Genomic DNA, 144,179 nt, shown 5'->3' on the forward strand with positions numbered 1-144,179 from the left:
CCATCTAATATACATGGAAACTTTTTTTTTTTGGCCTCAAATTTGAAATGTTTTTCTTTTGGGTGTTTATATGGTCCAGGTTACTTGAAGATATAACTGCAAACTTCAACAAATTGACAAAGTTACCAGACACCATTGGATTCGAATTGGTCAACATTAAAAAGCTCTCAGTCAACTCAAACAAACTAGCTTTCCTTCCTCATTCTCTATCTCACATGATCACCCTCCGCATTTTAGATGTACGCCTCAATTGCCTTAGATCTCTGCCTGATGGCTTAGAAAACCTAATCCACCTCGAGATACTCAACATAAGTCAAAATTTTCATTACTTGGAAACCCTACCTTACTCAATTGGCCTTCTTGTCTCACTTGTAGAATTAGACATAAGTTACAATAGAATTACAGTTTTACCTGACTCAGTTGGGTGCCTCAAGAAGCTTAAAAAACTCAAAGTTGAAGGGAACCCACTAGTTTACCCTAGAATGGAAATTATGGAGCAAAATTTGGAGATTATTAAGGAATATTTATGTGACAGAAGGTTTGAAAACCCTAAAACTCCAACAAAAAATAAACCATGGTTGAAGAAATTTACTAAATGGACTTCATTTAATGGAAGGATTTCTAATGGGCCTAAAGAAGAAAGAGTTGGTTTAATCATGCCGGATTATAGGTCCATCGATGGTCTTGCTACACCGAGATATGCTAAACCTTTTTCTCCCCGTTCTCTATTCTCCCCTCGGTCTCGCTCATGAAGCGATTAGTGTCGACCTTGCGCAGCTCCATGATACCTAGTGCAGATATTACTTTCCAATTGGTTATACTATAGAGTTTGTTATAAATGGGTTTAGGTTATTTCTTTTAAAACTCCTCTCTAAAGGAGGATCCTTAAATGATAAATGAGTTTTGGTAGGACGCGCCTAAGACCTAAGGGCGCACCTTTTTTTTTTTTTTTTTTCTTTTTTCTAAGAAGATGGTGAAATATGTGGTTTTGTGTTTACGCATTATGTATAGTTTTGTCCCGTTTGGACTTGATAATTCAAACTTTTGTTGAGTTATATTCGGTACTCTTATATAATTTCTGTCATGGTATCAGTTGTTTGCTTTGTTAGATTGTAATCTCTCGTTGGTAGTATAGGTTTACCAATTGTTATTTACTGATATTAGATATACTGATGGATGTATATATCTGGTGTTTGTGTAAAGGTAATTCTATACACATCTTACATTATTGTTGTTGCCGTCTCATTCACCACAAATGCTCAACACATTTTGGTTGAGGAAGGTGCCAGTGGGAATTATGTGACGGCGTTTAGAACTTTTCCTAGGTTGGATTTCATACCACCTATTGACATGAAATATGGTTCTTCCGTATAAATAAAGGCATATAAGAGAGTCTATTGAACTCTCTTATCATGCTATTAAATGATCCAGTATAAATAAAGGCATATAAATGTGACTACTTTTAGAACTTGCTTGCCGAAGTGGTAGAAAGTGTTGACATAAACTCTAAAATTTTGGAGGTCTGAGGTTCGATTTTCAAGGAGGGTGGAATCTATAGTTTATTAAACTTGGGTTATTAAAGGTGTAAATAATGTAATAAATTTGTCGGGCGTTATGCCTCATTCATTTTGTCGGGCTTTAGGCCTCTTTCATTAATGTTGAACTTAGACAGTTATCGTGCCTATCACATCTTCATGATGTATCAATGTCTTGTAACGTCTCACGTAGATCGTAGTCGATTTCTCAAAAATAAAAAATTGTTTATGGTGGCCAATATACGGACAAACAAATATCTTACGTGGACAACAATTTATATGTACAAACCAAAAAATATAGAAATTTTAGGTGGACAATAGATTTATAAGGGGACATTAATCTAATTTAACTGATACTCCCCAAAGTTAATGTCTTTAATTTGAGTTCTTCTCCAATTTCATCCGTAAACCCAAGGATCTAATTTGTCTTTTTTATCTTCTTTGTCTCTGTAATCATATAAGATTTGGATGATTTAGTGGAGGATCTCTCTAACTTTTTGGTGCTTTCTCTCTAAAGTTTAGAGTGCCAGATTGGATATAGAGTTTTCGACAAAAATGTACTGCAGTTTCTAGTATTAGGCCACTGATTGATGATTTGTTCAACTAAAGGCGGATATTGGTATTTTTTATGGCATTGGGTTTTAATGATCTTACTAAGTGATTTAATTTCACTGTTTTCAATACCAACCAAGCCTTGGCATATGAGGCTAAACTTAGCTCTCTCGTTTCAATTATGTTTTTAATCTTCACTCGTTAGATCCGTCGCAATTTCAATTTAGGGCTTAGTTGACTTTTCTTTCTCATTTATGTTGGACTTTGCCTCTCATTTAGAAAATAAGGGAGTGTCTTTAACTTTATCTCTACTTCCTTTAATTTCCAGAAAAGATAAAAAATACCCTTCGACTTATTTCTTTCGTAATTTCTTCGTCCGAACTCCGATTCAACTTCCGTTTTTGCCATTGGGTTCACCATAGACTCCACTTGCTATCTAACCTCTGATTTTCACAAAATCACCAAATACCCCTGGTGCTCTTTCCTTTCTGTCTCTTCCACATGAGATGAAAATGTGATAAATACTCAGTTTTATTCCGAATTAAGCATCAAACTCCAAATAAGGTACCTACCAAGAAAAACACATAAATAATTAGAAATCAAACCCGAAACGTCCAAGTTAAGTGAGCCAAATGTGGCATTTTAACGCTAGACGTGTAGTTACAACAGTTGAATAGGAAAGATGAAAACTTTAACCAAAAGTATTTTTCCTGATTTTCCAGCTGCCTTCTAGTAAATTTAAAGGGAAAGTAAAGTTTAAGATGGCCGATATCTGGACAAACAGATAAAAATTGAAAGGCGCAACTTGAAAAATTAGAAAGTTATGTGGATGAAACACTTTTCGGTGGGCACAACGAATATAACACAATCCTATCTTTCAATTGGTAGTCTGGAGAGTCACAATATTTCAAGATATGTCCCTCCATCTTCGCAATCCTAGAGTTTATCTTTTCTTATTTCTACTTAACTTTTTTTTTAGAGAGAGTAGGTGTGAAGATATGTCCCTCCATCTTCGCAATCCTAGAGTTTATCTTTTCTTATTTCTACTTACTTTTTTTTAGAGAGAGTAGGTGTGAGAACAACTACGGCTGAAGATGAAATAAAAACAAACAATTCAAAGGCACCCATGGTTGAAGAACTTTCACAAAGAGAGTGATAATTTCGTTTTCAACCCTAAAATTCTAATACACTAGTTTTTTTCCTTCATCAACGTGCTCCTAAATATTGAAAGGATTTTTGTTCAAGAATCTATGGATTTTTAGTAAGATATTTTAGCTCGGGTTCTAGGGATTCCAAAACCTTAGATATCGAACAACATTATTTGTTGTGGGTTAGAGTGATGTGCAATGAGTGTGGGCTCCATGTGGAGTTCCACGATTTTTTTGTCTCTTCTGAAAACATTACCACGAAATCTGAGACAAGAAAGCAGAGGGCCACATTGAGTGGCAACTTGACTTCTGATTACCCCAAAGTTTGGCTCTTCTGAAAACATGTTGCCATGAAATCTAGGACAAGGAAATCACTACGCCACATATAGTGGCAACTTGGCTTCTGGTTGCCCCAAAGTTTAACTCATGAAAAGTTTTTGTCTATGTATATTATAGAAATACTAGGATATATCCCGTGCCCTAGGGCACGGATACTTGTATCAATCAAATGTTACGAAATTTATTGTTAAATTTTATTGAGAGAGAGATTTTTAGTAGTTATTACTTTTTTTTTTGTTTCCTTTCTCTTAAATTAGTTATTATTTTATTGAGAGAGATTTTAATTTTTTTTTTTAACTCTTGAAATTTATTTTGTTTCTTTTTTTCCTTAAATTAGTTATTTTATTTCTAAGAAGGAAACGATTATTGTTTTTTAAATAGGTAACTTTATTTCTACGAAGGACTATATTTTAAATTTTGAGAAGGGCTTATAGGCAATATCTTTTATTTAAAAAGGATGTTTATCAAAAAACGATTATTGTTTTTCTAAATAGGCAACTTTATTTCTAGGAAGGACTATATTTTAAATTTTGAGAAGGGCTTCTAGACAATATCCCTTATTAAAAAATGATGTTTGTCCCAGTCATCGTTTTCCCTTCTGTTTTATTATATAGATATTTTATTGATAGAGAGAGATTTTTATTAGTTATTATTTTTTTGTATTACTTTTTTGTTTCTTTAATTTCTCTTAAATTAGTTATTATTTTATTGAGAGAAAGAGAGAGAGAGATTTTAATTTCTTTTTTTAACCCTTGAAATTTATTTTGTTCTTTTTTTCTTAAATTAGTTATTTTATTTCTAAGAAGGAAAGGATTATTGTTTTTTAAATAGGTAACTTTATTTCTACGAAGGACTATATCTTAAATTTTGAGAAGGGCTTCGAAACAATATGCTTTATTGAAAAAAAAATGTTACGAAATTTATCAATCAAATGTTACGAAATTTATTGTTATATTTTATTGAGAGAGAGATAGATTTTTATTAGTTATTATTTTTTTTGTATTTTTTTTGTTTCTTTTCTCTTAAATAAGTTATTATTTTATTGAGACAGAGAGAGATTTTAATTTCTTTTTTTTAACCCTTGAAATTTATTTTGTTTCTTTTTTTCTTAGATTAGTTGTTTTATTTCTAAGAAAGAAATGATTATTTTTTTTAAATAGGTAACTTTATTTCTACGAAGGACTATATCTTAAATTTTGAGAAGGGCTTAGAAAAATATGCTTTATTAAAAAAAATGTTTGTCCTTTTCCCTTCAGAAAGAAAAGATTATTGTTTTTTTAAATAGGTAACTTTATTTCTACTAAGGACTATATCTTAAATTTTGAAAAGGGCTCCTAGATAATATACTTTATTAATAAAGGATGTTTGTCCCAGTCATCGTTTTCCCTTCTGTTTTATTATATAGATACTTCATTCGCCAACTTTAAATTTTATATCTTTATAAATGTGTTCAGATTCATACACTGTAAAATTTTTAGCTTTTTCTCTATCTTTTTTTACTCTAATCTTAACATTTGTGGGATATGAGAACACTTCTTTGTACCATGGTCTTAAGGACAAGAGAAAAGTGACTAATATCTATGCAAGTAACTCATGCAATGCAGTCTTGTTATTAGTGGGAAGTGGTGGTGCTGATGATAGTGACGACGAAGATGAAGTGAAGAACATGTAAATTAACTTTGGGTCTTTAAATAATATAATTTTGTTTCTATCATTGCCATAGATATGAACGGCTAAGATTTGAAATGGGTATGTATAAAGGCCAGCGTTTTGGGAAAATCAGAATATTTTTCGGGGTGGAAAATTTTAAAGGGAAGATGTGAAATTTTGGAGGTTTCTCGGGGAAACAAAACATTTCTTCTTCTTCTTCTTCAATTCTGACCACCACCACCACCATTTTCACTTCTTTGTTCTTCCTCCTCTCTCTCTTCCCTGTTGCTCTTTTTCTCCTTCTGCCTGGCTCTCTCGCCCTCTCACATTCCATCTCTCTCTCGCTTTCTCTCTCTAACTATCGATCAACCTCTTTCACTGTTTATCCCTTTATCTCTCTCTCACAACCTATATTCTGTTATAATTAAAAGTCGCGGAAGCTATCGAACCTACCCAGAAATTGATCCGATTATGAAGATTAATCGAAAAGCTAAGTCAAAATCAAATATGCGAACAGAATTAACGAGGTTCGGCTTTAAAGCCTACGTCCTCGGGCGAACAAGAAATCTTTATTGAAGGATAGATGAAGACGACTAACACAACCCGCAAGTTCGTCCCAAGATGGTACCGTATAGATTTTAACCTTCTATACTAAATCTTCGACGACCGAGAAATTTAACACCGCTCAAAACTATGAACAAAAAATTTCTCTCTAACTTGCTCACTCTCTCTAGCTCTCTAAAGAAGAGTTGTTGCTTGTGTTGGTGTGATTAGATTGGACCCAAGACCCCCTATTTATATTATAATATATAAGCCGGTGGGGGACCAAATTTTGGAAACCTTTCAATTTTGGAAAATTGAATCCAAAACCGCCTATTGCTTAAACCGCCTATTGAGTTTTGGAAACTGCCAACTAAACCCAACTAAACCGCCTCTCACATATTCTATCTCTCTCCCAATCTATATTCTATCTCTCTCCCAGTCTATATCTCTCTTTCTCTCTCTTTTGCATATAAAGTTCAGGCGAAAGAAAGCATTCCCTTCTCAAGGGTTTCGTGGTTGGTCGATCACGAAACATTTTGTGGTCGACCAGCCACAGACTTTTCGTGGTTGGGAGTCCACGAAATGTTTCGTGGTTGACCGACCACGAGATGTAGGGTGTACATCTTGTGGCCCGTCGACCATGAAGCATTTCATGGATGCCCGACCGCGAAGTCTACGAGAGATGAGCGAGAGTGGGAGAGAGGAAGAGCGATAAAGAGAGGGGAATACAGTGAGGGAAATAGAGAGTCAAAAACGAGAGAGAGGTAAATGATGACAGTGGTGGTCGGAAAACTAGAGATGAGAGAGAGATTGGTAGAAAAAAAAAAACTAAATTCGCCGGCAGTGGTAGTTTACCGGTGATCTTTGCCGGAATGGAGAAGAAGTGGTCAACAAAACTCCCCCACCCTTCCCCCTCCCCCAAAAAATAGAAAATATATTGGTCAACTAAAGTTGACCAATTTTCGACCAAGTCTTTGCACCCCGGTAAATATTCGGATTTCCCCAAAACGCTGCCCATGTAAACATTAACCAATTCTAGGAGTTTCAAAGCTCTTAAACAATCGTGGAATTTAAAGATCTCTAAATTCAGGAACTTCAAAGTTCTATGACTTTAAAATTCTAGAGTTTTAAAGGGCCACGACTTTGGAAATAAAAGAAATTTTCCGGGGAACAAAGATTTAGTCAGTAAATATTGACACAGATAAGAAACATCATCAAAATAGATATGAAAATACTAAAGCTTCGTCAAAATTTAGAACATATACTGAAAAGCCTTAACATAAATCTATTTTTAAGAACAGACAATTGTTTGTAGATGGCAAATAACTGTTTGTACAGAAAGATAGTTTTGTTATTATTAAAAAATATTAACGAGTTCAACAAAAAAAAAAATTTTAAAAATATTAACGTACCTGCGTAGGGAAAACAAATTATATCGTAGGGAAAACAAATTATAGCGGAGGTTGCCATTAAGTGGCCTAAACCATTTTGACTTTTTTTTGCTACATTGATATTTCAGAGCTGTTTTCCCACCATTAGACCAAACCATTTTGGCATAATATGTCGTTTTTCTTTTTAATTATTATATTACCATTAGAGACTGATGTAAATTAGTTCCACTGAAATAAATTTAATTGAGACCGAAGTCGAATGGGACAAGTCAAATCCAAACATGACATAAAACAATCCCCTAAATCTTATATGCAGTCGACTCACAATTATATATTCATCATTTTTGTTAATTCTATTCTCGCTGATTGGGAAGGAACTATTTGTTATTGATAAAATTTCTTAATACCATAAAATAATAATTATAAATCGTATGAGTTTGCACAGGTTTATTATGTACTTATGTCACACATATATTTGAAAGATCTTGTAATATAGATAAGAGCAATTTTTATCTTTGATGAGCTCATTAGATGATATCATAAAAAAGAAGTGGAAAAACTAAATCACAGGTTTTTGAATTATTTCTTCATTAAAAAAAAAAAGTTTTTGAATTATTTTGTAAAGGGATACACATAACTTGATAGGAGAAATCTCAAAAAAAAAAATTGATAGGCGAAATTCATCCTATGATAACACTCAAGTGTTGTGTGTCCAATTTTATGACAAATCTGACATGTAGGACAATCTCCATTGATGGTTCTTTAACCTTGATTAGACTTATTTTGATTTGTACCAGTATTAGGTGTATACCTTCCATTAACTGGTACTTTAATGGAGATCGTCCTACATATCAGATTAAAGAATTAGTAATGGAGATCGTCCTACATGTTAGATTTGTCATAAAGTTGTAAACACAGCAGTTGAGTGCTATCATAGGATGAATTTCTCCTATCAAGTTTTTTTTTTTGTTGAGATTTCTCCTATCAAGTTATGCGTGTCCCTTTACAAAATAATTCAAAAGCTTGTGATTTAGTTTTTCCACTTCTTTTTTATGATATATCATCTAATGAGCTCATCAAAGATAAAAGAGTTAATTCCTATTGACCCCCTACTTTGTGACCAGCTTTCTTTTTGGCCCCCTATTTTTCATAAATTCAAATTTGACTCCTTATTTTCACGTAAATGGCATAAATACCCTTCCTAATTTCTAAATAAAATATTAAAAAATATAATTATTTCCACCTCACCTCCCTCTCTCTCTCCACCTCACCCCTCTCTCTCCACCTAACCTCTCTCTTTCTCCACCTCACTCTGCCTTCTCCGATGAGGTCGCCGGCCGGAAAATTTTCCTGTCGGCGACCTTTAAAGAAAAAAAATTCTCATCTCTCTCTCTAAATATTCCGGCGAAGGGGTTACCCTTCGCCGGAATCTATTGAACCACACCTTCGAAGGTCTGATCGGAGCAGACCTTCGAAACTTTGTTCCGAATAGATCTGAAGGTTTGTTCGGAACAAACCTTCAGATCTGTTGAACCAGACCTTAGGTCTGGTAAGGTCTGGTTCAGCAGATTACGGCGAAGGGTAACCCCTTCGCCGAAATATTTAGAGAGAGAGAGATGGGAGTGTTTTTTCTTTTTTTGAAGGTCGCCGGCTGGAAAATTTTCCGACCGGCGATCTTCATCGGAAAAGATAGAGTGAGGTGGAGAGAGAGAGAGGGGTGAGGTAGAGAGAGAGAGAGGTGAGGTGGAGAGCGAGAGAGAGAGAGAGAGAGGTAAGGTAGAGAGAGATGAGGTGGAGCGAGAGAGGTGAGGTGGAAATAATTATGTTTTTTAATATTTTATTTAGAAATTAGGAAGGGTGTTTACGCCATTTACATGAAAATAGGGGGTCAAATTTGAATTTATGAAAAATAGGGGGCTAAATAGGAATTAACTAATAAAAATTGCTCTTATATATATTCCAAGATTTTTCAAATATATGTGTCACATAAGTACACAATAAACCTGTGCAAACTCATACGATTTATTATTATTATTTTATGGTATTAAGAAATTTTATCAATAACAAACAGTTCCATCCCAATCAGCGAGAATAGAATTAACAAAAATGATGAATATATAATTATGAGTCGACTGCATACAAGATTTAGGGGATCGTTTTATGTCATGTTTGGATTTGACTTGTCCCACTCGACGTCGGTCTCAATTAAATTTATTTGAGTGGAACTAATTTACATCAGTCTCTAATGGTAATATAATAATTAAAAAGAAAAACGACATATTATGCCAAAATGATTTGGTTTAATGGTAGAAAAAAAACCTCTGAAATATCAATATAGCAAAAAAAAAAAAAAGCCAAAATGATTTAGTTTTATGGCAGTTTAGACCACTAAATGGCAGCCTCCGTTAAATGGCAACGTCTGAAATATCAGAATAGTAATTGTTAAGTGGGAATGTCTTGGGAATCAAATTTCAGCATACTAGCAACCAAGAGCCGGGCACTGGATAGGTTAGACTTTTTCTTCTGAAGTTGTTAACCGAAAAAAAATACAAAGACAAAGTTAATCTCTATCAGTTTCATTCCTAACCAAACCAAGCTGGAAGGTAAGATATTGAGTAACTCAAAAGTGGGAATTTTCTAGCATTCCTTGCTGCACCTGCATTGTAAGTGATCTTATGGCGACTATCAAAGCCATGACTTTGAATTAATAAATTTTAAGCTTATGCCTACTTCTATAAAAAAAAAAAAAAAGGTAAGAATTGAGATTACTAAGAAAGTAAGAATCATATATTACGACCATGTTATTCCTTGTATTCACATTTTTCGCCAAATACGGTAAATAATATTTCAAGAAGATAAGAGAAAGGAGAGAGGTATATTACGACCATGTTATTCCTTGTATTCACATTTTTTATATATGTGTTATATATGACACATATAAAAAAAATGAAATAAAGTATGAAACTTTAACAATAAATAACACGTTATTTATGAAACAAAACAAGAATCAATAAACAGAAAAACACTGTAACTTTGACATCTAGACATACTTTAACTATACTAAATGTGTTTTGTTGTAGAAATATATATAATTGATACTAAATAACGTGTATATTGTGAAACAGATAGTAAGTTTGAAATCAATCCAAAAAATCTAAGAAAAAAAAGAAAGAGAATTTTGGAAATTGGTTTTCAAAATAGGGTTTTTTCTTATATAAAAAGTTATAATGGGTATTATGATTATATGGAAAAGATTGAGATCTGTTTTTTCTATAGAGATAGGTCAATTTGGAATAAATATCCATTATAATTATTATTTTGACTTAAAATCTTATATTAATATTAGGGTGGAGGACTAAATGTGTGTTTAAGTGTAGATTTTTGGACTAGGAACCAAAAAGTTAATTAAAAAATTGCCTCATGCATAATGTTCATGGATCTTCGGTTTGGTACGTTATTCATGGGTCTTGGTTTGTCCGAATTCTAGATGGATCCGGTAGACCGAGTTGGGGCTTCCTAATATATCTACTGAAAAATTAACACGATTTTAATATTTCACATCTAGTAAATTTTAATTCATTTCCTATAAATTCAGCTACCAACTTTGTAACAGATCAAACTATTCATAATTGTGCATCTTTAATTGGGTTCATATGATATATAAGAGGATGATAACTAAAAATCGACTGTGCAATTGTTATCCAACACCCAAAAACATTTTGCTATATCTACTAGGTTGGTTACACTTATGCTAGCTTAGGCCATAGTTTTCCTTTTCATTTAAGAACCATATAGGATTTGTAGTTACGTTTATGAAGAATTGTAGTGCAATTATGGGAGGGCATTAGAGAAAATTTGGAAAAACTGAAGAGCCAAACAAGAATTTTTTTGAGGTTTTCGTGGCACAAAAGGTTATGGCCAACCAAACATGACCTGTGAAAGGAGAATAATAACTCAAAGATAATAGATTTAGTGTTATAAGATGATATGGACCAGCCTTCTGGGTTGCTAGTGATATTGTACTCTTTGACACTTTTGGACCTCACGGTTTTAAAAGGCGCCACAAGGAAAGAGTTTTTAACCTCTTAAGAAGAGCACCACACCCCGTCTCACCACCAATGTGGGATTGCTTTACAACACGCCCTCCCAAGACCACATCACAGTAGAGTTAATCGTGTTGATAATGTGTTATAGGATGATGTGAACCAGCCTTCTGGGCTGCTAGTGGTATTGTGCACTTTGACACTTAGCCTCACGATTTTAAAAGGCCTCACTAAGAGAGTGTGCTTAGCCTCTAAGAAGAGTAACACACTCCGTCTCACTGCCGATGTGAGATTGCTTTTCACCACATAGAGATATTTTAGATAAATCTTAAGAGAAGGCCTTTACATCAAAAAAACTATACTTGGATTATTACAAAGTCTAAAGGAGAGAAATCCAATATATACAACACAAACAACCATAAATATAAACCATTTACATACTCGGTGACGATCTTAATTGCACCAAGGAAAATATAAGAAATATGAGACATTGTTTAACGGAAATAAAAAGATTATTTTGGTGAAAATGATCTCCTTAATTAGAGTAAAATAGTCACATAAAGTCAAGAGTTTTTAGTCATCCATCATACTTAGGCCCACAAGGCGCAATTGTTTGTAAACAAAGAAACAATACAACCGAGTCATTAACTCTTTATTAAGAACTTCCCGAGCTTCTACGAGGCGAAAAAAGGCGAAGAGGTGACAACATCGAAAAATAACTAGGCGAATCACGACCATTGATAGTCCTATAATCCGGCATAGAAGAATACCCATCTCTTGACAACATTGAAGCATCAAATGTACCACATTTCACTAGCTTTCCTATCAATGATCTCTTCATAGATTTAGGTTTAGTTTTCCCACTAATCCTCTCACTCAAATACTCTTTAACTGATTTCAAACCTTTTTCAACAACCTCAATTGGAGGACTTGTAAGAGGATTTCCATCTACACTTAATTTTTGTAAGTTTTTGAGGTATATTATGGAATCAGGTAAAGTCGTAATTTTGTTGTAACTTATGTCTAATTCCTTAAGTGAGAGAAGTAGGCCAACTGAGTAAGGTAAGACTTCAAGAAATTGGAAATTTTGACTCACGTTGAGTATCTCGAGGTTGATCAAATTCTCTAGATCTTCTGGTAGTGCCCTTAAATAGTTGAGGCGTGCGTCTAGTACACGGAGGGTAGTCATGTGAGAAAGTGAGTAGGGAAGAAATGCTAGCTTGTTAGAGTTGACTGAGAGCTTTTTAATGTTGACTAATTCAAATCCAATTGTGTCAGGAAGTTTAGTCAACTTATTGAAGTTGGCATTCAGTTCTTCAAGAGACCTGTAAAATTAATAACATAAACACAATTTAAATCATAAATTAATAATGGAGGTTTAGTTGGTATTTTCATAAGATTTTCTTTTCAAGTGGTTGTAATTTTGATTATTAAATAATCAGTTCTGAAATAAGAATAGTTTCAGTAGCAACCTTTAGATTGCTTTTATAATCCCCTTTGTCCTCTAGACTTTTATCGATAATTTTCTATTAAAAGTGAAAAGTCTTCTGTTATAAGAAGACATAAAAAAAAACTCAACATTATTTTATATCTTAATATCAAAAGGGTTATTTTTCGGCTGGCCTCTATAGCATGACTAGTTTTCCACATGGCTACTAAAATTTCGAGAAATGCCGAGATAATATTTTTTGCAAATTTTCTTTTATTTCGTAGGGTGGTGTGAGTTAATTTAGTTTTAATATTTTTTCTCTCTATTGTATCCTCAACATATCCTTTCTCTTCATTTTTATTTGGGAAATGATAAAGTTACAAAAGATTTTGACAAAAAAAAATTCCCAGCTGATGTGGCGGGTGTGGTTTCAAACTTTGACCAAATCTAGGCCGTTGAGAGATGAAAATCACAACCGCCACATCAGCTGAGAACTTTTTTTTGTCAAAATCTTTTGTGATTCTAGCATCTCTCTTTTCATTTTCATCATCATAACCACTTGGAAATATGTGTCCATCAAGCGAATCAGGACTCAAATCTTACCTTTTAATTTTTTTTCGGTATATATATATATATATATATATATAGAGAGAGAGAGAGAGAGAGAGATGTACCTGCAATTCTCAATAGTTGTAGGGAGAACTTGAATTGAATTACCAGAGACATTCAAGACCTTGAGCTTTGATAGACATCCAATGGAGTTTGGTAGGGTTTTGAGTAGGTTTGAGTGGATATCCAACATCACCAAATTCAACAATCTTGCTGTTAGTGACTCTGGCAAAATCTGTTAATTTTCAAATGTAATTAATTATCAGAGTAAAGATTCCTCTTAATCCAGTATGAAATCAATGAATTGACCAAATTACCTCATTCATTTAGTATTTCAAGTAAGATATATGTAAATCTACAAAATATCACTTTTATCAAAACACCCCAAACCCAAAAAATTCTCTTTTGCCATATTTTGTTTACAAAAATATTATAGGTATTATGGAAGATTCTAATAAGAGTAATGCTAGAAGACAATACAGATCAAAGCTTATTCTAGACTTACACGAAATCGATGGTCTTTGTTTTCGAGTCAACTCTCCATCTAGATGGATTTTTTCACTTTTGATTGGGGTTGATCCTATTTAGGTCTGCAATAGGTGATGTGTGTGTATATATATAGAGAGAAAGGGAGAGAGGAGAGAGACCTGAATATTGTTATTGGAGAGATCCAACTTGGAGATGATGGTAAAATTCAATTTATTAGATGAAATTGGAACTGAATCCAAAGATAACCCACTAAAATTAACTTCTTCAAACTTTTCATCTTCTTCTACTATTGATGATGGTGATCTTTTCATTCTCCCCTTACTCTTCACCATATCTATCCTCATATCTTCCTTAATTCAGAATTCACAACAACCCTATTAGATAAGTCTTCTTTTCAGAGAGAGAGAGAGAGGGATAAGAACAGAGAGAGAAAAGGAAAGAGTTAAGAGAGATGATATTTTATCAATAAAGTGGGAAGATCCAGCAAATATATAGAGGAAGGAAGTGGTACGGTCAAATAAGGAAGGATGTACAAAAGTACTTTGTGCGTCTCTAAGGGGACTGACATGTCACCATGCCTTTCTACATCAAAAATCTAACAAAAATAATAGAGAACGAGAAAATGCAGTCATACTCTAGACACACATCCTATGTGGCTTGCTGTGATTCGTGATTTTGATGATTCTAATTCACTAGACAACGAATCATGACAAGCCACATAGGATGTATGTTTGGAGTATGTCTGAATTTTTTTGTTCTCTATCATGGGCAGTGTTATAGGCGCCTCCCATAAGGCAATGTTTGGCGCACGGGAATGGCGTGGCTCAAAAAGAGGTAATAGCAAACTCAGAAAGAGGTGGGTTTGTGATTCCAATTCCCTCGGAATCACGTATATTAATATTTATTGACAAATATATCTTCAACAAAATATTGTATTACCAATTTTATTTTTTTGTAGGATTAGGTATTAATCAGTACTATTTATGTTTATGAACAAAATTTAAGTTTAGATAAATTTCTATTTAGGTTTACGAACAAAATTTTATTGTAGATAATTTTTTATTAAGATATTTCTTTATTATCTTTAAATTCTAACCCTTTGATGTATCGTGTTATTATTTCATATCCACGAATTTGAATAAAACAATACTGATTTTGATGTATTACAACGTTGATGTGTATATTTTATGCTAAAAAAATAAGTTGATGTGTATTTTATGTAGTTTAAGTAAGGGTAAAAGTGAACTTTTACAAATATATACATTCTTTATTCCTAAACGAACCAAACCCCTAATTAGGAATATGTCAGGAATCAAATTCTCATTCCTGGTCAAACCAAACATCAAATTACAGTAATCTGATTCCCAGGAATCACGTTACAGGAATGTGATTCCCTTGGGAATCACATTCCATTCTCGCGCGCCAAACATGGCCCAAGTGTTATAGGCATCTCCTTCCTTCACAAGCTCCCTCATCAGATTTGCCTTGAGGGAGGCGCCTATAACACTTATAAGACGCTTCTAAAACTTTCCAAATCTAAATTAATTTAAGCGACTAAAGGCTCCCTTTAAAATTGCTATTTGCGCCTAAAAAGGGATTGCCTCTAGTCAATCTCGTTTAACCTTCGATATTTAATATTTATAGATGTATTTTTTGGACTGACCAGTCTGAGAGCCGAAGCAAGGCTTTGGGCTTCGGACTCGAACCAGTCTGAAAGGTTATAGACTGATTCGAGTCCAAGACCAACTCGAGATTTTAATTGTGGTTGTCGAATCTTAGATTTTGAGAAGAGGATTAAGATTTGGAACGAAGGTTCTTTCTCTCTCTAATATGGATAATATGAAAAATTAGAAGAACGGGAAAGGGGTGTTCAGGTGACTATCTGATTTCTGTTACGAGGCGAAGCTATGGGCGCGAATAGCAATTTTGTTAGGCACCTATAGTTGGACCCTAAATTTACATACTTGTTGATATTTGTACATTTTACTTTAGCAACACACGGTAAATTGTCAGCGGTTGCATTGAACCATCATGCGGATTATTTATTGCCCCAATGGTTTTTTTTTTTTTTTTTTTGTTGAACTTATTGCCCCGATGGTTTGATATCATAGAAGTTGAGCATCTCTCAAGACGACTACATCCTTAAAAACCTCACATAACTTGGAAGGATGTAGCTTCAATCCTATTTCAAATCTCTACAATTTCAACTGTATTCCATATATAGTGGCACTGTTTGTCTATTCAAATTTTATAGAGATATTTTTTAATCCTTCTGCATTTATTTTTGTTCTTTTTTGAATAACAGTAATTATTTTTTTAAGTCCAAGTTTCATATTTGAGTTCTTATATTTTTTTATTTTTAGTCCATACTCCATTATAAAATTAAATTTATATCTTTAATTCTATTTTGTACATAAATAATTATGTCCCGTCCCAATTTATATATTTATAACGTAATTAATATAAAAATATAAGAAATAATATATGTTGGAAATTAACATGCTAAATTTTGTCAAGAGTTGGTAGTCCTGATGGTTCCAAGGTGTTGACATAAACTCCAGAAAATCCTAGAGGTCCCAGGTTCGAACCCCAGAGAAGGTGGAATCTTTGGTTATTTGAATTGAGATTATTAGAGTATAAATAATGTAGTTGGGCTTTAGGCCATAGTTTAGTTGGGCTATAGGCCCGGTCTTGTAAGAGTTTGAATCAGCGGTTATCGAGCTTATCACATCTTTGATGTATCAATACCAAATGTAATGACTATCGTTGATCGTAGTCATTTTCTAAAAAAAAAACCATGCTAAATTTTAATTAATAGAAATAATTTTGATGTAGCTTTTATTTTTAACATGATTATTAGGTTGTTTTAATATGATGTATTTGTTGTTGTTGAGTCAAATATTTGCCAGTTTTAACTAGTCAAGAAGTCAACAGATTGATCTAAGCTACACTTACCACTATGCATGCGCCCCACGACCAAACCCTCTATAGAACCATCAGGAGGGTGGACACAACAAAATTCTAGCATCGGAGTTCAACTTTAACCGAAGAGATTGTTGGGAGGTCAGACTACAAAAATCGAGAATATAGTCGACGACATAAAAAGACGTCGGTAGTTTAAAAACACTGCCTCAAAAAGATAGTCACGACATAAGGGAAAGTGTCGGCCAAAGAGGGGGGGAATGCTTCTCGCAACAAATGTCCCAATGGAAAAAAAAGCTGGGAGAGTTATTCCCGAGGGGATTTTAAATCCCTCACCGTCGACATAGTGTGGATACTACATGAATTGACTACCATCATTAAGACATCTTGGGCTCTAAAACCCATATAAAGACCCATAAGACCATCCTAGGGCATGAAGGCTCATTCTTAATTTTATCTTATTTATGCTCTTTAACACAAGTCAACAAATGGTAGGTTCCGCCTCCACCGTGAATCACACCTGTGACCTCCAGGTATTTAGAGTTGTTGACATAATACTATACTATCAACAATGTATTACAAATAATATAAACATACATATTATTTTTAGGGTTATTTCTCAAATGACCCCCAACTTTGTGACCAGCTTCCTGCCTGGTCCCGTACTTTAGCAATAATTTCCGTATGGCCCATTTTTTCCGTTATCTTTAACATTCCGTTACTCCCTCTCCTCTATCTCATTTTCCCTCTCTGTCACATCATTTCAGCACGCCACATCGTCGTCTTCACCGGCAGGGTCGCGAAGAATTGTACTCCCTCCGTCCCATTTTATTTGGTTGTTATTCTTTTTATGGATGTCCCAAAATGTTTGGTCACTTTCCTTTTATAACATTCATTTAATTATTAAAATGATGGAACTTCCAAGACTACCCTTTAGTTTGAATACCATTCAAAGGTTCTAATTGGTTCTACGCTTCTACCGATGTTGTATTTAATGAAATACTCTATACTAAATGAGGGTAATTTAGGGAAAGTTTTTATATTTGTGAACAATAAATACCATTCCTTAATAAGTTGAATTCCCCAAAACTACAAACAAAATGGGACGGAGGGAGTACATGTATATAATTTAGTAATTAATATACATGTATATAATTTAGTAATTAATATACATGTATATAATTTAGTAATTAATGTTCTGGATTAGTAATATTTAAGATTGGAATTGGTTTTTTTTTTCTCTTCTGATTTAGTTAATTTTGTTTTATATGAAGGGGTAGAGAATTGTAAAGAAGATAGTGTGAGAAGATTGAGTGACAGAGATAGTTCAGGCAGTGAATATCATTATTAGATCAAAGTGAAGCCAATCTCAAAAGAAAATATCAGGAGGGAGCCGAGGGGAGACAAATCACTATTATTTGGTAGATACGTTTTTCTTAATGACAGCAGTTACAAACAAAATCGATCCAAAAGTAAACGCTTTCATTTTCAGCAGCCAATTAGCCGTCTAGGACCCGTGATTCACGGGCATCTTAAACTTCCTTAATCTCACTTATTTAATGTTGTTGGACCAAATCCAAAAAATAGAGTATAAAGTTGCTACCTCTTTTTAATTTATGGGCGAAACTAGGTGGCTGGATATCTATTAAGATATGACTTTTATAGTTTTAGTGATCCGGATATGCACTCAATATCCCATATGGGTCAACTAAATTTTATAATAATATCCTAATAAGATAGTGAAATTTGCACCCCATTATCGATAATGTAGTGTTAAATTTTCCATGCCACTGAACCGAAATCTCATTTTACACAAATCTAGCGAAGAAAATTTACACTAGATAATATGTAGTGTTAAATTTTTCATGCCGCTGTACCGAAATCTCTTTTTTACACGAATCTAGCAAAAAAAAATTTATACACTAGATAATATGTAGTGTTATATTTTGGATGCCTCTTATACTTGTTATCTTTGACAAAAACACAAAGATTTTGTTTCGAGTAAGTAAACTAGTTGTGAACCAAAATCAATTATTCTTCAATACGATTCTAAGTAGTTATTCCACCTTATTTTATTATATGATTTGATCGGAAATATAATTGGTAAAGATTGATTTTGTTGTATATTATTTAATTTATGATTTTATTACCACATACCAACACATGTCTTTAGTAGTTTTTGACAAAAACTCTAAATTCAAGAGGGTAAACTCAATTACCAACTACTAGGAGGGAGTAAACTCGATCACTAATTAGTGTTGGGGAGGCAAGCTCAAAAACCCTTATAGTTATCTTTGTTCGGTTTTAATTTGGAGTAATTTAATATTCCCAAATACACACTTTAGTGTTGTTTAGAAATTTAATAAAAAAAAATTATCTAGTAAATAGTTTTGTATGATGAGGAAGGGGGGGAAAGAGGCAGTTGGTATGATGGCGGTTCTTCGATCTTCATGGGGTTCTTCTCTTCCATTTCACCAAATTGAAGATGTCTTACAAAAAAGAAAGAAAGATGGGCATCATACAATAACTTTGATTTGATTTTAAACGAAGATTCGTTTGTGGCAGTGCGATCTGTTAGAGGGTTTCGTTTGTGGTGACGCGATCTGATTTTTGGTGGCAGGATCTGATTTTTGGTTGTGGTGATTTTCAATGGTGGTGGTGGTGGTCGGGTCTGGTGGTGATTTCAGTGGCGGTGGTGCGTTCTGTGGTGGTGTTTTCAGTGGCGGTGGTGTTGGGTTATGGTGTCTCCTAGTGTTGTATGCGAAATCTCAGACAGTAGTCCGCTTTCTAATGTCTAACACTAATTAACTAAGAGTTAGAGATTACCTTAATCGCGAAATTTTCCCTCGAACCTTTTTAATCGAATATGAAGACCAAAAACTCCAATTGTTGCTCCTCTACTTAAGACACCCGAATGATCAACTTGATCTCCCACCTTGTTGATAGCTAGAACACCAATGGTGGTTTGATTGAGAACACTTCTTCTTTTAAACTAGATAGATAGTTGGGAATAATCTCTCTTTCTTTCTCTACTTGATGTTGCAGAGAAGAAATCTCCTTGAGAATTCTTCCACCCTCTTATTCAAGTCCTAAGAGACATTATATAGAGCCCTAAGTTAGAGTCCAGCCCTAGATAGATTTCCTAAAAGTCCATTTTGAATAAGATTAAGGAAATACTCAAAAATAGAAACTAGTTTCTATTTCTTGGTATCCCTTGCATGGCAGACCACTTCAAGCCCATCTTGAGCAGATCTGACCGGCCCTATAAGGGCTTCGGTCTGCCAAGGCCGACCCCTTAATGGCCCTCAAAACATGCCTTTTGGTGTCCGACCCAAATTTCCTTCTTCCGGGCCTTTTGCATTATCTTTGCCTAAACTTCTTTTAGGCCTATGGTACATATTTATGGGTCTTACCTAACATGATATGTGTCATTCCTCTAGTCATATCATCCGATCAAATAAACATTCTTTTGTGTAACCCGATGTAGGATCCGGTCGAAGTTAGCCGCGAATTACTTAGTAATTCGACGATCGTAGTTGGTTTCTAGCTAAACACTACGACCCATAAATCGTCCGAACTTTAGATATTCTTCATTAATTTTCATATTCGACATATCGCTCGCGTTGCATCTTTGGTCAAAGGGCATCTCCTTCAGGTGGTGTATTCTCTGGTGGTCGGGTTTGGTGTTGGTTATGTGATGGTGGTGATCGGGTCTGGTTGTGGTTATGTGGTGGTGGTGGTGATCGGGTCTGGTGGTGTTTTTTGTGGTGGTGTTGGTATGGAGAAAGGACATCATTCATATTGCATTTTCAGGATCTGACGTCACAACATAGATCGAGAATATCAAAGGAAAAGAAAAGGTTAAATTTATCTTCGCTCAAGAAGATAAAGTTATGTAATAACTCAATCTTCATATTTAAAATCAAATGTCAATGTCTCCGTGACATTCATAATTTTCCTTCGAGAAACTTGATGGTGTTCTTGATGCAACCGTCATTCGTCTCTACTTGGTTCATCTTTCTTCATTAAGTATAATAACGTTCACAATCTTTAAGGTCTTCTCATTCGTGATCTTTAGGATCTTTTGATTTATGACCTTTAGGGTCTTTTTATTTTATTTTATTTTTGCAATATTGTACTCCATTCATGTTGTCTTTACTTTTGTAAGTCTTATGTTGTCATTTATTTTAGTAAATCCATGTTGTACTCAAAGGAGTAAAAGGTCTCAAAATCATGTACTGTAATGGATTGAATTCCTACCTATGAATGAAAATTCTGATTTAACTCAAAAAATAAAAAAAATAAAAAAAAAAGAAGTTACCGTCTCATAAATAGTTGTGTAGAGTAAACCCATAGTTGCCTTTTGCTATTGTCTACAATTTTTTGCTTCCCAATTTAAGACGAGACATCTTGTGCTTCTTATTTTTTAGAATTTCAGTTTTTTACTTGTTATTTTGCACATAGTTTTATCATTCTGATATTTTTTTCGTAGATGTTTTGTAAAAATAGAAAAACGTTTCGGGTCTTTCAAAATATTTGAGTGAAAAATTCTTTTGTTCCGCCAACCCACGGCAACTTCTTCACCTGACACCGTCAAGGATCAACTGTAACTTTCCATCACCAACGACCCTTTCAAAAAGAAATTGTCATATCGTGGAAGTTTGCCGACGACCCTTCAGAAACAAATTTTCAGATCGTCTTCTACTTCCACCACCACCACCACCACCACCACCTCCTACTCTTCCCAATTCCATCACCACCATTTACCTATCTACCTATTCTTTTCTTTTTTTTTGAATTGTTCAGCGTGTGCATCAAACCCTTGACCTCTAAGGTGGATGATTATACCTCTTACCACTCCAACCAAGGGTTGCCAAGGGTTGTTGGCTATCTACCTATTCATCTATCTACCATTCTCATTCTCTCTCTCATTCCTTCCCAATGCCGTGGCTTAGAATTTGAGGCGACGGTGCGAACTTTAATAGGATCGTAATAGAAAAGTTAAAAAAAATCATACACCCCAAATAATTTTTCAAAATAAATTAACTTTAAAAAGATGTTTAAATAAAAAATCATCATGTAAAAAACTTACTTATACTTGCACTATTTATCTAACTAATTGAATTTAAAAATATTTAAAATACATTTGATGTATTTACTGTAAGTAATGAATAAAAAAAATCACAATTCCTTTATAACAAAATAAATATATGATTACGTAATCAACATTAATAATAAAGTTTAATTACTTTTACTTAAAAATCAATAGAGAGAGAAGAAAAAAAAAGGAGAGATGAGTTTTAGGTCCAAAATCACAAGGTTAATGGTTTTAGAGCCCAAAGATAATACTAAATAGAAAATAAATCTACTAGGAATAATTTACATGTCTAACCTCTCTTTTTTCTACTCCTACCTAACATATCAGAGGTTAAATAAAATTACCTAGATTAGAAGGTATAGATGTCTTTTAAGTTTAAAAATAATTCCTTAATACGAAATTTTCATACCTACATAAAGTTGTCTTTTTCTTTTAAATGAATGTTTCCATAATCTTTTGACAAAAAATATCAATTATAACTATCTCTTCTTCAGTTCACCGAGAGAAAACCTAAAGAAATCGCAGAGAAAAATCATTTACGCTTTTTAGTCTTCACCAGGAGAAAACCTAGAAAAACATGATTGTCAATGAATTAAATTTCTTCTTTTACCATATTCTGTTTTTTTTTCAACGATAGATTGTTGCACCGTGCATGGTTTTGTTGTTCTTATTATTAAAGTTAGGATATCAATCTTTTTATTAAATTTTTTTTCTAGATCTTGTCCCACTGTTTCTCTTTCTACAATCTCGTTTTCTTCAGAAAATTTACATGAAAACTATGAGATATTATTGCAAACATTTTGTATATTCTCATAGCATTTCTTGATTCTAACAGCATATTTATGTTTTATAATTTTATGACTTACTCAGAAAATCATTTACGCTTTGTAATTTTGAATGAACGAGTTTGTTTATGCAGTCGACAACACCCTCAAATTTGTTGTAGCACTTCTTTAATTTTGCATATATTGTAAAAATCTTACCAACATATTCTAAACTCTGACAAAAAATAACATATTTAACAAAAATAATAACGTTACTCCCAAAATGACTTTATCGGTAGTAGAACTATACAGATTTTTTGTAAAGTTTTACATTTCAATTTTTTTTGTGATTCCATGAATTACAAATACTTGTTTGAACACTAATATATTTTACAAATTTACGGACGAGATTGTCGAAGATTGTGATTTCGCATGTAGATGAATTTGTAGTCGAATCCAACTATATACATTTTTGACATGGAATGTTAGCCAAAGATTTAACAATACAAGCGCAAAGAAAGAGGGTTGAATTAACTTGGTTGTTATTGGATCAATTGAAGGATAAATAGGAAAAAAAATCTTTAAGTTATTAGTTCTTGTAATAGATTATGTTGTAATGAGTTTCTCTAAATTTTAATTACTCTAAGTTTTAGTACAAATATCGTGAAATACATTAAAAATGTTGAGAGTTAACGGAAAATCTATATAATAAAACAGAAGGAAAAACGATGACTGGGACAATCCTTTTTTAATAAAGGATATTGTCTAGAAGCCCTTCTCAAAATTTAAAATATAGTCCTTCGTAAAAATAAATTACCTATTTAAAGAACAATAGTCGTTTCCTTCTTAGAAATAAAATAACTAATTTAAGAAATAAAGAAACAAAATAAATTTCAAGGGTTGAAAAAAGAAATTGAAATCTATTTCTCTCTCAATAGAATAATAATTAATTTAAGAGAAAAGAAACAAAAAAGTAATACAAAAAAATAATAACGAATAAAAATCTCTCTCTCTCTCTCTCTCAATAAAATATTACAATAAATTTCGTAACATTTGATTGATACAAGTGTCCATGCCCTAGGGCACGGGATATACCCTAGAAATAAAAATCCTATTTAAAAAACAATAATCCTTTCCTTCTTAGAAATAAAAATTCTAATTTAAGAAAAAAAAGAAACAAAATAAATTTCAAGGGTTAAAAAAAGAAATTAAAATCTCCCTCTCTCTCTCAATGAAATAATAACTAATTTAAGAGAAAAGAAACAAAAAATAATACAAAAAAATAATAACTAATAAAAATCTCTCCCTCTCTCAATAAAATATAACAATAAATTTCGTAACATGTGATTGATACAAGTGTCCGTGCCCTAGGGCACGGGATATACCCTAGTGCTATAATATATCAAAGAAATGTTAGAAATATCACAACGATGTCGGCAATGTTTTTTATTAGAGTTATTTCCTATTTGGCCCCCTACTTTGTGACTAGCTTCTTTTTTGGCCCCCTATTTTTTTTTGCATTTTTATAAATTTGTAGTTTTTTTTCGTACTGATAGAGTAATGACCGAGAGCATCTTGGAACACTTGAACCCCACCCTCATACTCTTGACCGACATGGTCGAAAATTGAACCCCACACATCTGACTTAGTTATTTTTCATTTAAGGTAACAACTATAAGAATTGGCTTCACTGAAATCCGCTCAATGATTGAATAACTGACCATAAAAAATGTAAAAGCATTACTTGTAATAATAATAAAGAAAATTCTAGAAAAATGTTTAAAATGTTGTTCTCCTAAATTCACTAATACAGGAGAATCAAGAAAATGCTAATTTTTTTTTCAAAATTTGGTTAACATAATGTAAGTAAGTCAGAATACAAGATACATTATTATGCTGTTGTTACGTCGGTTCGTCACCTAAGTTGCTTTAAAAACTTAGAAGTATTTTTGAGTGTAGATATTTAATTGTGTCTTTAAAATCAGTAAGATGCTAGAAAAAAACTTTAAAATTTGGTTATATCTAAGAATGTTGTTAGAATCAATAAGATGCTACATAAATAATAACACTTTTATTCACCTACTCTAAATAATTCATAACATATGTCACGCATATTATGCTAATAGAATCAACTAAATGTTAGAAAAATACTAAAAATGTTGGCAAAATAAATATCAGTTTACATTATGCTTTTTATGAAAATAAGATTGAAGTGATGGAAATTTCAACTTCCTTTCTTACGAAAAAAAGTGAGAAAATGTTATATTTAAAAATGTTGTTAGAATTAAATAATTTTTTTAAGAAGATTTAAAATTTAATCGACATATATATAATTTTCATAATGATTTTCAAGACAAACTAGTTTGTAGAGATATAAACGTTGTAAGAACATAAAGAGAGAGAAGGGAATCTCATTTTTAGGACAAGAACGGTAGATTTGGTATGTTGGTCTTGACAACTACAAATTTTGGAAATAAATTTTGACCATAAGTTTTCTCTTTTAAAATTTATGGAAAGAATATATTTATTAACTCAACCATATGAAACCTTTGGTTTACTATTGGTTAAAATATATTTATAAAAGGGAAAAAATGGGAAAAAATAAATGCCTCGAAGCATGGGGCTCACCAAAAGTACAATTTTAGACATATTTTTCATTTCATGTTTTATTTTGGTCGTTTATTGATTTAGGAGTGGATATATGACTAATTACTCCCATATTTTTGGGCCTTAGACTCAAAATTCAGAAAAGAATTCTAACTCTTTTTTTGTTGAAAAAAATAATTTAAACGTCAAATATTTTATTTTATTTTTAGCGTTGGCATCTAACTCTTCAAAATAAACCTCTTGTTCATGAAATAATAAGGACATGTCATCTAGACTCATATGTCACCAACTAACCTACTAACTACCTCTCTTGGGGCATGCAAAATCTGATCCGAGACAAGGAATTCTGGACCATGGCTATACCAGCGAAATGTTCCTGGTGTTGGCGTCGTATTCTGGATAGCCGGGACACAGCCAAACAGTTTGTGACTACCCTCATTAGTAATGGTAGAAAAACCAAGTTTTGGTTCGATATCTGACATCTGATGGGGTTATTATATGATGTGTGTGTGGAAAGTGGAAGGATCGACCCAAATTTATGCAAAGGGTTTGATCTCTGACTATATTACTAATAATGCTTGGTCCTTACCAGAATATTTCAGTTATGAAGTGAGAGATGTGGTTGAATTACTTCAAGAGGTCATCGGAGGCATTGAGGAAGATAAACCGATTTGGCAAGTAACTAAGACAGCCGAATATAACGTCAAAGACACCTACAACAAGCTTAGAGGAGTGAAACCGTTAGTTCCGTGGACAACTATTGTATGGCGTAGTGATGGAATCCCACGCCATAACTTTGTTGCATGGATGGCGTTAAAGAGGGGATTAAAGACTAAATCGAAGCTACCTAACATATGTGAATTGTGTGGACAAAGTGAAGAAGATGATGATCACTTGTTATTTCGATGCGTATACTCCACTCATATTTGGCAGGTGCTGTTAAGGAAGTTGGGTATAAACAAATTGGTCTTTGGACAATGGGATGAAGAAATTGAATGGTGCACAAAAATGTTTAACGGAAATCAAGTCTTGTGTTCAATGGATATATTTATCATATATGGAGAGAACGAAATGCTCGCATTTTTCAAGGAGTTCGGAACTCGATGGAGGAGATTGTTAGACAAATTTCAGAAGAAGTGAGAATAAAAGCTAGTTCTTGGGTTGGTCAGGTACTTGATACTCCCACGTGTAGAGAACTGCTTGGACGATGGAATATTACCCTTCCATTGAAAACTCTGGTTACTAAAATTTGCAGATGGGAAGGTCCAGAGAATGGGTGGACTCTAGTGAACACAGATGGTGCATATGACGCGGAGTCAGGCGGATTCGGGGCAATCTTAAGGCGAAATACTGGAGAAGCAATAGTTGCAGCGGCTTCGTCGACAAAGCGTGAATCAGTTTTATTGCATGAACTCCAAGGTGCATTGTTAGGCTTACGTCTAGCAAGGCAATATGACCAAAATAGAGTTATATTGGCGACTAATTTGACAACGGTAGCAACAATTCTGTCTAATGAAAATTTTGTCCCTTCATGGAAGACTATACGAGTATGGAATGAGATACGATATTTATGGGTTTATTTGAGGAGTGTCGAGTAATCCATGTATATCGAGAACTAAATCAAGCAGCAGATTACCTATCGAAGATGAAGCTGAGCAATGGTGTCCTAATTTTACAGAGTAATGAGTTCCCACGAGCACTAGTAGATATTATAGAGGCAGATAAAAGCAGAGTCATTAGACTCGGGAGAACTTGATGTAATTCTTTTCTGTTTTTTTACTGCCGACTAATGCAAAAAAAAAAAAAAATTATAACATTGGGCTTTAAAACATTAAGACCAAATCAAGTCTTTATTCCTCCTCAAACAAAAAAGAAACTGGTCTGGAAGCGTAGAGGCTTCGGATTTCAAGCCTTCATAGTGCGAGGCAAGATTGAGCCAGTATGAATTTATTTATGAAGTAGCTTTCACGTTACAAGTTTTTTGTTTAGATTTTCCAGACAAGGGGTCCCTAGGGAGGGGGGATTGGTGTGACCGTACCTCTGGCACCCCCTCACCACGTTCCTCACTCCTCCCTCTATCTATCTCTCCTCTTCCTCTCTCTCTCTCTCTCTATGTGTCCTTGAAGGGGAGGGTCCCTCTTGGCGCTAGTGAAGTGTCCCAATATTTCACACCCCTTTAGAGTAGTGGGCAAATTCGGCATATTGTAGGTTCGTCAGTAGTCGTTAGACTCGTGACCCTGACATAGTTGTTGACGAATATCTCTAGATCAATGGACCTGTCATATGTCTTTAGACTAGGAAAAAATTGGAATCCCTAGGCTTCTCAGCGTTCGAAATTTCTATACTAAAAGGTCGGCCTCAACTTACCCAACCGAAGAGTTTCTTTATACGTCGTCTTCTTTTTCATCTCTGCTCCATTGAACTATCAAAGAACTGAAGGTCGACACTTCTTCCTCTGGCTCTACTATCAGAACAGAATGTGATGGAGTTTTGCGAGTGAAAAGAAAAACAATACATTCAATATTTTCATGTCCTAGAGGGAAAATGTTATCAAAGAACTGCAGAAACAGGGACGAAACCAGAAATCAGAATCACCGGGGGCCAAATGCAAATAAACATTTAGAAAAATTCTCTCTTTTATACTTTTTCATACACTACCTAAAATTATTGTTACAAAATATTTACGTTAATTCATCGAGATAGTACAGTGACAAAATAAAATTTGATATTTTACAAGAACGATCACCTCATTATACCAAACACAATGAAATCGTTGAAGTGTATTAAACTAATAGACGACTGAGAACTTAAACCGTTTCAAGTCATTGATCAAGTTATCAGTGTACAATGGATTTTACACAACCAGTTTTTTCACAAAACTTAACCAACAAAATTTATCAGTTTAAACGCTCAGATGCTCGAACTTTTATATTAGATTTAATGTTGGCCACTATATTAACGTGATATGAGTTTTTGGATATAAATTAAATATTTTATTAATTACAAAATTTCATCAAATAGAACACAACTAGAATAGTTGCACTAAAATCCATATCTATTTACATACGACAAAAATAGTCGATATTTACATACAATTTTATCGATATCTATATGCAATACATTAAAGTTTTAAGTATTTTAAATATATATTCAATTGGGGAATTAGTTTATGATAGAATGTCAACTCTTAATCACAATCCAAATATAAATTAGTAATACTACTACTATTAGAGATAATTAGCCTCCCCATATAAGTTTAACTATGTTGAGGTCAAGGGGGCCCATGGCCCCTCCTGGCCCCAACATAGTTCCGTCCCTGTGCAGAAAGGATATTATGTACTTGAAAAGTGATAACATCATAAATCCTTCTAACGAAAGTTGGACAATTCCATCATTTTCATTATTTAAAAAGTGTCCCACTATCTCTCTATGTAAATAAATCACGTCATATTTTACATTGTTATGTCTGTCTCTGATTTCTTAGGCCATGTTTGGCACGCGGGAATCGCGTGGGAATGGAATGTGATTCCTGGGAATCACATTCCAGACTATTGTTTGGCTCGCGGGAATGCAGGGGGAATCCTATTCCTGGAGGAATGGGATTCCTCCGAAATGGGGTAATAGCAAACCCAGGGAGGGGGGTGGGTTTGTGATTCCCATTCCCGGGAATGATTTCATTTAATATTTTTGGACAAAATAATCCTTGATAAAATATTAGAATTCTCATAATATTTTTACTAAAAAAATTTTAAAATCTAGGGTTTCAACTACCACCATACCAACACCCTCTCTCTCTCTCCCACCCCCTCTCTCGCTCAAACGTAACTCTCTCTCCATATCTCTAGTTTTTTTTTTCTTCTCTCTTGCTCTTTGTTCGTTAAAAATCGATTTCATAACGTTTAAAAAAATTAGTCGAGACCTTATTTATTTTAAATAAATCTTTAAATACAACTTAAATTAGTGTATTACGTTATTATTTCATATCTATAAATTTGAATAGACAATACTATTTAAAATATATATAACAAAGTTGACCTATAATTTATGTAGTTTGAGTAAAAAGATATAACAGGACTTTCGTAAAATATACATTCCTATTCCTACACAAACCAAACAACAAGTTAGGAATCCATCGGGAATGGAATTACTATTCCTGGTTGAACCAAACATTAATCCAAAATAATCTGATTCCCAAGAATCGCATTACGGGAATGTGATTCCCGGGAATGACATTCCATTCCCGCGCGCCAAACATGGCCTTAAGGTTTTCGGTAGCCGACCATCGATTGTTTGGATAAGGAGTAGCAAGATATATTTATAAAGTCAGACGACTAACTATATAATATATTTTCACTTACCAACCAATATGTACATTCTTGCAACAAAAAAAGAAAGAACTAATATGTACATTGCATAGATAAGGAGCTATTGGATGTCCTTCCAAGTACCAAAACAAATAAATATTGATTGAACTGGCAGGGCACTATTTCTTAAGCATAATTCACGTCACTTTCGTAAGGTCATAATGTTTATTATACTCATTGAATAGATTGATGATATAAATTTACCTATTTTTAAATCTTATATATTTCCTAGCAGCCTAAGGGCATGTATATCTATCAAATCTAGTATTTGTCTCATACCATTCTCAAATTCTTTTTATGATTAGAAACCAACTACTTCGATTGATTTTATTTATTTATCCGTACATGGTCCTTAGCTAATGTTGTAGTCATAGGAAAATAATGAAATTCGATTTCAAAAAACACTAAAGGATATGTTCGAGTGCGCGATGGATAAGATTCTAATTAGTATGAGTTAAAGGGATTTGAACTTTTCGTTAGAACTACGACTTTTTTTTTATTACTTTAATATATAACCTTACGTCGTATTAATATATTAAACAGTTCTGAACGGTAAGAACTCCCCACAATCAGAAAGTCGTTAGGTGGACACTAACAATCCAGATCTGCAACAACTCTTATCACAACAGCCCTACTTTGAGAATATAGAACAAGACATTAGAAGTATGGATATTACCTTTGACTTTATTTACTTCTGCTAATGCTCTGTGATTATGTCAATAACCGTGATAGGTGGTGATGGATCTTAAAGTTTTCATACTCCTTAGAGCATCTCCAATGCAAAACTCAAAAAAATCTCAATTCATTTTATGTGTCAAGTTCCAATTGAGATTCTCACTCTTAGGTGGCGTTTATAGAGATCCTCAAATTTTTTGTGTCTCCAATGCAAAACTCTAAACTTATCTTATTTACTTATGTGTCATGGTTATTTTTGTAAATAAATAATTAGTTATTCTAGAAAATATAGAAGACTCGATTTCCATTGGTAGAAAATCAAATATTGATGAGGTGGACAATTAGAGATACCCCAAGAGGACACTCTAGAAATAGAGTGTCCTCTTGAGATATCTCTATTCCACCCTCGACACGTCATCTTAGATATCCAAATAGAGTGCTGCATTGGAGATGGTTTTTAAGGAAAAACTCTAAAAATCCTAAGTGGCACTCGGAGTTTCTAAGATTGAGTGTTGCATTAGAGCATCTCCAATGCAACACTCAAATTGAAAAACTCAAAGTGCCACCTAAGATTTTTTGAGTTTTTGTGAAAAACTCTCTCCAATGCAACACTCAATTTAGATCTCAAAATGATGTGGCATCATTTAATGTTCAGATATCTCAAGAAGAAACTCAATATTTGAGATTTCTTTTGAGGATCTCAATTAACCACTCAATATTAAAAGCAAACCTACCCATCTAGGAAATGACACCTAAGTTATTTCAAAGTTTTTAGAGTGTTGCATTGGAGATGTCTTTTGAATTAAGTATCTCAACATTGACATCTAGGAAAGAGAAACTCAATTGAGCCTTGACACATAGGACTATTTGAGTTTTTTTTTAGTTTTGCATTGGAGATGCTCTTAGGTTTTTTTTCTTTCAGCTAAAGGGTGGGGGACACGTGCAAAGCCAAATATTAATTCGCTTTGACCAGTCACGAAGTCAATAAATATTCCGAAGCCACATATATCGATGCCCATGTGCCCCACGAACAAATCATTTATAGAGATGGACCCAACAAAGCGCTAACACATCAGCCCTCCTCTAAACAAAGAGTTCGTTGGGAGGTCATCATGAGTCTTCTAGGAATGTTAATTCAAAAGCAAAAGCGGAGGTGGATTCGTGTCAGCCTTGCCCTGAGCACTGCTGGATTCTTAAAATTGCGCAGTGAGGTCTGCAGAAGTCAGTTTGGCACCTTGAATTCTTTATTAAGCGGTCGATACCTTGAGATGTGCTCTGCCAGAAGAGAACGACAGTTACACAAAAGACCTAACAATGTCAAAGATCCACTTTCGTACACGACCAAAAAAGATGGCTCACATCAAGTCGGTGTTCTGACACTGCATCATCTCAGGTGGTGTTTTTGCACCACCCTCCAAACCTATAAAAGCTTATCAGGTTTGCTCTAAAGGTGGCGATTCTTTCATATTCTCACTAAATTACTTCTTTATACCTACAACAGTTGACTAACTTAGAGCATCAAAGTGTATTTTCTTTGTGGGCCCCCAATCGCATATCATTATCCATTAATGAAATACATTCAAGAGGGGTTACAAGATCAAATTTCTATTGAATACCCGAAAAAAACACTTTGCGACATCATTAGTAGTTGTTGAGCCGAATATTAATCAAGTTTGACCAACTCAAGAAGTCAACAGATTGACTAAAAGACACACCAGACAAACCCCGTCAAAGTCATCAGGGAGGTGGATCTGGCGGAACCTTGTTGTAGTTGCCGAAAATCGTCAAAGCCCAGGTGAACGTACATGTAGATGAACAATAACCCCTCAAAAGTATTAATAATCAAAGCACCCCTTGGTCCCCCCAACCGAGCATGCGGGTTGTCGATTCAACCTCAACTTCGAAGATCTCCCCACATATCACTTGACTAGGTCAGTTAAAGTCCCCACGTCACCTCAAATATCTTGAAGTCATCTCTGACTACGAAGAATCTAGAGTCGAGGCAGAGCAATCGCGAGGTCAAGTTACTCTAGGCGACAGATCGACGGCTCGAATGAGTCTCCCTTAGGGTTCGGGTCATCCGCAACCCCCAAACATTTCTCTGATAGATTCCACAAGTCTATCAATCATGTATAAATAGAAAGACTCGGACTCGAAAGGACATTAAACGTCAGGTAGAACTCTACTAAACCATTCTTCTCTCTCACACTTATTATCTTTCAGTCAGTACTCTTGACGATGATAACCTACCTTTGAACTCAAACACATATAAAGCTCTGTTCTCCAATCAAATCCACATCTAGTTTTGTCAAAACCTCTGATTGAGTCGATATTTCGACCTGCTCCAGGTGCCCAACCTAACAAACTATCCCGTAGAGTCGAAGCTCTGGCCACTCTACAATTCGAGCCACCCTCCGGCGATTATTTACTTTCTTTCTAGTTTGTTAACTTAACTGTTGGAGCACCCTTGTCTGGCACCATCCCGGTGTCTCCAAAACTTCACGGTTCAACTTGTTTTTGTCTGTCTACAGGGCCAGCAGTAACTTTGTCCATCTCGAGTTCTAAAGCACAAGTTGTTGGTGGCTCACCAATCGACCTCTTTTAATTGTGGGATTTTCTACAATCCATAGTTGTCATATTAGCCCTTACATGGAGCTCAGCATGTGTCTGTTAGGCACCGAGCCAGCTCTGGCAAGAACTATGTTCTTTGTCTCCGAACATTATAGGATGTCTGCGAAAATCAACTCAGCAACTTGATGCTCATATTGCCTTCAGGCAAGTAGGAAGGTGGATCCAAGATGAGCTTTACCCAATCGAGCCTTATTCTGGTTAGAGACTCAGAACAGAGAGATCAACCAAGAAGAGCTCGGGGACGGATCGAGCTCGAAACAACCTGAACTGAAGAAATTGACGTGGAAGACCAGAAAGTGCCAACGATTCACTTTCATGCATGAAATGTTAAATGTTAGAAGATCTTTCAGTGTCAAAAGATACATAATTACCATATATTACCTCAAACTGATCATCAACACATCACTCTCATCAAGACTGGTGTCTTGCCACCACATTATCTCGTCCTAGCATCATTACAGATCATCCAAACCTATATAATCATATCAAGTTTGTTCTAAAGGGAGAGGTCAAGTTCTAAATGGAGACTTTGGATTCATTTTTCAAACTGCAAGAAAAACCTCATTAACTTTAGCGTTTGAGTGTTTTCTTTGTTTTTTTTTTCAAGCTATGGTTCATCAATCGCTCGAGGGAATTCAAACTTTGCTAAGAGCTCGATCATGAAGAAGATAACCGAGAATATCATTTTTCGACGTCACCAATTTGGCACTACAGAATAAGGGAATAACTTTAGAAACCCCTTAGCATTTGATATCGAAAACTCGATATTTTGATTTTTCGAAAAATTTAACACATAAGTTCGAATTACTTTGAACTCACCCTGACCTCCAATGCAGATTTGGCGTCAGAAATATCTTGCCTGGAGGAAAAGGAAAAATGTGACACTCGTGCCATGTTATGCAATCTACTATCTTAAAAGTATATGAAAAAAATTGAGCAAATGGGGAAACAAAGAGAAATTAATGAAAGGAGATAGCCATTTAAGTCCCTCACGAAAATTTATTCGCGACCCACTCGTTTCTTACACCCTATTCATTGGTAGCAATAGAGACTTAAAGCAAACCCAATGTATGGGGCTCCGACTCTGCATTCTGGTAGCCCCTGACTTTTTCAATCCAGACCCAATTATGTACGTGTGCGATTAATGTGTATAGGATTTTGATTCAATTTTATTAATTTCAAATATGAATTTTAAATTTGCTATAATTCTAAAGAGAGTAAATTTTAAGAAGATAAATAAGAAAAAACCAACAAGAGAATTAAAGAAAAAAACTTAAACAAAAAAGGATTTAAAACAATATGAAGATATCAAGAAAACAGATTTTAAAAAATAAAAATAAGATGGGGTGGATGCTCCTTTCAGGGGATCCACCCGAATATAGTCGTTGAGAGGGACCTAACGACTATATTTTGGGTTGGGTGCCCTAGCCCCGTGGCTTCCGGTTGGAGCAACCCTTGCTGGGGCACCCAAAAATTGAATTTGGGAGCCCCAACCCCTAAGAGCATCTCAATGTGCATGGCCTGGGGCTCCCAAATTCAAATTTGGGAGCCCCAACCCAGACATTGGGTTCTCCAACCCGAGAGCCCCTCAACCCCATTAATAGTTGTTGGGGATTCCCAACAGTAAAATAGGGTGGGGGAACCACCCCATTTTACCCCCTCCTTCATTCTTTTTTTGATTATTTTAATCTAAGGGTCCATGGGGTTTAGGTCCAAAATAAAGTTCAAAAAGGGTTTAAGGTCCAATCTTCTCAAAAAATGGGTTTTTAGTCCTTTTCCGTTTTGAAGAAACATTGTTGTTACATAATGTGTTATGTATGACACATATAAAGGAAAATGAAATAAAGTATGAAAAAATGAAATAAAGTATGAAACTTTAACAATAAATAACAGGTAATTTATGAAACAAAACAAGAATCGATAAACAGAAAAACACTGTAACCTTGACATATAAACACACTTTAACTAAGTTGGACTAAATATCCATTATAATTATTATTTTGGCTTAAAATCCTATATTAATACTAGGGTGGACTAAATGTGTGTTTAGGGGTAGATTTTTGGACTAAAAACCCAAAATTGTAATGTAAGGAACAAAGATGGAGAGAAATAAGTTTGAACACTTTTATTATTATCTCAAAAGTGTTTCTCTACTAACTCTTAAAAGATATAAATAACAAGGGAAATTTTATAGGCAATGCCCAAAGTTGTTATAGGCAATCTTGCTAAAGGCAACCCCTAGTTTAGTTAAAAGCAATGTGGGTTGAGGAGGCAATACCTATTGGCAAGTCGCCTGCTGGAAATGCGTCAAGTCGCCGACCGATAATTCCGGCCGGCGACGTAAATTTGAAAAAAATAAGGGTTATTTCCCAAATGGGCCCCAACTTTGTGACCAGCTTCCTGCCTAGCCCCCTACTTTAGCAAATATTTCCGTATGGCCCCCTTTTTCCGTTATCTTTAACTGTCCGTTACTCTCTCTCCTCCATCTCATTTTCTCTCTCTGCCAAGTCACCTATCACGCCACATCATCATCTTCTCCGGCAGGGGTCGCCTGCCGGCCAAATTTTTGGTCGGGGACCTTCAAATATTAAAAAAACATATTTTCTCTCTCATCTCTCTCTCTGTCTAGAAAAAAATTCCTCACCCTCTCTCTCTTTAGGTCTGTTTGTGAGCAGATCTAGGTCTGTTCGTTAAACATACCTAGCTCCGGCGAAGAAAAACCCCTTCGCCGGAGTTTTTAGAGAGAGAGAAGGTGAGGAAAAAAAATTTCTAGAGAGAGAGCGGAGAGAGAAAATAATAAAAAATATATTTGAATGTCGCCGACTGGAAATTTGGCCGGCCGGCGACCCCTGCCGGAGAAGATGATGATGTGGCGTGATAGGTGACTTGGCAGAAAAAAAAATGAGATGAAGGAGAGAGAGTAACGGACAGTTAAAGATAACGGAAAAAGGGGGTCATACAGGAATATTTGCTAAAGTAGGGGGCCAGGCAGGAAGCTGGTCACAAAGTTGGGGGCCATTTGCGAAATAACCCAAAAAATAATAATAATAATCTCTATTCCTTCTTCTCCTCTCTTTTTCTCCTTCTCTCTTCTTCTTCTCTTTACCCTTTCTCGAACTGTAGTAGAATCGTTAAAAGGATCATCTGAAACGTTTCCTTCGAACTGTAGTAGAATCTCTTTCTCTGATTCATGCAAAAGTGTAGATCTAAGAAATTCAAAGAGTAACAAAATGAGAATTCGCTTGAATCTTCTCATACTGGATATAGTAAAGTAAGGAATTTAGTAATGTTAATCGACCGACATTATGAATTCACCAGATTTAATCACTTAATAACCTCATCTGTTATCGAGTAATAAGTTTCAAACACTAATATGGTTTCGAGTTCAAAACTAAACAAATTCATCTTCACTTTCTGAACATTCTCTAAAAAGAAACAACGAAGTTCAATGCTTTAACAATCTGTAAAACATAGAGAGAGAAAATAATGTAAGTGAGAGACGAACAAAGAGAGGCAGAGGTACATTACAAGGTGAGAGAGAGAATAAATAGAAGAAGTAAGATGAAGAGAGAGAATTTTTTTTTTTAAGTTAAGGTCGACCGCCGGAAATTGTTGTCTGCCGACCGGCGACCTTTGACGGAGAAGAAGGGGATGGCACTGCCTCTAACTAAATTTAGTGAACTTCTTTTGACCAAGTTTTGGATGCAAAATACATTGCCTTTAACAACTTTGGGCATTGCCACAAATAACAATGTATAGGTAAAAGGAGAAAGATATAAGTACTAACTACAAAGGGCATTAGTTACTTATATAGGGAGTAAAGAGGAGGTGATAGAGTTTGAGGAGGTGATGGAGTCGGTTGTTCGAACCCCTCATCAAACTTCATCACAGAGCCTCTCATTTAATTGGATGCAAGTTGGTGCAATCTCATTGGACATTTAGGAGACAAGAGGATATAATGCTAAAAGCACCTATAACTATACTTAGGGCAGACAATATAACTTATACTTTGGGCAGCCATTATCATATAACACTCCCCCATGGATGACTACCACTTGAAATAATTGTCTCACTAAAACCTTATCAGGAAAACCCAGTGGGACAAAATCTGATGAAGGAAAAAGAGTACAATAGAAGATATTTTGAGTAGAGTTGGATACGCAAAATGCTGCTTCGTTAAAAGCTTGTCAGAAAAATCCATTAGGACAAAAACTGGACAAAAGAAAAAGAGTGCAGAGCGTAGATATCCAGTCTAATGATGTTGTAATCTCCAATTGATAATAGACTCCCCTTGATGAATATCAAATAGACTGATGTAGTCTTACATCGTCAGATTATTCACACGTCGCATACCAATGCCTTAACTAGTTTTCTGAACGTTGTAGTAGGCAAAGACTTGGTGAACAAGTCAGCATAATTCTCACATGATTTATCTTTTGGATATCAATCTCATTATTCTTTTGGAGATGGTGTGAATAAAACAACTTTGGGGAGATATGCTTAGTTCTATCGCCTTTTATGTATCCTTCTTTGATCTGAGCGATGCATGCATAATTATCTTCGTGAATAAATGTGAGGAAATAGAGACAAGACCGCTTGAGCTTCTAATGTGCTAAATAATGGACCAAAGTCATGCACATTCTCATTGTGACTTCATGGAGAGCATTAATTTCTGCATGGTTAGATAAGGTTGCAGGCATAGTTTGTTTACTAGATCACCATGACAAAGTTGTACCTCCGCTTGTAAATCCATAGCTTGTCCGTGAAATTCCTTTGTGTGGATCAGAAATATAACCAGCATATGTGTATCCCTTCACTTGAGAATCACCAGAGAAATTCTTTGAATAAATAATCCCAGGTCAGTTGTTCGTCTAAGATATCGAAGAATTTGCTTTACTCCGACCCAATGTCTTTTAGTTGGTGCAGAGTTATATCTAGCCAATAGATTTACTACAAAAGCAATATCTGGTCTAGTGCATTGAGCCAAATATGATAGTGCACCAATAGCACTCCGATATGGTACTTCTGGATCGTGGAGTGTTTCGTCTTCTTTTTTAGGACGAAATGGATCTTTCAGAGCATCGAGAAACCTAACAACCATGGGAGTACTAAGTGGATAAGAATTCTCTATGTTGAAGCGCTTCAGGACCTTTTGAGTGTATAATGTTTGATGTACAAGTCTGTCGCTTGTACTTCTTTCAATTTGTAAGCCAAGATAAAATTTTGTTTTCCCGAGATCTTTCATCCGAATTCTTTCTTAAGATATTTTGCAGCTTTGGAGAGTTCTTTTGAAGTTCCTATAAGGTTGATATCATCAACATAGACTGCGAGAATAGCAAATCCAACATCTCCTTTCTTGATAAATATACATGGACAAATGAGATCATTTACATAACCTTCTTTGATCAGATATTCACTAAAAGGATTGTACCACATTCGTCTAGATTGTGTCAATCCGTACAAGACTCTATTAAGCTTTAGTGAATACATGGTACATAGGTTGCCTTTACGCAATTTAGATCCTTCAGGGACTTTCAGATAAATGTTAGTATCCAATTTTCTATATAGATACGCAGCGACCACGTCCATTAAGTTCATCTCGAGCTCTTCTATAACTGGTAAACTGATAAAATATCGAAAGGTTATTCCATCCATAACTGGAGAATATGTTTCTTCATAATCGATCCCTGGTCTCTGTAGGAAACCTTGTGCCACGAGTCTTGCTTTATAGCGAACAACTTCATTTTTCTCATTTCGCTTTCTAACGAATACCCATTTGAAACCTACAGGGTTTACATCTTTGGGTGTCAGGACATGTCCAAAAACATTACATTTTGAAAGTGAATTCAGTTCTGCTAGTATTGCTTCTTTCCATTTTACCCAATCAGTGCTCTTCCGACATTCATCAATAGAATGTGGTTCATAATCATCATTTTCAGTGATAATATTAGTGGATACCAGAAGCGCAAATATATGATTGATGATTATGTTATCTCGATTCCACACTTTACCATTACAAGCATAATTTATGGATATCTCTTCACTTGGAGATAAATCATGTTCTTCAAGAGCTTCTGCCTCTTTTGGGACTTTACCCACTTCTAGGAGTGTATTAGCTAAAAGTGTAGTTTGTTGATTTTTTGCCTCTTCTGGAACATTACTTGCTTGTGGCTAGTTTTTCCTCTTCCGGGGAATTATATCTTTAGAATTGATTGGTCGTCCACATTTCAGACGTATTTTGGACGATTCATTTGCTCCAATATTTTATCATGTCCTTCAGGGACATCAATCCTTACTGGAACATTTGCAACAGGTATATATGATATTGTCACTCTCGTTCCATCATTAAATGCGTCAGACATTTTATTAGCAATCTCTTGTAGATGTATTATCCTTTGTACTTTAACTTTAGATTGATTAGTACGAGGATCAAAGTGAGTCAAATTTGAAGTAAACCAAGATAGTTCATTTTTCGTAATATTTGCTTCAAACAAATTTACGCCCCCTAATGGCGAGAAAGATGTCTCATCAAAATGACAATCGACGAAGCGTGCAGTGAAAGTCTCAATATTCAAGGGTTCGAGATATCGAATAATAGATGGTGTATCAAAACCAATATATATTCCTAGTCGCCGCTGAGGCCCAAACTTTGTGCATTGTGGAGCTGTAATAGGAACATATGCAACACATCCAAAAGTACGCAAATGAGATATGTTGGGATGCTATCCTTGAGCATATTGCAAAGGTGGGTATTGGTTATTTAAAGGATGTAACCTTATCAAGGTTGCAACATGAAGGACTGCAGGTCCCCATGCAGTAACAAATAGTTTCATCCTTATCAACATAGGTCTCACACTCAGCTGGATATTCTTAATGAAAGATTTAGCTAGAACATCCTGAGTATGAACAAAAGCTACAGGATGTTCACCATTAATTCCAATTGAGAAACAATAGGAATCAAAAGTACTTGATGCAAATTCTCCTTCTCCATTTAGACGTATCGACTTAATATAATTATCAAGTGAGCTCGTAAAGGAATTATTTGAGCCAGTAATTTTGCAAACGTCTGATTCCGAGTCGAGAGCAGATTGACATAAGACCATCTAGTTGATGCATCGATTAATACCATAAAATATTTAAATAATCCACACTGCGGGTGTAGAGGGCCACATTATCACCTTGAATCCTTTACAAAAATTTGGGAGATTCGATATGAACTTTTTTAAAGATGGGCGAGTAATAAACTTTCTCAATGAACATCAGTGCAAGTAAAATCCTTATCTATCAGAAACTTCTGGTTCTGAAGAGGGTGTCCCTGTGAGTTTTAGTATTATTCTACTCATCATGGTAGATCCTGGATGTCCCAGTCGATTATGTCAATCTTATAAGTATTTGGATCGTGCAACTTCGGGTTGACAACGACATAGGACTCACCTATGTTATTCTTTGTAAGATATAACCCAGAAAAAAAGCTTCAAGTCTTTCGAGAACACGCTTCTGGCATGATATACTCGAGGTGATATATAAATATTCTTCATTATCCTCAGACCTAGTTTCGGCGTGATACCTATTTTGGCGAATGTCTTTGAAGCTCAACAGATTTTTCAGGGATCTGGTAGAGTACAAAGTGTCGTCAATAATTAGTTTAGTACCACGAGGCAATATTATAGTAGCTCTTCCGGAGCCCTCTATAAGGCTTGATGAGTCAACGATAGTAATCGCATTTGCCTCATACAATTTTAAGGTCGAGAAATATTTTATATTTCGAAGTATCGAATTGTGGTCCTATTGTCTGCTAGACAAGGTATCTTCATCACTTTTAGATATATTTCTTCCAGAATCCATTCCTTTCATAACATTAAATAATTTAATATAAGATTCAAACCACACTATATATATTGATAATATAAACAAAACAATTACAATTACAGATAAGTTAATATCTAATATCTTCCAAACAAAAGTTATCTTACATATTACAATTTAACAGTATAATAGTTAGAAAACATAATACACTAGTCAGTAATGTTAAACATATCATCTGTTTGATTGACTCCTACAGAGAGATAATCTCCAACACATAATGATGGATCAAACTCCATCTGATTCATCTCTAGTGCAGCTTTAGATTTCAGAGATGCTTGATATAGGTTAACCAAGTGCTTCGTCGTACGACAGATACGGGACTAGTGACCTTCCATACAACAAAGGTATCAAGCTTCTTCATGAGCTTTGGGAGGGGTATTATTCTTACCCTTTACTTTGTCAGGCTTTCTTGCTGCATAATTCTTTGAATTTTCTCCCTTTTTCCACTTCGGGTAGTAAGGGGTTTGCATGTTTCTCTCCCATTTGTTCGGGTGTGATCCACGTTTGTGGTCTCTTCCAGAACCACGTTTCCCTTTGTAATTTTGTTTCCTTCCATGACCATTTGACAATATTGCATGCACTTCAGGCACAGGTGCGGACTCAATGGGTCGGTTAAAAACAACTGGTTGTTCTGTTCATTGACCAGAAAACAGGTCAGAAACTGAGAGAATTTAGAGAAACGTCGCTCTCGGTATTGTGACTGCAGGACAATATCCGAGGCATGAAACGTACATAATGTTTTATCTATCATATGTTCATCAGTGATAATATCACCTCCCACTTTTAGTCGTGAAACAATTTTACAAAGACTGAAATTATAAGCAGAAATAGAAGAAAAATCTTGTAGTCGGAGATTTATAAAATTATTTCTAGCTTTTGGAAGGATGATCAGCTTGTAGCGATCTCTTTTAATATATTCCACAAAGCTAATGGCTCTTCCACATACAAATATTCTGACTCAAGGTCATCATGTATGTGTCGTCTTAAAAAACTTAAAACATGAACCCGTAACATTTCATCTGCATTGTTTCCTTCAACAATAGTATTCAGAAGATTTTTATATTTTAGAGTCAGTCTAGCTTCGACTGCCCGTTCCATGTAATTCTTACCCGTTATATCAAGAGTTGCAAAATCAAGTCTAGCGAGATTAGACATTTTGAAATAGGAATGAAAATATTATACCTTTCACCGGGCAGGGTAACAGCTCAGTTTATTCAATCTTTTACCGATGTTGGCGTCGACAAACGAATAGAGTAACGACTTATTTTATTCGACTTGGATGAACGAATAAATAACGACTTCTCAACTTGCTAGAGACTCGTGCTGATAACGTGATGTAATATAAAGAACAAAGATGGAGAGAAATAAGTTTGAACACTTTCATTATTATCTCAAAAGTGATTCTCTACTAACTCTTAAAAGATATACCCGACAATGTATAGGTAAAAGGTGAGAGATACAAGTACTAACGATATATAGGGAGTAAAGAGGAGGTGATAGAGTTTGAGGAGGTGATGGAGTCGGCTGTTTCAACGGCTCCTCAAATTTCATCACAAATCCTCTCATTTAATAGGAAATGACTCTTTGGGTTGCAAAAATTATCATAATAACTAGAAAAACCTAGAATTTTTTCTATTAAGTAGAAGTTACCTAAAATTTATGTCCAATTATAGACAAAGTTTGAAATAATATTGATAATTATCAATAAGGTCATTTTCTTCACTTTTCATACCCAAAATAACCTTGCTCACTAAAATTCCTTCTCTCTCTAAAAAAAATACTGAATATTTTTGGGTTTTCTTCTCCGATTCTTTTTCTCTGGCTTTTCTTCTTTGATGTTTCTTGTTCTTCGATTTCTTCTTCTTGGTTGGAAAAAACTTAAGTCCGACTTCTTCTTCTTCTTCTTCATCTTCATCTGAAGTTGATGTTGATGATACAAACCTAGAAAAACGAAACCCTAAATTTGGTGATGATGGATCTGATGTTGTTAGCTTCGTTTCTAGATAGATAAGTTGACCAATTATATGGTTTGATGTTTCTAAGATCAACTCAGATTTCCTTCTCTCCAAGGGAATGTACTGGTAAGATCGATCAATCTTATGGTTCTAAAAGAGGAATTTTGTTAATTTTTGGTAAGGGTCTGCAATGTTTTTTTAGTCAGAAATGTGTTACTACATAATATGCCAGTCTTATAGCACATTGAAGAATCCTCGAAATAAAGAAATTTATAGTTCCTCTGTTTTTAGATTGGGAATCAACAATTACAGTGTATTTTGTTTTAGATAGGTCAGAAATGTGTTTTCAGAACCTTGGAAAATTGATGAGGAATTATTTACTAAAGCCCACTCAATAAGTTTTGATTTAGGATGAATAAGGACATTGAGAGAAATAACTATTTCATAGAACTTTGATGAGCTCTAGATACATTCTGTACCAAAATTAAATTACAATCCGCTGGCTCGAATGCAGTTCTCTGCGTGTCTTGTAACTTTTGGCGAATTTGATGAGGATATAATGAAGATATTTGTCGTTGGCAGGTCAATAACTAAATAAGTAGGGTGAGGGAGTTGATGATTGCAAATCTTATCGAGTTATTTAGACTCGTGCTCCTGAACTTAGTTATGATACTGTAGGAAGCTTTTCCAAGAAACCTTGGTCTGTCCCTAAATGTCTAGAGCCAGATGCCAGTTTAGTTGGATATACGAGTCAGTGAGATTCATCTAGTATTTGCTGAATGGTTTGTTTATAGTTGCCGAGGAAAATGCTGAATTTGGGACTGAACTCATTTAAAGTTCTAAAGATCAATTTTCTCACGTTTCAACTTCTTACTGTTGGCTATATGAAGCCGCGAGCCCATGACCTCCTCAGCCTTAGAAAAATGTGGGTCTTATTGTTGGCTATATGAAGCCGTGAGCCCATGACCTCCTCAGCCTTAGAAAAATGTGGGTCGGTGTACAACTGTTTGAGGTTGGTATAAATGTATCTTGAAATTCCGACGGAACTTGCGAACTGTAGTAACCTACAGTGGCTTGCTTTAAATGACAATGCTTTCACCGGGAGCATACCCAAGGAGCTTGGTAAATTGTCTAATCTAAGAAAGTTGTACATTTATTCCAACCATTTGAATGAAACAATTCCACCAGAAGTAGGAAATTTGGCAAGTGCTATTGAGATTGATTTATCTGAGAATCAGTTAACGAGATTCATTCCGGTGGAAGTCAGCCAGATTGCGAATCTTCGATTGTTTCATCTTTTTGAAAATCTTCTTCAAGGATGTATTCTAAGAGAGGTTAGTCAATTACATCAACGCAGAAATATTGATTTGTCCATCAATAATTTGACAGGTATGATTCCTTTAGAGTTTCAATATTTTACTTTTTAGGAGGTTTTGCAGCTCTTTGATAATAATCTTGAGGGTTCCATTCCACCTCTCTTCGAGGCTAACAGTAACTTATCGGTTCTCCACATTTCCGAGAACAAACTCAGAAGCAGCATACCTGCCGACATTTGCAAGTTCCAAAATTTGATGTTTCTCAGTCTTGGCGTCAAATATGTTATTTGGTAATATTCCATAAGGGTAATTATTTTTCTTTCGAGATGGAAGTTTTACGGTTATGGCGAACGCTATATGGTTTTTTTTTTTAAGGTACCACGAAGATTATCATGTATTATCTTTACTGTTATGTAATCTTAAGTTATATCAAAGATCTAAAGAACTTGTTTTCCTCGTTTCATCTATCAATCACTATATAACATCAAGAGTTCCTCTCTCTCCACTAAAACTTATTTTCTCTCATAATGTAAAACTGCAAACTGTGTTTGCATAATGTAAACTGCAAACATTATGCAAACACATGTTTGCAGTTTACATTATGCAAACACACGTTTGCAGAAAAGATTGTTGCTAACACGTTTGCATAACTGATTTTTGCAAACACGTTTGCATAACTGATTTTTGCAAACACGTTTGCATAACTGATTTTTGCAAACACGTTTGCAGAAAGTCGTAAAAGAAAAAAACGTCGTTTTTTCTGGTTTTTTTTTTGAAAAAAAAAAAGTATTGAAAGTGGATCTTGTTAGAAAGCTAATGAAAAATCATTTCTAAATATATAATTTTTATAGAAATCCGACATCTCAAACAAAAATTATATCGATTTAAAGTTTAAAGAAAAATAAAAGAATTTAGTTACACAAAATAACAAAAAAAGGGTATTTTAGTATTTGCACACTTTTTGACCTGAATAATAATTTTCAAATATTTAGTGTTCTTCTACTCATTTTTAATATTATTTTGACCTTTCTAGTAATTACCTCCTCATTTAATTGAATGTAAGTTGGTGCGATGTCATTAGACATGGAGACAAGAGGATATAATGCTAAAAACACCTATACTTATACTTTCGGCAGACAACATAACTTATACTTTGGGCAGGCATTATCACATAACAAAATCTTCTTTTTTATTAAGTCTTTTAATTTTGGGAAGTTTTATAAGGTCTCCCCAATTTTGTTAAAAGGCCTCCCCATGAACCATTTTACTTGGTAAATTATCATTGAGGGGGGGCCTTTTAACAAAAATGAGGGGGCCCTATAAAATTTCTCTTTAATTTTTTAAAATTCTTTTAAACATTTTGTCTCTAATTTTTTTCTTTTATCTTTTTAAAATTCTTTGTCTCTATAGAATAATATCAAATTTAAATTTTACATTCAAATTAATAATTTATAGTTAAAAATTGAAATCAAAACCCCACACACGTACATCACACAAGTACGTAATTTGGATTTGGGAACTTCTGTTAGGAGCCAGACATTAGAATTGAAAAAATTTAAGAGACTCTCAAAATTGGAAACCCGAACCCGTACATTTGACTTTCTCTAACGTTGGGGTTGCTCTTAGAAGCTATAGAGAGGCTTTGGCAAAAAGAAATGGAGGAGGTCAGGACGAGAATACAGGAACTAACGCTGAAAGAGCTTTGCTGGGTTTTGTAAAACCGTATCTAATCGGGTGATACCTTATTTATTTTCTACAGTATTCCTTCTTCTTTGATTTGTTATATTTCGTTCTCCTTAGATGATATGATAGGAATAGAAGGAATGTAAGAGAAGAAAGAGGATGGCTTATTGGCGTGTGGAGGGAGGATGATGATGGAGAAAACCACAACTCTTTAGATTAGTCTTCCTCTCTTTCCCCAAAACAAGTATGATGTAGATGAATCAGATCTTTAGGAATATGATCATAAAAATTCTGTAAATGACAACACAGAAAATCCAACTCAAGTAAAACAGTTGAATCCATCTTCTCTTCGGATTCTAGATAGAGGAAGAACTATTGAACATCAAAAGAATGGGCAGATGCATCAGGTCTGCTTAAGTGAGCAGATTTGAACTCAAGAAACCTAATAGTGTTCAAAGAAGTGATACATATTCGAGTTATCAGACCTAAAGTCACTTTAATATTCTATTCATTTGGGACCTAATGACTATGTTACCACCTGTGAGACTATTTTGGCCTGCGGGGTGATTATTTGAAGCTCAAGATAAGACACCCGCTCGGGAGGCTTCCTATGCATTCACAACCTGTATAGATAACTGAGGTGATGATATGTTTTATGCACGTAAATAATCTATTGCAGTAGCTCCAGTGGCGAACAGTGCCGTTGAGCATGTTGGTGTGTACCTCGATCGTGCGATTATACATAAGCATATAATGTCAAAGTGTCAGAACCATCAATAGGTCAACTCGAAGACTAGGTGATGCAAACCAGTTTCACATTAGTAGGTCAAGATGAAAACGGTAGACAATGTCTAAACTCTTTCAAAACACCCAATCACCTTCTATGAAGTTCGCAATTATCGTGTGACCTAACCTACCAAGGAACGAAAATTTGTTATTCTAGTCTTCACGCACTCCTCCAAACTTCTCTGTCTTCTTCTTTGTCCTAGTTCCCTATCTTCTCAAAGCATCAGAGTGACTACACGAAAAATTTATTTGGCCATAAGATAGATAATTCTTAGAGGGGAGGAAGAGGGTCGAACGAAGAGTTTCCAAGAAACTTAAGCACCCTTTGGTGTAGTATATAAGCTTATAACCTCATACAAAATACTCGTGTAGCAACTAAATCGACCGTAATTAATTCGGACACGTAGCATCAGAACGGTATAATTCATACTTAAATATGTTTCCCTTTGGGTTCGGGATAAACGATCTATCTCATCATAAACAATCAATTAGACTTAGGGCCCTATAATCTAAATGCCTTGAGTTATTGAATCGAATTTCATGTTGCTAGTCCAGAGCAAAATCGAAAATGCATCGAAGTCTAAAAGGGAAGCTGACATTGTATGATATGCACATATTCATACAAGATTTCAACTACATTGAAAATTAATCAATTCAACACAAGCAGAGACAAGTATCATTACTGAAAAACATTCATAATAAGTGTAAATTCATACAGTATTCCACATAGAAACTCAATCAAAACCCTAAATTCCCCAAAATCAACATCATTATCATTATTGATATTTTTATCCAAGATAACCAGGAATTTTAATGCGAATAAAGAGCATACTCATAACGTAAGCAATAACAACTGATGAAACTCCAACTGAAGCGAAAAATACTTTAACGCTTTTATCACGATTACGATCTAAACCTAGATCAAGAAGAACAATTCCAAGACCACCAAGAACAAACATGAAACCAGAAGAAAGTCCTTCAATGATGTACTGACCGTTAACACGTCCAGGAAGGAATACAACTGGTCGAACAGCTCCTGTTACTCGATCTTGAGTACTTCCGATACCTGGTGGTTCGACAATTACGTCGTAAACGAATCCTGATACAACGATGAAGTAGGTTAAGAGAACTAGAGAGTAAACTGTCATGGCAGATGGAAGAGTGATTGATGGGATTTTTAGGCGATTTGGTATGAGTTTCGCCATTTTCGTCTTCAGATCTAGATCGATCAATTGATCACTTACTGGATTCTTAGGGTTTCTAGTTTTGGTGAATTGGGGGTTTCTGAATAATAAGTGTATAGAGAAATGAATAACAACTAATTGGGTTGAAGCCCGCTGCCAATGCGGTAGACCGAGTCTGGTAACGCACACATCACCAACATTGATGAGATTGATGAGAAGGGGTTGGGGAAAGCTTGAACCCGATTCCTACAGTGATGAATATAAGCACACCACTCGACACGATTCATTTTTTAAATTTAGCATTGCGACATAAATCGGGCATTATATTATCGCTCGGGTTCAACTAAGGCCGGCTCTTGGACAAATCGAGTGAAGATTGACTCGGGTCGTAGGGCAAAGGGCTCCTGCCGAAAAACATTACTAAGAAGAAACGAGCCTTAGGTTTTTCTATTATTTATAAGAAATTACCAAACTAACAAGTGTGTACTTTAGCACGGATGGTGAACTTTCGAGCCTTTGAGAGTAGTGTGATTAGGCGAACATTTGGTTAGATTAATAGGAGTCAAGGGTACTAAGCTACGAAGTAGAAAATGTCTGTTGTTTATATCTTATTAACCAATTTATTAAGAAAATTCTTAAAACTACTTGCTAGCAAGTCTTTCTTTTTATTTTAGGAAGAGACGGGAAGAAGGAAAGAAAGAAAATAAAACCAGTTTTTTTAGTGATAGGGAGATGGAAGAAAAGTAATGAAAGAGAATAATAGCAGCTCGTTTATTTTGTTTTAGAAACTGATGGAATAAAAAATGAAAAAAGGTAACTGAAATTTATTACTCGGGCTTTTGCTTAATTCCAACTTTTTCATTCAAGAAAGAACCAAACTAAGCTCCTAATTCGTCGAGTCAGTAGTGAAGGAGATGTCCTTCAGTCTGAAAGAAAATTTCTTCCAAAGGAGGTGTCCTTCGACCAAGATGACAATGCGCTCAATTTGTTCGATAGGACAATGATGACTTTATCCAAAAGATCATCTAGTCTGGACGATTTAGGGTTCATAACGCTTACCTGAGCTAACCACGATCGTCGGATCACTTTAGTGATTCGCGACTAATTTCGACTGGATCCTACAACGGGTTACATCAAAAGAGTCACGGCTTGATCGGAGAGATAAAATTAGAGGGAACGAGGTAAAAGAGTGGATTAAATCCAACTTGGTAGGGTCAAAAGGTTCAGATGAGATCCAGACAAATGATGGATGTAACTGGGCCTGAAAAGGGAGGATCGGATCAAAGGGAAGGGATCGGCCAGGCCCAACCTACTAATGGGCTGCCCTGATCAGCCACTTAAAGGAGTCCCAGATGGGGCATAACTCCCATTTGAGAATCCCACTCAAAATGGGATTATGAGTCTTATTTTTTCGGGAACCCTTATTGAATCCTAATTCGAATCAAATTCTAGCTTTAGGGTTCTAAGGGTCATTATAGAACTGAAAATGTGTGGAATTTTCTCTGGATAAAAGCTATCACTACAACCATCTAGTGAAGAGAAAGATTTAGAGAAAAAGCTCTCGATTTATCTATCTAGTTAAAGAAGAAGGGTTCTTTATCTCAACCTCTCGATAAGGTCCCAGCTGACTCTAAAGGCCGAAGATCAAGTCGCTTACTTGGGTGTCTCAATTAGAGGAGTTGCAATTTGGATTTTCTTGCTCTGTAAAGGTCAATAAAAGGTTCACTACTTTAATCCTTGTACGGAAAATAGATAATTGGGGTCAACACATGGTTGCCCAAGTGATTGATAGTGTTGATATAAACTCCAAAAATCTAGAAGCCTCAGGTTCCATTCTTAGAGGAGGTATAATCTATCATTTATTGAATTTGAGGTGGGCTCTAGGCCATTTATTTCGTTGACTGTTTGGTCAGTAGTTTAGTTGGACTTTAGGCACGTCTGTGTTTCAAGGTTTAATTTGACGGTTATTGTGTTTATTACATCTTTGATGTATCAAATGTAATTGCAATGACTTTTATACTCAATTATAAAAAAAAAAAAAAATCGATGGAGATTCTGATTTAAATGAAAATTGTGGGAAGTAATAATAGATAAATATTCCATTTTTAACATCTTAAATTTCGGTTAATAAGGGTGTTCTCTGTCAGTCCTCACATCTCCCCTAACTTGTTTTGATGGTTTTTATATCATTTTCAAACTTCTTTCCTAATTTTTCTGCTACAGGTAATAACCATTCGATTGAAACTAACGGTCTCTTGATTATCAAAAGTCAGCAAGGATTTTCTTTTGATTTTGCAAGGTCCAAAAGTCATTTATGTTTCAATGAGTTAATATTACACATGATGAAGTCTTAAGATTGGATCAGTAAATTCGAATATTTTTATTTGTTAAGTTTCATCAGCACTTAAATATTTTCTCTCTCTTTCTCTCCTTTCTTTCTCTATTCAATACAAGCTTTCACTTACTAATTATGTAAAGATTTTACATGAATAAATTGAGAATTTTCAAGATTTTAGGTGGATGTTCTTGACTTCTTTAAACTTATATTAAAATATTTTTTAATATTTGTGGACGGGTAGAAAGTCACATGGTTAGAGAGATCGTTAGGTGGGCACCAGCAACTAGGCTTCGGGCCTTCAAATAGACTGGTTGACGGGCAGAAGGTCGGGTCTGGTAGTCGGGTAGATGGGTAGACGAACGTCCGAGTAAAGATCGGCTACTGGTAAACCAACGTCTGGGTAGGAAACGGGTACTGGAGACCTGTTGACCTGCACAAGAGGAACAAAACCGTGAAGTCCAAGGGGAACCGGAGATGGTGTCGGCCAAGGACCCTCCGACGGTCAAGTCCGTAACTTAGTTCGATAAAGTAAATGAATACACCGGAAGTAGAGTTACTAATGATAGTGGAGTCGTTGTGGTATCGGAGGTGGCGCGACTCGTAGAGTGGCCGGAACTCGGTTCTACGGAAAGATGAGTCGGATAGCTTCTGGTCTACTCGGACGGTAGAGTAGACTTCTAGTTGGCAGTGTAGACTTCTGGTCACGGCAGAGTAGACTTCTGATGATGGTAGGGCAGACTTCTGGTGATGGCAGAGTAGGCTTCGGGTTAGGCAGAGTAGACTTCTGGTCACGGCAGAGTAGACTTCTGATGATGGTAGAGCGGGCTTCTAGTGATGGCAGAGTAGGCTTCTGGTCGCGGTAGGGTAGAGTAGAAAGGTAGAAGAGGAACAAAGAGCCTCCAATAAGATTCGGTGAAGTATCGTAGACACTTCTGGCCGGAACCTCCTTCTTTGACTAACTTAGATAAGATGTCACCGGAGTAGATGGATTCTAGTCGGAGCTTTAGTGGTAAATGATTGATGTAATCGGAGCAAAAGGGTTTCTGGAACGCCAAGTTGAGAGTAAGTGAATAATTTCAAGTGAGAGTCAGATGATCCCTTCTGAGAATGAGGCCTCCTATATTTATAGAACTTAGAGAAGGATAACCACCCATGGACGCGGGTTAGTTAGATCCGGAATAGTAGGATGTCATTAGAGTGTCTTCGTAGCCGTTGATCTCTGGATGGGGCGTCGTAGCCCTACGATGCCTGCTGCATTAGTCCGCGTGTTCCCGGTAGAAGAGGCCTACTACTCCCTCAAAGTAGCGCAAGACTCGGTCTTCTACCATGACTTCAACGTATAGCGAAATGTTAGGGATTGAGGTGACTTGTTCTTTAACTGCTAGCCACGTGGTGGCGTGACCCTACGAAGTCTGAGTGAGTTGACAAGTCAGACTAGGGTTGTCACGCTAGAAGAGTGGGTTAGGGCGAGCACGCCAGAATGATTGGGCCTACTAAGCGTGTTGGGCTTGCTAGTGAGGAACTCTCGACGAGCTTCCATGCCAGGCTCGTTGGGTTGCTAGAGGCGCACACTCCATGTTGTATGAAGGCGGGCATATAAGGAAGGCCCAACACGAATTCCGCTCCTTTGAGCCCAGATGCCATTTTTGGCCAATACAATATTTGATACTAAATTTTTTAAGACTCGAACAAGAGCGAAAACAGCTTTGAAAATGTTATACAATATATTCAAACATTATACTAGGTAAAGAAAATTATGTTAAAGTATATTCATGTCCTTGTGCAACGTGCTAAAATTTGCAGTCAGTTAATAAAATCTCTCTCTCTCTCTAACTTTCTCTTTCTAAAATGATGAAATTTCTATTCATCTCTCCTCCTCTTTCTGCCATCACGTCATAGACCCAAAAAGACTGGGTAAGAAAGAGCTCACTACCCTAAAAATTACAGTAAGAGAGAAACTAGAGAGAGAGAGAGAACTCAGAAAGTTACAACATTGACTGGGAAAACACCACTATTTGACCTTTAATTCAAAGCCCTCTCTTGTTAAACTTTATTGTTCATTACTCTTCTTCTCCTCTATCTTCTTCTCTCTTTACCAAACTCTAGAATTTGTTTGTGTGTGCCTTTTCGGTTGATCTCTCTCACAACTTCGCTCTCAACTTTTCTAACTCTCATAATCATGAGTAGATATCTGAAGCTAGCTCCTGATCAAAGGCAGACTATTAATGGAGGAAAATGGGGCTTTCTCATTTGGGAGGAAAATGGTGAAGAAGAGAAAGTAATTGCTTTCTTAGAAGAAAATGATAAAAACAAAAAGATAATTCTTTTAGATCATATTTCTTTTATGAACTGTAAAAGAAGATTTCAAGTAAGAGAAAAACTAGAGAGAGAGAACTCAGAAAGTTACGTCATTGACTAGGAAAACACCACTATTTGACCTTTAATTCAAAGCCCTCTCTTGTTAAACTCTATTTTTCATTACTCTTCTTCTCCTCTATCTTCTTCTCCTCTATCTTCTTCTCTTTACCAAACTCTAAAATTTGTTTGTGTGTGCCTTTTCGGTTGATCTCTCTAACAACTTTGCTCTCAACTTTTCTAGCTCTCATAATCATGAGTAGATATCTGAAGCTAGCTCCTGATCAAGGGCAGACTATTAATGGAGGGGAATGGGGTTTTCTCGATTTGGAGGAAAATGGTGAAGAAGAGAAAGTAATTGCTTTCTTAGAAGAAAATGATAAAAACAAAAAGATAATTCCTTTAGATCATATTTCTTTTATGAACTGTAAAGGAAGATTTCCAATTGATGGTACCTTTTATATGGTTTTTGAAACATATAAGTATACTCTAGAAGATTTTCTCTGGTCGAATGTAGTTACTACTGATGAACGTGGTAATAGGAAGTTGGTAAAAACACTTGATGATTGTAAAGATGAATATAAAATATGGGATCGTCCATATCACTCCTCTAATATTTTGTTAAAGTTAATATCTAATATTTTTAGAGGATTTTCATATGTGTGTAACAATGGTTATCATCATGGCCGGGTTCAGTCATGCAATATTTGCATTTTTGAGTATTCTGATGGTAAGAAGAAAAGACTACAAGCTAACTTTAGTGAAGTGATTCGAGGTGGAAGAGGTCGGCTCGGGAGCTCGCCTTGTCGCCTTAGGCGGTATGTCGAGATTGAAATTCGAATGACCACGAGAGGTGCTTTATTTCCATGCCTTGTACGTACGACGCAGGGACGTCTGATCGGTGTTTTACCCCGTTGAGCGAGAGTTGCACTCGAGTAAAGAAGAATCGTACTTCAAAAGAAGCGACAGACGTTAGGGTACCGAGGCGCGTTCGTGGTCTGCCGCGAAAAGGGAGATGCTCCCGTCGACCGAGGCGAGGGGGACACGCGTAGACGAAGATGTCCGCGCAGGGCGCAACGTCCTTTCCTGCACAGGCACGGCAGGGCAGAACGGTCTGCCCTGCCTGGGTAGCGGCAGGGCAGGAACGCTCTGCCCTGCCTGGGGCGCGGCAGGGCAGGAGCGCTCTGCCCTGCCTTGGCGCGCGGCAGAGCAGGGGCATTCCGCCCTGCCTTGGCGCGCGGCAGAGCAGCCCTGCCTTGGCGCGGCAGGGCAGCAACGCTCTGCCCTGCCTTGGCGCGGCAGAGCAGAACTTTCTGCTCTGCCATGCCGCAGCAGGTCAGAGGCGTTCTGCCCTGCCCGGACCTGCTGGGCACGTTTTTTTTTTGTATATATATATATATGTACGGATACGTTTTTCCACAAAAAATACGCGTATATATATATGTATGCGTTCGTATGTCCGCGTATATAGTAATTTCAGAGGTTACCTTGGCGAGAGATCGACTCTTAGAATCCTCTCCCGGATCGTTGGTTGAACGAACTCAAGTAGTGTTGTGAATTAAGTCCGCCTTGATTTCCTCTGCAATAATCAATCATAAACCGTTTTGTACGGATGGGGACGCGCCACGTGGCGATGTGATGGGTCGGACGATGTGGTCCGTTCTTTCAGCTTCACTACCCCTATATAAGGGGGTAAGGGGTCTTGTACCCTCATTACTTGGGAGTGGATTTTGGAGCAAAACATTCGAGGAAAGAACTCAGAAAGTTACGTCATTGACTGGGAAAACACCACTATTTGACCTTTAATTCAAAGCCCTCTCTAGTTAAACTCTATTTTTCATTACTCTTCTTCTCCTCTATCTTCTTCTCTTTACCAAACTCTAAAATTTGTTTGTGTGTGCCTTTTCGGTTGATCTCTCTCACAACTTTGCTCTCAACTTTTCTAGCTCTCATAATCATGAGTGGATATCTGAAGCTAGCTCCTGATACAGGGCAGACTATTAATGGAGGGAAATGGGGTTTTCTCGTTTTGGAGGAAAATGGTGAAGAAGAGAAAGTAATTGCTTTCTTAGAAGAAAATGATAAAAACAAAAAGATAATTCCTTTAGATCATATTTCTTTTATGAACTGTAAAGGAAGATTTCCAATTGATGGTACCTCTTATATGGTTTTTGAAGCATATAAGTATACTCTAGAAGATTTTCTCTGGTCGAATGTAGTTACTACTGATGAACGTGGTAATAGGAAGTTGGTAAAAACACTTGATGATTGTAAAGATGAATATAAAATATGGGATCGTCCATATCACTCCTCTAATATTTTGTTAAAGTTAATATCTAATATTTTTAGAGGATTTTCATATGTGTGTAACAATGGTTATCATCATGGTCGGGTTCAGTCATGCAATATTTGCATTTTTGAGTATTCTGATGGTAAGAAGAAAAGACTACAAGCTAACTTTATTGAAGTGATTCGAGGTGGAAGAGGTCGGCTCGGGAGCTCGCCTTGTCGCCTTAGGCGGTATGTCGAGATTGAAATTCGAATGACCACGAGAGGTGCTTTATTTCCATGCCTTGTACGTACGACGCAGGGACGTCTGATCGGTGTTTTACCCCGTTGAGCGAGAGTTGCACTCGAGTCAAGGAGAATCGTACTTCAAAAGAAGCGACAGACGTTAGGGTACCGAGGCGCGCTCATGGTTTGCCGCGAAAAGGGAGATGCTCCCGTCGACCGAGGCGAGGGGGACACGCGTAGACGAAGATGTCCGCGCAGGGCGCAACGTCCTTTCCTGCACAGGCACGGCAGGGCAGAACGGTCTGCCCTGCCTGGGTAGCGGCAGGGCAGGAACGCTCTGCCCTGCCTGGGGCGCGGCAGGGCAGGAGCGCTCTGCCCTGCCTTGGCGCGCGGCAGAGCAGGGGCATTCCGCCCTGCCTTGGCGCGCGGCAGAGCAGCCCTGCCTTGGCGCGGCAGGGCAGCAACGCTCTGCCCTGCCTTGGCGCGGCAGAGCAGAACTTTCTGCTCTGCCATGCCGCAGCAGGTCAGAGGCGTTCTGCCCTGCCCGGACACGCGTAGACGAAGATGTCCGCGCAGGGCGCAGCGTCCTTTCCTGCACAGGCACGGCAGGGCAGAACGGTCTGCCCTGCCTGGGTAGCGGCAGGGCAGAACGGTCTGCCCTGCCTGGGTAGCGGCAGGGCAGGAACGCTCTGCCCTGCCTGGGGCGCGGCAGGGCAGGAACGCTCTGCCCTGCCTGGGGCGCGGCAGGGCAGGAACGCTCTGCCCTGCCTGGGGCGCGGCAGGGCAGGAACGCTCTGCCCTGCCTGGGGCGCGGCAGGGCAGGAGCGCTCTGCCCTGCCTTGGCGCGGGGCAGAGCAGGGGCAATCCGCCCAGCCTTGGCACGGCAGGGAAGGAACGCTCTGCCCTGCCATAGCGCGGCATTGCAGAACTTTCTGCTCAGCCATGCCGCAGCAGGGCAGGGGCGTTATGCCCGGCCCGGACCTGCTGGGCACGTTTTTTTTTTGTATATATATATATATAATATGTACGGATACGTTTTTCCACAAAAAATACGCGTATATATATATGTATGCGTTCGTATGTCCGCGTATATAGTAATTTCAGAGGTTACCTTGGCGAGAGATCGACTCTTAGAATCCTCTCCCGGATCGTTGGTCGAACGAACTCAAGTAGTGTTGTGAATTAAGTCCGCCTTGATTTCCTCTGTAATAATCAATCATAAACCGTTTTGTACGGATGGGGACGCGCCACGTGGCGATGTGATGGGTCGGACGATGTGGTCCGTTCTTTCAGCTTCACTACCCCTATATAAGGGGGTAAGGGGTCTTGGACCCTCATTACTTAGGAGTGGATTTTGGAGCAAAACATTCGAGGAAAGAACTCAGAAAGTTACGTCATTGACTGGGAAAACACCACTATTTGACCTTTAATTCAAAGCCCTCTCTAGTTAAACTCTATTTTTCATTACTCTTCTTCTCCTCTATCTTCTTCTCTTTACCAAACTCTAAAATTTGTTTGTGTGTGCCTTTTCGGTTGATCTCTCTCACAACTTTGCTCTCAACTTTTCTAGCTCTCATAATCATGAGTAGATATCTGAAGCTAGCTCCTGATCAAGGGCAGACTATTAATGGAGGGGAATGAGGTTTTCTCGTTTTGGAGGAAAATGGTGAAGAAGAGAAAGTAATTGCTTTCTTAGAAGAAAATGATAAAAACAAAACGATAATTCCTTTAGATCATATTTCTTTTATGAACTGTAAAGGAAGATTTCCAATTGATGGTACCTCTTGTATGGTTTTTGAAGCATATAAGTATACTCTAGAAGATTTTCTCTGGTCGAATGTAGTTACTATTGATGAACGTGGTAATAGGAAGTTGGTAAAAACACTTGATGATTGTAAAGATGAATATAAAATATGGGATCGTCCATATCACCCCTCTAATATTTTGTTAAAGTTAATATCTAATATTTTTAGAGGATTTTCATATGTGTGTAACAATGGTTATCATCATGGCCGGGTTCAGTAATGCAATATTTGCATTTTTGGGTATTCTGATGGTAAGAAGAAAAGACTACAAGCTAAGTTTATGAGATGGAAGAGAGAAAAATGATGACTGGTTAACGGAGTTATAACGGTAACTCAAAAAGGAGGCCATATGGGTATTTTTGATAAAGTAGGGTAGTTAGGCATGAAGCTGGTCACAAAGTTGGGGGCTATTTGAAATAAAACCCTTTCTTTTAATACCAACTAGACCATTAAGATTCTCAAAAGAAATCTCAACATTGAGTTTTCTTCTTAATACATTTTAGAGTTAAATGGTGACACATCATCTTAAGACCCAAATTGAATTTTGCATTAGAGCATCTCCCATGCAAAACTCAATCTTAGAAATTCGGAGTGATTCATAGGATTTTCTAAGTTTTTCTAAAAGAACCGTCTCTAATGCAAAACCCAACTAAGATCTTAAAGATGATGTGTCGAGGGTGGAATAAAGATATCTCAAGAGGACACCCTATTTCCTCTAGAAATAGAGTGTCCTTGAGATATCTCTAGTTGTCCAACTCATCCATATTTAAATTTAAACAAATTGAAATATAGTTTTTGATATTTTCAAAATAACTAATTATATTTTTTTTATAAAAATAACCATGCCACATAAGTAAAATAAAAAATTTAGAATTTTACATGGGAGACATACAAGAATGGAGGATCTTTATTTTCGCTACCTATAAGTGAGAATCTCAATTGGAACTTAAAAAAGAATTTTTGAGTGTATAGACCAAAAAACGACTCCTAATAGTAGTTTTAGTCCTCCCTAATCTCATTAAGATTTTAAAAACCAAAATATTAATATTAATGGATATGTAGTCCATTTGTATACATCTAGAGAGAAAACACAAATCCCTAAAATACATAATAAATCTTAATACCTAAACTAACCTTCCTTAAATATAAAAACTCATTTATCTTCAAATTCACCAAATATCTTTTCCATTTTTATCTCCACCTTTCTATCTCCAATCACGTTCCCAAACTAAGTAACTGTGATCTTCATTAACCAGAACTTTCTAATTTTCTCTTTCTCTAAATCCGAATCATTTGGTAATCATCCATTAATCTCAGAAATCTAGTTTCTTCATCATTAGAGCAGCTGAAATCATCTTCTTCATCCGTTATCAGGTAAAACACATTACAGAAGTAATTTTTCGTTCCATTGATAAGATTTTATATTGTGTTTCAGGTTATTGTAACAGATTCTCTCTCTCTAAAGTTAATCATATCTGATTTTGAGTAAAAGTATCAAAGATTTCTTTACTTTTTATTAATTTATAATGTTTGATGTTTATTTTCTCTCTCTTAAATTTTCATTATCGTATTTGATCTTGATGTTTAAAAGATCTGATTAGTTCAAATCGAGTATGTTATTTTTTCAATCAATCATCATATCATCATTCTTTCGATAGTAGTTTAAGCTTAGTGATTTTCACATTTTTTTCTTCAGATCTCATTGTTCTATTCGTACAGATATATGAACCAAACGGTTTTCCGTACGGTTCTTCATAACAAAATTTACATTACCTGTACTTTACAGTAAATTCCCATAATTTATAGTAAATTACGCAAACATCTTCCGAACCATGTTTTTATAAGAGAACGTAAAATACGCGTAATTTGTTATACGTTATATATAATTTATAATAAATTCTAAAACATCGTATAAGTGCAAATAAATTATGTATTCTTTGTTTACCATTACGTGTACTTTTCACCCAAAACATTAGCTTTGTTAAACTTACCAAACTACTCGAAACCTTCAAATATTGTCAAAATTTGACAAACATTATACATAATTTACGGAACTGTACATGTAGTTTATAATACAATATATTATTTTTTTTTGTTTAATGAATGCGTATTTATGTGTGTAGATTTGATATAACAGATGGAATTTCAAAGAGAATCATCAAATCAAAGTAAGTCAACGAAACTAAAACCTGATGGCTGGGATAAAATATTTACTGAAGTTGGTCAGTTGTTTCCTGGTGATGCAAAAGTATTTAGATATGCTCTTCGACAATATAGTGTAACTGTTGTTTGTCCTGCTCAAGACTACAAATGGAGAGTACATGGATGGGCACCATTTTTGAACCAGAGAAGATTTTGTACGTTTTTTTTGTAACAGAATGTAAACGATGTGTAATGTAAAAGAAATTATGTGTAATTTATTGAACAAAACCACATACATTTGATAAATTACGTTGTATACTCGACAAATGATGGTTTCCTCGTCATAAATAACACATAATTTACGTAGTTGTTTCATAATTTGTACTCGATGTGTATTTATGCACGAGTAAAAACGAAAACAAATGTTGCTTTAATGTTCTCTGAAAAATATAGTATTTTCAAATCTGAAAGTTAAGTGAGAGAAAGTGCTATATATGTTTTGTATATTAACCCCCAAATCACGTTAAATTGATCTAAAAAAATATACTCTTTCCAAATCTGAAAGTTAAGTGAGAGATAATTGATTTGAATCGGAAAAAAATTTACATCGTAAGATAGAGAAAATTGATTTGGTTTCCAAATCTGTAAAGAAGAGAGAGAAAATTGATTTGGAAATATTCGTATTGATGGCGTTTCGTTTTGGTTAGGATTTTGGTTTCTGATTGATTCGGATAATAGGAAAGAGAAAATTTGATTTCCAAATATGTTTAAAGGAGAGAGAAATTACGATTTGTTTCTATCCATTTTTTGCTAATAAATCTCCATATTTTTTCCTAATAAATCTCCATGCGAAATTTGAGCGTGGTACATTGACGGTAATGTGTTTAGAAAGTGAGGGTTTTTGTGTCCATATGTAAAAGGACTAAATATCCATATTTTGGGAAGATTTGATCATAAACATTTTTTGAACATTATTTTGATCTATATACCCACCGACCCCTTAACAAATAGGACGAATAAAGATTTTTTTGAGTTTTGCATTGGAGATACTCTTAGATAGTGGTTCTTGGAGTTTTTCGATTTGAATCTTGCATTGGAGATGCCCTTAGTCACATTGAGACAACATAAAACAACCACTAGCTAATGGGCCAACGACTCGACATGACCCGTTATGAACCTCTACCATTAGGTCCATTATCTATTTTTTTTTGTTGAATAGGTCCATTATCTATTAGTAATTAGAAAAAGGTTAAGAAAAGTTATCGATTTTACTCTTATGCGCCCCTCTATTCTAGTATTCTAAATTCTCCCTCCTTACTTATAAACTAGCTATTATCGGAATTGCAGATCTGAGAGACCACTCACCATTCTTCTCTCTCTTTCTCTCTCTAACCCTCTCTCGATCTATTCTTTTCCTCTACTCGAACTTTCAGATCTGTTCATATAAATCCTGTAATTCATCAAACTTGCTCCTTTTTCAGCGATCTAGGGATTCAATTTCTCGTCCTGATCACTTAATAAGGTATATTTTAACTCTCTCTCTCTCTCTCTCTCTCTCTCTCTCTCTCTCTCTCTCTAACTGATTTGATTTGTTATTTTCGAGTTTTGATAGTGGAAACAAGTTTCTCATTTAATTAGGTTTCAGAAGAATTAGCTTTGAGATTTTAGGGATTTATTTTATTGTTACAGATCTAAATCAGGTTAAGAACAATTTGTTATTTTGTGTTATAGATAGAAAGAAAGAGGGGAAAAAATGGAGAAATCTTGTAGTTTACTTGTTCATTTCGACAAAGGAACTCCTGCTCTTGCTAACGAGATCAAAGAGGCACTTGAAGGAAACGATGTTGTTGCTAAAGTTGATGCGATGAAGAAAGCTGTTATGCTTTTATTGAATGGTGAAACACTTCCTCAACTTTTCATTACAATTGTACGTTATGTTTTGCCCTCTGAAGATCACACAGTTCAAAAACTATTGTTACTGTATTTAGAGATCATTGATAAAACTGATTCGAAAGGAAGAGTTCTTCCTGAAATGATTTTGATCTGTCAAAATTTAAGAAATAATCTTCAGCATCCGAATGAGTATATTCGCGGTGTTACTCTTAGATTTCTGGGTAGGTTGAATGAAACTGAGATAATTGAACCTTTGATCCCATCTGTATTGGCAAATCTGGAACATCGTCATCCATTTATTAGGCGAAATGCAATTCTTGCTGTGATGTCGATCTATAAACTTCCACAAGGTGAACAGCTCCTTGTTGATGCACCTGAAATGATTGAGAAAGCTCTTACATCAGAACAAGATCCGTCGGCGAAAAGAAATGCATTTTTAATGCTCTTTACTTGTGCTCAGGATCGGGCTGTCAATTATCTTCTTACCCATGTTGATAGTGTTCCTGACTGGGGTGAATTGCTTCAGATGGTTGTTTTGGAACTGATCCGCAAAGTCTGTAGGACAAATCGTGGGGAAAAGGGGAAGTACATAAAGATCATTATATCCTTGTTGAATGCACCTTCTAGTGCTGTTATTTATGAATGTGCTGGAACACTTGTTTCTCTCTCATCTGCACCGACTGCTATCAGAGCTGCTGCTAATACCTACTGCCAGCTTTTACTCTCGCAGAGTGATAACAATGTTAAGCTTATTGTTCTTGATCGATTGAATGAACTAAAATCATCTCACAGAGAGATCATGGTTGAAATGATCATGGATGTGCTCAGAGCACTTTCAAGCCCTAATCTTGACATCCGAAGGAAGACAATTGACATTGCTCTTGAATTGATAACTCCACGAAACATTGACGAGGTTGTTCAGGCATTAAAGAAGGAAGTTGTGAAGACCCAAAGTGCCGAAGTTGAGAAGAATGGGGAGTATAGACAAATGCTCGTCCAAGCTATACATTCTTGTGCAATTAAATTCCCAGAGGTGGCAAGTACAGTGGTTCATTTGTTGATGGATTTCCTTGGTGACAGCAATGTTGCTTCAGCTCTTGATGTTGTCGCTTTTGTACGCGAGATTATTGAAACCAACCCAAAACTTAGAGTTGCTATAATAACAAGGCTTTTGGATACATTTTACCAGATTCGTGCTGCCCGTGTATGCTCTTGTGCTCTTTGGATCATTGGAGAGTACTGTCTCTCTCTTTCTGAAGTTGAAAGTGGCATTGCAACCATTAAGCAGTGTCTTGGAGAGCTTCCGTTTTATACAGTGAGCGAAGAAGGGGATGGCAAAGATGCTTCCAAACCAGCTCAGCAAGTAAATTCTGTCACAGTCTCCTCTAGAAGGCCTGCCATCCTTGCAGATGGGACCTATGCTACCCAAAGTGCTGCCTCGGAAACTGCTATCTCTCCACCAACTCTTGTTCAAGGATCATTGGCTTCACCTGGGAATCTGAGATCCCTGATTCTTACTGGCGACTTTTTCCTTGGAGCAGTCGTGGCTTGCACATTAACAAAACTCATACTAAGACTTGAAGAGGTTCAGCCATCCAAAGCTGAAGTGAACAAAGCATCAACTCAGGCTTTATTGGTCATGGTCTCTATGCTACAACTCGGGCAATCCTCATTTCTTGCTCACCCTATTGACAATGATTCATATGATAGGATTTCCCTCTGCATAAGGTTGCTTTGCAATACTGGGGATGAAATTAGAAAGATATGGTTGCAGTCATGCCGCGAGAGTTTTGTTAAGATGCTTGCAGATAAGCAGCTACGAGAAACTGAGGAGATAAAAGCAAAGGCTCAGATTTCTTATGCTCAACCAGATGATCTCATTGACTTTTACCATTTGAAGAGTAGGAAGGTATAACAAACCTCCCTCCTATATTTACTACATGAATTATCTGAGTAGACTTTACAAATATAGAATAAGCATGATTTACGTGGCTTTTGTTCTGACAATCTAGACTGTTTTGCATGTTTCATTTGACACTAACATATGATCCTTTATCATTCATGTCATGGTTTAGAAGCATGATTGTTCTTTACTTTTCTAGATATATTGATGCTTTGTTATGTTTAAGATGTAAACAAGATGAGTTTAGAAGCATGATTGTTCTTTACTTTTCTAGATATATTGATGCTTTGTTATGTTTAAGATGTAAACAAGATGAGTTTGGTCATATGTGCTGATTTTGTTTGCCTTATGGGTGTTTTTTTTCTAAGTTTAAACGATACGAATTTTGATTAGATCTCATGCTCTTGTACGATTTAGATTAGATAAACGTTCATCTTTTCCCCTTTTATATATTGGGATCTCTTTTCCACGGCAGTGCTTTTCTTGTTAATGTGCTTGCTTGATGTAAGCTTTTCCACAAACTCATGTCTGCTTCAGAGTAGTGCTTGGTCAGTGGATATTGAGTTGATGCAACTATCTCTTAATTTTCTAGGTGCAACCCTTATAGATGTCTGCTGTTCTTGTTAGAACTTTTATACGTTTTCTGATAAAGGATGGATGACAATGGTTACAGCAATTGTAGCTTGTGCCAGAGTGGTAGACAGTTGATTATAGTGGTAGAATAAACTAAGTTGCTTTCTTTAGATGCTCTTGTTAGATATGTTACAAATAGTTAGGGGTGTGCAAAAACCAAACCGGTCCAGTCGGTTTTTAAACCGAACCAAACAACGAGTGGTTTGATACGGTTGTAGATTTCCAAAAACCAACTGGTTTGGTAACGGATGACACCAAAATACCGGATACCGAACCAACAAACACCCCTACAAATAGTATTTATTAGCTTCAACATGGTGATGACTTTAAGTTGGAAATTATCTACAGCTTTCCCTTGTATTTTTTTCATCTAGTTAACTAGGCATACTAGTGCATTGCTTATCATCTGGGCTTGAATTAAAAAAGCTAATCTTCTGGGATGTGCAACTCTTAGACATGTTTCTTCTCAAAAGGTTCAAGTATATTTTGTTGTACTTTTCATTACTGTTTATCGTTTTTCAGAAATCCGAACTAGCAACCGGGATATTTTTCACGATTACAAACTTATACACGAGCTAACTCTAGTCACTTGTAGTAAACAATACCATTTCACATGTTCCTTGTAGGAATCCCGAAATTTCGGTTTTAATTTGATTTTCTTGACTTCGCAAAAATTTCTAGGGAATGAGCCAGCTAGAGTTGGAAGATGAGGTGCAAGATGATCTTAAACGAGCTACTGGGGAATTTACCAATGATGGAGATGACGCGAACAAACTAAATCGCATTCTTCAGTTGACAGGATTTAGTGACCCTGTTTACGCTGAAGCATATGTCACAGTTCATCATTATGATATCGTTCTTGATGTCACAGTTATCAATCGAACAAAGGAGACCCTCCAGAATTTATGCTTGGAGTTAGCAACCATGGGTGACCTGAAACTCGTTGAACGACCTCAAAACTACACACTTGCTCCAGAATCAAGCAAGCAGATTCGGGCAAACATTAAAGTCTCTTCCACTGAAACAGGAGTTATATTTGGGAATATTGTGTACGAGACTTCAAATGTGCACGAGCGAACAGTTGTTGTTCTCAATGATATCCACATTGACATCATGGATTACATTTCTCCTGCTACCTGTTCTGATGTGGCATTCAGAACTATGTGGGCCGAGTTTGAATGGGAAAACAAGGTACGCCTTTCACTTGTTCCCAAACCAAAATAAGATGCATGAGTTTAATTATTTGATGTTTTTATGTTGATATGTAACTCAATTTATTTGAATTCAGGTGGCGGTAAACACTGTTATTCAGAATGAGAAAGAGTTTTTGAATCACATCATAAAGTCAACAAACATGAAGTGCCTCACTGCTCCGTAAGCCATTCTTCTCACTAAATTTATATCTAGTCCTCAAGTAATCTTTCTATGCGTACCTATTTGATGCGAGTAAAAGTTCTAATGTGGAATCCATTTAGTTGCACATTGCTTAGGTCGACCTCCCTTCATCTTTCTAAGATAGCAATTTTTGTATCAGATATGCCTTCTTAGATGGGCTGGACCTACGGTGTCTAGGTGGAGAAGCCGGAAGAGGGTAGGGGGTGGGGTGGGGTTTGTCTAGGGCAGGCGCGTGCCGTGCTTAGTCTTGGTGGGTTTGGGTGGTGCCTAGGTGAAGAACGATGTGTCTGGTACAGCGATGGGCTATGCATCAGTTTGAGAAAATGAAGTATATGTCCAACAATCCGATCTAGTATCTTGTTAGAATTATACCTCTTAAGTTGCATTTTATCCTCCACCTAAACACTTATGCTGTGTGAGCATGCCCAACGATGGAAAGTGGAAACAGTCCGATGTCTGACTATTGGGATCAATGAGTACCCATTGCTAGGGGTCGAATCTGAACAATTTTCCCTGTTTCAGTTCCATTTGTTTATTTTTCGATTGAGAATTGACAACTAGAAGGACCATTTCTGAGCTTGTTCTTAGTCCTGGTCATGTAGTTGATAACCAAATGAAACGATCGTGGAAAAACGTTCAATAAACAAATGTTTTCTTATTGACAGTCCCTGGAAAACTTGATCATTATAACTGACATCTACCAGATGAACTCCTGTAAATTTTGTGGCAGAAGCAAATACTAATTGATTCACTCAATGACAAACTAAAACTTCACATAAATTTAAACATTAAAAGATTAACTTAGATTTCGTAGATGGAGCTCCTTTATATAGACAACCCCAGGTAAAGACTTCAAAACCTAGTAAAAGACTTGAAACTTGCTACCTGAGATATCTAATATCTGTAGAGACACTTTTAGATGTAAATATACAAAAAATAACAAGTTATGACTCCGTAAAAGTACTAACTCTCTGAACAGCAATTTCAAAAAGTAAAATAATAGAATCTAATTCCTAAGGTAAAAGGGATAACTATAGAATATAATAACCCTTACTCTGAAGGATCCTATGTTGAGCCCAAGGTTGATTTCACATCATATAGTGAATTTAAATATAATATGCATCAGTATTCTGCTAAAACCTTATTTACATCATTTGTTTCATTGGCTGATAAATCTGCAAAAGTTGTTGGCACCACCATTGTTCGTCTACTTACGCCGTAAATTCTAAGTTGGTTTGTAAGCCTGAGTCTCCCTTTCCACACCTTGTCTTTTCTTCATTGTTTCTTTTGTTTATTCTTTTCTTTTATTTATGGAACTCCATAAATAGTAATAATAAAATGTGACTACTTTATTTATCGAAAAATGCTAGGGAACAAGAAAACCCAGGCAGACTCTACGCAGAAATCCTATGTGAATTGTCTTGATTCGTGCTTTCGATGATTTTGATTCACTAAACAGCGAATTACGGCAAGCCACATATGATTTCTGCCCAGAGTCTGCATAGTTTTTCTTGTTCTCTAGCATTACTCTTATTTATCCTATATAAGAAATTATATATTGTATAACTATCTATTTTACACATAAACAAGTGCTCAGCAGAGGTTTTGGCCGACTGACTCCTGAGTAAATAAGTTTGCATTCTGCTCGGCCTCGGTCGAGCATGAGACTCGAGCCAGTACTTAGAGTAGCTGAATATTTTATGCTTCCCATTGAATCGAATATTGACTAACATTATTTTTGTTGTGATTGTTGTTACTGGGTTGATTTTTGTTTTAGGTCGGCATTGGATGGTGACTGTGGATTCCTTGCTGCAAATTTGTACGCGAAGAGTGTATTTGGCGAGGACGCTTTGGTGAACGTGAGCATCGAGAAACAATCGGATGGGAAGCTGAGTGGGTACATAAGGATAAGGAGCAAGACCCAAGGTATTGCTCTCAGTTTAGGTGATAAAATCACTCTCAAGCAGAAGGGAGGGAGTTAATAAGTTTCTGACTCCAACACCGGTTTTGAATTATTCTAGCTCAAAATCTTCATTTTCCCCCTTATGTCACCATCTTGATCGTTATGATTTTATGGGCACTGTGTCCGAAAGTAGAAAAGAGAAACAGATTTCTTCGAGCATTTATATGTTATTTTTCTTTTTGTTGTTTAATTCTACATTTAGGACAGTGGGATTCTAGGAAGGAAATAACTTTGTGCTTCTTTGGAGCTCAATTTCCTTAGTGAAAGAAATTGTGAAGAGAGAGACTAATGTTTTGCTATTTCTGTTGGTTTATTTGAGATCAGAAGATTTGATTTGTACTCACAGTTTATGATGTTTAAATTGTCAATTTTCATGGTTATATAATAGTGGTATTCTTAATTCTGTATCGATATAGTTATTTAAGCTTATTGCTGATATGAACTACTTTAAGATAACAATACGAGATCGCCAAGAACTTTACCACCAGATTATTGGTAGAAATAAATACATCATAAACTATTGTTTCAATCTAGTAAATTTTGCCCTTTCCATCATTAATTTTCTATCAGCTGCAAATTTAGATTGAGAAAATGCGATAAGTAATTGAGCCTTAGAATGTGTTGTGAGTTAAATTGATGTACTCAAGATTAATATTTTGTTGTGTTATACTTTGATATTTTGTTCTTTTTATGGACTTCTACCCACAGAAGCTGAGGAGAGAAATGAGATATTCGTAAGCTTAAGAGCAACTGCAACGCCAGTCTGAATTCAGTCTAAAAAACAAGTTTTTTAACCTGAAGTTTAGCATTCGGCATTTAGGCTTAAAATTTGTGCACGTGAGAAACGTGCGTGTGGTGGGTGTGCGAAAAATGTGCGCGATCTTTTGTAGGTGCGAAACACGTGTAAACTATTTTCGAAATAAATTTTTGTTTTTTAGTACAAAAACCAAGTAGATTTAAAAAAACTAATCAGATTGTAAAAAACAAAAGTAATTGGACTTAAAAAAACAAAAACAAGAACCTAAGTACATTTTCTATTTAAAGTTTTTTTTCCTTCACGTGCATTCAGTCCGCCCAAAGCTTTGTATCGACTGAAGATCCTCTAGGGCCTGAGCCTAAGCTCAGCCCCAAGTGACTTCTACTGGACTAGTCGGCCTGAGGCCCAAAATTTGAATTTTGGGCCCCAACAGACTGGTGTTGGAGTTTCTCTAATAACTCAATCTACTTGTACGTAGAAGTGGTGGTTCGGGAGGCATGTTTTCTAGCAGAAGGAGACTACATATTGAGGAGGCATCTCAATTAGAACACAGATAAAAAACAATGCCATGTCATGCTCATTTTCAAATCAGAACATGCCGTGTCATCCTTCAAGCCTTGTAGGAGCAAGAAACTCTGGCCAATTAGTTCTTTCTTAAGAAAAAGACTAGCAGTATTCTATGTGGATACTCCTATAGTCTATAGTGGTAAAAGGATTTGCTCGAGAAGATAATGCTGTTGAAAATGTTATGAATATGGGCTGATATCCAATATGAAAAGCAACATACGAAACTGTTTTAATGGGGTTTTTTGTTTTTTGATGAAGGTGTTATAATGGGGTTTTTTTTTTGTTAAGGAATGTTATAATGGGGTTGGTAGGCAGAAATTTTAGCCCAAACTATTTATTTATGCTTGCTCTAGTTTTATTAAGGGCAATTGTCAATGTATAGGACACCTTTGTTTCCTCATTTTTAGAAGAGAGGTGGCAGAGAGGTAGGCTTTTACGGAGCTACAAATACTAAATTTTTTGAAAAATTGTTATAATTTTATTCTCCATTGATAGTTTCACACATAATGAAAATCAAAGCGTCATTATTTTCTGCGTAATAGGTTTTACCAACCAAAATACGTAAAATATCTTGAGTTCCGTGTGATTGTCAACTTTTATTATTTTTTTCTTCTTCTAATTTGTTAGTTATGACAAATGTTTTCTGATAAACAATCTTTGTCTTGTAAAATCCTCGTGCTCCTCTCTTTTCAAAGACTCCATACGGTAGAAAAAAGAGTATCAAAGAGTAGGAAATTCTTCCCAAGAAAATTGGGCGGAAGAACCAATTTTGAACTTCTTTTTAGTTAAAAAGACAAATTATGTTTATTGGTTAAAGTCCAAATTTTGTATCTTGTTTTGTTAAAAATCAAGTATTTCAATATATATTGCAAAGTTGTTGCAAGGTGTAGCCAAACTGTTGCAAAGTTGTTGAAGGTGTTGCAAAGCTGTTGCAAGGTCGCAAATTAAAAAAGGACCTGGGAAGTTAAAGACTAAAAAATTGACTGATCGTCTGATCCCATTTCACCAAAATAAAAAATTTATAAGGAGTTTTGACCAAATTTCTTATTCTTCCTTCGTTCCACTACATGCAATGAGATGGCATTGGCAAAAAGATGCACCACATATAATGCAATAATCCAATAAACTTATGAACAAAAAAGTTTTGGCAGACGGACCAATATTGAACAATTTGAACCAAACCAAAATAATCATACGATTCAGAGATAATTTTATTGGTCTAATATATATAGATTTCAAAAGTGATGAAATAATTGATTTTCTCACTCGATAACCCCATGGTCCTTTGAGGTATCCAACTAAAAAATTGCAACAAAAATGTGTTAGAAAGTAAGTTTATCTGTTGGCTAGAGTTCTTATTCTCAAACATTGGACCTACCATCTCTTGAATTTTGTCAACATTTGGTAGCCCAAGTGGTCAATAATGTTGACATAAACTAAAAAATCTTGGAAGTTTCATGTTCGATTTTCGAAGATTATGGATATCTTGAATTGTAGAAGAGATGCACAATATGCGGGAAACAATTTTATTTGCTAAAATATGAATATTTGATGCCAATTATATACTAACTAGGTTTCCGCCGGACGTGACAGATCCCTCTTGGCTAACCCCTTAAGATTCATAAATTCTTCCTACAAATTAAAAATTTCGATAATTTTAGAGTAGAGAGAATTGCAGAGAGCAGAGAGCAAAGTATAATCGTAGAGAATAGAGAGAGAAAAATAATCCTATGGAGAGAGAGAAAGGTAGAATGTTGAAGAAATGGTGAGAGAGAAAATTAGAATGAGAAGATTTGTTGAAAAAATTGTGAGAGAGAAAAGTAGAAATGAGAAGAAAGTGGGGCAGTAGTTATTTATTTACGTAAAGAGGGATTTAAACCAACCGTCGGATGTGATCTCTATCAAGCTCCCAACAAAAGTGGACGCTAGACTTATCCAAAATAACCGACTGAAACAATTCAATAGATACCGTAAAACAGGATGGTTGTATACCAATCCCTTGTATTATATTTATACTACTAGGGTTTACAATTAAACGGAAACTTTACATAATAAGGGATATACATAAAGGAAAGACTTGATATACAAGAAATGTAAGAATATCTCAAAGGATATTCCCAAGATTGTTACTTGGGTGAGACTCTAACCGAGTCCCACCGGTTCACTGTCATTACCCTCCCGCAAATTGAACGCCGGACTGGACCGGAGATTCAATTTGGGACAAAGATCCAGGAAACGCCAATGAGAAAGACTTTTGGTGAGAATGTCGGCCAACTGATCCTGTGACGGAACAAACTTGATAAGAAGAGAACCATCCGCCACCTTTTCTCTAACGAAGTGGTAATCCAAAGCAATGTGCTTAGATTTGCCATGAAACACCGGGTTTGCAGTCATCTGAATCGTACTTTTGTTGTCACAAAAAATTCGAGCAGGTGAAGTTAGAGAGATACCAAGTTCCATTAGAACAAAACCTATCCACGTCAAGTCAGCAGCCGTAGCAGCAACAGCTCGATATTCAGCTTCAGAGCTCGAGCAAGAGACTGTGGGCTGCTTCTTCGCACTCCAAGCAATTAAATTTGAGCCTAGAAAAATAGAAAAACCTGTAGTGGAGCGACGAGTGTCAGGACACCCAGCCCAATCAGCATCAGAGTACGCCAAAAGAGAAGTACTAGAAGAATCCTTATAAATTTGTAAACCAAGATGAATAGTGCCCTTGAGATAGCGAAGAATTCGTTTCACCGCCTGAAAGTGATCCTGAGTCGGGGCATGCATAAACTGACATGCCATGTTAACGGAGAATGCAAGATCTGGTCTGGTTAACGTGATATACTGAAGAGAACCAACAATCTTACGGTATAAGGTGGGATCACTGAAGGGATCCCCACTTGCAGTAAGATGGCAGCCAGAAGACAAAGGAGTCGGTGACGGTTTGACCCCATCCATGTTGAGAAACTTAAGAATATCCAGCGCATACTTAGACTGTGTAAGTAAAAGACCCTTCTCATTCGGAGTTGCCTCAATACCCAAAAAGTAATGCAAAGAGCCCAAATTCTTCATATCAAATTCTGAGTTTAGAGAGGATATAATATCGGAGATGACAGAAGAATTCCCACCAGTAAGTATAATATCGTCAACGTACAAAAGTAAGTAAACAAATCCAGCAGCGGTAGATAGAATAAACAAAGATGTATCAGACTTGCTTGTCTTAAAACCAAGACGAGTGAGATAAGTGCTGAAACGATCATACCAAGCACGGGGCCCTTGCTTGAGGCCATATAGAGCTTTCTTAAGGCGACAGACATATTCCGGGTAGGATGGGTCAGTAAAACCAGGCGGCTGAGCCATATAGACCTCCTCCTGCAATTCCCCGTGAAGAAACGCATTCTTCACATCCAACTGAAACATAGGCCAACTATTGGAAACTGCTAGTGAAAGAATGATACGAATGGTAGTGGGTTTGACAACAGGGGTAAAAGTTTCATCAAAGTCAAGTCCCGGTTTTTGGGTAAAACCCTGAGCCACCAAGCGAGCCTTATATCGATCAATAGTCCCGTCAGATTTCAGTTTCGTCCAATAAATCCATTTACAACCAACGACATTCATAGAGGGGGTGCGAGGAACAAGTGTCCAAGTGTCCTGTCTACGAAGAGCTGTCATCTTCTCTTCCATGGCCAACTGCCAATGAGGAGAGGAAGAAGCCAAACGATAACCTCGTGGATCCTTAATAGCCGAAAGTGCAGCAAAGAAACAAGAACCAACATCACCAAAAATAGTAGAATCTCGAGGAGGAATGGGGTAACGACATAATACCTGTGAAGCAAGATAAGACTGATCCACCATAGGAGACGTTTCGTCCAGCAACTGTTGCACATCACGATATCCCCGTGGGCCATGAGATGGTGAGGACAGAGCCTGCGAAGATGACTCAGCGGTGGGTTGCACAGATGAAGGCACCGAGACCGAGCCAGACCTGGTAGACGAGGCAGTAAAAGTCGAACCACATCCGGACTGAACCGGGGAAGATACAGACAATGGAAACAACGGACCAGGTGTCCGAGGAGAGGGCGGGTCTGGTCCACGCCCCTGAGGAACGTATTCTGGTTGTGGAGTGATCGGGTTAGTATCTGAATCCAGCCCTAAATTATCAGCAGCTAAGGGTAGTGGAGCTAAATTGGGACTCTCAAACCTGGCCAAGTCGGGTAGCGGGACAGACGAGTCAAAGTGAACTGTCCGAGACGGTGATGTCGTCTCAACTGAGGCAGATGGTGGAGTCAGATCTGGTTGTAAGGCCAAATATGGTAAATCAGTAAAGCTTAAGAGGTCTGTGGAGGTGGAGGAAACATTACCAGTGTGAAACGGGAAAACATACTCATCAAAAACTACATGACGGGAGATATAGACACGCCCCGTAGAGCGATCAAGACATTTGAACCCCTTATGGTGAGGGTTATAACCTATAAAGACACATGGAAGACTACGAGGCGACAATTTGTTAGAAGCATAAGGACGTAGGTAAGGAAAACAAAGACAACCAAAAGTACGTAACATTGAATAAGAGGGAGACTTACCCAATAGAGTGGAGAACGGAGAGGCATCCTGGAGAACCGGCGTAGGCATGCGGTTAATGAGATAAACAACAGTCTGAAAGGCATCCACCCAAAAGGAGGACGGAAGTTTACTATGAAAGAGGAGACTGAGACCAGTTTCTGTGATATGTCGATGCTTTCGCTCAACTCTAGCATTTTGAGCCGGAGTGTAGGGACAAGACAAACGTCGAACAATACCACATTTATTTAAAAGAGTTAAAAAGTTAGAGCTTAAAAACTCAGTTCCTCCATCGAGTGGAAGAGTTTTAATAATAGTAGCAAACTGATTTTCAACTAACGATTTGAAACTAATGAAGACAGATAAAAAATCAGATTTTAAACGAAGAGGGTAGAATCAACAAAATCTACTGAAGTCATCAACAAAAATAATATAATATTTAAAACCATGAGAAGACAGAACTGGTGCGGGGCCCCATACATCAATATGAATAAGTTCAAGAGGTGAATCCGCACGTTTTTCATTTAAATTAAACTGAAGACGATGACTTTTACTCATTTGACAAGGAGTACAAGTCATCGGACTAGACTTAGACGAAAACTGAATTAAACATTGTTTTTCTAAAAGTTCTAAAATGCGAGAAGAGATATGCCCTAAACGTGAATGCCAAACTTCTGGAGGTGCCTTGAGAGAGATGGAGGTTGAACTGAATAAGGAGGAGTGGTGTGAAGAGTCTAATACGTAAAGATTGCCGCATCTACTACCGGTTCCCAGTGTCCTTCCGTTCGCCTGAAATAACACAAAACCAGTCTTAGAGAAGAGAATGAAACAGTCCAAGTCATCAGTTAAACGACTAATGGACAACAAATTTTTATTGAGCGACGGAACAAGAAGAGCATTAGGTAAAGTAATGGTTCCATGGGAAGTAGTAAGAGTGAGAGTCCCTTCGTGAGAGATAGAGAGAGGAGAACCATCACCAATTTTGACATGACTCTGACCAGTATAAGGAGTAATATGAGTGAACATACCAGAAGAAGAAGACATGTGGTTAGAAGCACCACTGTCCGCATACCAGGCTGGGTCTCGGGGATCGGTAACTTGAAGTGCAGTTAGAGCTGTTGTAACATCTTCCGAGACCGTGTGCTCAGCCACATGGGCTTCACTAGAAGACGGACGACGAGCAACAGTAGCAAGGCGAGAGGAGTCTCGTTGTGGGCGACCAATCAAATCATAACATCGGTCGGCAGTATGACCGTTACGTCCACACCATTGGCAGAGATACGGAGGACCTACGGGTTTGGCCGAACCCGAGTCCCTCCTATCAACAGTTAAAGGGGGTCGAAACTTTGGTTGTTGTCGTCGATCACGATTTGGAGATTGAGACCGATATGTAGACTGTTGTCTCGGATTTTGAGAGCGGTTAGAAGTCCGAGATGTTTGAGAGTAATACGCACCTTCAATGATTGGTTGAGAGGATCGAAACGATGTCCGAAGTGCTTCCTGTGACTGGAGCATAGGTAGAAGTTCCTTGAATGTCGGGAGACGACTCTTAGATAGTATAGATTCAGCAAGAGAGGCATAGTCGGGTCCCAACCCTTTGAGAAAATAGAAAACCTTCTTCGGGTCTGATAAAGGTTCTCTGATAGCTGCAAGTGATTCAAGATGTGTACGAAAGGTGCGAGAGAAGTCAGTAATAGAGGCAGTACCTTTTCGTAGATTCTGAATTTCTTCTTGAAGCTGTAGAGAACGAGTAACACTAGGATTGGCATAAGTCTGAGCCAAGTGAGACCAGACCTCAGCTGCATTTGTAATTCCCATGATTTCAGTCATGGCTTCCGGAGTTAACGAGCTGTAAAGAATCGAGTACACAAGTCGATCCGTTTTTCTCCATGATTCATATATAGGGTTGATAGCAAGAGACCCGTCAGTTGTCTGAATAGTTGGAGAAGGGGGAATAACCGAGCTGTCAATATAGGGCAGCAATTGTTGACTTTCCAATTGGGATAGTAATTGTGGTTTCCATAGGAGATAGTTGTCGGATGACAACTTAAGACTGATCATGGAACTGATTTGCGGGAAGGATACCATAGTGGGTGTAGGAGATGAAGAAGAACCAGTCGACATAGTCGATTCAACAGGAGTAGTCATACTGAGAAATAATAAACAAGTGATACGAATACCGATAAAAATAATACCAAATACCAAACAACAAGTACAAGATGAGTACTTGAAACCAGACAATCAACCGATATTAGCGATCGGAGAAGACAACCGATATTAGAGATCGGAAAAAAAAAACCACAATACTTTATGTAAAATAGTTACGGCTCTAATACCATGAAACAATTCAATAGATACCGTAAAACAGGATGGTTGTATACCAATCCCTTGTATTATATTTATACTACTAGGGTTTACAATTAAACGGAAACTTTACATAATAAGGGATATACATAAAGGAAAGACTTGATATACAAGAAATGTAAGAATATCTCAAAGGATATTCCCAAGATTGTTACTTGGGTGAGACTCTAACCGAGTCCCACCGGTTCACTGTCATTACCGACTGACCTGTTTTTATATATTAGATTTACATGTTTAATTATTGTCGTCTATCTATATGTTATATGATATAGGGAGGTTCTAAAGGTCACCTAGTTTATTCCTATAGGTGGTCCTTGGAACTCCCCTATAATATAATGTACAAGTAATTTATCTTTATAAGAAAGAGACAGGTTGAGCTCTGCCTTCAACTCCGTTTGACAGAGCTAACAATGTGTAAATGATCGTCGACAACATTTGGATTCAACTCGCAAAGTAAAATATGATAATAAGATATTAGAAAAGCGAAGAAAAGGTGCAAAGGCAAGTAAAGCCCACATCGTAAAAGACCTCATAGAATCGCAAGCTTGAACCTCTGGTTTGAGATACAAAGCCTTAGTCGGAAGGCAAGGTGGACTGCTTGCGTGAAAAAATTGTGAAATTCCCAATGATTGGTTGACAAAGATGTGACTTCCATGATAGATATAGCAAGACTAGAAGAATACCCGGAGATATATGAACTGGTTCTGAACGATGAGGAACAAGAGGACGACGGCGATTCAAGCAAAGGAAACCTTTGGTGGCGAGATAATGTGGAGAGAACAATCCAACTATCACTATTGGTCACGTCATATTGAGGATGAGAGAGCGTGCAGGTAGCTAGCTTGTGGAATCTTCTGCTAGTTTCGGAAGTATATTTTGATTGACGAAGAAGAATCATTCAACCACCCTAGATAAACCGAGGGAGGAAGAATCTTTGGATGACAAAAAGGATGTCTTAACTTAATTGCTTGGAGATGAGAGAGCAGGGGAGACTCAAATATTTCATTCGAGAGTGTGAGAAAGATCCGAGAAAGAAGACGAAAACCTTTTATAGGAGATTAAGGATTTGTTAGAATGATCACATCTGTCAGGCAAAATGTCTGAGCTAAGGCTACATGGTGAGGCTCTAACTTAGAACAATAATATTGAGGAATAGTCTTGGGTTACCGAGTATATTTTTGGAAGAATATTTAGCTTATTAATGTGATCCCAAAAGTGTCGAATGACGTAAGCAGGGCCAGGAAGCATGTTTACTTCAAATGCTTTGCCCCGAAGGGGAATCAGAGATAAACCGGCAGAGTAGCACATCTTTCTCTATCTAAGGTATGACTTACCTCTTTAAATTAGAATTTTTGACAAATATGTACTTTTCCTATGACTAACCATAACAGAGAAACAAGCATTGAGTATTTTTTTTTTCTTAGGATCTTCACACTCTACTAGGGACTGGGGAAACTCGTGCTGAACAAAATATTGGTCAGTCTTGATCAGTCGAGAAGTTAACCGATTAACTTAGGCGGCACGTGTGGAACCTCGAATACACACGAGCGAGACTTTGAAAGAACAACAGAGGAGTGGATCCCGACGAGCTCAACCCCTGAAACCTAGAATGAGAGGTCAATGTGAGTCTCTTAGGCATTTTTAGCTATCTTATGAATTAATGGCTATCATAAGGGTAGATCCGAGTCAACTCTCCAACATGAGTCCTAAAATGGGATGTTTGCAGAAGTAAGCTCGACATTTTGAGATCGATTCTGCATAAGAGAAATATCGGTTACACGAAAGACCTAATAGCACTGAATATCCACTTGTCATATCGAAAATAAATGATCATATGATCATGATCAGAAAGATTTAACGACCCTACCACGGCCTTCATTAAGTCGGTGATCTAATACTTCCATGCAAATCTATATAAACAACACATGTTTGCATTGGAAAGGGATCTAGACTTTTACCATTGATTTCTCATTGACTCTTAACCTGCAACAACAAACTGACTTGAGCGTCAAAGAGTCTTTGTAGGTACCCCTCAATCAAGTCAGTGATAACAGAAAGGAAGTAATCAAGTTAATTAAAGGTAACAAGGACGATTGTTTAAGGAATATCTAGGAAGTCACTTCCAATATCATCATTTCCAATTCCCACAATTCCACCTACTTACGCACCTATTTCCCCACTCTCATATTGGCTCATTTGTCGATTGATTATCCACAAGATTATATACTTCCTTCTCGACTAGTTCGTACGAGGAATCCGCCTCTTTATCCCGTTGATTATATTTTTTTGTGTAAGGTTTCACCTACTCTACGCACACCATATCCGATGTGTGATGCTATGGCTAATGAAATTTTAGCCCTTGAGCAGGGACTACATACTCAAGGGCTAGTAGGACCTTGACCCTCTGGCCCTTCATCTATCCCAACTTTTACGGATTAAAAGATGCATTCAATTTACCTTTAGTGGTACCTCTTTAACCCAACCCGAACCAATTCTTACCAAGTCCAACTAATATTCTTTTCACCGCGGGAATTTTTAGCACCAATAACCCAAACCAACCCAAAACTTACCAATAAAATTGTCTCTTTGTTTTTCTCACCACTGGACGTCACGGGTTGAATGTCTATTTCATGACTTACATATTCCAATTTCTAAACCATTTTAGGTTTATTGCGACAACATGGCGGTAGTGCACATTGTGACAATCTTGTTTTTCACGAACGAACAAAACATATTGTGCTCGATTATCACCTTGTTTGTGAAAAACTTGAATCCGGTCTTGTTGAGACGACTTGTATTCGCTTTTTTGTTAGGGTAGCAGATAATTTCACCAATGTGTTTGGTTCATACTAGCTAGATTCATTGATTGGTTTTCAAGTTTGGCTTGGGTCAGATTTCTTCCCCTGCTCCAATTTGCAGGGAAGTATTGGAATAATAACCGAATCTTTTGTATATATGTTATATTGGATAGGCCGCGGCTTTGGGGAATAAAGAAAATTCTCCGGGGAATAAAGACTTTTCTTAAAACTAGTCAAATAAGATTGACTTTTAAGTTTCTTTTTATTGCTAAGGGGCTTCTAATTTTAGAAGATGCTGTAAAAAAAAGGCTCCTCCATCTCATCACCTATCTCTACCACCTCATCTTCACGCCATCTCATCATCTTCTTCGGCGAAGGTCGCCGACCTTCAAACATAATTTTTTTTTATTTCTCTCTCCTCTCTCTCTAATTTTTTTTTTATTCTCTCTCTCTCTAGATCTGTTCTAGAGAGAGAAAAGAAAAAAATTTAGAGAGAGAGAGAGAGGAGAGAGAAAATAAAATAAAAAAAGTGTTTTTTTTTTTATGTTTGAAGGTCGCATGCCGGCGACTTTCGCCGGAGAAGATGATGAGGTGGCGAGAAGATGAAGTGGCAGAGAGAACAGATGAGATGGAGGAGAACTTTCAAAAAAATGTATTCTGTATTCCCCATAAAAATTTATTCCCCAGAGAACTTCAAAAAAAATCTGGATTCCCTCGAGAATTTATTCCCCGGAAAATTTTCTTTATTCCCAAAGCCGCGGCCTGTTGGATAATATCCTCTGATGTTCCCAACAGAGTATATTAAAATAATATAGAAATATACGTGTGTATATATATATACATACACATTTGTATTTTTATAATATATGCTGAAACAATATATTGGATCAAAGAAAAATCGAGAAGAATAATCTATCCCAACAAATGAAGATCATCTAATGGTGCACACTTCTCGATCCAATTGTTTTCTTCTTAATATTTTTATTCTCTATCTATACTTAGAGCATCTCCAATGCAACACTCAAATTGAAAAACTCAAAGTGCCACCTAGGAGTTTTTGAGTTTTTTTTGTAATAAACTCTCTCCAATGCAACATTCAATTTGGATCTCAAAATGATGTGGCATAATTTAATGTTAAGATATCTCAAGAAGAAACTTAATATTTGAGATTTCTTTTGAGGACCTCATTTGACACTCAATATAAAAAACAAATCTACCCATTTAAGAAATGACATCCAAAAGTTATTTTTAAGTTTTTGGAGTGTTGCATTAGAGATGTCTTTTGAATTGAGGATCTCAATATTGACATCTAGAAAAGAGAAACACAATTGAACTTTGACACATAAGATAATTTGAGTTTTTTTGAGTTTTGCATGGGAGATGCTCTAAATGAGATCCATGTAAGAGCTATACACGTAAGAGCTATACGTACACATTAACCAATATAATTCACCTTTTGAATTCTCACACTCTTAGGCCCAGTTTGACCAGTCGAAGGATTCTAATAAAACTGTCCTACATAAGGAAGACTAGGAAGTTCAAAAATTGCGATTCCATCTTTATGTGTTAGGGTTCCTTCAAATGGTGTTAGGTCCTCAAGTGGATGAGATTCTCCCCATTTTATGGTGTTTTATAAAGGAAATTATCTAGTCTTTATTTCCAAGTTTTAATAAACCACCCCTAATTGATTCTTAAATTGTGATTAACCCAACTTCAAGTAATATGTATTTTTTTTTTCTGAAATGGAGGTAGTTTAATTAAAGACCATAAATCTTAATGGTGTTCTACAAATATATAGTCTTAATTTCAAAGTTTTCACAAACTATGATTAATCCAAAGGTCTTTCAAGTGATGTATTTTTTTTTTCAAATGACAGGGTAATCGATACATCCACCTTTCAATTCTCACTCTCTTGTATTTCTGTATATTTCTCAATCCTTACATCGACTGTGACGATACATAACGATAATAATTAGGTTGTGACTCTAGTATAAGGAAGTTCACAAATCACGATTCCATCTTTACGTGTTAGGGTTCCTAAAAATGGTGTTAGGTCTTCAAGTGGATGAGATTCTCCCTGTTTTATGGTGTTCATAAAGGAAATTATCTAGTCTTAAGTTCAAAGTTTTCACAAATTGCCCCTAATTGATTATTGTCCCAAAAGTCTTTTAAGTGATATGTACTTTTTTTTTCTTTTTTTAATGGCACGGTGGACCATTAATTTTTACTACCAATAGGCAAATTTGGGAGTCAAAACTTGGTTTTCCAAATAGTTGATAGTGTTGACATAAACTCTAAAATCTTGGAAGTCTCAGGTTCGATTCTCAGAGAAAGTTAAATTCTTGCTCCAAGAAAAAAAATTAGATGAACCTGGGCTTTAGTTTAAAATAGAGTACTAAGTGTTTTTTTGTTGAAACAGAAACAAGTTTACTGTCCATCAAAAGTAGACTTCATATTAGTTTTTTTAATTATATCAACAGTGTAGGATTCATACATCCACTTTTCTTTTGTAGAAAATGATAGGGAACACGGAAAATTACGCGACACAAATTTTATGTAATTTGTTGTGATTTGTGCTTCCAATAATTCGAATCTACTGAACTGCAGATCATGGCAAATCATATAGGATTTTTATTCGGATGTTATCGAGTTTTCATCTTACCTAGCATTACTCAGTTTGTAGTAACCAAATATTTCTTGGGTGTTCTTTTGGTAACTAAAACAATTTAGACCAATTTTCCTATTCTTGGGCTAATTCACAGGACTCCTTATTTTTTCTTCACTCCAAAACTTCATTAAAATAGGGAATTGGTAGGAAAAACTGGCTAATTTGTAATCTTAAGAAGAAAATAAAGTTTTCTTTTATGAAACACCACAAAATGTAAAGAAAATGAAGAGAATCTCACCAAGTTGCATACCTGCATATACAAGTACAATACTCTCAATAAATTTATTTAGAAATACTGCGAATTTAGCATTACCCCCTCATCACTAATGTCCAATTAGAGATGCCTCTCTCTGTTAATTGAAAATCAGGGATACCATTTTACTACAATTAAAAGTACGAAAATAGTTCTACCCTTATTGTTTTTACTATTTTTTTCTTCGATCTCTCGTATCCCTTCGTTGTTATCTTATCATCGCCGATGTTTTGTTGACGAATCTTCATTTCTCATACCCATTCCATGCATCTATTAGGATTTAGGGGTAACGTTAAATATCAAAAAAATTAGTCAAACTCTATAAATTTTTTGTTTCGGTGAAACTAATTAAACTCAATTTTTTATAGTTTTACGTTCCCTAAATATTTTCATAATTTACAAATGATTGCAAAGAGTTTACAAAACGGATGCAACTAGTTGCAAAAGAATTCCACTACTTAGAAATTGGTTGCAAAAATTATTAGATTTTTAACAAAAAAAAAAAGAGAGATGCTAGAATCACAAAAGAATTTGACAAAAAAAGTTCCCAGCTGATGTGGCGGTTGTGATTTTCATCTCTCAACGGCCTAGATTTGGTCAAAGTTTGAAACCACACCCGCCACATCAGCTGCGAACCTTTTTTTGTCAAAATCTAAAGTTACAAAATATTTTGACAAAAAAAGGTTCCCTGCTGATGTGGCGGGTGTGGTTTCAAACTTTGACCAAATCTAGGCCGTTGAGAGATGAAAATCACAACCGCCACATCAACTCGGAATTGTTTTTTTTGTCAAAATCGTTTGTGATTCTAGCATCTGTCTTTAGGTTTATAACAAAACAAAACATAACTTGTTTTCCCGCATATGGTGAAGACGAGAAGTAGTTGGATAACTAGCAAAGTTCCCATAGTATAGGATCAAAACTTCTGCATGAAATTCAGCCATGCCAGCACGTAATTTGAACTTTAAACAACCAAAACCTATTAAAAGAAACAAACCCTAACACTAGCTAGGTAGTTGGCCTCTTTTTCCTGCCAACTTTTACATGTAAATAATCTTGTCTTTTACGCAAAAATAAAGAGAAAAGCCTATATAAATGGACCTTCCACCTTCAATAATCAAACCACATTAAGCCCTTCAACATTTAAATAATTAAATCAATCTAGTTTCACACTTTCAAGTTTCATCCATGGCTTCTTCTTCTTTTTCATCTTCATCCATCCTCTTCACTTTCACTCTGTTTACCATCCTTAGTTGCTTCACAAAACCCAACAATGCACTTAACAGTACTGAGTTCACAAACCAGATACTGTTAGGTCATAACATGGCTAGGGCTGCTGTAGGAGTTCCACCAGTTGAATGGAGCAGAGATTTAGCAATATATTCTAGGGCTTACTTAGATTATAATCGTCAGAACAAGGGTTGTACATTAGACTACTCAAAACCTTTCACTTTCGGCGAAAATCTGTACATGGGTCCTAAAGGTACAAGTGGTGAAGATGCAGTTGCATCTTGGGTTTCAGAAAAACAATGGTATAATTATGATAATAATACTTGTGCCACTGGTTATGAATGTACAGATTATACACAAGTTGTATGGGGAACGACTATTCGTGTCGGTTGTGCTCAAATTATTTGCAGCAATGCTAATGTTTTCATTGCTTGTGAATATTATCCTCCCGGAAATTATAAAGGAGCCAAGCCTTACTAGAGAAAATCATGTGATTTTATTTATATTTGTTTATGTTTTATGAAATAATTATGTACTTGTTTAAATGATAAACATGTATACGAATAAATTGAATTATTATCTTATGTTTTTTTGCTTTGATTTTATGTTATGGGAGTGGACAATATTTAAAGCATTAAACATCTTCTTATATTAAGTAATTGAATAATATAAGTTGTGTTTCTTATTTTATTTAAAATGGGCATTACGGAGAACGTACTTTGTGATCTGGTACCACTTGACAGGGACCGATCCAAGATTTTCACTTAGGGAGTGCGGATTTATATACTTAAATATTTTTTTTTTGGAAAACATAGTAATTAACAAAATATTTATATTCATTAATTATATTAATACATCAACGATTACAAACGCAATTGGCCTCCACGAGAGTTCTTATTTTGAAATGTCGCATAATCGACTCATTGTCAATTTCACTAAAAAATCTTTTTCAATAAAGACTACTAAACTATCATTCAACCATGGATCACTCATCTTGTTTCTTAAGCGTGTTATAACTAGCTTCATAGCTGAAAAAACTCTTTCAACGGAGCAGTTGCAATCGGCAAAGTTAGTGTTAAAGTGATAAGCAAATAAACTAAATGATATGTTTTATCTCTATTAGTTTACACCAATGTTTTAGCAAGAGCTCCAATCCCATTTAAATTTGAGAAATCATCATTCCGCCTCATATCGTAAATGTAATTTTCAAGCTGAGAACTAAAAGTTTATGGTAGATGAATTGAAGTTTATAGGGATTAGGGTAGATGAATTGAATTTTATAAGATTTAAGGTAGATGGATTAAAGTTTGTAAGGATTTATGGTAGATGAGTTGAAGTTTATAGGATTTAGGGTGGATAAATTGAATATTATAAGGTATATGGTGGATGAATTGAAGTTTGTAGGGATTTATGGTAGATGAATTGAAGTTTATAGGATTTATGGTAGATGAATAGAATTCTATAGGGTTTAGAGTAGTTGAATTGAATTTTATATAAATTTAGGATAGTTTTTTTTTTTAATAAACCTATAATATAATAAAACAAAACAGAGTATTACAAATAGGACCACCAAAAGATCGAACCATGAAAATAACAAAATGAACAACAAAGGGGTTAATGCTGTGACTAAATAACTTCAATATATATAAAAGTTAAAATACTTCAAATTGATTCTAGAGGGACTGAAACCCAGAAACCTCAAGCTCACACTATATGATATATATATATATATATATATATATATATATATATATATATATATATAGGTATAGACATATGAGAAATTCTATTCATCTCTCCATTTTGGTCCCTCCCCCTGTTAAGTTTGTGGCCATCTAACTCAAAACCAATTGGCAATGAGTGGAGAGGACCTATACCTTAAATTCTTGGTTGTTAGATACTCATTCTCTCATGTGGGACTACTCTCACACGTCCCCTCACGTGTGAGGTTCTTTGAACCTAGCACGTGTGTTTTTTTTCTCTCGGGTGACGTAGAGCATGTGTGGCTTTTATAGCCTATCACGTGTGACACTAGCTCTGATACCATGTTAAGTTTGTGGCCATCTAACTCAAAACCAATTGGCAATGAGTGGAGAGGACCTATACCTTATATTCTTGGTTACTAGATACCCATTCTCCCATGTGAGACTATTCTCACACCCCCAACCTTCCGTCGATGTGACAACATATCACTTGAGTGTGGAGCAATTGGAGAGAGAATTGTGAGAAAATATACTCCAGTGATATGTCGCCACATCGGCGGAGGGTCGGGGGAGGGACTAAAACAGAAGGATAAATAGAATTTTTGTAGACATATATATCAAGAAAAACACAAAATGCTTGTAGAGGGACTCAAACTTATGTCTTCACAATCGAAGCAGCATTACAACCCGCGCTTTAACTACTATGCCCAGGCCTTTATTATGTCATCTAAATACACTAGAAGATATATTTATATAAATAAAAAAGAAATTACTACTACTGTTTTCTTTTCTCAAAAGGATCCAAGGGGTGCACCCGAACCCCCTCGCACCCCCATGGATCTGTCCTTGCCACTTGACAAATCAATGCTATGTCAAGTGATTACATGGGATTTTTTCTTTCTTTGACATGTGCTGGAATTGGTAACAACTCCAGGAGTGTTTTTTGCACTTTAATTTCACAAGGTTTCGATTGTCGAAACAACTAGAGGAATGTACTGTTGGGTTCGTCTAGGGTTTGAATTTCAAGCTATGATTTGCTCAATACCGATTCCATATGATTAAGACATTAAATTTCGAAGTTTGGGTATAAGTATGGGAAGATGTGATATAGCTAAAGAAAGTTCGACATCACATAATTAAAAAGCAGGTGAAGTGTTTATAGTTTTTTGGTCTCTCCTACTAGATTATGAAGAAACAATAATCTAATGCTTTGTGTGGTTTGCACTATGCAAACCGTGCACACGCGTGAATGTAAGAACAAAACCACATTCTAACATGCATGACATGAGATTATTACAATAATATCTAGGTATTCATTTCGCTATAGAGAATATCGACTCTGGAGCACCAGTAGACACAAGAAGAATAATGACTAGAAGAAGGAACACTAGTTGTTTGCCTGAGAACTAGTGGAACAAGATGAACTCGCATTCAGGATTCCATAGCCATAGTGTAATCCACATAAAGACTTTGAAGTTGTCCCATAATTAGACCCATTTGCCCAAGACTATAAACAAATGTACTAAAACAATCTTGAAGCGCATACAAGCTCAACCCTAATTTTTATCCTCAGATCAAGATTACATGCAATACCAAACAAAATAGGAGTTTTCTCACAGTATTTCACAAACTTTGCCTCTATTGAAGCACCAATATCTCTGAACGAAGGGTTTCCAATATTCTCTTCGCAAAAAACTTGGTTGCTCAGGACATGGTTTCAAAAACTTGTAACAAGTCGTCGTACATCTAATTTGTTAGAGGGAAAGGGCCTTTTACATCAGACAAAAATAAAAGTGTAATGACATACTTATAAGGTAAAATCCAATTCGACATAAAATATGTGAAATTCGAAATATGCTTCACATCAAGTTGCAATTTCTGTTTTCCTCAAACCATTAGAAGCACAAAGTACATTAAACTAATTAGTAAATACATCATTAACCTGAATAAACTCCATGTTACTTTTCAAATGTTGTAACATGTGACACAATTCAACAACTTTCAAACCATCTTGAAACACCAAGTTTAGAAAATGAAAACCACATCTCATATGAAACAATTAACCCAAATAAATTCCCTTTTACTTTTCAAATGTTGTAACATGTGAGACAATTCAACAACTTGCAGTCTATCTTCCACCGCCAAGTTTAGAATATGACAACAACGTCTTACATGAAACAAATCACTATGATGGGGTAAATTGGACAAAAGACTCTTCATTTTAGTAACAGAAACATGGTTTAAACTAGAATTGTCCAAAGATGGACAAATAACTTATATGTAATGCCCCAATCAGAGGTCAACTTATCAATTAAAAGTTGAGAGATATTCTCTAATGTGGATCTTGTCCATCAAAGTGTATGCCAGTATGTTCTTTTGGGAATTCCACGTAGAACCAATGAAGTGTCCGGTAATGGAACTGTAGTATAGCTTTGATTAGACTTCTAAAAATCAAAAATCAAAGAAACTTGGATAGGAAAATCCTTTAAAGATCGATGTTAGATCTAATTTATTTCTGTAACAAATTTGCAATCTATTTTGAGTCTACCACTTTGATTCTGCTAGAAGAAACCAACTCTCTAATAAAATGAAAATCAAGTGCAAGATGTTTCATTTTCGAATGGAATACTGGATTAGGAGCCAGAGAGAGTTGAAATATAATCTATATATATATATATCTATATAACAAAACACAATGTTTTGTGCTGACTGGGACAAGCCGAAAGACAAAGCCGGTCGTCCGTTGGCTTTTTTGTTAAATCTAGGCCACTAGATCTATTACCTACCTAAGAAAATGAAAATTAGTTCACCCACTCATTAAACTATCATGACCGTTTGTTTCTTGCAACTCAAAGCCTGACCTTTGGATTGAAATTTTACGTTATTTATCTTTCTAAAAATAATTAAGACCCTATTAAAGATAAAATTTTAGCTTCTAATATCCGGCCGTCCATCCCACATCAACACTAATATCCGCTTTTAGATAATTACAACCATGATTAACGTTAAAAAAATCATTAATTGGGGCACACTAAATCATGACCGTTTGTCAGTTGTCAGATCTAATCGTGGCCACTAGATCATAATTAAACCTTCCCTCTTAAATCTTAATTATACCATCCCTCTTAATTATACCATCCCCTCTTAACAATCCTTCTAATCCACACACAAACAAGGGGTTCACTAAACTCTTGCAATTTCCTCAATCCATCAGTTACAATTTTTATCACATACTCCGTCTCTCTCTCTCTGTAATATTAGAAATCTTAAATTGACCATGAAGATGTCAGTTACAAAATCTTGATTATTGAAGCAGTTACAAAACAAAAATTATGTGGCCAATCGGCTAAAATCAATTTATATCCCTCTTTCAAACAACTATAAAATCAATTTTATATCTAATCTTCTAACTCTTCTTTGAAAACAATGAAGTTACAAATAATATTATAGCGGAAAATTATAGTCCATTAATGGGGATAATTTTTCTTCCAAGTTGCTTTTTCCATTCCTCTGTAATACTCAGTTGCCCCGGAATGAAAGAAAGGTTGTTAACATTGATTGGTAATCTCTATCGCCCTTCATTTACAAAGTTTCGGTAGAGCAAGTGGAGCATTTTACATTGAGTTAGTCACTTAGTGGTGTTAGTTTCTTTTCTGAACTGATATATATTTTCTTTTCATGTGGTCTCCTTTCCCATACTTTAGATATATATTTCTTGGATTGAGCTTGAATTAGAAACAGGTTCTTTTTTTATTTGTCGACGGGTCATGAATATAGATGCAGTCTCTTTGAGTTTAGTTTTCAGACTACTTAGTTGTATTCCGAAACAGGAAACGTGATTTTGAAGGATAAGACATAGAAGTAGAAAATTCAAGCAGATAAAGCAAGTCAGGTTTTCAGTATAATAGCAAAAGAAATCAATGAAATAAGTAAAAAGAACTTTCGGTTGCTGCAGAAAAATTCAACAAGTGGTGATGGATATTGTCAACACTATTGCCTCCTCGAGTGATCTACAAGAATCCTCCATGTTCGGGACTTCTACACTGGAATTCCATATGGTATTTCACATATTTAAATTCTTCGAGCCATAACCAAATTGGGGGTTTCAACTTTCATGTAGTTAACGTCTTTTAGTCTCTGCAATATACAATTTACTCAGCGTAGCGTAGGTGCATAGGTACACTTATTGCTTAAAGCTTCCACTCATTCATTGTGTCAGAAGCCTTTCTCAATATGCCTCTTATTTGTTATACAAGTATGTTCACTTCATCATCAAGTTCAACTTTTATCATCAAGAGGGGTTTTGTCTGATCAACCTCCAATCCACTTATTTCAACAAAAAAAAAAACTCCAATCCACTTTCTAACTTATCTCCTTATGCATACCTAATCAAATATGCTTGGATTTCTTATACCAAAGTCTGACACCAGGACATTTATTTTAAAGATCTATTTTCTTTTACCCATTGTTTCCATAAGCTTCCACATTCATTTCATTTACTTCAACATGTTATTTGTAGCCCACATGTAACTTCTTTCTCTCTCTTTCAACCCACAATTGATTAAGAACATTTGAAATGGTTAGAAGACGCAGATAGGTATTGTGTGTGATACACAAATTTCGTATGGTATATTGTTCTTATATAAATTAGTCGAGAAAGGAAGTGTTTGGGAGTATCTGTGCTTAATTTCGTAGTTTATCTTTTCCTTATATATTATTCTAACATATTTTTTCTGAATAGTTTTGTTCTTGTTGATGATATGAATGAGCTTAGTTTTTTACTTGAAGCTTTCATTAGCTAATGGAAAAAAGAAAGAGAGATAAAATCTTCTTATATATTTGTTAAGTGTTTTTTGTTTGAATGTGTATATCATCAAAATGCGACACATTTAAATTGTGTTTTTCGTTTTAATTTTCTTCAATGAACGTTGACTATATTATTCTTATTATGCTTTGAGATGAGTCTTTATTTGTTAAGTGTTTTTTGTTTGAATGTGTATATCATCAAAATGCGACATTTAAATTGTGTTTTTCGTTTTAATCTTCTTCAATGAACGTTGACTATATTATTCTTATTATGCTTTGAGATGAGTCTTTATTTGTTCCTCCAAGAACAGTAAAAAAAGTTAACCTCTTTAACTTGATATATCCCGAGTTTCTTTCTCGTATCATTTCCTCATTACACGGAGGGGTTACATTCTCTTCTCTGTTTTTTGTCTCTTAAGCTAACATATAGTTGTTATGTTTTGGTGTTTGAGGCCTAATAATGTAAGGAATTTCCTTTTGTTTGATATTCTGCTTGGATTTCATTTAACAGTTTCTTTGATCAACTATGTTATTTTCTTTTATAGATATAACGTTAACAACTCTTGCTTCTTAGAATGCACTAAAATTTGATCGGTAAAGGTTGGCAAAGAAGATCAGATAGCCGCGATTAAGATGGTCCTATCCCCTAAGGGACAACCGATACCCGCTACAAGACACAGGTGCACCCAGCATGTCAGGCCTGTAGTTAGTGTTCAGGACATAGGCAAAGACCTTTAACTGAGTGACTGGAACGTTTTGCCGACCAATTTCTACCTGACAGGGTACCCGAACAGATCAAATACCCTACACAATTGTGTACTTTTGCTTGCACGCGAAGAACCAAATGTCTTCAAATCTTCGGTTATCATCTTTAACATTTTCCCCACCGTCTTCATCTTTTCTCTTACTCTCCTCTACAGACCATATATATCAGCTTCCATGGTGAGAATTGATGAACTAAGTTGGAGAACATCTCCAAATTTACTACTTCTCATATATGTGGGCGTTACTGACATTTAATAGCCTCTTGCTTTTGTTTTAGATTTGGTTCATATTTCGGGTGTGTTTCTTTTAAAGAGATTTTCTTTAATTGCATCTATCAAAATAAATTTGTTAATGTAATTGTTCTTCTAAATTTCGAGAAGACAAATTTATTTTATTTTAATATGAATGCGATTTGGCGCCGTGCCGAAGGCACGGGCTATACCTAGTATATATAACAAAACAGGACTTGTTTAGGTGACTGGGACAAAATAAATGAGGATGACTAGGATAATATAAATGACTCTTACAAACCTCATCTTCCCCTCACAAAACCTTTATGGCCCATTAAGTCTATATTGTTCATAAAGTCTAAACAAACAACTTCTCTGAAGTCTCTTCGTCTCCTCAAAGGATTTCTCTTTTCTTCACATATTATGGATATTTTATTTTTTGATATATTTTTTTTTCTAGCTTGAGCTTACCTTTTGCGTAAGATCTGGTTGGTTCTTATGGTTGATTCTCTATTACTACGATACATTGTTAATTGTTGATATTTTTTAATTCTCATTATGGTGGATGCAAGGCTCTCCATCTCAATGCAAAGGTAATACCAAAATCATTTTTTTTTTTAAGTTTCCTTCATTACCATGATGATCCCATTTCTTTATCCAAAATTTTAAAGCAAAAGATCAAATTTAGGTGATGGAACCTATAATTGTTTGTTATAGATATGCCAATTCGCATAGATGAATCCGTATGTTTAATTCCTTCCAGTGAACTCTCAAGGTCATAAATCTTAAACTTAGCCTGAATTTCATCTTGTTGTTACTGGTGTGATTTTTCTTATGCCGGTAGCCTGTTGATTTTTTCAGATTGCTACATTGGAGGGTGTCTATTCTGATATTTGTGATTCAAAAATATACATCAACTTTACTAGAGTATGAAGTGTTGGAATACCCACCGTCTCTATTAGCTTCTACAACAATCAATACAATCTCATGTACTCCCTATAGGTTTAGACATTGAAGTCCGACCATCCAACTTAATCGAGTATTCTATATTTCTTATTTTTATCAACTTGATCTTCAAATTCTATTGTAATTTAGTTGTTTATTACATTTTGTAAATGTTAAAAGAAGTTGATTAAAGAAATTCACAGAGGCTGATGAAGAGTGTCTGATAATAATTTTATTACAAATTGTGTATATTTTTTTATTTTATAATTGCGACAGCCACGCGTAACTTTTGCGCAAATTTGATTTGTTTGTATTTTCTTATTTGTTTTTGAAGTTTTACTTTCTTAAAATTTAGGTTCTGATTAGTGTCTATGAGAGGAGACCCATTTGTATTTTCTTATTTGTTTTTGAAGGTTGACATTCTTAAAGTTTAGGTTTTGATTTGTGTCTATCAGAGGAGACCCCATCCCATAATTGTAATAACAAAAAGTCTATATCCGCAAATGGCTAGAAGGATTCATTTTGATAACGAAAGGTCCACTATTTTATATCGCTTAAGTGCTCAATGAAAGTCTTCGTGCCGAAGGCACGGGTTATGCCTAGTCACACCATAAGACAGAAGGAGAGGGAACAAACACATGTAGATCCTTAAGTAAATTACACACCCAACAGATTCTGTTGCACCCTGAGCTAAGCTCCTATATTCTGCTTTAGTGGAGGATCGAGCAACACTAGATTGTTTCTTTGCTGACCAGGCAATAGGATTTGAACCAAGAAACAATATGTAACCTCCAGTTGATTTGCTAGTGGATAAATCCCCAAGCCACTCAGCATCTGAAAATCCAGTGAGAGATACATCACTCTTTCGAAATACAAAACCATGATGAAGAGTACCCTTTAAGTTTTTCAGAATTCTTTTAGCAACCACAAGTGATTCTCAGTAGGGGATTGCATATGTTGACATACATCAAAGCATATGTCTGGTCTTGTCCAAGTAGGGTATTGTAAGGCACCAACTAAAGACCTATATAAAGTGGGATCAGACAAAAGAGAACTATCATTAGGAGACAATCTTGAGCCAACCATAGCAGGAGAAGAACAAGGCTTAGCCCCAAGCATATCACATTTCTTTAACAAATGAACTGTATATTTAGTTTGAGCGAGGCTGAGAGAAGAAACATCGCTCTTAACTTCTAAGCCTAGGAAGTAATGTAGATCACCCAAGTCTTTCATAGAGCATGAATTGCTCAACTGATCAATCAGAAATATACAAGCTGAAGGAGAAGTTCCAGTGACAAGAATATCATCAACATAGATGACAACAATAGTAAGAATCCCATTAGAGTAACTAATGAACAGTGATGAACCTGACACTGAAGAAGTAAAACCAAGACCCAACAGAGCATCCATTAGAGCCTCATGCCAAGCTCTTGGAGCCCGTTTAAGACATAAAGGGACTTATGTAGCTTGCACACATAGGTGGGATGTAAAGGGTCTTGAAATCCAGATGGTTTCACCATGTAAACTTCTTTCAATTGTCCATGAAGAAATGCATTACTAACATCAAGTTGTGTAATAGACCAGTTATATTGAACAACAAGAGATAGAACTATTCTAATGGTAGTTGGTTTTGCAACTGGACTAAATGTCTCAGAGAAGTCCACACCTTCTTTTTGGTGAAATCCTTTGGCAACTAACCTTGCCTTATACCTTTCTATAGACCCATATGAGTGTTGTTTAATTTTGAAAACCCATTTACACCCAACCAGATGCTGAGATGGATGAGAGGGAACTAAAGTCCAAGTACCTACTTTTTGAAGAGCATCAAACTCCTCTTGTATAGCATTTCTCCAATGAGGAACCTTGTTAGCTTGAGTGAAACATGTAGGGGTGTCTAAAATAGAAGAAGCTAAAAGAGCCTGAGAAACTGGGTACTTGGTAGCCTGAAGTATCTTGGGTTAAACACACCATTATTGGCCCTTGTAATCATAGGATGAATATTAGACACCAATTGAACACTAGGAACAGCAGATGTAATGGGTACATTGGGTTCAGTAGGAACAGTAGGTTCAATAGGAACAATTGGTTCAATGGATTCAATAAGAACAGTTGGTTCAATGGGAGTTGTTGGTTCAATGGGAACATTGGGTTCAATAGGAACATTGGGTTCAATAGGAACTTGGGTTCAATAGGAGAATTGGGTTCAATGAGAACATCATGAATAGTAGGTGAAATAGAAGGAGATGCAAGTGGATACATATTTTCATCAAAAGTAACACGTCTGGAGATATACACTCTATTTGTATTTGGGTCCAAACACTTATAACCTTTCTGATTAGGTTAGTAACCCAAGAAGACACACCTAATACTTCTAGGTTCCAATTTGTGAGAAGTATAGGGCTTTAACCATGGATAACAAGCACACCCGAAAGACCTAAGCATGTTATAATCTAATGGACAAATTTTCTTTCAAGATTTCTCGAAGCTTGTTCTATGATTGAAGAACATGAGCAGTTGAAGCTGTAGAGAAATTTTCTTCAAGACTTAACAATAATTCTCTAGCGGAATTAACTCCAATCACATAAGGTATAACAGATTCAGAAAGAGTTGAATTGAGCCAGATAAGAAGTGATTGATCTTCTTCTTGCCAATCAAGATAGGATTGGTTTATAATATCAGATGTTTGATCATCATTAACCAGAAATTTGAAGGACAAGGTCTTGTACCTTCGATTATATCAGGAACTTTATATTTCTTGAAAATTGGTAGAAGTAGTGATCTCCAAGTGATGTAGTTATCACCTTGGAGCTTTATAGGAATCGCATTTGGCATTAAACTGACTCAAATAGTTGTTATCTTAGGGTACTTCATTGATTTTAGATGAAGTTGAGTAGAAGTTTTAGAAAGAAAATTTAGAGAGAGAAAGTAGCAGATGAAGAGAATGATGAAGATTAAAAGATGAAGACGATGATGGTGATGATGAATTTAGAGAGAGAAAGCGAAAGATTGCTCTGATACCATATTTGATAAACTAAGAAAACATTTATTGATTAAGAGGAGATACAAATATATAGAGAAGAAAAGTTTGTTAAAGTGTATGTTAGGGTTAGTTAGGAGTCGGTTAGGTTGTTCGAGTTTATGATTTAGTGTGGCATACCACACTGAATCTCATACAACACAACCACTCTAAACTTTGAACTAACACTTAGTTTACACTTTGAAGACATTCCTCTTACACTCATTTGTATATTATAACTATTAGTACTCAGTTAGCTTAATTAGTCAGTGGACAAGGTGGGTTGTTTTAGATCTTTTTTTCGAACCTTAGCACACCTACGATATTGTGCATGCCAAAACGAGTTGTTCCATTGTTTGTGTAAGAAACTCATTTGAACTCTAATGTTTATTCTAATCAATTCTCTTTGTATTACATTTCTCTTTATATAGATGAAGAGATAAGAGAATGAGAAGCTATAACAGAAATTACAGTTATTTAACAGGAAAACAAAACCTAACAAACTTTCTTGATTTCATGTTAGGTGGTTGCCTTTAGCAGAAGTGAAAGATAGCTCGGGCTTGGACTCCTGTTGACTTATTTGACTATTCTTTAGGTCTATGACCAGTCTCCAACAGTTGACCATATAAAACCATAGTTGCCCTAATCTCCTCATATTATCTCCTCAGAAACCCTAGATCTCACATCCCCCTAAACCATCAGTTTGTTTCGAAATTTCTTGAAGAGATCCTCTGGTAAACCCTTAGTGAAGACATCTGCTATCTGGTCTGTTGTAGAGATGTGTTTCACAATAACCGAGCCATTAGAAACCAGATCACGAACATAATGGAAGTGTACCTCGATATGCTTCGTTCGTGCATGGAATACTGGGTTTGAAGTTAGGTACTTTGCACTGATATTATCACAATAGAGGATAAATGGACGAGAGAGAGCACATCCAAGTTCGTCCATAAGGTATGATATCCAAACTAACTCAGTAGCTGTATTGAAGAGTGATTTATACTCTGCTTCAGTTGATGATTTTGCTACTGTGGCTTGTTTCTTTGAACTCCATGATATAAGACTCTTGTCTAAGAAAATACAGTAACCCCCAGTCGATTTCCTCGAGTCAGAGCATCCAACCCAATCTGAGTCAGAATAAGCTTTAAGGGTTGTTAAATCACCTGATGATAGTGTGATTCCAGACCCCATAGACTCTTTCAAATACCTTAATATCTTCTTTACAATGAATAAGTGTGTTGTTGATGGTTTATGCATGAACTGGGTTGTGTAATTGACGGCAAATGAGACATCTGGTCGAGTAAGAGTCAAATACTAAAGTGCTCCTACAAGGCTTCTGTATTCAGTGGGGTTAGAGAGTTCATCACCCCCTATAAGTGAAATCCTTCTGCCACTAGATACTGGTAATTTGGAGGGTTTTGAATCCAGAATATTTGCTCTTTGTAGGAGTTGTAATGTATATTTGTTTTGAGTCAGAAGAAGATGACCCTGAGTGAGATCATGTGTAACTTCTATGCCCAAAAAAATAAGCCAAAGGACCCAGGTCTTTCATCTTAAAGCTGCTGCTGAGATCCTTTATAAGACTTGATATTTGAGAGGCTGAGTTGCCTGTTAGGATGATATCATCAACTTATAAAAGTAGTACCATTGAGTTTGATGCATTGTGACAGACAAACATAAAATGGTCATACCTACTTTTCTGAAATCCATAGTCCAACAAAAAGTTTGCAAATTTGTCGAACCAGACCATTGGAGCTTATTTTAAGCCATATAAAGCCTTATGAAGGTGACAAACATGCTTATCTTTCCCTAGCTGAATAAAACCTGGAGGCTGAATCATATAAACAGCCTCATCCAAAGTCCCATGCAAGAAAGCATCAGACACATCTAGCTGTTTGATATGCCAAGATTTTGTGATTGCAATAGTGAGAACCATCCTTATAGTGTTTGCTATAACCACTGGACTGAATGTCTCTTCATAGTCTACCCCTTCTTGTTAATGAAAGCCCTTTGCCACAAGTCTGGCTTTATATCTTTCTATGGATCCATCACTTTTCTGCTTCAAATTGAATACCCATTTGTACCCAAGTACATTCCTATTGGTGATATAAGGAACTAAAGTCCATGTCTTATTATCAAGTAAAGCTTGATATTCTTCATTCATGGCCTTAATCCATTCAGTATGCTTTGCTACTTCCTTATAAGTTGTTGGCTCAGTGGGTAGTTGTAAAATAGATAAGAAAGCAACATTTAAAGTGTGAGGGGATGAATAATGGGCCACAAAGTCATTTGGTAGTTGTTTACTTTTGATAATACAATTTCTGCCTCTTGTTGTTACTTGATCAGACTGTACAGGATGTGTTGAAGCTAGTGATCTTGCTGGTGTACTAGTACTTGTAATGCCCAAATCACTAGTAGATAAACATCTAGAATCTGAATTTGCTGGTGTACTAGTATTCATGCTAGGTGTCCCAAATTCAGTTGTACTGTCTGGATAATGAACCATAGATGGCAAAGGTAATGAAATATGTGGCACCATAGTCTGATCACCACTAGACTATCTTTGAGTGAGGTTGACATATGGAAAATTGTCCTCTTCAAAAATGACATGTCTAGAAATATAAAGTCTCTTGGATATAGGATCATAGCATCCATAACCTTTATGTTCATTGCTATATCCTAAAAAGACACATTGTATACTCTTGGGACTTAGTTTGTCTGTTCTAAGTTCTCCAAGATGTGGATAACATGCACAGCCAGAAACCTTGAGATATGAATAATCAGGAGACATGAAATAATACCTCATAAGGTGTGGATCCTTGTAAAGTTTTTGTGGGAAGCCTATGGATGATAAAAACAGTAGTACTAAATGCATCAAACCATAAATTCGTTGGTAAGGAGCAATGAAAAGATAGAGTATTACCCAGTTCAGTGATGTGTCTATGCTTCCTTTCAGCCTTGGCATTCTGTTGTGGAGTATATGGGCATGAACATCTGAAAATAATCCCATTTTTATCTAAGAAAGCCCTGAATTCTCCTTTCTGAAGTTCTGGTGCCCCATCAGACTAGAAATAGACAATCTTTTCTTTTAATAGATTCTCATTTGTAGCTTTGAAATGAGTAAAACATCTAATATTGTCAGACCTGACTTTCATTGCATATATTCAACTGAATTTGCTGAAATTATCTAGGAATAAACTGTAGTATTTCGCTCCATTTGGTGTTGTGATAAGGGTTGGCCCCCAAATATCACAGTGGACTAAGTGTAGTGGAGTATTTGTTGTAGTAGAAGATGTATTAAAAGGTAAACATTTACTCTTACCCAACTCACAACATTTACAGAATATGTTATCACTTTTGCTTGATAAAACAATCTTATGTTCCTGATGTAATTGCTTAGTAACTCCATTATGAGAATGATCCAATCTTGCATGCCAAGTAGTGTAAATTGTTGCTGTCTGAGCTAAATGTGCAGAAATAGACCTTTGTTGTAACATAGGAGTATGAACTTCAATAGGATAGAGGTTATTTTTGATAAGTCCTTCAGCTAGGATTTGCTTAGAATGAATATCTTTTATCTTATTACCCTATGGTAAAAACTCCACTGAGCAAGAGTTATCCATTGTGAACTTAGAGATGGACAATAGATTTCTCTTTAGATGAAGAACACATAATACTTTACTTAAGTCAAATTCATGTGTAGAAGTTGCAAGCATAGAAGTACCTGTGCTAGTTATGGGTAAGAACTTTCCACTACCCACCATAACAACCTCATTTCCTGTATAAGGTTGAATAGAGCTTAGATTTTCTTCACTATGAGTCATATGACTACTTGCTCCTGTATCAACAAGACATGATTTATCTCTACCACTTGTTGTGTTTGAAACTGTTGATACAAAGCAATGTTTATGTTCTAGGTGACAGTCATAGTAAATATCATCTTCATCTTCATCATCTATGTTTTTGATAACAATGACAGTATGACATTCCTCAAAATCATCAATCTCATCACTGTTTTCATAAGGAAATAAAACTGCATTGTTGCATTCTAACATGGTCTCTTCCTCATATAGATAAGATTTGAATGCTGGGTTGGCTGAATTATGAGCATCTACTGTGTCTTCTTGCTGATCTTGTGATTCAGTATGGTAACCTGACTGGGTCTTATTTGGTTTGTATCTAAAAAAACAAACACTTGGTACATAACCCCATCTTTTACACAAACCACATGGAACAGAGGAGAATTCAAAATCCTCAGCTTCTTGTAATAAGTTGGTGCAGGCTTAATAGGTTGTCTGAAAGATTGTTTTGGATTTGATCTTCTGACATAATAGGCTTCTTGATCAGTTTCTTTTTGAAGTAACCATTGTTCATGTTGAACAAGTCTAGATTTGAGATGTGCTAATGACAATTGTTCATTATTGGCTCTAATTGCAATGATAAACTGATCATACTCAGAATTTACACCCTGAATTGCCAGTCTTACCAGTTCAGACTCACTTATTCCATCATGCACAGATATTAAAGCATTAGCAATCTGCATTAATTCTCTGAGATATTCAGCAATAGTTGCATTTCCTTTCTTGATATTCTGCAACTTTCTTCTAAACTGGTCCTTTTTCGACTCAAGACCCTCGTTATTTGTGAGGTCTTGATAGTCCCATATATCCTTAGAAGTTTTTAAGCCATATGTATCAAAATACACTGATTTTGACAGGGTACTTTTGAGATAAGACTTTACAAAACTTTCTTTGGATCTCCAAAGTTGAAAGTCTGGATTTACTTGTTCTACACTATGAATGACCTTAAGTTGGGGAGGTTCTTCTATAGAACCATTTACAAACCCTAACAATTCATAAGTGACTACAAGGTTTTTACTTGGTCTCTCCACATCAAATAGTTTGTGTCATCAAGTTTTTCTATAATAAAGCTAGTAACTGATGAAATTGGAGGAAGATTACCTTGTAATTGGAATGCCATGGTGAAAGATGAAGAAGCCAATACTTGATGGAGAATAGCACGAAAAAACAGTAAGTGATTCTTGATCACTTATCCAATTTTGATCTATTTTCTTCGATTTTGATCTTTAATTTTGTTGAATGTTAATCTTCAACTTGTTTTATGTTTTGAATTTTGCGAGATGATGATGATTGTTGTTGAGTTCAAGAGGAGATTACCTAGCATTTTGGATCATTAACCTAACTGATACCATGTAAGAAACTCAATTGAACTCTAATGTTTATTCCAATCAATTCTCTTTGTATTACATTTCTCTTTATATAGATGAAGAGATAAGCGAAGGAGAAGCTATAACAGAAATTACAGTTATTTAACAGAAAAACAGAAACTAACAGAACCTAACAAACTTTCTTGATTTCATGTTAGGTGGTTGCCTTTAGCAGAAGTGGAAGATAGCTCGGGCTTGGACTCCTGTTGACTTATTTGACTATTCTTTAGGTCTTTGACCAGTCTTCAACAATTGACCATATAAAACCATAGTCGCCTTAATCTCCTCGTATTATCTCCTCAGAAACCCTAGATCTCACAGTTTGATTTAGGATCCTTAAGGTCTTGGCATAATTTGCATCGAGTAATTTGTTTTGTCCTTTCAGGATCATTTGGACAAGGAACATCAATATGATCTCACTATACCCATACGTCTTTCTTTTTTCCATTTTTTGTGGGCCATCAAGAACTGCAGTATCAGCAGTAGAAAAAGGAACATTAACTGGAAACAATTTGTTTTGCATAATTTTAGGGAGATTTTATAGGGCCCCCTCATTTTTGTTAAAAGGCCCCCCTAAATGATTATTTCTCAAGTGAAATGGTTCATGGGGAGGCCTTTTAACAATAATGGGGGGCCCTATAAAACTTCCCATAATTTTATCACATGAGTGCCTTTTTAGGGTTAGTGTTGAACTCTTCTCGACTGCTTAGCACCATCTGTAATATACTAAAATGCATTTCAACAATTCCTTAGCTTTATTGCAACCAATTTCTTTTTAGGAATATTGAATTCAATGATTCCCATTCTCCCTTTATTTACTCCCTAAGCAAATTAGAAATCAAGGGTTTTGGGAAAACTTTAGTCATTGCATTGCATGGTTGTCAAATCTTGGAAACTAAGAATGTTCATATGAAGCCACAAAAAACATGGAAGATATAAATACTAATCTTATCTTGTCACAAGAAATATTTAATAACAAGAAAAAGAGATTGTGTAATATTACCCTAACTATTAAGGCTACCACCACTTAAGATACACTCAATAATCTGTATCATGCATCATAGTTTCAATGGCTATTAACTAACATTCACCCATAAATGTGGGTTCAATTGTTTGGACTATGGAAGTTGAGGAAACTAACCAACCTTGAGGTGTATGAAATCATATCTTTGAACACAAACAATCAAAAAAGAAAGATTCCTAGCTCTTATTAAGGCCATTTACATGCAAAAATTGTTTTTTAAATAATAAACAGATGCCTTTGCAGACAGTCTTAATTCTTAAGCAAAAGTTGCAAAACAAAGAGGAAAAATTGACTTAGTTCAAAATCTATAAAAAGGAACTAATTTCAACCAACTAACTTCATATCATAAATTACTTGAAGACTACTTAGAAAGTACTAAAAACTATAACCAAATTGTGATCATCATGCCTTCATCATCTCTCCTAATCACTTTCTCTTTATTCATCATCCTTAGCTCATTCATTGCACCCAACCATGCCAAGGTTAATAGTACAGAGTTTACAAATCAGATATTAGAGGGTCATAACATGGCTAGGGCAGCTGTAGGAGTTTCACCACTTGAATGGAGTAGAGATTTAGCAGTATATGCTAGAGCTTACTTGCTTTACAATAGGGAGAATAAGAACTGCACACTGGAGTACTCAAAGCCTTACACTTTTGGTGAAAATATCTTCATGGGTCCTTCAAATATCACGGCTAGAGATGCTGTTGCATCTTGGGTTGGAGAACAACAATGGTATAATTATGATAATAATACTTGTGCCACTGGTTATGAATGTACAGATTATACACAAGTTGTATGGGCATCAACTATTCGTGTCGGCTGTGCTCAGATTAAGTGTGGTACTGGTAATCTCTTCATCGCATGCGAATACTATCCCCCCGGTAATTATAAAGGAGCTAGGCCTTATTAAACACGACTTATGGATCGAATTTAAAGAAGTTGATAAGTTTTAAAATAATGGATTATTGTGTATGTTTTGTTATTGTTATTTTATGTTTTTAATTTATTGAATAAGTTCTTGTTATAATACGATGAAACTAAGTATGTATCAAGTTGGGCATTTCTATTTTAATGGATTTTATTCGAATATGTTGAAGGGAGTCAAGTTTTATAATACTAGGTGTTGATGTCAAAATTTGTCTTAGTAAAATCAGTCAAAAGGTTAAGACTACTACGTTGAATCCCGCTATGCTCCTCATGATCTAGGGAGCAAAACCTGCAAGAAACTCGGACACCTCTCTGACGCTCAAGACTCTCTGACGCTCAAGACAGTCAGATTGCCTTTCCAGTTAAACTATTGAATATCGAGTGAAAATAAATTTCCTTTTGAGTCAGTTAATGACACTTCATCTAACTCGCAAACTTTTACTCCTTTGAATATTTTGGATGACCATGTGCCTTCTCCCAACAATTTCCGGTCTCCGCCGCGACCCAATATTTTTTTACCTCCACCTTTGGTCGAGTCTACGCCCTCGCCTTTGGTTGATTCTCCTCGTTTTCCTTCCATAGAGTCATTGCCTCCTACTTTGGTTGAGACTCTAACTCCCTCTGATTCTAGCAAGGGTTCATCTTCATCACCTGTAGAGGTGTCTTTAGCTTCTTCTGGTAGTGCATCTTCTCCAGACTTTCCTGCTTCCGAATCTTCTCTACCTTCTATCACCAGTAATGCATCACTACTTGACTCTCTCGCGAAGGAACCTGATAATCCTACAGGACCCATTCGTGCTAGGAATCCGCCTGCTTATTTGGCTGATTATATTCTTTCTAGTTCAGAGACTCCCTCTTCGAGTACTCCTTATCCACTGGTTGACTATATCAGCTTTAACCGTTTTAGCTCTTCTCATAAGACTTTTCTCACTTCCGTTATCACCACGGAAGAACCCAACTCTTATAAAATCGCCTCTGCTTCTCCAGAATGACGTTAGGCGATCACTGAAGAGATTTCTGCCCTCAAGACAAATAACACTTGGTCTCTGACCTCCTTGCACCTGGCAAGAAACCCATTGGTTGCAAATGGGCTTACAAAATTAAATATCGTTTGGATGGATCCATCGAACAATATAAGGCACACCTCGTCGCCAAAGGGTATACCTAGGTTGAATGTTGACTATCATGATACTTTTGCTCCAGTTGCCAAATTGGTAACGGTTCATGTCCTCTTATCCCTTGCATCTAACCAGGATTGGTCTTTGCATCAGTTAGATGTCAATAATACTTTCCTCCAGGGAGACTTGGAAGAGGAAGTCTATATGACAATTCCTCCCTGTTTTAGCAACAATGGTGATACTAGAGTTTGTCGCTTGAACAAATCATTATATGGTCTGAAACAAGCTTCTCGAGAATGGTTTGCTAAATTTTCCTCCGGTTTAAAAGCTGAAGGTTTTTCCCAATCTACGTCTGATCATTCTCTTTTAGTTATTTCAATGGTCTGATTGCTATTTACATTCTTGTCTATGTAGATAACATCATCATTACGGGCAATGATAACAAGGAAATTGAGTTCCTTCAACAAGAGAATTTTCCCTTAAAAATCTTGGACGGCTTCAATACTTTCTTGGCCTAGAAGTTTCTAGGTCTCCTAAGGGTATTTTCCTTTGTCAACGAAAGTACACTTTGGACATTCCCTGTGATTCTGTACTTCTCGGGGCAAACCCGAGTTTATTTCCTATGGAACAACATTTTAAACTATTACCTAAGGACAGTACACCTTTAGACGATCCCACTTCATTTCGACATATCACTGGTCGACTTCTCTACGCCACTGTAACAAGACCGATATCGCTTTTTCGGCGAACTATTTAAGTTAATTTATGCATCATCCCCGTTCAACACATATGGATATTGTTGCGACTCAATGATGGGCCTAGAAAGTTTCCTAAATAGGTCACCACCCGCAAGTATACGGGCGTCAAGTAATAATTCCGGTAAGACCGGTTCGTTCCTCAGAGACTAAGTGAAACCTATTCTAAGACTTGGAAGTAAGACGGTTTTTGTTTTTGAAAGTTTGTTTTGGTGATAAAAATATTTAAATAAAATAACGGAAATAAAAATGAACTCAAATGGGGGGAGGAGAAACCTAGGATTTTAGAATTCACACATAGAATCACCTTTAGAAACAAATACTTAAAATGGTTAATTCTCTTCTTTTTTTTATAACTCAGAATTTCGGATAATGAACTATCCTAATTCCGGGAGATGTTTTCGTTAAAACCGAATAAAACATAACAATGTAATCATTTTATTTTAAATAAATAAATCTCTAAACTACTATTTATCAATTAATAAGTATGAACCGTCAAATGATTTAACATAAGCACAATGCATCAAATCGAAAAGTATAAATAGTGAAAAGAAAATCTATTTGTCAAACTCATCATCTTCTAACAAGCTCGCGATTTCATTAACTCGAAAAGATTTTAATTCATCTTGCCTTAGAGGTGAAGCACAAAGAAAATTAATGGTTGCATTCAGTGTCGAATAAAATCGATAAATAGCATTTACGTCTTTACATGCTCCAACTAGTGCTAGTTGTAGTCTATGGGCAAAGCAATGCACATAGTATGCATAAGGACAATCTCTAAGAAATAATGCTTGCAATCCATTAAAAGCTCCACGCATATTGCTAGCACCATCATACCCTTGACCTCGCATGTTTTCCGTATGGAGGTCGTTACGAATAAACACATTAGTTATTGCTTGCTTGAGAGTCAAAGAGGCGGTGTTTTTCACATGTACAATATCAAAAAATCGTTCTTTGATAGATCCACCATCATCAACAAATCGCAAGACAATAGCCATTTGCTCCTTTTGTGAATCATCTTGTGCTTCGTCGACAAGAATGCAAAATTTTGATGATCCAACTTCTTCTCGAATCTTGTTTCTTACTTTGTTAGCAAGGATTGATAATATTTCTTTTTGAATTGAAGGAGATGTATATTTAGCATTTTGTGGAGCATTTTCTAAGACAACTTGTTGGATTTCATCATTGTTCTTAGCCAAAAGTTTTAGCAACTCAATGAAATTGCCACGATTCGACGAATTTGTAGATTCATCATGCCCCCTAAACGCACATGTTTGATAGGCAAGATATCTCAAACAATCAATAGAAGCCATGAGTCTTCGTCGATTTTTCTTCACTAATTCCTTAGACTGTACATTAATCATCTTATCAATATGTCGAGATGTCCACCCTAAATCTTGACAAGCTTTTACGGCCAACATATGTTGAGAATTATGATCTCCCATATGTGTTAGGAATGCACATTTCGTTCCATCATTGACACTCTTCCATCTTCTAAATCCTTGATCGGTGAATGATGTACGTTTTGGCGGATTTGTTTCAAAGATAAAACATGGAAGACAATAGGCCGCATCTTTTGTAGGAGAGTACTCAAGCCAAGGAAACAAGGTATACCAAGAATCTTGAAATCTTCGGGATTGCTTTCCAAACTTTGTTCTTGGGTAGTCTTTAAGGATAGGTTGATAAGGTCCCTCATTAAGATATGCACGTCGAAGCTCATCTTGTTTGTTAATAGGATATTTCCAAATTTGAAGGCGCAATCCCGGATCACGTATAAAAGATGTAGTATCAACTTCTTCTTCTAAAACATTCAAATGAGGTTGTCCATCATCGACTAAATTTTCAATGTTAGCTATAGAAGGTGAAGGTTCCAAATCCTTTTTATTGCTTTCTCTTGTTGAAGTAAAAAACGAATATAGAGTTTTCTTCCTTCGCTTGGGTACTTGAGGATCTTCGGACATTTTACCCTAAACTTAAATCAAACAAAACAAATTTAGATGAATTTCTACTCTCTAAGTTACAAATAGATCATGTATATATCTTATTAGGCAAGTCTTGTGTATAATTCATATATCCCCTAAACTTGTAAATGTGTAAAGTTACAATGAACATTAACAATTTCACCCAAATAATCTAAATTAGTAGCTCAATTTATCAAAATCAATAACCCTAACAATAAAGTAATGGACAATGACTTAATCAAAATCAATAATCCACATAAAAAATCAAATTTAGTAACCTAATAGTTATACCCAAAATAATCAAAATTGAAGTATTAAAAGTTCTATTGCTCTAATAAAAATCAAAGAGAAGAGGAAGAAACATTACTTACATTGGTTGAAGATAACAAAGCCTTGAATCCCTTAATTAGTTGATTTTGTTGTTGTTAAAAAAATAGAAGACAAAGAACTCAAGAACCCTAGATTTCACTTTAAATCTTAAATTTGTGGAAGCAATAAAATCTTAGAGAGGGATGATGATGATAGAGTGTTAGAGAAGATAAGAAGATGAGAAAGAGACATTGTTAGAACCCTAGATTTCACATTTTCACTCACAATATTCCATTCTCCCTTTCACGGTTTGGAAGTCACGACCTCTTCTCTCTCTACTCTCTAGTTCTTTTCTTCCCATCAGACAAAGTAAAAAAAAAAAAAAAAAAATTGCCCCTGGCTGCTTTTACAAAAAAGCCATACCTCTTCATAAAATTAACGAAACTACCCCTGGCTGCAGCCAGGGGTAGTCTCCAAGTGCATCCGCCATTGTCACTTCTCCAATCTTTTCTCTAAAGTATATTCGGCTCCTTGATTGCTTTTCTGTCAATCTCTAGGATTCGAATTTTCCTCCATGATTTCTTTCTCTTTCACCTCTCGGTTATCTCTTATGTTTTAGTTTCTAAAACAGAAAATATTGAGGAGATAAAGAGGGAAAGAGGGAATACGTGAGTTGTTGGTGTACGAGCTGTCAAGGTAGGGCTGATATTGTGCATTGCGGACTAGCGAGAACAACTTACGACGTGGTATGATGGTCGTTGGATCTGGCTGATATGCATGTGTTCATCACGGATTTCTCGAGCTCGGGCGGGAGCACCGAATGTTAGTTGCACACAAAGTATCGGATCAGCTCTATTTATCTATCCCGAATGTGTACCACTGACGCCCACGAGTGTACCGAAAACTTCCCGGGCCCGTCAGATGCTTGCCATGTGTTGCTGGACGTTTTTTTGGTCCTCTTTTAGTCAACTGATCTTGACTCAACTTTGACTTGAACTAACTTCCCCATCTGGACTCCGAATCGACTCCCGTTTTCACCTACGGATCCGCCTTGGACTTTACTTTTTACCCGACATCAACATTAGTTAAAATACCAGAATCTCCAAATGACCAAACTACCCTTTTGTTCGTCTTTCTCTCGTTTTTAACCATTTTCCGTGCTCAATTGCATAGAAACTATCTGAGTAAGAGAAAAAAGTAATTCATGAGAGTAACTGCTCGAAATGAACTAACTAACCCGAGTTAAGAGATTCAGATGGGACATTTTCATGTCTCATCACTCAAGTGCTACGATATTTGAAGGGTACCCTCGATCATGGGATCCTCCTTTCATGTTCTAGCTGTTTGACACTTTCGGGTTTTGCTGACTTTGATTGGGTCAGTTGCCCCATTATTCGTCGTTCCACCACTGTCTACTTCACAATGTTTGGTGCGAGTCCCTTGTCTTGGAAATCTAAGAAACAACCAATCGTTTCCCGATTCCTCTGCTGAGGCAGAATATTGCGTGCTTGCTTTCCTCACTGCTGAGCTCCAATGTTTGAAATACCTTTTCCAGGACCTTCAAATTTCCATTCCAGAACCTTTTTAGGTTTTCTGTGACAATAAGGCGGCTATGCATATAGATGTTAATTTTCCAAGAAATGACAAAGCACATTGAACTCGATTGCCACTTTGTTCGTTAGAAACTTGAAGGTGGTCTTATCCAGATATCTCACATCCGCTCTGCAGATCAGGTAGCTGATATTTTCACAAAGCCTCTTGGTTCTGCCAAATTCCACCGGTTCACTTCCAAGTTAGGCTTGACTCAGATTTCTTCCCCGCCTCCAACTTGTGGGGGAGTAATGATGTAATATTGGAAAGAAGATACTAGCAATTCAACCTTCCAAAATAGTTAGATATTCTTTGTAAATAGGATTAGTATCTACTTATCTTTGTAATTATATTTTCCATTCGTGTAATTCTAATTATGTTATTTTCTTTTCTTGTAAAGTCTATAAATACATCTGCAATGATCAATAAAGCTTACCTTTTGATCTCAATTATTATTCTTGTGCAACTATATAATTTTCACAATTCTTCATATTGCAATTTAAGTTAGCTAAATTGTCAATTTTCTCTTAGAAGCTTCTTACTTCTCGACGTTTGTTGATTGTCACGGTAGATGCTAATCATTATGCAAGTAATTCACTCATTTAATTTCTTTTTGTTTCTCTAAGACACATTCAAGATGAAAGTTCACACTATTACATATGGTGTGCAAAAATAAGAATTCTTCAAAGCGAATGATAATACCTGAGTGGACGGTAAACGGGATACAAATCATAAATTATGTAATTTCAAATGCCCAAAAAGCAATAACAGCCACCAAGATGAAGAGTAACTTTTACAACAAAATCCTTAATTTGATAGAAATGAGTAGGTCTTACCTTTGTAAGAGCATCAAAAATGAGAGAGAGGCCAAGAACAGTTGGTTGGACTAGTTAGAAGTTTAGTTTTCGACCTTAGAGGTCAAGGGTTCGAGGCACGCTGACAATTAAAAAAGATGAGAGAGAGAGAGAGAGTGATCAACAAATAAAAAGCGAAGTAATTATATGAAAGATTATCCGAGTAATCTGAAGAGATAGATAATACGAAGAGAAAGTTGATGAACACCAACATGTCTTACATCTAGGTTTCATGTGAGGTGCTCAAAACGAAAAATCAAAATCATAGAAAAATCAAAGCTATGTAGATTATACGAAGTCGTTCTGGGGCAGTTCAAAACATGTGTAATTCTTTTAGGGGGATTTCTTATGTTCGGTTCAAATCCCGGCACAACAAGTATCTGCAGAGCAATTACAGCTCTTGCAGGTATGTCTATATACACTTACCTTAACTTACAAAACTAACAACAACAACCAAACAAAACTTCTACGAGACAAGCACCATTCACTTTAGCAAAATCTAAGTTGAGCAAAGAAAACGCGAATTAGAGGATGCGAACTGTTGTCGAGAATACATTTAAAGCAGTGCACAAATAGCAGACCAGGAACAAAATTACTAATCTAGATAATATTATTTTGTAATCTTGGCTTTTTTTGTAACATTCTATATTCAAATTTTGAAAATGCCATATAACACATATGCGCGCAGTTTTCCCCTATCTTTATCACAAAATGGAGTTTTGGTTTATAAGTGTAAATTATTATCCTTCATCAAAAAAAAAAAAAGTGTAAATTATTATCTGAATTGTATTTGTTCCTATTTTGACTTCAGATTACACTAGTTCAACAACAAAAAAAAAGGACTTCAGATTACACTTGTATATATGTTATTGATTTCTAATTTTCTTTATCTAAGATATGATGGTTGAGGAATTAGAATTGTTTGCTTACTTTTTGATTCAACATTTTGCCAACAAAACCATTTGTGTTCTGGAAAACAAATCAAGAGGAATGAAACGAGTTGCCAAGTATAATTCTTAAAGGCCGCGGCTTTGGGGCATAAAGAATACTCTTCGGGGAATAAAGACTTAGTCCATCCGAGTTGACTTAGGGGGCATGTTTATATTTTGAGTTAATTCCTATATGGGCCCCTACTTTGTGACCAGCTTCCTTTATGGCCCCCAAATTTCTGTAAATTCAAATATGGCCCCCTATTTTCATGGAAATGTCATAACTACCCTTCCCATTAATATATTTTCAAAATAAAATTAAAAACAAAAACCTAAATTCCACCTCACTTCCCTCTGCACCACTCATCTCTCTCCACGTCACCTCTCTCTCCAACTCACCTCTCTCTCTCTCCAAGTCAGCACTCTCACGACCTTCAAACTTAAATTTTTTTTTTTTTTCACTCACCTCTCTCTCTCTCTCCAAGTCAGCACTCTCATGAAGGTCGCCGCCCGGAAAATTTTCCGGCCGGCGACCTTCAAACTTAAAGAAAAAAAAGAATTTTTTTTTCACTCATCTCTCTCTCTCTCTAAAAATTCCGGCGAAGGGGGTTTCCCTTCGCCGGAATCTGGTCTGTTGAAGAACAGACCAGATCGGCGTGTTCTTCAACAAAACAGACCAGATCTGTTAAAGAACAGACCGAACTGGTCTGTTCTTCAACAGACCAGATTCCGGCGAAGGGAAACCCCCTTCGCCGGAATTTTTAGAGAGAGAGAGAGAGATGAGTGAAAAAAAAAAATTTCCTTTTTTTTTTTTTAAGTTTGAAGGTCGCCGGCCGGCGACCTTCATGTGAGTGCTGACTTGGAGAGAGAGAGAGGTGAGTTGGAGAGAGGTGAGTTGGAGAGAGATGAGTGGTGGAGAGGGTAGTGAGGTGGAATTTAGGTTTTTGTTTTTAATTTTATTTTGAAAATATATTAATGGGAAGGGTAGTTATGACATTTCCATGAAAATAGGGGGCCATATTTGAATTTACAGAAATTTGGGGGCCATAAAGGAAGCTGGTCACAAAGTAGGGGGCCATATAGGAATTAACTCTTATATTTTAGACAAAAAATTCACCCGATTGATCTTTGCCCCTATTCTTCATCTGCTTTTCTTCTCCTATTTCTTTCTCATCTCTATCTTATCTTTCATCAATACTATTAACTCACGAGTTACCGCCTAGTTAGCATTTAAAAAATTGTATTTGGCCGCTCTACCTTTTCACTCTCTCACTTTGATAATACCCATGATTACACTTTTATAAAACCCTATTTCCTTCTCCTCCATAAACAAACTCTTATAAACAAATTGCACAGGTTGGTTTTGTACAAACTAATTTTAACCTAGAGAAGAATTCAACATTGGGTCCTGCTAATTTCTTGTTCGCAGAGGATTAAAGTCAATAAAACAAAATATTACCACAAAGATGAATGTGAAGATCGAAAGAGCAGAAGACAGTTCGGAAGCTCCTTTTACTGGAGCTTTGAAGAAGATCAAAATCGAAGAAATGAAGAAGAAGATTGAAACTTGTTTCTTCTGGATCTGGTTTTAACACTTCTAATGGAGCTTTGAAGTTTTATTTCACAGGCCGTTAGTTAAGTTTCTGCAAATTTTTCACCTCTTGCCTTTTTTTAATGGAATTAGGGTTTGCGAGAGAAAGACCGACAGAGAGAGAAGAAAAGGAAGAAAGAGGGAGAAGGAAAGATAAAACTAGCATGAGATAGAGAGGAGAGAAGAAAGATGAGAGAAAGGTATAAAAACTAGGGAGAGAAGTTCAATCGTTTTAATTTTTGGGCTAAAAACTAAATAAGCCCCCTAAGTCAACCTGGATTGACTAAGTCTTTATTCCCCGGAGAGTTTTCTTTATGCCCCAAAGCCGCAGCCTTCTTAAATGCTGGTCCCTTTCGGTATATGGGACGGTTACTATAACTAAAGTCCGTGAAATAGGTTGTTGAGACATAAGCAAAATAAAGAGCAAATGTGTTTAGTTAAAAATGGAAAGAATTTATGCTTGAACGACATAGTATATTGACTCTACAAATTGAATTGAACTCTTACCAATGGGGAAACCACATGAAATTAAGGAATACAACAGCCTACCAATGGGGAGGCCTCAGGAATACAGTCAATCAAGGAGAAAAGGGCCTTGTACAAAGATTTCAGAGATTAGCATTTATAAGTGCTACCACTTATTAAGTGATAATCACTTAGTAAGTGATATCACTTGTAAGTGCTATGGCGTTTGTTTTCCATCACTTCTAAGTGTTTGATTTTTATTTTTATATTAATTTCTAAATGTCATAAAAATGAGAAATTGTCTATTTTGACCTTAAAGTATTTACATATTAGCATTTCGTACTAGTTCATTATGCTCGCGAGTTTGGATACAAGAGAATTACGATTTATGAATACTTTGTGTTGAAAATATTAACCTCAAATAATTAAAAATTATGAAGGAGAAATAACTTACGTTGCATGATGGAGTTTGGGTGGTTTCGTGATTGATGAAGGAAGAGATGTGAAAATAATTTAGGAGAAAGCTTAGGTGAAGGATGAGTGAATAAGGAAAAGAGTCACCGCTAAAGTCATAAAAAGATTTTTAATTATCAATTGTTTAAGATTTTCTTTTTAGTTATAATTATAGGCCAGCGCTTTGGGGAAAGCTAAATAGTTTCCGGGGTGTGAAGACTTGGTCAAAAATTGGTCAAATTTGTTTGACAGTTTTATTTAGGGGGAAAGCAAAATAGCTTCTCCACCTCACCTCTCTCTCTCTCCACCTCACTTCTCTCTCTCCACCTCATCGTCTTCTCCGTCGAAGGTCGCCGGCCGGAAAATTTTCCGGCCGGCGACCTTCAAACATAATTTTTTTTTATCTCTCCCTCTAAAAAACAATTTTTTTAAAAAAAAAAAAAAAAAACTCTCCTCTCTCTCTCTCTAGATCTGGTGAACCAGATCTAGGTCTGTTCGCAGACCTTCATGGAGGTTTGCGAACAGACCTCTAATGGCCTGTTCGCAGACCTTCATGGAGGTCTGCGAACAGGCCATTAAAGGTCTGTTCGCAGACCAGATCTGGTTCACCAGATCTAGAGAGAGAGAGGAGAGAGATATTTAAAAAAAAAAATTTACAGAGAGAGATTAGAAAAAAAAAAACTTTTTTTTTTTTTTTTTTTTTACGTTAAGGGTCGCCGGCCGGAAAATTTTTCCGGCCGGCGAACGTGTCGGAGAAGACATATAGAGAGGTGAGGTGGAGTGTTTTTTTTTTATTTCCCCTTAAAATTTATTTCCCCGAAAAATTCCTAAAATTTTACATATTCCCTTTAAAATTTCACACCCCGGAAACTATTTAGCTTTCCCCAAAGCGCTGGCCTAATTATATTGGTAATTATTATATTCGGAGAAGGATAAAAATGTCTTTCTCAGTACTTGGAAAGCAAGTGCAAACAAATAATCTCCAAGTTGGAGCTTACTTTTTTGCACTTACTTTGGACCCCCCTTACAAGTGATATCCACTTATTAAGTGATTTTCAAGGGCAGCAGAACTCACGTATCCGAAAGGTGGAATGTCACCGATCCGTCTACAAGATGGTCCATCAGTTTGAAGCCAACTTATTTCTTTTCCACATATCCTAGTTAGCCGAGTATCTGGGAGCCACGAGAAGTCTATCCAGAAAATATGTGCCCTACTTCATCGGACAAGAGAAATAATGAAGATTATTAAGTTCGGGTGTTTTAAGGATTGTAATGTTCAGCTAGAAACCAACTACCATCTATGGCTCAATCGGTTGACTCGTGGCTAATAAAGACTGAATCCTACAACGAGTTACACGTAAAGAACACCGGCTTGATCGAAAGAAACGACTAGTGGAAAAAGTGCATAAGGCATAGTAGAAGTAGGGATGTCAACGGGGCGGGTTTGGGACGGGTTACCTCTTTCCCAAGTCCGCCCCGTTAGTAAACGGGTTTTACCATTCCCGTCCCAATAGTTAATCGGGGCGGGTATTTAATTACCATACCCGTTCCGATTAAAAATTACTTAACCATTACCGACCTGCCCCACCCCGTTTAACATGAAACGGTGCGGGGCAGGTCGGATTTAAACATAAATTTCATATTTTTATTTCAAATAAGTTAGATTAAAAAAAATAATATAAATATTATAAACAAAATTTTATAATATTTTGTTTTATCAACTATAAACACTACAACTTATTACATAATATAAAATATAAAATAGTTAAATTGATGATATAAGATAAAAAGATTTAGAAACCTATTGTATATATAATAATACATAACATATATAATCGGGGCGGGGCGGGTTTTACTACCTAATCCCAAACCCGCCCCGAACCCGGTAAATGGTTTTATCTTCATATCATTACCGTCCCATTTAATAAACGGGGCGGTAAAACCCGTTCCATTAGGGGCGGATTCGGGAAAAAACCCACCGATTCGGACTAAATTGCCACCCCTAGGTAGAAGACTGGGCAAAGGATGCACATGAGTCCTGCAAGGTGCCGTCCCATGATAGCTTACATTGCCTGACCTAATGCTCGGGCCATGCAAAGGGCCAACCGCCTAGAGAATCTTATTCCGTGGGATTTCTCTTGACTCGGCTGAGAGTCCCATGGGGCAGGACTCTCCTGGCCAGCTAGGGATCCCCATGGATAAGGATTCTTCAATCTTCATTGGGAATCCCAATCAGAATGGAATTTTGCTTACAATCTTATCTAGAGTTTTAGATAAGTTCTGTTTTGAACCTTCGAAGGAATCCTAAGCTAGGCTTCTGAATTCTCTATTAAATACAAAAATGAGGAAAAATTTTAGATCAATCTCTCTAGATACTCTGGCAGAAGATAGAAAAGAAATTGAAATTCCCATAAAATTGTCTATTCAATTTAGGACTTTTGATCTTCACCATTTAAGATTGGTGATCAAGAAGATCTTGGTTTCCGCTCTAGCTAACCTGAAGATTGGTGTTCAAGTCAATCATTCGTGTTTTTCAAGTAGATGATTGTGCTTGGAGTTCTCGATCTTCGACAAAGGGAGGAGCAATTGTGTTGAGATCGAGAGGTTAGTGTTAGATGTTGGACGTTGGACGTCTGAGATTCCGTTTAGAACATTAGACTACGGCATATCCAGACATTATCTAACGTGACTCCCTACAGAAGTGCAGGGAAGTGGTATGAATAAACATAATCAATTGTGCTTGGCAACTCGATCTTCGGCTTTACTAATTCATTACATGTTTATTCATACGATCCTCGAGTGGTTAGTGTTAGATGTTGGACGTCTGAGATTCCGTTTAGAACATTAGACCACGACATATCCAAACATTATCTAACGTGACTCCCTACAAAAGTGGAGGGAAGTGGTATGAATAAAGCATTCAATTTCATTTATTCCATTATTCTTGGTTTCTAGAAGAGAACGTAGACCTAACTCAGAAGCTGACTCAATGAGCTGAACTAACTCCTTTACTAATTGAGCTGAACACTAAGTGTGAAGAAGGTGTAACTAATAAAAGCCATCTGATTTCTGAGTGGTGTCTTTAGAACTCTAGGGGTGCTGTTATAATGGTTGTTAGTATGTGGTGCCTTTAGAGAGTTTGTTAGGAAATATCAAACTAACTAATTAAGAGTCTGTTATTTTCTATTTTTCTCCCTCTAAGAAATAATGAGTTCTCTCTCTAATGATCAACTATAAATAGTGATTGGATAACTCTTATAAATTACAATTGAATAGTTTACACAATTGATAAAATGTTTAAGTTTGAGTTACTATCAAAGTCGTGATCATTAATGATGCTAAATTGATTTAGCTTCATAATACATGTTTACTTAAGTAGGTAACTGTACAATTTCTTTGTGTTCTAGTAGGCATTGTCTATAGTCTAATTGATATACCGACATTCATGGGGTACGCATAGTTTTAATAGAAATGTGAAGATCCAAGAAAAGAACTGAGGGAGAGAAACATAATTTTAGAGGAGCACCGCGCACGCATGGAGGATATCATCAACTAGTGCAGTACGATCACTACGATGCATTGGAATGCTTAGGGGTGGCAATTTAGTCCGAATCGGTGGGTTTTTTCCCGAATCCGCCCCTAATGGAACGGGTTTTACCGCCCCGTTTATTAAATGGGACGGTAATGGTATGAAGATAAAACCATTTACCGGGTTCGGGGCGGGTTTGGGATTAGGTAGTAAAACCCGCCCCGCCCCGATTATATATGTTATGTATTATTATATATACAATAGGTTTCTAAATCTTTTTATCTTATATCATCAATTTAACTATTTTATATTTTATATTATGTAATAAGTTGTAGTGTTTATAGTTGATAAAACAAAATATTATAAAATTTTGTTTATAATATTTATATTATTTTTTTTAATCTAACTTATTTGAAATAAAAATATGAAATTTATGTTTAAATCCGACCTGCCCCGCACCGTTTCATGTTAAACGGGGTGGGGCGGGTCGGTAATGGTTAAGTAATTTTTAATCGGAACGGGTATGGTAATTAAATACCCGCCCCGATTAACTATTGGGACGGGAATGGTAAAACCCGTTTACTAACGGGGCGGACTTGGGAAAGAGGTAACCCGTCCCAAACCCGCCCCGTTGACATCCCTAGGAATGCTATAGCTTATTACCCAACTAATCTTCTTCAAGGTTGTTCAAGTTGATGTCTTTTTTGGTAAAACATCTATATCGCAAATAGTATGTGGAGGGATAGTAATATTATCTAATGTTGGTTTGTTTATGTCAATTTCTTCACTGGCGATATTATTTTTTATTAATTTGGGTTTTGATCATCAAATATCGAAATCATGGTTTTATTTTCCCCTTGCCTAATAAGAAAATTTGAAGTTCTTCATAGCAACATTTGGATATTATTCATCACTATTACTGGTATGGACGATTTTCTTTGGTTGATGTCATCTCCTTAATACCGAAGCTAATTTTATTTGCCTTATGCTATGATCTACACCAAACAAAAGTTTCTTACAACATATTTTATAGTCGTTTCAACTTTCAAGGAGACCCATATTACCAAATTCATCTCATGATATTTTCTCTCAAATCGAATTTCCGATTAATCTTCAATTTAATTTACGAAGAGGAGGGGCAGCCACACCAAAGATGAAATCAAGAAAAATCTTCTCATATTCATATTCAAGTTACAAACTGATTTCATTCACACCAAGGATTGTATATATGTTATCTATCTGTATTTACTTCAATCTATTGTAATACTTTTCTGTTATAAATAAGCTTTGAAGTATATGCTTTCCTTACCCCACCCCCCAAAACCTAAATATATCATTTATGAGATTAGATAAAAAGTTAATGTGAAATGAAATTGAGATGATTAAAGAGTAAGTAACACAATCTAAGATCTAATTAGTGTTAAGTTTGTGGTCATCTAACTAAAAACCAATTGGCAATGAGTGGAGAGGACCTATACTTTATATTCTTGGTTGCTAGTTATCCATTCTCGGCTATTCTCACAATTAGCAAGTCAAGACAAAATTGAAATCCCAAGTGAGCCTACCAACCTAGAAAAGAAAGCAACCAGAGAAGAAAAAACAAATGTGGAAACACATGAACCATGTAACTAAGACCCTTTCTCAACAAAAAAAAAAAAAAAAAAAAAATGTAACTAAGACCCTAGTTGCCACTTTTTAAACCCTTTTTACATCCTATTACTAGTGGTAGCTCATCTTACTAGATATTGCTAACTTATAATACTCCAAGACTAGCCCTAATTATGACTGCATGAGTTCCAATTATTAATTACACACTTGTAACCTTGTGGATTCATTTCTTTTTGGGAAAATGAACTTTTGAATCACTTTGACTAGATAAACCATTACAATCCAAAGATTTCTGTCTTTTACTATATCTTAACCTTGGAAATTGGTCTTTACATCCATCAAACCCCAGATGAATCAGAGAAAGAAAACCTAGATTGATTGTTCCAGAGACAGAGAGGGGGGAGAGAGAAAATTAAGTAAACTTCAACCAGAGAAAAGTTAGAAGGTACACCCAACTTAAAGACTTTGACAAATCAAATTTGAAAGTAAGCTTAACTTGAGGCCTTTTTAAACAATAATTAGAGAATATAGAAACCCAAATTAGTTTAGGGAAAGAGAGAGAAAGAGAAATAGAGAGAGAGAGAGAGAGAGAGAGAGAGAGAGAGAGAGATGAGTGTGAATGTAAGAGATTGGGGAGTTCCCAATTTTCTCCAGCTCCTTAATGTCTCAAATGTATTAAAATATGTTCTTGTATGTCTGCTTTTGTGCATACAAAATTTCTTCAAACTCATTTTGTTAATCAAAGTGGTAGTTCTGCAGAGTTGACATAGATCCAATCTACACTCAAATTAGATATTTTCTTAATAGAAAACTCATATGAGAAGATAACAATCTCTTAAATTCAGGTGTAAGAAAAGTGTAATAAATTTGTGGCACATGCAACATGTTAATTATAGAATAACTAGGTGTAACTCATTGTTTGTAGGATACAAACAATTCTACTTTGCACATTACGCTAATGAACAAGTTTCAAAAATGAAACGATAGATAAGGAGATTGTTTTAAAATAAAGAAAAAGAGAACATTAGAATTTAAAGTTAACTGACCGAATATTCATTCAGGGAGCAACTTCGAAAAGCTAGTTATCCTTGGAAGGCTATTTTGGAGAGTTGGTCATATTTAGGAGGCGAAAATGAATTACCAAAGTTAACTACAGCAAAATTTCGTTTTAGGTCCCTACATTTTGCTTCTAATATTTCTACTATTTTTTTCTCCATCCATCTTTTCTTGAATTTTGTTCATTGGAGATAAGTTGAGGAGAATGTATCTCACTCATTTGCTGGAACCGGTCTAGAATTTTCACTTAGGGGTGCAATCACTTGTCAAAACACAAAATCAGCTAATTGGTTATGATATAGTCTTCAAAGGAGTCATGATAACAAACAAGTGCAATCAGTAAACTCAGAAGCAAGTTTTTTTTGTAGTGTGGGAGACTGAAATAGGGAAGTATCTCAGTAAACCAAAGTTTTTTATTTTAGTAATTTAGGTTAATAGCACAATATTGTATTAATAATTTCGGGATTTTAGTATTTTATTAGTAGAAGTTGTTTAGATAATAGAAAACCTCCAATCTTATTTAAAGAGGTTTATCTACAAGTTTTAGGGGTAGAAAATTAAGTCACTATACAGACTTACCGAGCTAATTATATTATTATATAACAACGTGGATACTATAATATACAAATTTATCGGGCTAATTAGTGCAAGTTCGAAATTATTTATTTGATCTCTTATTATTTATTAGGTCAGATAACAACCATTTCAAGCTTACTAGACAGTCTTCCCAGCATGTACACTCTGTTGTATTGATATTGTATTGTTCTCTAATCATCATTATTATAATCTTCAAGGACCTTAACAACAATAAAAAGAGCAATGGAGATGTCAATATCTTAATAATGTGTTCCAGAGACAACACCATTTTGTCTCCAAACCTCATCAATCCATTGGCATAAATTTTGTACAACCAACATGAACCTTAGAAGTTTTATACTATAAATGAGTTTTATTTACTCAAATGCTCACATGCAATGAACAATTTAAAACACAAAGATACTAATTCAATGCATCTTGATTAGTAAAATAAACCTTGTCTTCAACCAAGGTTTAGATTATTTCTGCACCCTCATCTTCTTAAAGATACATGGAGTTTTGTCGGCTTGATAGCCGCCGTAAAAATAGTGCCAGAACTTACGCAATCGTTCAATTTAATAGTCTAATGAGATATTAGATGTGAAATGAAAATATATACGTGGGATCTTGTAAGATTACTATCTCTCCCTTTAATTTATCATAGATAAAATGTATCAACCACTAGGTGCAAGTTTAGCTGGTAGTGTCTGATGTTACTGACACATATCCCAAGTTCCACTTCTTATGACTTCAACTTGTCGATCGTCATGAGTATTAAATGTACAGAATGTTATGCTTACAAAAAATTTTGACTTAATTTATGACTTGCTGACTCACTTTTTCGCGTGACAAAAGGTGATATCACTTTTGTCAAATATACCATTTTATTAGTCAGGGTTGTTCGACCAAAGGTCTAAAGAGTTATATCTAAAGAGATTCATTCTCTAAAACAGAATCAAAGATAAACAAAGAATTACTGCATTCATTCACATTGGTATTGGAAGAGTATCTCATACAATCTAATACATTTTTTCTTTTTTAACCTTTGGATTTCTTCCCTTCCAAGGTTTGAATTTTTCACTCTTTAACCTAACAATTAAACTAAACTAATTCAAATAAGGTGGTCATTTCGTAAGTCGAAAAAAGAATAACTAAAAGAGAAAAAAATTGATGTGTACCCGTGCAACGGGCAAATGACCCATACTCAAAGGAGTACATAGTTAAAATCTTAAGTTGTACAATGACCCCTATGGCAGTAGTTTAGATGCTTTTCATCTTCCATCTCCACCCCCTCAACTTGCATTGCTTTTGCTTATAGCCCAAGAAGAACATAGTAGAGAATTGTAATTGGTAGCGCAACTAGCATTCCAAAAATAACCCTGCAAATCACATGTTTTCCGATTATATCTATTACGTAAGTATCTAAATATACAAACACATTCGGATTAAAGTTAATGTAAACTTACCCCGTGCTGAGTATATTCGCATGGACATTGTACTCCTTAGCAAATACAAATGGGACAATTCCTTGTGGAAGAGCTGCCTGAAAATATTGTAAAATTACCTTAATTATTGTCTTAGCCGTTTAGGTTTGGGTTTTGGTTTAATATAGGAGCTTAGGGGTATTATAATTAAGTACCTGAACAATGGCAACATGTAAAAGAGGTCCACGAAGACCGACAGCAATGGCAGTCGCTGCCATTACAGCCGGACCGGTCAAAAACCTGACAGCCATGGCAAATGTCGCGACTGATTTACCACAAGCTATAATCTTGGGTTGCAAAGCCATGAACAAACCTGGTTAAATCAACAACAAAGGTAAGACAAATAAACAAAATTTATCTTGTTGCTTCTCACTACCATGACTGGGACTATCTAGGGTGGCTTGATTCTCAATCCACTTTAAGATGTATAAAATGAGGATTACCAAGACTAAACATAGCCATTCCAAGTCCTGCATCTGATAATAGTGATATGGAACCTCGGATGATTGTTGGCATTTGAATGTGCCACCTTCAAAGTAATTAAGATAGAAAAATTTAGGTTAACTACAAAATGAATAAAAATTGAATAGATAGATAGATAGATAGATAGACAGATAGATAGTTAGATGAGCGCAGTTAAATGTTACTGTAGCCCAACATTCAAATACATCTGAGACAACTTTCGTTTTCCATTTCTTTCTTTTTTTCAGTTAGTAGTTTTTATTCTTATTCAAACCATTTTAAACTTTAAATTATGATTAGTACTATAAAAATTCCATATTAGGACAACTTTTTAAAATTTCATCTTATTAAATTCTCAAAGCTTGTAGGGACCAAATACTGATAATATTGAATATGAACTCTAGCTAAGCTAGTAATACATTCCAAATATTACTATTTCCCCTTGATTTCTTATTTTTTTTTACTACACCAATTTAAACAGATATTACTCGTCAAACATATTTTCGATCAGAATGTCATTGCTTAATCATATGAACCTAATTTTAAGTTTAAGTTTGTCAAATCATGCACGTCGAATTAATCAATAAATGTCATCCAATTTTAATCTAGATTCATTATGTCATAATAAATTAATATCAAGGAAAATCTTATATTCCTTTTGTAATGATAGACATTTTTTTTTACCACAAAAAATATTTTAGGAATTTCATCTCACATTTTATGTTAATTATGAAATCTCAAGTAAATAATAATTTTTGATAAATTGTGAACTAAATAGAGGGTTTACCTGTAAGAAATGAGTGACCAAACAACACCAAGAAGACTTGAATAGGTGTTTGGGTTTCTAATGAGCTTCCTCCAAACCATGATCAATATGAGCCTGGTCATAACACTTGCAGGTGGCATCCTATGACCACCCATAATCTTCTTATCATCATCTCCTTCTAACTTCTTTTGGGTCAAAAATGGAGATCCATTTACTGGAAATTTTGAACCATTTTCTAAATCAACTTGCTTTTCTGTATCCATCTTTGATACTGAGCTTCCATTTTCCCCAAAATCTTGCATGCCAGCTGTAATTCAATTACATTATAAGAATATGAATCAAAATAGTTCAAGCAAAAAGCAACTTGTTAGCGATACAAGTTTTAAATCACGCAGAGTGCTACATTGACAAAAAAAATTGACTTAATTTATGACTTGATGACTCACCTTCATTAAAAGACAAAAAAAAAAAAATTCAAAGTTTGACTACGATATAGACTGTTCTTTTACCCGGATGAGTCATTAAGTCGGGATCTCAAGTACATTTAGCATTTCCCATTATGATATACTCGGAAAATGTCACGGAACAAGAAATATCAGACAGACTTTGAACAGAAATCTTAGGTGGCTTGCTGTGATTTGTGCTTCAGTTGATTTTGATCCACTGAATCGCGAACCACGGCGAGCCATCACATAGGATTTCTGCCTCTGCCTAGTTTTTTTTGTTCCCTATCATTTCGATATGCTATACAAGATCGAAGAGAGAGAGACAGAGATACCTCTGGAAGCAGCAATCTCTTGTTGAAGAACTACCTTAGAAGAATTAACAACACCAAAATCAGTAGAAGCAGCTCTATTAACTGCATGTCTAAGATTTCCTTCTGAAACAGGAGAAGCACTTGAACTCCAAACAAACATATGAAGCTCTTTATTATTACCACCACCACCTTCTTTCTTCTTACCACCACCAACACCACTAGTTGAACCACCAGCAAACATTGGATTTGGTGGTGGGTAAGAAGTCAAACTACCTTGATTATTCAACATCAATTCACCACTCATACTTCTTCCTCCTAAATTCTTCTTAGTACTAACATTACTATTATTCCCAAACTTCATTATCTCTTCTTCAAAATTTGATGTTCTTGGTGTTGGCCCTTTTGATGATTGTAATGAATAAACATCACCACCAACACCACCACTACCAACACCACCTTGAAAACTATTTGTATACCCATGTTTAGGGCTAGGTAATTTACTCGAAAACATTGCATAAAAATCATTTTGATTAAAACTAGAAGCTCTTGGTGTTGGTTCTCTTGATGATTGAATTGAATAAATCTCAACTCCTGTTAAATTTGATGCTCTTGGTGTCATTGAAGTTATTGAATTTAACCCATGAGACTTATTATACGAAGAAATCATCGATCTTGACGATGTCGATCTTCGAACTACAACATGAAGTTTACCATCATCACCAATTTCTGCATCAGCTTGTAATGGTTCTCTACCATTTAAAGAAACAACATCAGATTCAACCCTAAATGAAGTAATCGAACCAGCTGTCTCAGGAAATTGTTCACTAATTAGTAACTTAGCTCCTCTATATTCAAACATGAAAAGCATTAAAGTGTACCAAATAACACTTTGTAAAACAACAATTTGAACCATTAAATTTCCTGAAAATTCACCATACATAGCTGAAAGTAAAGGAATACCCATAACAAGAGTATTCGGAAGTGTCGAGAGAGAAAATAAGGTTATCATCCATTCTAAGTTACCATTCTTGGCAAATACTTGCCAAAAGAAAAGAGCAGTAAGAATAACTATTTTTTGTAAAGAATCTGCTGCTATAAAACGATAGTTCATAGCGTAAGGATCGTTCGAAGATATGAAATGAAACGAAAGAAGAGGAACAGCGAAAACAGCTACGAAACGATTGATTCCGGAGCATTGATCAGGTGTGAAAATTTTCCACCAACGAACAGACCCATAAGCAAGAAACATAGCAACATATAAAGGAACAATTGCAGCCAAGACATTATAGATATCCTTGCCTGTAATCATCTTTCAGTTCAATATTCAAGAAAAAGAAAGAGCTAGCTAGTTCTTATTGTTCTTGTTCTTGTTGTTATGATTTTTGGTTGGTTTTGAGAAGAACCCAGATTGGGATTTGATGAGAGATAGAGAGACCAAAGAAGAAGTGATAATTGATATTAGGTTTTTTTAGTTTTCTCTTCTTGGTGAATTATAAGGAAGATTTGGAGGAAATTATAAGGGGAGAAGAAAGAGAGACGTAAAGTGATAGAACCTAAGTAAAATATGGAATCTTAGCAAATGAGAACGTGTTTATGGACCTCATTGTTGCATGTGTGTCAGTTTGTGTTCATTTAGAAATGTGAACAGGGAGACAGATGGAGAGAGAAATAAGCTGGAGAGATCTGTGAGGAGATTTGGCAATTTATTGGGATTTGATAATGTCAAAAATAAAAAATTTAGATGCTTAGTACCTTTGCTCCCTTGTGTCAACCTCGGAAGTTTTGGTCTTATATAACCGTTAGGCATTTAAGTATGGGTTGTAAAATGCTCCTCGTGCAAACAGGGCCGGCCCTAACATTTCAGAGGCCCAGTTTTTTTTATTTTTAGAACACCCAAAGAGGTTATTTGTGGGTCCTTGAATTTTAGTTTTAATAAACAATGAATTCTAACATAAAATCCATGTATAAGAACATAATAAATTAATAATCTTGCTAGTTAAGATGTATACAAAATGTCAACAGTTGGTAGCCCAAGTGGTTCCAAGGTGTTGACATAAACTCCAGAAAGCCTTGGAGGTCCCAGGTTCGAATCCCAGAGAAGGTGGAATCTTTGGTTATTTGAATTGGGATTATTAGGGTGTAAATAATGTTGTTGGCCTTTAGGGCATGTTCTAGTTGGGCTATAGGCCCGGTCCTGTTAGTGTTTGAGTGGGCGGTTATCGAGCTTATCACATCTATGATGTATCAAGTGCCAAAATGTAACGACATACGTAAATCGTAGTCGACTTCCAAAAAAAAAAAAGATGTATACAAAAAGTAATCAAATTGTTCTCCATCAAAATGTTGAGTTAGAAAATTCACCACTTCCAGATAATACTTGTTTAGATTATTAAAATGAATTATACCATATTAAACTACAACTATTTAGATTATATTTCATTTAGTAGGAATTCATTAACAAAAGTAAATTTAAATGGCTCCCCTTTGTTTATGTATTAATTATGGAGACAATGGTTTTCAAAATTGAAGACGAAAGAACAAAACCTGAAAATTTGTAGAACTAGTAACTGATATTAGTTCATTCTAATGAGATATTAGGTCATTCTAAAGAGATATTAAACAAAGAATAAGTCAAAATACAAACAAAGAAAATAAATTAGACATTTTTAAATGGGAAAAGAAGTGAGGGGGCGGGGGATTTTTTTTTTTTTTTGGAAATCGACTACGATCTACGTATGTCGTTACATTTGGCATTGATACATCAAAGATGTGATACGCTCAATAACTGCCCACTCAAACTGAAACAAGACCGGGCCTATAGCCCAACAAGATAATGGCCTAAAGCCCAACTACATTATTTACACCCTAATAATCCCAAATCAAATAACCAGAGATTCCACCTTCTCTAGGATTCGAACCTGAGACCTCCAGGGGTTTCTGGAGTTTATGTCAACACCTTGGAACCACTTGGGCTGCCAACCATTGACGAGGGGGCGGGGGATTGAACCCCATGGCACCCATTAAATTAACCGATAGGTTACTTTTTTTTTCAATAATTGGACTCATTTCCATTCAAATTCTACAAGTTGGGTCTTTTAAAGGGGCCGCGGCTTTCAGGAATAAAGAATAATCTCGTCAAAATAATTTTCTACAAAATTTGTGTTTTTTGGAACATTTTCAAAGGCATAGTTTTTTCAGTCCAATAATTAACTTGATCAAACATTACCCCACAACCTTCATCTTCTCTATCACCTTCACCGCCACAATTTCCCACCACCACCATTCTGATCATCATTGTCACCTCTTCTCTGTCCTCTCTTCTCCTCTCTGACTCCCTGTTGCCCTCTCTCTCAGTCTCTATGTCTATCCATCTCCCTCTTTCACTTTCTTTTTCTTGCTCCATCTCCCTCCATTTCTCACTGTTTCTCTCTTTAGGTCGCTTTTTCTCTCTTTCTCTCATTCAACATCTCTCACTGTCACGATTTCTCCCTCCTCTCACACAATACCGACGAAGGGAAGTGTCCCCTTCGCCGGAACCCCCTTCGTCTCAAGGACTAGAAACTAAATTAGGGTTTATATTTGCACATCAAAATTATACAAATTAGGGTTCTTATAAGGCATGTTCAACACATCAATAAACAAAATTCTCAATCACTTCAAAATAGAAGCCAATAATCATAACAAAAATACAAAATAACTAGCTCGAATGAATCAATCTGTGAGAAAGAAAAACTGATTGACCTCCTTGGATGAGAGCTCAGAGTGGTAAGGCAAGAGGAAATTGACAGTAAGTTTGCTAGGGACACTTGAAGGAGTTGGTTGACGAGATTGCATAAAAGAAATGGGAGTCGTTGGTGGTTTAAGATTTGGAACTACCTTCTCCCAAACACCAATTGAAGCTTGATTTGTTTCAGTAGCTGGTAGATGTGTAGACAATGATTGAACACTAGTTTTGGTCATTAGATGTGTATGTTGGAATCGGATCCGATTTTGGATTGGTTCAAGTCGCCAAACTCAGAAACGAAGCATGCCATTGCGTTCGTCTCGTCGAGCTCTTAAGTTTAGAGCCAAGAATCACTCAAATCCGATTCCGGATGAATGAGATATTCAAGTCTGAAGTTTGATCGATGTTTGGTTGATTCAGGGACTAAGTCGCAATAAGGAAAAGTTGACCATTTACACAAAGCGGACACGGCCAGATCTGATGGCAGGCGTTCGCTCCGCACGAATGCGCAAGATCCAACGGATCTGGTTAAGTCCGTGTTGGGCACGGAGTGGGACATCTCTCGAACCTCAATCCAACGGTTATTTTCCTTCAGATGTCGGGCTAGTTTCGTGATATCTCTTGTGATCTAACGAAGGGCGTTTTCTCCGCGCTTTTGAGCAAGATCTAATGGTTCAAATCTCAACCGACAGGATCTGTTGCTAAAGAAGTGACCCGTCACTTTATTTCTCAACAGATGCGTCCCTAAACCCTACAGAAGTGTCCCTTATGAATGCATCTATTCGAAACCTATTTATAGGACCCAAATCAACTCCAAATTTCAATCGTTTTTTCCAGAGTGTTAAGCATTGTTAGAAGATCATATTAGAGTATCTAAGAGAAAGATTTAGCAGAGTTTTCAAGGAGTTTCATAAGCAAGAAGTTTGGTCCATCTGCATTAAGTCAGAGGTTAGTATACTTTCAAGTTCGACTGCTTTCTGACTCGAAGTACCATTGAATCGAAAGGTTAATCGTTGTATCATGGGAGACAAACGCCGGTAACTGTTCGGTACTATACAGGGCGTCAATTGTCTTAAGGAAAGAGGAATACCTCGCCTCGATTAAAAAATTATTCTTTTTCTTATCCTCCGATTTTTTCTTTTTCTTTTTAGTCTATCTGATTTCTTAATCAAAGACATTCTGATTTTCCAAATCAGAAGTGTGTTGATTTTTTAAAGTAATAAATCAGTAAACACAGAAGGATACAATTCTTCTTTCCGATCTTAAATCGATAGTGAGATTCGACTACGAATCATCTGTTCTGGATAACAGACATTATCGGTTAGAAATACGAAAGATATTAGTTGTTTTATTCCTTAGTTTTTCTCCATTAATTTGGAAAGAAAGTGTTTTTGATTAATTTACAAATAAAATCAAAGTAGTAACCAGTTTCACCAGTGATTCGGTTATAGACTTGCTGAGTCAACTCGTTGAATCGGTACATCGAAACCAACAATCTTAAGACAATTGATTTACTTCGGTATACTGAACTAATTTTCTGAGTCAGAGAGACAGAAACAGAGATGGCAACAACTGGTGAAGCCATAACGAAAAGTGTTGGTCCGGCCCATGCCGAAAAACCGGAGAAGTTTAAGGGCATCGATTTTAAGCGATGGGCACAGAAGATGATGTTTTATCTAACCACTTTAGGGTTAGTATAATATCTGACTGAAGACCAACCAGTCCTTCGAGAAGACGGAGATATCCAACATACTTCGGCCGTAGAGGCCTGGAAGCATAGAAATTTTTTATGTAAGAATTACATTCTGAATTCGTTGGATGATGGGCTCTATAATGTGTATTGTGTTATTGATAGTGCAAAAGAATTGTGGAACACACTACAAAATAAATATAAAGCCGAAACTGCAGGAGTGAAGAAATTTACCTTTGGAAGGTTTCTGGACTTTAAAATGGTTGACTCTAAACCAGTCATAACCCAAGTTCAAGAATTCCAAATAATTCTTCAGAAATTAAAGGCCAAATCGTTGGTAACAAATGAAGCCTTTCAAGTCCGAGCAATGATTGAAAAATTGCCTCCGAGTTGGAAAGACTTCAAGAATTACCTTCGTCATAAAAATAAAGACATGAGCCTTGAAGAACTCATCCTCAAACTTCGTATAGAAGAGGATAGTCGTACTGCAGAAAAGAAGACAGAGAAGTCTTCAAATGCTCCAAAAGTAAAAGTCATCGAAGGGGGACCAATACTAAAGCGGAAACGCTCGAGCCGTGAAGTGGGCTCAAGAAAGCCGGCGAAAAAGAGTTTCCACGGCAACTGCTTCAACTGTGGCAAGAAGGGACATCTTGCCAAAGATTGTCGTTCTAAAAATGACAAGATCAACAAGAGAAAGAAACCTAAGCATCAGGCTTCTCTTGTTGAAAATGAAGATGTCCAGAACCTGTGTGCAATGGTTACTGGAATCAAAGATGTGGCTGAAAAGTTTCAGAATATGAACCTCTGTGCGGTTATTTTTGAAGTTAACCTAGTTAGAAATCCGAAAGAATGGTGGATCGACACTGGGGCCACGAGGCACGTTTGTGCAGATAGAGCGATGTTCTCCACTGATACCAAACTTGCAGAAGGCGAGACATTGTTTATGGGAAACGCCGCAACAAGTCAAGTTCAGGGTAAAGGGAAAGTTATCCTGAAGTTCACTTCAGGAAAAGAAGTAACCCTAAATGACGTCCTGCATGCACCAGACATTCAAAAGAATCTTGTGTCTGGATCGCTCCTTAGCAAGAACGGATTCAAACTTGTATTTGTTTCCGATAATTTTGTTTTATCCAAAAACGGAATGTACGTGGGAAAAGGGTACTTATGTGGGGGGCTCTTTAAATTGAATATTTCAACTGTAACTCCAAATATTATTAGTAAAGAAAACGCATTAGCTTATGTTGTTGATTCTTGTAATATTTGGCATGAGAGACTAGGTCATGTTCATGATAACTCTTTGAGAAAGTTAATGCACATGGACTTAATCCCAAAGTTTGATATTAATTCTTCGGAAAAATGTCAAACGTGTGTAGAGTCTAAATTGACAAAGACTCCTTTTTATTCTGTGGAAAGAAATACAGAACCATTAGAGTTAATTCACAGTGACATATGTGATTTAAAAATGGTTTAGACTAGAGGAGGTAAAAAGTATTTTATCACCTTCATAGACGATAGTACAAGATACTGTCACGTTTACTTGCTAAGAAGTAAAGATGAAGCAGTAGAGAAATTCAAAATCTATAAGAATGAAGTTGAAAATCAACTTAATCGAAAAATTAAGATTTTGAGAAGCGATAGAGGCGGAGAGTATGAATCCCCTTTCGCTGAAATTTGTGCCGAAAGTAGCATCATTCATCAGACTACTGCTCCTTATACACCTCAACAAAATGGTGTAGCAGAGCGAAAGAATCGAACTCTGAAAGAGATGATGAATGCGTTATTACTCAGTTCTGGATTACCTCAGAACTTGTGGGGGGAGGCAATATTGTCGGCCAACTACTTATTAAATAAGTTACCTCACAAGAAAACAGGTAAGATACCTTATGAGTTGTGGAACGACAGAAAACCATCCTTTAAATTCATTAAAGTGTGGGGGTGTCTAGCCAAAGTCTTGGTGCCTTTACCTAAACGGGTCAAAATAGGACCAAGGACAATAGACTGTATTTTCGTTGGATATGCAGAAAACAGTAGTGCATACAGATTCTTGGTTCACAAGTCTGATATAGAAGATATACATGTGAATACAATCTTAGAATCACGGGACGCCGAATTCTTTGAAAATATATTTCCATGTAAATCTATATCAGAGGAAAAATCTCTGAAAAAAGTCAGAAACGAAGAAAATACAGAAATCTCTGAAAGAGACAAAAATCTAGTAGAGGACAAGTCGGAAGAGCCTCGAAAGAGTAAAAGGGCAAGGGTAGAAAAAACCTTTGGTCCTGATTTTCTAACCTACATGTTAGAAAGTGAGCCTCTAACATATAAAGAAACTATGTCAACTCCAGAAGCTCCTTTTTGGAAAGAGGCAGTGAACAGTGAGATTGAGTCCATTATGAATAACCATACATAGGAGTTAGTAGATCTCCCGATAGGTTGCAAACCTTTAGGTTGCAAATGGATCTTCAAAAGGAAATTGAAGACGGATGGATCAATCGACAAGTATAAAGCCAGACTTGTGGCTCAAGGATTCAGACAGAGAGAAGGTCTAGATTATTTCGACACTTACTCTCCTGTTACTCGAATCACGTCAATAAGATTGCTAATTGCGATAGCATCTATCCACAATCTAGAAATACATCAGATGGATGTAAAGACAGCTTTCTTAAATGGACAACTGGAAGAAGAGATCTATATGACTCAACCAGAAGGGTTTGTGGTACCCGGCCAAGAGAAGAAAGTGTGTAAGTTAGTAAAGTCGCTTTATAGTTTAAAGCAGGCTCCTAAGCAGTGGCACTTGAAATTTGATCAAGCAATGTTATCAAATGGGTTCAAAATAAATGAATGTGACAAGTGCGTCTACACTAAGGTCACTGCTAAAGGATGTGTAATCCTATGTCTGTACGTAAATGACATGCTTATTATGGGAGATAATATAGATGTCATAAGAACAACTAAGCAAATGTTGTCGAAGAATTTCGACATGAAAGACTTAGGTAGGGATGAAGTCATTCTCGGAATAAAAATATCTAGAAGTTCTTCTGGGATAAAATTATCTCAGACTCACTACGTTGAGAAAATTCTAGAAAAATTCAGCAAGAATGATATGAGTTTAGCTCGGACACCGATAGATCCGACTGTGCATTTGATAAAAAATCGCGGTCAAGGAGTAAACCAGTTAAGGTACTCACAGATTATCGGAAGTCTGATGTACTTGATGAATTGTACACGTCCAGACATAGCTTATTCTGTTAGCAAATTGAGTAGGTTTACTAGCAATCCAAGTAAAGAACATTGGACGGCTATAGTAAGGGTACTCAGGTATTTGAGACAGACAAAAGAGTATGGGCTATTATATACCAAATATCCAGAAGTATTAGAGGGATATGCGGATGCCAACTGGATCTCAGATACTGATGATACCAAGTCAACCAGTGGATACGTATTCACACTGGGTGGGGCTGCCATATCATGGAAATCCTCAAAGCAAACATGCATAGCTCGATCGACAATGGATTCAGAATTCATTGCTCTGGATAAAGCAGGAGAAGAGGCAGAGTGGGTGCGACACTTCCTTGAGTCCATTCTCATATGGACTAAGCCGGTGCCTGCAATAAAAATACACTGCGATAATCAGGCAGCTATTGCAAGGGCACATAGTAAAATGTATAACAGTAAGTCACGACACATTCGTCGACGACATAACACCGGAAAGAAATTACTCTCAGAAGGAGTCATAACAGTAGATTATGTAAAATCTAAGGATAACCTAGCGGATCCATTTACAAAAGGGTTACCTAGAGAGTTAGTAATTGCTTCATCAAGGGGAATGGGACTTTTGCCTAAAGTAAATGAGTAAAGTCATAACGGAAACCTAACCTATGTGACTGGAGATCCCAAGATGTAGGTTCAACGGAAAAACTGAAGTTATATACTGACTCGAACAGAACACTGAAAGAGATTTATCTCTTACCCATTCCTAGGATGACATCAGTGTTGTCTGCAATGAGAGGTTAAGAGTTAAGCTTTTAATGAATCCGAAAACTTAGAACTTGAGTCTAACGTGAGGTATAGCAGAATACCTTATTACAGATAACCTATATGTGTGCGAACTGATGTCGGTTCTATGAGAAGGTCGTAATGGCCGACTTCTCTAGAGCACACATGAAAACCAGGTTGTTCAGGGCCGAAATGAACACAACCGAGAACTTTTGAAAGTAAGGAACTAGCTGTGTGATAGTTACTCGTTGGTTTACAACTCATGGGACCCAGTTCAAGACATAGTTCACTAAGGTCTTTGTGAACCCGATGGCTACTCACTACGGAAGATTCAAAGCCGCAAGCTATCTATCCCGATGCAGCGAAGTTCCGCCTCTAACCTCTGTCAGTGTCAGTGTGTCAGTCGAGTAAGTCTGCATGATAGGAAATCTCGAATATTCATTCATGTGGGGGATTGTTGGAATCGGAGCCGATTTTGGATCGGTTCAAGTCATCAAACTCAGAAACGAAGTACGCCATTGCGTTTGTCTCGTCGAGCTCTTAAGTTTAGAGCCAAGAATCACTCAAATCCGATTCCGGATGAATGAGATATTCAAGTCTGAAGTTTGATCGATGTTTGGTTGATTCAGGGACTAAGTCGCAATTAGGAAAAGTTGGTCTAGGGACCATTTACACAAAGCGAAGACGGCCAGATCTGATGGCATGCGTTCGCTCCGCGCAAATGCGCAAGATCCAACGGATCTTGGTTAAGTCCGTGTTGGGCACGGAGTGGGACATCTCCCGAACCTCAATCCAACGGTTATTTTCCTTCAGATGTCGGGCTAGTTTCGGGATATCTTTTGTGATCTAACGGAGGGCGTTTTCTCCGCGCTTTTGAGAAAGATCTAATGGTTCAAATCTCAAACGACAGGATTTGTTGCTAAAGAAGTGACCCGTCACTTTATTTCTCAACAGATGCGTCCCTAAACCCAACAGAAGTGTCCCTTATGAATGCATCTATTCGAAACTTATTTATAGGACCCAAATCAACTCCAAATTTCAATCCGTTTTTTCCAGAGTGTCAAGCATTGTTAGAAGATCATATTAGAGTATCTAAGAGAAAGATTTAGCAGAGTTTTCAAGGAGTTTCATAAGCAAGAAATTTGGTCCATCTGCATTAAGTCAGAGATTAGTATACTTTCAAGTTCGACTACTTTCTGATTCGAAGTACCATTGAATTGAAAGGTTAATCATTGTATCCTGGGAGACAAACGCCGGTAACTGTTTGGTACTATACAGGGCGTCAATTGTCTTAAGGAAAGAGGAATACCTCGCGTCGATTAAAAAATTATTCTTTTTCTTATCCTCCGATTTTTTCTTTTTCTTTTTAGTCTATCTGATTTCTTAATCAAAGACATTCTGATTTTCCAAATCAGAAGTGTGTTGATTTTTTAAAGTAATAAATCAGTAAACACAGAAGGATACAATTCCTCTTTCCGATCTTAAATCGATAGTGAGATTCGACTACGAATCATCTGTTCTGGATAACAGACATTATCGGTTAGAAATACGAAAGATATTGAGTTGTTTTATCCCTTAGTTTTTCTCCATTAATTTGGAAAGAAAGTGTTTTTGATTAATTTACAAATAAAATCAAAGTAGTAACCAGTTTCACCAGTGATTCGGTTATAGACTCGCTGAGTCAACTCGTTGAATCGGTACACCGAAACCAACAGTGTAGACAATGATTGAACACTAGTTTTGGTCATGCTCGATCGACCCAATAGATTACATGATACTTGTCTCAACATTTTCTCTTGATGAAATTGATCGATCAAAATACTAATTTGATTGTGAAAACCACAAAATGGACCCTAGCTCTTTCTCTCTCTATTGGTTTTCTCTGTTCTTCTCCATTTAGGTTTTGTTAATTAAATGCCGCTAACATAAGAGAGAGGGAGAGAAAAGATGAAGATTATGGGACAAAGTTTAAATAAGTCAATTTTTGGGCTAAAAAGATAATATGCCCCCTAAGTCAATGATTATTGACTAAGTCTTTATACCCTGAAATTTTTTCTTTATTTTCTAAAGCTAGAAAAGGGTTAAAAAAGTTACTGCATGAAAGGGAGTAAACTGGATCAATTCCCCTGAAATTGCTAGTTCCACATTGCCTCTTTTAAGTTAGAAAGTAGTTAGGAGACTTTTATTAAAGGAAATGCTGGAAACAAAGTAAACCAAATCAATCAATAAATTTATAAATATAGAAGAGAAGCCACGACCTGATTGTTCGAAGCCCGATTTGCCAAAGTTTCTTAACGAGCTTGAGCGGACTACGGGCACTTAAATTTCATAACTTGCCTGCTTGATAGACCCTAGCAGGTGTTAAGGAGATTTACCCAATCCGTCTGAACCTGTGCAACAATGTTTTTGGGTGCTCGAACCCGCCTGATTCCCACCCCTGATCGAGACTAATCTCTCTTTGTTCCCCATTCCACATCCTCATGGAGTACAAAGTATTTGTTGGAGAAAAGAACATGAGTTGGTTTTAAGGTTATAACACTAAACCTCAGACTCCTCATGCAACTTAAGCATCCAAGTTTAATGAAACCCACCCGGATCGAATTGTTCTCTAAAAATGAAAAACTCTAGAAAATTTAAATTTTGTTTGAAACTCCAAATGTGATGGCAGTTTTCAAAAATTAAATAAGTGTTAATTCTTATTGTTTGTATTGAATCGATACTCTTTCTGCAGTCCACCACCCTTTGGTGTAGTGGTTGGACACCTCCTCTTAAGCCCATGAGGTCGTGGAATCGAGTTTTAGTGGAAGCAGTTTGCATTTATCCCACGTAATTTAGGCAATATATAAAGCAAAGGTAGAAGCATATGGACTTTCAGACCCCCTCGGAAGGCCGTAAGGGTCTTTATATGGCCTTTAGGGCCCAAGATGTCTTAACTGACAGTTATAGTGCTTATCCAAAATCATGATGTGTTGCATATTATATTCACGATGTAACAATGTCATTGAAATGTAATAAATCTTGGAGTCCAATCTAAAAAAAATACTTTTTCTACATGAACCTATTTATTTCATATTCCTAAACAGCTTCTAGCTAATCAATAGACCTTCTAACTAAACAAAATTTGAAGGAAACAAAAAATCATTAGCAAATAAAATTAACTATAAAATATAACTGGAGGGACTAAAATACTGATTTTGACCTTAAAAGTTGAACATTTAGGACAAACTGATAGATATTGATTAGACGGGGGTTTCCAATCCGAGTCTTAAGTTTTACACGATTAAAAACTTAGATCTTTATTTTAAAATATTGGTGGAAGGTCCAAAATATGGACCCTAATAGCACAATAAGTCCACTATTAACACAAAATAGGCCAAAAGTCAAAAAAATAATTTTTTTTGAAATGTACCAAACAAATCATTTTTGCATGTACCATTTTGTTTGATTCACCAAAAAAGTCATTTTTGCATGAAATTGTTACCTTATTGCATTAAACAAAACGTAAATAACCTTATACATTTTACTACAATCAACACATTAGTGATACATTTGTGTATTTGTACGAGGCAAAAACAAATATACAAAAAAATTGGATTTTTTACCCATTTTATATCGGCTAAAGCCTCAACGTTGTTGTGGTAGTTTAAAATGTGAAATTTTGTCAAAACTTCCTGTAAATCTTTTGTTTTGGCGAAAAAGGATCACTTCGTTTTTTTCTAGTCTTCACCTCTCTGGGTATTTTTGGAATTTCCAACGACTTGCAAGAGATTTGCAATTGCTTCCAAGAGGGTTGTAATTGGTTCAAAAAGTGTGGCAAAAAAATTTGGGTTTTTAACTATACAAAATACAAAGTTATTGGGTTTTTAACCAAACAAAAGACAAATATTGGATTTTTAACCAAATAAAATATATCTTGCCTTTTTAACTTAAAGAAACTTAAAATTGGATCGGTCGATTGTTCGATTTAAAACTGGGTGATGCTAAAAGAAGCCAGGTTTTGTGCTATAGGCGGGTAACGATTTGGTGTGACCCAGATCAATTTCATTTCACTTGCGCTCTCTCTTGGCACCTGGATTTGATAGTGAGTGGAGACTTCGTGTGGGTTGTTGTATCAGCCTCCAATGTTAGTGTTCGGTTTGGGCTTTATCTTCCAGCCTTAAATATTTTGGAATGGAACAATCCAAGAGTTCTTTAGGGTTCTCGGATAGAACTAGTTTGAAAGAAATAGTGGGGGTTGTCGTTGTTTTTTGATCTTTTGTATAATTTCTTGAGTTTTTTTGAGATTATAAAATTTTGATGGTGTACGCAAGTTGGAGTTTTGAAGAAGAGAAATGGAGGACTACAAGATAGTTGTGAATGAAAGTGAGGGCGCAGTACTTGGTTTACATGTCTGAGACATATCTTAGCTATTCAAACTAGATAGTTTGTTTCTTATCATTGGCAATTAGACTAATCTCTGATCCGAATGATTTAGATTTTAGGGTTCTTTAACCAATCTGTTTTATTCTTCAAGTGGTGTTAGTTTTCAAGTCATTTAGCCATCTTTCTTAAAATAACAGGGTCGTGGGTAGGGCTGGGAAAATGGTTCGAGAACCCGAGACCCGACCAAATCTGCCCGAACCGTTAGTACATGAAGACCGAATGGAGCCCGAGTCGGGCATACCAGGGCCACTATAGCGGTTGTTAGTCGGCGGGACTCGGTCAAGGCCTCAAATCCGTGTCCCGATCCGATACGCCCGACCTGTGTGGAAGGTATGAACAGATCCGCCTGCTACCCTTTCCAAGATGTCCGCTCGCCACCCGATCCAAGCCCATCCGAACCCGCGTATTTTTCTTAAGATCCAACAGCTGAGGTAAGGCGTCTCTTGAAAATAGACCTCAACCATTGGATTATAAGGGGCGTCCCATGGAGCCTATAAATAGGCAGCCTTCAACAGTTGGGTTGTCTTTTACCCACAACCCTAAACCTAAACGCATTCATCTCTCCGCCTATCTCTCTATCTCTCTCTGACTCTCTCTAGTCTCTACTGTCTCTCGGTTACTCTCTCTCCCTTCTCATGTAATATCAATATGGAAGAGACTAAGACTAAAAGAAACCCTAAATTTAAACACCATTGGAGATCACTTAGCCGAAGCCTTCTCCTCCTCATCTCGTTGACTGTCTCGCCATGAGTCTTCATTATCTTTGTTTGATCCACATATGGATTAAGAAAATAAGATGATTTTCGATATACGCGGATGATCAATGATCACATGACGCGGTTAAGCCATTGAACATCATCTTAGACATTAGCGTGTACATTTTTTTTTTTGATGTGATATTGTGATGTGAATGTCTCTAAAAAAGATCCTAATAAAAGGATCTGTTTGATCAAACAGATCACATCAATTTTAGAGATATAGATGGATAAATGTTCTCGATGTATTTTTTATTATTTTTGAGATGTTCTTGATGTAAATATCGTTCTGGATTGATGAAATGTGGTTATGGAACTTTTTGTTATTTTGTTTAGTAATTTTGTTAATAATATAATTATAAATGAAATTAAGTTTATTAATGATTGTTATTTTAGTTTTTTTTTTGAATAAAACCCGAGCCCGTCCGGCCCGTGACCGCCGAAGCCTGATCGGACTTGCGGACACAGGCAGGCAACGGACACCATGAAGGAACAAAGTGACAGGCCCGATCCGCTGATGTAGAAACGCAGCGGAATTAAAGAAGATGAATAATCTAAATAAGAACGATAAAATAAAGGCTAAATAACTCTAAAATACTCAACTTTATTAAAACTTGAAAGGGGTTTTCTCTTCAATCTGAGAATAATGGACAAACTAGATATCCTTTTATAGGATTTTGGACTTTCCTAGATAGACTTGAATTAGAGTTTCCTAAATAATTAAAAGACTGCAACTTCCTAAATAGCTAGACTCAAATCTGGACCTTTCCAATTATTGGAAATACTAAAATAACATAAATTCCTAAACCTAAATTCTCTAATAATCATACTAAAATTGGGACTTCCTAAAAACTACTCTTCATGGCCGGATGGCCTATGGCCCGGTTTGGCCATGGAAAAAGCCTCCACGCCGGGTGCCCCTGCATCAGCATCCCCTTCTCCCAAGAGGTTCGTCCCGAACCGTTGTTGAAGAGAATGTAGTTCCTCCGATCCATCTTCAATTGGTAACAACGTCACAATCTTCTTTTTCCACGGAAAAATTCATAAACATTCAAACGACCACGGTAAGTAGCATCTACATCAGATTGCCATGGTTGTCCCAATATGATGTGGCATAAATCCATATCTGTGACATCACACGTAACTGTAGACAAATAAGAAGAACCAATAGAAAGATTAATAGAACACATTCGATCAACCCGTGTAGTAGTACCCGACTGAATCCAAGCTGTTTTATACGGATTTGATTTAATCTTTGTAGAAATACCCAAGAAGTTGACAAGCTTAGTAGAAATTAAATTCTCTACACAACCATTGTCAATCACAATCGTACATACTTTATTCAGTACTGTTCCCCGTGTAACGAACAAGTTCTTTCGTTGAGATAAAGTCCTTTCGAAAGGTGTAAAAAGAACTCTCCGAGTTAGTAACATAACTCGATCACCGTTGTCTGGAATAAGGTTAATACGTTCCAATTGTTCTTCATCTGAATCGGTATCTGATTTCTTCTCTACAATATTTGCTTTACCGCGAGAGGGGCAAGCATTAGAATAGTGTCCCGTTTCATAACAACGATAACACTAAACTAGTGGAGGTTTTTTATAATGATTTTCGGCTACTGTTTTAGTACCCTCCTCCGATTGTTTTGCTTGATCTAATTCATCCGGTAAAGTTCTAACTGATTGACTTCTAGTACTGTGTCCCCGGAAGATGGAACGTGAATCTGATTCAAAAGATCGAGCCACACTGATACATTCAGCGACTGAATTAAAAGACCTTAAATTAACCAAATCTTTAATATCATTCCGAAGCCCGTCTTTGAATTTTTCCACTTTCATTGATTCTGAATCGGGGAGATTAAGCCTTGTAATTAGTCGTTGGAATTCTGAAGCATACTCCTCAACTGAACGTCTTCCTTGACGGCAACGTAAATAATCAACACACAATTGGTTCTCATAATCCGGAGGGAGGAATCGTGAGAACATCAATGGTTTAAGCTCTAACCAAGAAGATATAGGAAGTAGGTGTGATAAACGTCGATTTTCGGATTCTTGTTTCCACCAAGTAAGAGCAGTTTTAGATAAGTAACCGGTAACACAACGTACCTGTTCAGGACCTTCCACTTGCATAACATCAAAGAAGATCTCGAGTCGTGAGACGTAATCTAAGAAATCTTCTATATTTATCGAACCATCATATGATGGTACTTCCATTCGAATACGGTAAGACGAATTGGGATTGTGACACTCGGTTTCGGTTGGTTGAGTGTTATGTTCGAGGTCGGTTTGAGGGTTTTGGGAAACAAAGGGTGTTCGTTGGGTTTGGGTGTTTGGACGGTGGAACGGTGTGTTGGGTTCTCGGGTTTGGGTAAGGGCTAGGTTGGGTTCTCGGTTTCGGGTTATTGGTTGGTATGGCTCTCGGTTACGTGGGAGTGGTATGTGGTCGGGTTGTTGATGAAAGGTAAGGGTCGTCTCAATTTCATGGTTGCCTAACTGGTATAGGGTTTCTTGTGGACGGCGGTGGTGGATCGGTGGTGTAACGGGGTCACGAACGGTGGTGGTGTATCTTGGTTCGGTTTGGAGGTGGTGGTGGGCGTGATGAGGTTGGTATTGTGATTGGTTCTCGGTTTGGTTGATAGGGTTTGGTGTGTATCGGGTGTACGGGTAATGAAGACGAGGGTCTTGGTAAGTTGGGGTGGGTCCTAAAGGGCCGATTGGTTGGTGGTGGTTTGCACTGTTTCGGTTGTTGGTTTGGGTGTTGGTAAGGAGTTGGTGTTCGGCTGAGATGGAGGGTTCGTGTTGTGGTCGATGTAGGCCTGTAGTTGACTCGGAGAAGGGGAACGATGGTGGTGTTGATGTGTGGGTATAGGAGGGGTACGTAGGTGTTTGTAAAGGTGTGTTTGGTGAGTAAGATGTGATGAAAGGGGGAGTAATAATCGGAGGGGGGTTGCTAATGGTGTGGCCGAAGAGTGGTTAGTGGGTTCGGAGGAAAAACCGAGATGTGGAAGTCGGGTGGTGTTGGTGGTAGTCGGTAGTGGTGAGGGTTGTTGAGTTGTGATAGTGGTGGGAGGTGGAGTTTGGTTTTTACACATACCTTCGAGTTGTTTGGAGATGATGTTGATGGAGTCGTTGAGTTGATCGAAACGTTGATCGATCTTATCGAATTTTTCTGTGGTTTCCTTTTTGTACTCATTGAAACCTTCTTCCAACTTTTACCCGCAGATAGTCGTTCTTTAATGTTGTCCCATTCGGATGAAAAGGTTGGTGTTTTCTCCCTAGCTGGTGTAGCAGTGGTAGTAGTATTAACCATGGTGATAAAAGTGAAGAAAAAAATTTATGGCTCTGAATACCACTTGATGTAAAAACGCAGCGGAATTAAAGAAGATGAATAATCTAAATAAGAACGATAAAATAAAGGCTAAATAACTCTAAAATACTCCACTTTATTAAAACTTCAAAGGGGTTTCTCTTCAATCTGAGAATAATGGACAAACTAGATATCCTTTTATAGGATTTTGGGCTTTCCTAGATAGACTTGAATTAGACTTTCCTAAATAATTAAAATACTGCAACTTCCTAAATAGCTAGACTCAAATCTGAACCTTTTCAATTATTGGAAATACTAAAATAACATAAATTCCTAAACCTAAATCCTCTAATAATCATACTAAAATTGGGACTTCCTAAAAACTACTCTTCATGGTCGGATGGCCTATGGCCCGGTTTGGCCATGGAAAAAGCCTCCACGCCGGGTGCCCCTGCATCATCCGCCCAACGACCTATAGTGGGCTTCAAAGTCCCGTGCCCGATCCGCCTGAAAACCGAAATAAAAAAGCTCGCGGACGCCCGACCGATTCCCACCCCTAGTCGTGGGTGATTAAACCTAATAAAAATGAAGAAAAAGAAGGGTCTTACTCAAAATTTGTAAGAAAAAGAGATGGAGGAAGAACATGTCGAATGCGGAGAAGAAGATGAACTGGTTGGAGCCATAGAAGAAACTGATTGGTTGGGCGTGGTTTTGTTCAAAAGGATAGTGGTCGCTTTAACGTCGGTACCCTTTCTGAAAATGACTTGAGTGCTAATAGAGCCGCCCGCTAATTGCACGAAGTCGAGAAAGAAGATTAATGAAGACAAAGAAAGAAATGGAAGTGTTTTCCGGCGACAAATAAGCTTCCGGTAGATTGTGGGAGATAGGTGAAAGAATAGAAAATTTTGTTTGAATTCAAAAGAAGTCAACAACCCAAGTTTTTAGAAGAAACCAAAAGATTTAGAAGGGTGTGGGGTATGTTTTAAAGGTTAGAATAGGCTTATGAAAAGAAATGGAGTATTAAACCAAGGAAAGCCGAACTGACCTAATTTAGATTTAGATTTTCTTGTAATTTGTTAGATCTAACCCTACCAAAATTTAAACAAAAAATGGACTATAAGATTTATCTTTTTTTTGAAGATACAATAAGATTTATGTTAGAAATAAGTAAATGAACTATCAAGCCGTGCCGTGGGGGACTGACCCACTATGAATAGATCTTACTTACGAGTAAGAGTAGGAACATCTATTAGTCCGTATCGTGGGTCTACTTGTTACAAAAGGCGAACATCCTCATTCCAAAACATTCACAGGGGTCCTCAGGCGGGCATCGAAAAGGGGACGAAAAGAGTCTATTTACCTCTTAAATATTCCGGAATGTATCACGACCAAAATACACCCTGTATATATTGCACCCTTTAGAGAAATAAAGGCCTGACACGCAGTACTCTTTAGAAGAGAGAAAGACTATAATGAGGGGGACGAACAGACCAGAGTATAAGCTATGAGAAAGCAACGAGGAAATTGTATAAGAATCAATGAACGAGCTATGACTAAATAACAAAGAAAAAAATGACACAATTACACACACTGGTGGACGCAAACACCCTAATTAATTTGCGTAAAACGGTTTCTATATTTACTAATTATGGGGTTCGTAATCAGAGTATGATAAAGAAAACAATAACAAAAGTAAAGGAGGAAATGAGTATGACTGGAAGAAACAAGTGTTATTTTATGGTGATTGTTATTTTAATGGAGAGAGAGACGACAACTTCTTTCAACAAAAAAAAAAAAAAAAAAAAAAAGAGACGTCAACTTAGAGTTGTGTCATTGTCGTGAAACCCACAGGAGTCCAGATGTTCAAATCAGACAACAAATCTTGCAAGTACAAATGTTAACACGTTCACTTAATGCATCGTTCTTCATTTTACCCATTTTTTTTCTCTACCTGATATTAGTGTTGGATTAGAATATTCTTTTTTTGTTTTTTTGGTGAGAATAGGCTCATCCCTAACTTTATTAATTAACTGGTAATTTGGCTCTTTCAGAGGCCAATTGATGTACAATGTAACTTGGACGATCTACAATCTCTTCAGTAGAATTCACATCAAAATCCAAAGCATAATGCTCTAGAGCTACTTTGTTAGCATCACGATTCACATAAGAAAAGGAACACTCTTGCAAAGTGGAGTAATCTTGTTGTAGCTCAATTATCAAAGGTCGAATTTTTCAGTGGATTTCGTCTTCTACTGCATTGCCTTTATTACCATCATCGGATCACCTTCTATAATGGTTCCATATAGATGAAGATCTATAGCAATCTTAATCCCAAGTTTGGCCGCTTTTGCTTCAGCTTCAAGAGGCGAGGTAGCCGATGTAACCATTGTTTTGGCCAAGACAAGACCACCATAACCATTGCGGCATACAACCACTAATCATGCTTTCCCGTTCTTATAAGAGGCATCGAAGTTCACTTTTAGTTTGTCAACACTAGGAGGACTCCATTCTATTATTGTGATAGGTAGATCAATACTTCTTGGGGATTCCGAATGTTTTGTGGCCATCGAGAAGTCCATTAACATACATCTCGCTGCTACTTAGTTCGCAGCTTGATAATTACATTTACGATATGAGGCAGAATGATGATTTCTCAAATTTAGATGGGATTGGAGCTCTTGCTAGAACATTGGTGGAAACTAAGAGAGATGAAGCATATCATTTAGTTGATTTGTTTATCATTTTAACACTAACTTTGTCGATTGCACTCTGTTGAAAGAGCTTTTTCAGATGTGAGGCTAGTTAAAACACGCTTAAGAACCAAGATAAGTGATCCGTAAATGAATGATAGTTAAGTAGTCTTTATTGAAGAAAATAAATTCACCATTCTTATTTAAGATCGATGGTATTATAATTGGAGCGTTGATAAGAATTGTAACGATGTTTTGCTTTTTAGTGTGGGGTGGTGTGGGGAATATTGACAGGCTGAAGAGGGCCCTATAGGCTTCCTTCCTTAAATAAGGATGTGATAATAGGTCTTTTTTTTTTGTTGAAAGATGTAATAATAGGTCTTGAGTCAATGTATAGAAAAATAAAAATATCTAATATATTACTTAGTATGAAACTCACTTTGTTTGAGTGGTAATTTATGTCTATTACTTCATGTGAGAGAGATTTTTTTTTTTTTTGTTACGGACATGCCAGAGAGATCAGAGTTCAAATCTTATGGATTAAGAAAATCTCTATTTTAACGGTTAACTTTTCATGGATGTGCATTTCTAATAAAATAAGATAAAAAATCAAGATATATATTTTGTGCCTTTAACGACACTAGAGAGTACTGGATTATGCAACGGCTATATTGACACTAGTAAAATTGTACCACACTGATCGAGCACATTTAATTTGTGTCACTTCCCAAAGTTGATCATGGTTGACTAGTATGTACTTTGAGCATGTGAAGTTAATTAAGAGGCCAAGCCAGAAGGGTCAAGCGTACTTGTTTAACAGAGAAACTTGTTACATTAATAGTTGTCCCATGATTCTTATTCTTAGGGGGGGTAGTGGATCGAGACTTTCACAGACTTTCATAGACAAATTGTCCCGTAGACATTTCAAGACATTTCGGATGACTTATTATAGACAACATGTGTCCATAGACATTTTCAAGACATTGAGAGTTTGTAGACAAAATGTCTTTATAGACATTTCAAGACATTTGATCCATAAACAAAATGTCCTGGGGGACATTTTAAGATCTTGAGTCCATTGACAAAATGTGTAATGCATATTATATTTGTGCTAATCAAAAATATATTTTTCGACTTTTGTAGACATCTGTGAATATTTGTGGACATTGATGGACATTTGATAGACATTTATTATTTTAATATTGTTATTATTGTTTAATCACATGAAATAATATATTTATACTAACATTTCAAAAATATATTTTTCAACTTTCGTAGACATCTGTGAATATTTGTGGACATTGATGGACATTTGATAGATATTTATTATTTTAATATTATTATTATTTTTTAATTACATGAAATAATATATTTATATTAACATTTCAAAAATTTATTTTTCGACTTTCGTAGACATCTGTGAATATTTGTGGACATTGATGGACATTTCGTAGACATTTATTATTTTAATATTATTATTATTGTTTAATCACATGAAATAATATATTTATACTAACATTTCAAACATATATTTTTCGACTTTCGTAGACATCTGTGAATTTTGTGGACATTGATGGACATTTGATAGATATTTATTATTTTAATATTATTATTATTTTTTAATTACATGAAATAATATATTTATACTAACATTTCAAAAATATATTTTTCGACTTTCGTAGACATCTGTGAATATTTGTGGACATTGATGGACATTTGGTAGACATTTATTATTTTAATATTATTATTGTTATTTGATCACATGATGGACTTCAAATGTCTCTTGTTTTTTGAAAGACATTTTGGCTTCCAAATTTGTCCCAAATCCTTCACAAATCCATCAAACTATGGAGTCCACCAAAGTCTGAGACATTTTGGAAGACAAATCGAATGCCTCGGACTTTCATAGACTCTCAAATGTCTGGATTTGAATGCCTCAGACTTTCGTGGACTCTCAAATGTCTGGATTTGAATGCCTCAGACTTTCGTGGACTCTTAAATGTCTGGATTTGAATGCCTCGGACTTTCGCGGACTCTCAAATGTCCGCGAAAGTCCCAATCCAATACCCCCCCCCCCTTATTGTATTATGTCCCAACGGTCAAAGAACTTGTGGCAAGTAATAAGATTGCCAGTATTTTATGTTCAAAATATATATATTATGTATTATATATAATAAGAGAACTCTCAGAAAGTTTGCCATAAGAACTAGTTCAGTCATAATATTCATTTGATGGTTGACCTAGGAAGATCTTGGGGGAGAGAAGTTCACTTTATGGTTGCTGTTAATGATTTAGCTGAGGCAACAACTGTAAGTGATTTTCTTCTTGGATTAATTCCGTTTTGACTCCTAATTTGTGACCAACTCACAGTTTTGGCTCCAATAAGTGTCTCGCAATTCGATTTGACTTTTAAAGATTAAATTTTTTACGAAATTGTGTTCGGAGATCAAAATTAAATTTTTAAATTTTTTTTCGTAAAAGTACAAGGCCACCTCACGTCCTCTTATTTCCTCCACTTCATCAATTCATATCATCTCTCATCCATGTCATATGTCCATCTCATCATTTTCTCCGATGAAGGTCGCCGAGCGGCGAATTTTTTTGGCGACCTTCAAACATTAAAAAGAAAAATTCTTCATTCTTTCTTTCTCTCTCTTCTTCTTCTTTCTCTCTCTTCCTCTTCTTCTTCCTCAGAGAAATTGAATCACTCTGTCGTCCATGCCTAAGAATTTGAACATGACTGGCTCATCTGTAAGGCGCTAATTGATGTCTCAAAATAGACTGTTGGATATGATATAACGGCTACGTAATTTTAGTAAGATACGCTCTTTGGTTGTATAAATTAAAAACATTCAGTAATTTTTATGCAGGAGTTGACCGCTACAACATATAAGTTATAATTTTTATGTCCACCACCACTACAGAAGTCCCAACTTCAATTTCCATGAAGTTGGACATCCATTGCGCACATCAGAGGTCCCAACTTC

At 36.2% G+C, this 144,179-nt stretch overlaps 7 protein-coding genes, 1 long non-coding RNA gene and 1 pseudogene across 8 annotated transcripts in view; 5 read left to right on the plus strand and 4 right to left on the minus strand.

Moving 5' to 3' along the window:
- Positions 1-1,216, plus strand: part of PIRL6 (plant intracellular ras group-related LRR 6) — a 4,015-nt gene extending 2,799 nt beyond the window's left edge. Inside the window, exon 3 of the mRNA XM_086664334.1 lies at positions 80-1,216. Within this exon, the coding sequence (XP_086520460.1) occupies positions 80-752 (673 nt within the window). The 3' untranslated portion in view covers positions 753-1,216. The remainder of the gene's footprint in view (positions 1-79) is intronic.
- Positions 1,217-11,542: 10,326 nt separating this feature from the next.
- Positions 11,543-14,192, minus strand: LOC147556370 (plant intracellular Ras-group-related LRR protein 6-like). The gene is made up of 3 exons (XM_086664470.1): positions 13,887-14,192; positions 13,305-13,474; positions 11,543-12,526 (listed from the first exon to the last, which is right to left on the minus strand). Exons 1-3 carry the CDS (start codon positions 14,070-14,072, stop codon positions 11,857-11,859), a joined length of 1,026 nt encoding a protein of 341 aa, XP_086520596.1. The 5' UTR covers positions 14,073-14,192; the 3' UTR covers positions 11,543-11,856.
- An 11,428-nt stretch (positions 14,193-25,620) lies between these two features.
- On the plus strand, positions 25,621-26,717 carry LOC147556371 (uncharacterized). Its single transcript, XM_086658620.1, has 2 exons — positions 25,621-26,255; positions 26,375-26,717. Exons 1-2 carry the CDS (start codon positions 25,621-25,623, stop codon positions 26,715-26,717), a joined length of 978 nt encoding a protein of 325 aa, XP_086514746.1.
- A 15,538-nt stretch (positions 26,718-42,255) lies between these two features.
- On the plus strand, positions 42,256-44,386 carry LOC147556372 (uncharacterized). The gene is made up of 2 exons (XR_015235330.1): positions 42,256-43,944; positions 44,050-44,386. It is a non-coding gene; the product is annotated as an uncharacterized LOC147556372 (long non-coding RNA).
- Positions 44,387-47,048: 2,662 nt separating this feature from the next.
- Positions 47,049-47,772, minus strand: LOC147556373 (uncharacterized). Its single transcript, XM_086664257.1, has one exon. The coding sequence runs from the start codon at positions 47,598-47,600 to the stop codon at positions 47,184-47,186; it is 417 nt and encodes a 138-aa protein (XP_086520383.1). The 5' UTR covers positions 47,601-47,772; the 3' UTR covers positions 47,049-47,183.
- Positions 47,773-60,080: 12,308 nt separating this feature from the next.
- Positions 60,081-66,920, plus strand: LOC147556374 (coatomer subunit beta-1). Its single transcript, XM_086664259.1, has 5 exons — positions 60,081-60,255; positions 60,465-62,535; positions 63,844-64,353; positions 64,451-64,536; positions 66,335-66,920. The coding sequence occupies exons 2-5, from the start codon at positions 60,487-60,489 to the stop codon at positions 66,537-66,539; spliced, it is 2,850 nt and encodes a 949-aa protein (XP_086520385.1). The 5' UTR covers positions 60,081-60,255; positions 60,465-60,486; the 3' UTR covers positions 66,540-66,920.
- A 14,737-nt stretch (positions 66,921-81,657) lies between these two features.
- On the plus strand, positions 81,658-82,179 carry LOC147556375 (pathogenesis-related protein PR-1 pseudogene; annotated as a pseudogene).
- A 20,597-nt stretch (positions 82,180-102,776) lies between these two features.
- LOC147556376 (uncharacterized) lies at positions 102,777-104,807 on the minus strand. Its single transcript, XM_086658621.1, has 2 exons — positions 104,552-104,807; positions 102,777-104,186 (listed from the first exon to the last, which is right to left on the minus strand). The coding sequence occupies exon 2, from the start codon at positions 104,178-104,180 to the stop codon at positions 102,777-102,779; it is 1,404 nt and encodes a 467-aa protein (XP_086514747.1). The 5' UTR covers positions 104,181-104,186; positions 104,552-104,807.
- Positions 104,808-118,102: 13,295 nt separating this feature from the next.
- On the minus strand, positions 118,103-122,373 carry EIR1 (Auxin efflux carrier family protein). Its single transcript, XM_086664260.1, has 6 exons — positions 120,631-122,373; positions 119,874-120,159; positions 119,068-119,153; positions 118,780-118,937; positions 118,607-118,683; positions 118,103-118,519 (listed from the first exon to the last, which is right to left on the minus strand). The coding sequence occupies exons 1-6, from the start codon at positions 121,916-121,918 to the stop codon at positions 118,453-118,455; spliced, it is 1,962 nt and encodes a 653-aa protein (XP_086520386.1). The 5' UTR covers positions 121,919-122,373; the 3' UTR covers positions 118,103-118,452.
- Positions 122,374-144,179: the final 21,806 nt, after the last annotated feature.

This window comes from Eschscholzia californica, unplaced genomic scaffold (genome assembly GCF_041429995.1).
Source record: "Eschscholzia californica isolate CP2 unplaced genomic scaffold, dmEscCali1.0.p SCAF_2, whole genome shotgun sequence".
Lineage (NCBI taxonomy): Eukaryota > Viridiplantae > Streptophyta > Magnoliopsida > Ranunculales > Papaveraceae > Eschscholzia > Eschscholzia californica.

Excerpts from the sequence above, each read along its gene's own strand:
- LOC147556370 (XM_086664470.1), bottom strand. The coding sequence starts at position 14,072 with ATGAGGATAGATATGGTGAAGAGTAAGGGGAGAATGAAAAGATCACCA. Across the intron at positions 13,475-13,886 it reads TCTCCAATAACAATATTCAG|ATTTTGCCAGAGTCACTAAC; the intron begins GTCTCTCTCCTC and ends GAAAATTAACAG. Across the intron at positions 12,527-13,304 it reads ACAACTATTGAGAATTGCAG|GTCTCTTGAAGAACTGAATG; the intron begins GTACATCTCTCT and ends TTAATTTTACAG.
- LOC147556371 (XM_086658620.1), top strand. The coding sequence starts at position 25,621 with ATGTGTGTGTGGAAAGTGGAAGGATCGACCCAAATTTATGCAAAGGGT. Across the intron at positions 26,256-26,374 it reads TTAGACAAATTTCAGAAGAA|ATGGGAAGGTCCAGAGAATG; the intron begins GTGAGAATAAAA and ends TAAAATTTGCAG.
- LOC147556373 (XM_086664257.1), bottom strand. The coding sequence starts at position 47,600 with ATGGCGAAACTCATACCAAATCGCCTAAAAATCCCATCAATCACTCTT.
- LOC147556374 (XM_086664259.1), top strand. The coding sequence starts at position 60,487 with ATGGAGAAATCTTGTAGTTTACTTGTTCATTTCGACAAAGGAACTCCT. Across the intron at positions 62,536-63,843 it reads ACCATTTGAAGAGTAGGAAG|GGAATGAGCCAGCTAGAGTT; the intron begins GTATAACAAACC and ends AAAAATTTCTAG. Across the intron at positions 64,537-66,334 it reads ATGAAGTGCCTCACTGCTCC|GTCGGCATTGGATGGTGACT; the intron begins GTAAGCCATTCT and ends TTTTTGTTTTAG.
- LOC147556376 (XM_086658621.1), bottom strand. The coding sequence starts at position 104,180 with ATGTCCGAAGATCCTCAAGTACCCAAGCGAAGGAAGAAAACTCTATAT.
- EIR1 (XM_086664260.1), bottom strand. The coding sequence starts at position 121,918 with ATGATTACAGGCAAGGATATCTATAATGTCTTGGCTGCAATTGTTCCT. Across the intron at positions 118,938-119,067 it reads AATGGCTATGTTTAGTCTTG|GTTTGTTCATGGCTTTGCAA; the intron begins GTAATCCTCATT and ends TGATTTAACCAG. Across the intron at positions 118,684-118,779 it reads TACATGTTGCCATTGTTCAG|GCAGCTCTTCCACAAGGAAT; the intron begins GTACTTAATTAT and ends CAATATTTTCAG.